Below are 137372 nucleotides of genomic sequence, written 5' to 3'. Positions count from 1 at the left end.
GTTCTTGGTGTATACAAAACTTTTAGACACGAAAAAAATTATTTTTAAAATGTTAATTGTCTATTTTTAAAATTATAAAGATGTATAAAAAATCTTGATGTACATGAAGAATGTACATTGTGTGTGAGAAAGGTAGTAATGTATTGAAAAAAAAAGAAGAAAAACGATGTAAACCTAATGAAACAAATGAACAATGTGAAGACAGAAGAAAACCAAGAACAAAAGATAATAATAAAAAGAAAAAAAACTGGTAAAAAGCCCTCCCGAAGAAGCCAATGCAAAACAGTCAAAATAATGCTTGAGTACTGGGCCGGCCAAATACACCGCCTTTTAGGCGCCCTATTAAAATCAGCACCGGTTATATATAGACATAGTGGCTGGATAACCGGAAGTGCTATTCTGAGCTCGATCACAGATGCGCCCGTTATCTGAATCGCCCGTTGGCATCTAGATCCACACCAGTCCACTGTATGTGTCAGGGTATTCCAGTTAGTATATGTGCACAAATTTCGGGCCATGGCCCACCAACTATCGCAATCAATGGGACGGTTGCCGTCTAACACGGGAAGGCTCAGACGCGGGACACCGTTCTGGGCCACAGCTCAGACGTAATGACGGGCGTCGTTTGCCCCTTTATTTTTCTCCACCCCCTCCACACAGCAAGATGTTTTCATTATTACCTTTAAAAAAAGCAAGATTCTTTCACAGCGCCGCCATCCCAGATCTGAATGACCAGATCATTCAACAGAACAAGCCATACTGCAAAAATAAGCAAGATCACCCCAAGGATTCAACATACAAATTGCAAGAATCAGTAAGATCAAGCAGCTAACTACAACAACAGCCATCATTCGCACCATGGGCATTTAATTACTGAAATAATGCTAGATTTTTTAACTGCAGTTCAGCCTGCCAACGAGTGCAACACAAAATCTAAAATAATCCACAACACAACATAACAGGTTTACAACTAACAAAAAACAGCCCGTCGGGCCTAGCACTACACTCCAGCATCCCACATTTGCTAACCTCATCTCCATTGCCTTAGTGCAGGTGTTTCTCCTATGGCCCTCAACCCCACAATTCTTACACCTCGCAGACTTCCGAGGTTGCTCCCTGGACATCACCCATGTCCAAACATGTTGTTCTTTTATGCAATTCATCGTCCGATTCTTGTCTGCAATCATGACATAAGCAAGTTAATCAGTTCATCCTCAAAGAATCATAAGGTTATCATCTTACATCATCAAACAAGCCATATTACCAATGAGTATTGTCTTCGGCGCCACGCCTCTCATCATCTGTAGAAAATCTGAAAAGACACACTCAAAACTTTCCTCAGTCTCGTCGCATACCAGTACACCAGCCAGTATAATACTCTGAAAATTGTTGTTAACCCCAACAAAAAGTCTTAAGGGCATGTCGTAAAGGTTAGTCCGGTACATTGTATCAAACATCACTATATCACCAAAGAAACTGTACTTCAGCCTGCTGCTGCCATTCGCTCACATCAAGTTCTTTATCCGACCCTCTTTGTCTGCCTGCACATGGTATGTAAAGTGTGGATCCTTTGCCCCCAATTCAGCAAACACTTCCATTGTCTTCCTCACATCGTCATTCGCCTGCTCCTAGCTAATCTTTCCACATAGATTTTTCAGAGACCTCTTCGTAAACGGCACATTCTTCATTGACCCGAAAAAACTCCCAACAATGTTGTACATTTTTTGCAAGGTTGACATTGTTCTGCCTCACCTGCTTGATCAAGTCACAACTCACGACTGTACACATCAATGTGTTTGTGGGATGGCCAATGAATCTTCTGCCAAAATTTGGCTAGAGAGAGTGGATGTGCTTCTCCTGTGCTGAACGATGTACCACTCATTGTCCTCTGATCTGAGTAATCTGATCAGCGCATGACACTCACACCGGCAGGTGTTGGGGAACGTAGTAATTTCAAAAAATTTCCTGCGCACACGCAAGATCATGTGATGCATAGCAACGAGGGGGAGAGTGTTGTCTACGTACCCAACGCAGACCGACTGCGGAAGCGATGACACGACGTAGAGGAAGTAGTCGTACGTCTTCACGATCCAACCAATCAAGCACCGAAACTACGGCACCTCCGAGTTCGAGCACACGTTCAGCTCGATGACGATCCCCGGACTCCGATCCAGCAAAGTGTCGGGGAAGAGTTCCGTTAGCACGACGGCGTGGTGACGATCTTGATGTACTACAGCAGCAGGGCTTCGCCTAAACTCCGCTACAGTATTATCGAGGTATATGGTGGCAGGGGGCACCGCACACGGCTAAGGAATAGATCACGTGGATCAACTTGTGTCTAGAGGTGCCCCCTGCCTCCGTATATAAAGGAGCCAAGGGGGAGGGGTGCGGCCAGCCCTATGGAGGCGCAGGAGGAGTCCTACTCCTACCGGGAGTAGGACTCCCCCCCCCAATCCTATTCCAAATAGGATTCCCAAGTGGGAAAGAGAGAGATAGGTGGCCGGCCACCTCTCCTAGTCCTAGTTGGCCTAGGGGAGGGGGGGAGGCGCGCAGCCCACCATGGGCAGCCCCTTTCACTTTTCCACTAAAGCCCAATAAGGCCCTTATGGCTCCCGGGGGGTTCCGGTAACCTCCCGGTAATCCGGTAAAATCCCGATTTCACCCGGAACACTTCCGATATCCAAACATAGGCTTCCAATATATCAATCTTTACGTCTCGACCATTTCGAGACTCCTCGTCATGTCCGTGATCACATCCAGGACTCCGAACAACCTTCGGTACATCAAAATGCATAAACTCATAATATAACTATCATCGTAACCTTAAGCGTGCGGACCCTACGGGTTCGAGAACAATGTAGACATGACCGAGACACGTCTCCGGTCAATAACCAATAGCGGGACCTGGATGCCCATATTGGCTCCTACATATTCTACGAAGATCTTTATCGGTCAGACCGCATAACAACATACGTTGTTCCCTTTGTCATCGGTATGTTACTTGCCCGAGATTCGATCGTCGGTATCCAATACCTAGTTCAATCTCGTTACCGGCAAGTCTCTTTACTCGTTCTGTAATACATCATCTCGCAACTAACTCTTTAGTTGCAATGCTTGCAAGGCTTATGTGATGTGCATTACCGAGAGGGCCCAGAGATACCTCTCCGACAATCGGAGTGACAAATCCTAATCTCGAAATACGCCAACCCAACATCTACCTTTGGAGACACCTGTAATGCTCCTTTATAATCACCCAGTTACGTTGTGACGTTTGGTAGCACCCAAAGTGTTCCTCCGGTAAACGGGAGTTGCATAATCTCATAGTCATAGGAACATGTATAAGTCATGAAGAAAGCAATAGCAACATACTAAACGATCGGGTGCTAAGCTAATGGAATGGGTCATGTCAATCAGATCATTCAACTAATGATGTGACCTCGTTAATCAAATAACAACTCTTTGTCTATGGTTAGGAAACATAACCATCTTTGATTAACGAGCTAGTCAAGTAGAGGCATACTAGTGACACTCTGTTTGTCTATGTATTCACACATGTATTATGTTTCCGGTTAATACAATTCTAGCATGAATAATAAACATTTATCATGAAATAAGGAAATAAATAATAACTTTATTATTGCCTCTAGGGCATATTTCCTTCAGTCTCCCACTTGCACTAGAGTCAATAATCTAGATCACATCACCATGTGATTAACATCGATAGTGCACATCATCATGTGATTAACACCCATAGTTCACATTGCCATGTGACCAACACCCAAAGGGTTTACTAGATTCAGTAATCTAGTTCACATCGCTATGTGATTAACACCCAAGGAGTACTAAGGTGTGATCATGTTTTGCTTGTGAGATAATTTTAGTCACCGGGTCTGTTATATTCAGATCCGTAAGTATTTTGCAAATTTCTATGTCAACAATGCTCTGCATGGAGCTACTCTAGCTAATTGCTCCCACTTTCAATATGTATCTAGACCGAGACTTAGAGTCATCTAGATTAGTGTCAAAACTTGCATCGGCGTAACCCTTTACGACGAACCTTTTTGTCACGTCCATAATCGAGAAACATATCCTTATTTCACTAAGGATAATTCTGACCGCTGTTCAGTGATCTACTCCTAGATCACTATTGTACTCCCTTGCCAAATCAATGTAGGGTATACAATAGATCTGGTACACAGCATGACATACTTTATAGAACCTATGGCCAAGGCATAGGGAATGACTTTCATTCTCTTTCTATCTTCTGCCGTGGTCGGGCTTTGAGTCTTACTCAACTTCACACCTTGTAATACAGGCAAGAACTCTTTCTTTGACTGCTTCATTTTGAACTACTTCAAAATCTTGTCAAGGTATGTACTCATTGAAAAAACTTATCAAGTGTCTTGATCTATCTCTATAGATCTTGATACTCAATATGTAAGCAGCTTCACCGAGGTCTTTCCTTGAAAAAAAACTCCTTTCAAACACTCCTTTATGCTTTACAGAATAATTCTACATTATTTCCGATCAAAAATATGTCATTCACATATACTTATTAGAAATGCTATAGTGCTCCCACTCACTTTCTTGTAAATACAGGCTTCACCGCAAGTCTATATAAAACTATATGCTTTGATCAACTTATCAAAGCGTATATTCCAACTCCGAGATGCTTGCACCAGTCCATAGATGGATCGCTGGAGCTTGCATATTTTGTTAGCACCTTTAGGATTGACAAAACCTTCTGGTTGTATCATATACAACTCTTCTTTAATAACTCTATTAAGGAATGCAGTTTTGTTTATCCATTTGCCAGATTTCATAAAATGCGGCAATTGCTAACATGATTCGGACAGACTTAAGCATAGATACGAGTGAGAAACTCTCATCGTATTCAACACCTTGAACTTGTCGAAAACCTTTTTTGCGACAATTCTAGCTTTGTAGATAGTAACACTACTATCAGCGTCCGTCTTCCTCTTGAAGATCCATTTATTCTCAATTGCTTGCCGATCATCGGGCAAGTCAACCAAAGTCCATACTTTGTTCTCATACATGGATCATATCTCAGATTTCATGGCCTCAAACCATTTATCAGAATCTGGGCTCATCATCGCTTCCTCATAGTTCGTAGGTTCGTCATGGTCAAGTAACATGACCTCCAAAATAGGATTACCGTACCACTTTGGTGCGGATCTCACTCTGGTTTACCTACGAGATTTAGTAGTAACTTGATCTGAAGTTACATGATCATCATCATTAGCTTCCTCACTAATTGGTGTAGTAGTCACAGGAACAGATTTCTGTGATGAACTACTTTCCAATAAGGGAGAAGGTACAATTACCTTATCAAGTTTTCTACTTTCCTTCCACTCACTTCTTTCGAGAGAATCTCCTTCTCTAGAAAGTATCCATTCTCAGCAACGAATGTCTTGCCTTTGGATCTGTGATAGAAGGTGTACCCAACTGTTTCCTTTGGGTATCCTATGAAGACGCACTTCTCCGATTTGGGTTTTTAGCTTATCAGGTTGAAACTTTTTCACATAAGCATTGCAACCTCAAACTTTAAAGAAACGACAACTTTGGTTTCTTGCCAAACCACAGTTCATAAGGCGTCGTCTCAACGGATTTAGATGGTGCCCTATTTAACGTGAATGTAGCTGTCTTTAATGCATAACCCCAAAATGATAGTGGTAGATCGGTAAGAGACATCATAGATTGCACTATATCCAATAAAGTACGGTTATGACGTTCGGACACACCATTATGCTGTGGTGTTTCAGGTGGCGTGAGTAGTGAAACTATTTCACATTGTTTTAACTGAAGACCAAACTCGTAACTCAAATATTTTACCTCTGCGATCATATCGTAGAAACTTTTATTTTCTTGTCACGATGATTTTCCACTTCACTCTGAAATTCTTTGAACTGTTCAAATGTTTCAGACTTATGTTTCATCAAGTAGATATCCCCATATCTGCTCAAATCATCTTGTGAAGGTCAGAAAATAATGATACCTGTTGTAAGCCTTAATATTCATCGGACCATATACATCAGTATGTATGATTTCCAACAAATCTGTTGCTTGCTCCATTGTTCCGGAGAACGGCGTTTTAGTCATCTTACCCATAAGGCATGGTTCGCAAGCATCAAGTGATTCATAATCAAGTGATTCCAAAATCCCATCAGCATGGAGTTTCTTCATGCGCTTTACACCAATATGACCTAAACGGCAGTGCCACAAATAAGTTGCACTATCATTATTAACTTCACATCTTTTGGTTTCAATATTATGAATATGTGTATCACTAAGATCGAGATCCAATGAACTATTTTCATTGGGTGTGTAACCATATAAAGTTTTATTCATGTAAACAGAACAACAATTTATTCTTTTACTTTAAATGAATAACCGTATTACAATAAACATGATCAAATCATATTCATGCTCAACGCAAACACCAAATAACACTTATTTAGGTTCAACACTAATCCCGAAATTATAGGGAGTGTGCGATGATGATCATATCAATCTTGGAACCACTTCCAACACACATCGTCACTTCACCCTTAACTAGTCTCTGTTTATTCTGCAACTCCCGTTTCGAGTTACTAATCTTAGCAACTGAACTAGTATCAAATACTTAGGGTTTGCTATAAACACTAGTAAAGTACACATCAATAACATGTATATCAAATATACTTATGTTCACTTTGCCATCCTTCTTATCCGCCAATCACTTGGGGTGGTTCCGCTTCCAATGACCAGTCCCTTTGCAGTAGAAGCACTTAGTCTCAGGCTTAGGACCAGACTTGGGCTTCTTCACTTGAGCAGCAACTTGCTTGCCGTTATTCTTGAAGTTCCCCTTCTTCCCTTTGCCCTTTTCTTGAAACTAGTGGTCTTATCAACCATCAACACTTGATGTTTTTCTTGATTTCTACCTTCATTGATTTCATCATCACGAAGAGCTTGGGAGTTGTTTCCGTTATCCCTTGCATATTATAGTTCATCACGAAGTTCTACTAACTTGGTGATGGTGACTAGAGAATTCTGTCAATCACTATCTTATCTGGAAGATTAACTCCCACTTGATTCAAGCGATTGTAGTACCCAGACAATCTGAGCACATGCTCACTAGTTGAGCGATTCTCCTCCATCTTTTAGCTATAGAACTTGTTGGAGACTTCATATCTCTCAACTCGGGTATTTGCTTGAAATATTAACTTCAACTCCTGGAACATCTCATATGGTCCATGACGTTCAAAACGTCTTTGAAGTCCCGATTCTAAGCCGTTAAGCATGGTGCACTTAAACTATCAAGTAGTCATCATATTGAGCTAACCAAACGTTCATAACGTCTGTATCTGCTCCTGCAATAGGTCCGTCACCTAGCGGTGCATCAAGGACATAATTCTTCTGTGCAGCAATGAGGATAAACCTCAGATCACGGATCCAATCCGCATCATTGCTACTAACATCTTTCAACACAATTTTCTCTAGGAACATATCAAAATAAACATATGAAAACAACAACGCGAGCTATTGGTCTACAACATAGATATGCTAATACTACCAGGACTAAGTTCATGATAAATTAAAGTTCAATTAATCATATTACTTAAGAACTCCCACTTAGATAGACATCCCTCTAATCTTCTAAGTGATTACGTGATCCAAATCAACTAAACCATGTCCGATCATCACGTGAGATGGATTAGTCTTCAATGGTGAACATCATTATGTTGATCATATCTACTATATGATTAACGCTTGACCTTTCGGTCTCCGTGTTCCGAGGCCATATCTGCATATGCTAGGCTCGTCAAGTATAACCCGAGTATTCTGCGTGTGCAAAAACTGGCTTGCACCCGTTGTAGATGGACGTAGAGCTTATCACACCCGATCATCACGTGGTGTCTGGGCACGACGAACTTTGGTAACGGTGCATACTCAGGGAGAACACTTCTTGATAATTTAGTGAGAGATCATCTTATAATGCTACCGTCAAACTAAGAAAAATAAGATGTATAAAAGATAAACATCACATGCAATCAAAATATGTGACATGACATGGCCATCATCATCTTGTGCCTTTGATCTCCATCTCCAAAGCATCGTCATGATTTCCATCGTCACCGGCATGACACCATGATCTCCATCATCTTGATCTATATCAATATGTCGTCACATGGTCGTCTCGCCAACTATTGCTCTTGCAACTATTGCTATCGCATAGCGATAAAGTAAAGCAATTATTTGGCGCTTGCATCTTATGCAATAAAGAGACAACCATAAGGCTTTTGCCATTTGCCGATAACTTCAACAAAACATGATCATCTCATACAACAACTTATATCTCATCACGTTTTGACCATATCACATCACAACATGCCCTGCAAAAACAAGTTAGACGTCCTCTATTTTGTTGTTGCAAGTTTTACGTGGCTGCTACGGGCTTAAGCAAGAACCAATCTTACCTACGCATCAAAACCACAACGATAGTTTGTCAAATAGACTCCGTTTTAACCTTCGCAAGGACCGGGCGTAGTCACACTCGGTTCAACTAAAGTTGGAGAGACAGTCGCCCGCAAGCCATCTATGTGCAAAGCACGTCGAGGGAACCGGTCTCGCGTAAGCGTATGCGTAAGGTTGGTCCGGGTCGTCTCGTCCAACAATGACGCCAAACCAAAGTATGACATGCTGGTAGGCAGTATGACTTATATCGCCCACAACTCACTTGTGTTCTACTCGTGCATATAACATCAACATAAATAACCTAGGCTCGGATGCCACTGTTGGGGAACGCAGTAATTTCAAAAAATTTCCTACGCACACGCAAGATCATGTGATGCATATCAACGAGGGGAGAGTGTTGTCTACGTACCCAACGCAGACCGACTGCGGAAGCGATGACACGACGTAGAGGAAGTAGTCGTACGTCTTCACGATCCAACCGATCAAGCACCGAAACTACGGCACCTCCGAGTTCGAGCACACGTTCAGCTCGATGACGATCCCCGGACTCTGATCCAGCAAAGTGTCGGGGAAGAGTTCCGTCAGCACGACGGCGTGGTGACGATCTTGATGTACTACAGCAGCAGGGCTTCGCCTAAACTCCGCTACAGTATTATCGAGGTATATGGTGGCAGGGGGCACCGCACACGGCTAAGGAATAGATCACGTGGATCAACTTGTGTCTAGAGGTGCCCCCTGCCTCCGTATATAAAGGAGCCAAGGGGGAGGGGTGCGGCCAGCCCTATGGAGGCGCAGGAGGAGTCCTACTCCTACCGGGAGTAGGACTCCCCCCCCCCAATCCTATTCCAAATAGGATTCCCAAGTGGGAAAGAGAGAGATAGGTGGCCGGCCACCTCTCCTAGTCCTAGTTGGACTAGGGGAGGGGGGGAGGCGCGCAGCCCACCATGGGCAGCCCCTTTCACTTTTCCACTAAAGCCCAATAAGGCCCTTATGGCTCCCGGGGGGTTCCGGTAACCTCCCGGTAATCCGGTAAAATCCCGATTTCACCCGGAACACTTCCGATATCCAAACATAGGCTTCCAATATATCAATCTTTACGTCTCGACCATTTCGAGACTCCTCGTCATGTCCGTGATCACATCCAGGACTCCGAACAACCTTCGGTACATCAAAATGCATAAACTCATAATATAACTGTCATCGTAACCTTAAGCGTGCGGACCCTACGGGTTCGAGAACAATGTAGACATGACCGAGACACGTCTCCGGTCAATAACCAATAGCGGGACCTGGATGCCCATATTGGCTCCTACATATTCTACGAAGATCTTTATCGGTCAGACCGCATAACAACATACGTTGTTCCCTCTGTCATCGGTATGTTACTTGCCCGAGATTCGATCGTCGGTATCCAATACCTAGTTCAATCTCGTTACCGGCAAGTCTCTTTACTCGTTCTGTAATACATCATCTCGCAACTAACTCTTTAGTTGCAATGCTTGCAAGGCTTATGTGATGTGCATTACCGAGAGGGCCCAGAGATACCTCTCCGACAATCAGAGTGACAAATCCTAATCTCGAAATACGCCAACCCAACATCTACCTTTGGAGACACCTGTAATGCTCCTTTATAATCACCCAGTTACGTTGTGACGTTTGGTAGCACCCAAAGTGTTCCTCCGGTAAACGGGAGTTGCATAATCTCATAGTCATAGGAACATGTATAAGTCATGAAGAAAGCAATAGCAACATACTAAACGATCGGGTGCTAAGCTAATGGAATGGGTCATGTCAATCAGATCATTCAACTAATGATGTGACCTCGTTAATCAAATAACAACTCTTTGTCTATGGTTAGGAAACATAACCATCTTTGATTAACGAGCTAATCAAGTAGAGGCATACTAGTGACACTCTGTTTGTCTATGTATTCACACATGTATTATGTTTCCGGTTAATACAATTCTAGCATGAATAATAAACATTTATCATGAAATAAGGAAATAAATAATAACTTTATTATTGCCTCTAGGGCATATTTCCTTCAGCAGGACCTAGTGTTCTCCACGCCAGCCTTCCCCTGCAAGAAAATTTCACAGCGTGTGCATAAATTCCCCACAAGAAAAAGGAATAGAAAAGAATTTATGCTGGCTGCCGACGGCACATACCGAGCACCCGCACACGATCTCCTGCATGCCCTTCATCCTCTCGACATTCACTCTACTCTTCTTGTACCTTATTCCAAATCGTCTCTCCCAGGAATAAAGGTTGCAGAAATCATAAGCTTCTCCTAGCGAATCAAAGCTTGCGCCCAGAATCGGCACAATGACGTTCTTAGAAGGGTTCTCTGCATACCCCCTTACAATTTTCTCAAATGCAGTCACACACGACGAGCATGGTTTCCTGCAACGAGCGGCCGTGCCTATCCTCACCCTGCAATTGCAGTGCCCATGCCTTAGGAATTGTGCCACACTTCCAAACCCAACATCCCCATGAAACAGGGATTAAATCCAAGAGATGCAGACATTTCCCAACCCAACAGCCTCATAAATGCAGCTATTAAAATTTAAATCTAACAACTAACCACATTTTCCGAACCAAACAGCCACATCGAACAGCAATTACACCTAGCCCATCTCAGGAAACACGAAAAGAACTAAAACCGTCCCACAATAATGATCTTTCATATGCATTTTCCGCCGCTCACAAGCACCAACAATAGAATGTTTCTATTTTCAATGTCTTGTACCTGGAACCCCATGAAAACCACACCCAAAATGGGCTGACTGTACCAGTTGATTCATGCCCATAATGCACATTATAACCATTGAGAGGCCTAACAATTTTTCTAATCCTACATCATTTTGATGCGACCCCCATCTAATCCACTGTCACACTCTGCTTGCAATTGTAAACTTCGCAACTATATCAATTTTCAAAGTGCAGTAAATGGAAAACCGCAAAAGGGATTCGAGCTGACTGACATCTTAGCCCATCCAGGTAGCAGCGGTGTCATCTTACCAATGGACATTTCCGATACCTGCAGTGACGACTCGCATCTATCCTTCCCGCCCCTTCCCTCCTCGCAGATCTATGCGTCCACACTCATGGCCAGCGCTGGCGAACTACCAGCCCCCTTGCATGTTGCTGTCGCCTGGACGGCGCCCGGGAGCGAAACCATGACAACCGGATCCATTGGAGCCGCGCTCTCATCCACCTCCTCAACAAACAGAAACTTGCACACAACCATGGCCACAAAAAAAGAGATGAGTCAACAAATTAGAGACTAGAACACCCTGGATTCGCCATCTACCACAGAGGAGATAGATATGCCTGCAAAATACGAATGCACTATTCACTACACGTGTCCATGATCATGGTTAACTTTTCTCTCAAAAATTAAACGCTGCATTCATACCAGTTTAGACTACGGATTTACATCTGACAATCCATTGCTAATTATATCACACTATAATTCCACAAGCCATGTACCCGGAATTCTAGCTACATATATTAAAACTTGCAGGAGACTGGTCTATCTTCAGCCATCAAATTACTAATAAACTTCATTACAGGTAGCACTTGCTCATTTCCGAAGATCAACAGAGAATTGCATCAGGTTCAACATTATACTTCTCTATTTTTTGTGTCGATAATTAAATGCCGAAACATTCCCAACTGTCTTGCAAAATACCAATGCCCTATTCACTACAGGTGTCCAGGATCATGGTTAACTTCTCTCTCAAAAATTTAATGCTTCATCCACACAAGTTTACTAGGGGATCTACATCTGATAATCCATTATACACCATCATGTCCACCAGAACTCAGCCTAAGAAAATTACCAGATGCCCAAACCTATTCATGCAAACCTGCTCCATGCCAGCGAAAAATTGAAAACTACACACAGAGATTAATGAGGATGCACCTCTTAGCCCAACCAAGTGCCTGCAGGTTCATCTTCCCGGTGGACAATTTCGATGCCTCAAGGCGTCCTTCCGGGGGCAGTAGCACCGATCCTCACCCTGCACTCGAGATTACTCGTGTCAGGACCTATGCATTCCCAAAAATCTTATGGAATCAGCTGCACGTAGTTTTTATCTAGCGTTTTCAAGTTTTGCAGACTCTCCATATGCTCTAGGCCTATTTTCATGACCACATAGAACCATACAACTCGGTGCCGTCAATCATCCATTTGAAACCACTTTGCATTGTTTCTCATTTATGCTATATTTTTACATCGACCTTCTACACTCATTTCATTCGTCTTATATGCAGCAGGACAAAACATAGGACAAACTAAATAGCATCTACAGCATTTCCATTTCCAACTGCAGATTCCACATTTTGCACCATTTTAAATGAATGTTTAATTAACTGCCTGTCGACTACTGTCATGGATCTACAGAGTTTTGTTATGTACATAGTATACTTAATGTGCTCTCAAAATCTATAAAAATGGCTCCACTGCTCAGTTCTAGAGTTTAGTACGGCCTCCCCAGCTATATTATAATTGCAGTGCTGTGTCTACTAATCTTAAATCGACAAGGTGCATTGGCTATCTACTGCCGCAAACAATTCAGTCAACAACACTGCACGGCCATACACATCTTGAAAATAGGTTACTGAAATTCCTCATAGCACTGATCGATTTAAATCCAGTTCCCCTCACCTCTTATTCCGACCAAGATCCTAGGGATCCATCTTCCTCGTCGATTGCCGCCGCTCCACACCCGGTAGATCTGCTCTTCGCCGCTCACACCCGTGGCCTCCTGCGGTGCCACCCGCACAAACGTTCGCCTAGTACCATCCGCCGGCGAATCTTCCGACCTCCTCAATCAGAGTGGATCTGTGGCGGAGAAAGCATAGAAAACCTCAGCCGCCTGAGCTCCACTCTTCAAATCGCACGCTACGGTGGACAAAAAATGCATCTGACTGACATACCTCATGATTGGTTGCACGAGGAACTCCATTTTGCGCGTCGGCCACCTGTTCTCCGTCACTATATCTCTCCTTCGTCAGTTACCAAAAATGGCAGCCGAGTTGAGGAAGAAGATACTAGAACTGCATTCCGTTCGAGACTGCCGCCCTCTGAACGAAAGAGATTTATCGGAGCCACGGATCAGAAGGACATAGGTGAAACTGGGCCACGGCTCAGCCCGTCACCAGTTGACGGCCGTCCTGAACTGGCCCACTTCCCAGGTCTGCCACATACGTATTCCCACACAGTGCCCATTTACCAGCAATTCTTAGCCCACCGTATAAAGAATCAACCCAGATCCCCACACAGCAGCGAACGCACGGGATATCGAGCACATCTGTGCTCGTGACCAGTTACTCCACGTCCCTGGATAACCATGTATTCCCCTAACCCGCGCAACACAGTTATTCTATAAGTCTGTTTTGCACTTGTTTTGTAAAGGTTCTATAACCTTCCCTGGCCAATTTCGTTTCTCGATTTATTCAACTTTCTTCTAGTTTTTAAATTTTAGGAACATTATTTTGATTTCCTGAAAACTTTTAAAATGCACGAATATTGTCCAAATTTTTTAACATTTTCTAAAATTTGCAAATATTTAAAAAATCAAATCACAATTTTCCAAATTCATGATTCCTTTTTGGAGTTTGAGAACATTTTTCGTTTTTTTGTTTTCATTCTCTTTTTACCTGGTTTTTTTATTTCCTTTTTCTTGTTCCATTTTTTGAATTCACAAGAGTTTATTTTTTCATAGGAGATGTTTTAGTGTGTGAGGTCCGTGCTAATTTTCAGCTCATTCGGACATCTGAGTAGCTCTCAGCAAAAACAAAGGGTCCGAACAGTACAAGAACAGTAAACTGTTTCGCATACCAAAATTTGTATTTTTTTATAAGAGCTACTCAGATGCTCAAATAAGGTCAAATTTGGCACAAACCTCACCGAAGCATTTTTCACCTCAAGAGGAGGCGGATCTGCGGCGGCGTCGGCGGGAGGCAGAAACCCTGACTTTTTTGTGAAGGAGGAGGAAGCGGCTACGTAGTTGACGTATTTGGCCCGGCATGTCGTCAGTGGCTGGGCCGATGCCTGGATCTGGATGAGGTGGCCACTATGAATGTAATCTCCCGGCTAGTTATATAGCTTTCCCTCAAAAAAGAAAAGGCTACTTATATAGCTTTTACCCGAAAAAAGGATACAAATACGTTTTTACGGGATATACCCCCATTTTCAAACTATTTGAAGGGTTCTCTGAGCGATGAGTCAACCAAAAGACACTCAACACCCCACGACCAATACATATGGGTGCCTCCTAATGCAATTTGAAACTGAATATAGCTGCGACTAACCGAGGAGACAAAGTAATATTGACAAAACAAGAAGAACACAATAATACAAACACCACGTAGAGCTTAGTTTATAAGAAATATATATCGAGCGCTCCTTTCTTACCATATTTTCTAACAAAATACATAACCCGGATTCTGATAGGTATTCCAGTCTTTAGATGCAGTCCTATGCATACAGCTACACCAGCGCCCAACAGTTGGATGAAAATGGGAGGGTTAGTTCCCACTTCCTGATGATGAGGCTTTGAGGTCAATTCCATGGTCATGCTTATAGATGTCTCCACAGGCGAGAAGTCCCATGTTGTTTTGGGTCAGCTGCATAGTCCTTTTTGCAGTGGATACAAATCGCTCGCGCTCTATCCATCTTCGTGAAGTGATTCCATACTTTTGATCTTGGTTTTGCTTGTGGTGTATTTATAGGTTGTGGATATGGATGGTGTTGGACAGTGATGCTTGTTGCAGCATTTTCAGTGTTCCCCCGCATCCTTTTGCTTCTGTCAAGCACCAAAGGTGATTCACAAATCATAATGCCTAATTTCTGGATTCTGGGCATATGTTTCCTTCAGGTTTCCATTCCCAATTACAGGCATGTCACTGAACTGAGGAGAACCAAAGTCTCCATGATAAGGTGCCTTCAAATTGTGCCTGTTCTGTTTCATCATAGAATAAATAGACTCGAGAAGTGCCTTCTGCTCACTGTCTTCTCAGCAATCCAGTGGCAGCAAAAACAGGGGGTAATCCAGTTTAGAGAGCTGACTGACATCTTTCGAGAAACAAGGCATGTTCGAGAGAAATGCATCTCCAGCAACCCCATGTCCCTTCTGTAGATGATCGATGCCCCACATATGCATTCCTAAATCCCCACATATGAGCATCGGCAATGTGGAATGCCACATGACATGTTGAAATGCATACTCCGTGACTGCGAAAACCATCAAAATGTGAGCGCCCATTCTTGAGTCTGTTTTGGGCTTGTTTTGTAAAGGTTCTATAACCTTCCCTGGCCAATTACGTTTCTCGATTTATTCGACTTTCTTCTAGTTTTTAAAATTTAGGAACATTATTTTGATTTCCTGAAAACTTTTAAAATGCACGAATATTGTCCGATTTTCATTTTCTAAAATTTTTGAACATTTAGAAAATCAAATCACAATTTTCTAAATTCATGATTCCTTTTTCGAGTTTGAGAACATTTTCCGATTCTTTTGTTTACATTCTCCTTTTTCCTAGTTTTTTATTTCCTTTTTCTTGTTCCATTTTTTGAATTCACAAGATTTTTTTTCCATAGGAGATGTTTTAGTGTGTGAGGTCCGTGCTAATTTTTAGCTCATTCAGACATCTGAGTAGTTCTCAGCAAAAACAAAGGGTCCGAACAGTACAAGAACAGTAAACTGTTTCGCATACCAAAATTTGTATTTTTTGCTAAGGGCTACTCAGATGCTCAAATAAGGTGAAATTTGGCACAAACCTCACCGAAGCATTTTTCACCTCAAGAGGAGGCGGATTTGCGGCGGCGCCGGCGGGAGGCAGAAACCCTGACTTTTTTATGAAGGAGGAGGAAGCGGCTACATAGTTGACGTATTTGGCCCAGCATGTCGTCAGTGGCTGGGCCGATGCCTGGATCTGGATGAGGTGGCCACTATGAATTAATCTCCCGGCTAGTTATATAGCTTTCCCTCAAAAAAGAAAAGGCTAGTTATATAGCTTTTACCTGAAAAAAGATACAAATACGTTTTTACGGGATATACCCCCATTTTCAAACCATTTGAAGGGTTCTTTGAGCGATGAGTCGACCAAAAGACACTCAACACCCCACGACCAATAAATATGGGTGCCTTCTAATGCAATTTGAAACTGTATATAGCTGCGACTAACCGAGGAGACAGAGTAATATTGGCAAAACAAGAAGAACACAATAATACAAACACCACGTAGAGCTTAGTTTATAAGAAACATATATCGAGCGCTCCTTTCTTACCATATTTTCTAAGAAAATACATAACCCGGATTCTGATAGGTATTCCAGTCTTTAGATGCAATCCTATGCATACAGCTACACCAGCGCCCAACAGTTGGATGGAAATGGGAGGGTTAGTTCCCACTTCCTGATGATGAGGCTTTCATGGTCATGCTTACAAATGTCTCGATAGGCGAGAAGTCCCATGTTGTTTTGGGTCAGTTGCATAGTCCTTTCTGCAGTGGATACAAATCGCCCGCGCTCTATCCATCTTCGTAAAGTGATTCCATACTTTTGATCTTGGTTTTGCTTGTGGTGTATTTATCGGTTGTGGATAGGGATGGTGTTGGACACTGATGTTTGCTGCAGCATTTTTAGTGTTCCCCCGCATCTTTTTGCTTCTGTCAAGCACCAAAGGTGATTCACAAATCACAATGCCTACTTTCTGAATTCTGTGCATCTGTTTCCTTCATGTTTCCATTCTCAATTACACGCATGTCACTGAACTGAGGAGAACCAAAGTCTCCATGATAAGGTACCTTCAAACTATGCCTGTTCTGTTTCATCATAGCATAAATAGACTCGAGAAGTGTCGTCTGCTCACTGCCTTCTCGGCAATCCAGTGGCAGGAAAAACAGGGGGTAATCCAGTTTAGAGAGCTGACTGACATCTTTCGAGAAACAAGGCCTGTTCAAGAAAAATGCATCTCCAGCAACCCCCTGTCCCTTCTGTAGGTGATGCCCTACACGGCCACACATGAAGTGTTTCACAAAAAACTATCACAATTGAGGTTCACGTCCCACAAAACTACCACTTTTAAAAAAGTGACTAATAACTACCAAAAAATTAGAAACTCGTGACTAAAAACTACCATTTTAAAAAATGGCCAGTTTAGAAGACTTAAATGTGTTTATGACATACGGGGCCCGTGTGTCAGGGCAGACGTGACGGGAAAGTCAACTCCGTTTATATTTTACCGTCAAGCTGACCATTACGACAGGTGGACCCCACACATCAGCATCACCTTCTTCCTCCTCTCTCTTTGACATTTCAACAAACACCTTACCAGCAGTAGAGCAGCACACCGGCGGTAGTCCGGGATGCCGAATCGCCGATGAAGTCTATCACCACCTTCGCAGCAGAGATCCAGCAGGATGCCGTGGACGCCGCCGGCAAGCCGGATGGCGGCGTGCCCCGGCCGTCTCGGGTCCGCCATCTTGCTCTTCTCACCGCCACCTTATGCGCACCGATCTTCTACACGCACTACGGCGTACCAGGCAGCATGGGTGGAGTTGGCCAAGCACCTACTCCGCCATGGCCACAACACCGTCCTCGCCGTCGTCGACCCACCGGACGGCGACGCCGCCTAGGCCGCCGCCGTGGCCCGACTCGCCGCGGCTAACCCTTCCATCGCCTTCCGCCTCCTCCCGGTCCCTCCCAGCCCGGACCCCGCCGCGCACCCGGTCAGGCGCGCCCATGACACGCTCCGCCTCGCCAACCCCGCGCTCCGGGCCTTCCTGCGCACGCTGCCGGCCCCCGCCGACGCGCTCCTGCTCGACATGTTCTGCGTCGACGCGCTCGACGTCGCCACCGAGCTCGCCCTCCCCGCCTACTTCTTCTTCGCCTCCGCCGCCAGCGACCTCGCCGTCTTCCTCAACTTGCCGTACCTCTACCCCCGGCCTGCCGTCCTTCAGGGACATGCGCGACGCGCTCGTGCGTTGCCCCGGCGTGCCGCCGATCCACGCGGTGGACATGCTGGTCACGGTGCAGGACAAGGAGAGCGACCTCACCAAGGTCTGGCTGCACCAGTTCAAGCGCATCGCGGAGGGGAGGGGCGTGCTGGTCAACAGCTTCGACTGGCTGGAGCCCACGGCCCTGAAAGCGCTCGCCGACAGCGTCTGCGTGCCCGACCGACCGACGCCGAGGGTCTACTGCATCGGGCCATTGGTGAACGGCGGCGACGCGGGCGCAGGCGGCGAGAAGCGGCACGAGTGCCTCGCGTGGCTCGACGCGCAGCCGGAGAAGAGCGTTGTGTTCCTCTGTTTCGGCAGCAAGGGCGCCTTCTCGGCGGCGCAGCTGAAGGAGATCACTCGCGGGCTAGAGAGCTCCGGGCACCGGTTCCTGCGGGCGGTGAGGAGCCCGCCGGAGGAACAGAGGGAGTTCCCCGAGCCGGACCTCGAGCGGCTGCTCCCGGCTGACTTCTTGGAGAAGACGAGAGGCAGGGGCATGGTGGAGGAAGAAGGTGATGCTGACGTGTGGGGTCTACCTGCTAACGGTCAACTTAACTGTAAAAAATAAGCGAAGTTGACTTTCCCGTCATGTCAGCCATGACAAACGGGCCTGCATGTCATAAACATATTTAAATCTTCTAAACTGGTCATTTTTTAAAAGTGGTGGTTTTTAGTCACAGGATTCCAATTTTTTGGCAGTTATCAGTCACTTTTTTAAAAGTGATAGTTCTGTGGGACGCGAACCTTAATTTTGGTAATTTTTTTTGTCAAACACTCCCCACACATGCATTCCTAAATCCCCACATATGAGCATCGCCAATGTGGAATGCCACATCACATGTTGAAATGCATACTCCGTTAATGCGACAACCATCAAAATGTAACCGCCCATTCTTGAGGCTACAACCATGGGACATACCATTTTTGTTATTGCAATATGGAATCCAGGTTTGAGCCAATGGCAGCTTGTGTCCTTCACAAATAATTGTGAGAATTTGCAATATATCAACCAGAGCAGATTGACGGCCGTGATTTAGTATCTTGAAAGGTGAAAGGACAACAACAGTTATTAATTAGAATAACAATACGCCAGCTTGATGTTTTTTAAGGTAATAAAATATTCCTTCTGAAAACTTTGGAACACTAGTACACTTCCTACACTATTTTCTTGATGTAAAACCAAAAATAGCCCACACTAACACTTCCATAGCATAAATGGTTTGATCCAAGCTTATTCACATTGAACCTCAAAACCAGTTTATCAAATATGCAATTTACAAGAGGGAGATAAACTACATTGTAGATTGCCAAGCAATTAAATTGTTATTCTGACCCGTTGTCAAAAAAAATTGTACTCTCACCGAACATTTGCGTGAAGAACCTAGCCTCAAGTCATGTACACATCAGATCAGTCTCACTCCCAATTCATCTTATTTGCGATAATTATAAGTTCAAGAGCAGCAACATATGACTTTGATGTGGATCAAACACAGGTAACTGAGGCAAAAGGCAACGGTGATTTCAGAGAGCACATCTCTGTTAAACTTTCTCGAAATGGACATCACTGTTAATCTTTCTTGGAGATGGGCCAACTTATGATGAGCATTTAGCCATCTATAATACCTAAATAGTTCATCCCCACTATGCTATTTCTCTAGACATGCAGCCTATCCACCTCAGCAAACTGCCACATTAGCGATTATTTTCCATTTTAACCAATTTTTATTGACATTTTTATATGCCGCTTCGTTGCTCCCTTTTCCAGACTTAAAGTGCATACCGAAGCCCAATGGTCTCCAAACGCAAACATAAGAAAGAAGCCCAACTGTCTGTCCCCACGCCCACGGCATACCCTTCGTTTCCACCTCCCGGCCGTAATGTCAAAACAAAAAACGCAGCAGTCGCACCCGCTGCCGCCCGTGATGGCGGAGGGGGCGGCGGCCTGCCCGGGCCGGCAGAGGCGCCGCGGCCGTACGAGCTGGTGTTCGCGGCGGCGGAGCTCCGCTCCATGGACTGCAACCTCTCGGCGCTCTGCGACAACGTCCAGGCAGAGGGATTCGGCTCCGGCGGCTTCTCCAATGTCGTTGTCAAGGCCATGGGCGTCACCTACCGTCTTCACCGTCTCCTCATCTCCCGCAGCACCTATTTCAGGTGGGCTTCCTTCTCGAATACAGATGCGGCGACCGAGTATTTAGGATTCCATATACTGTCAATGCATCAGCACGTCTATTGGGCTGCGCCGTGTGGATGTTTCAATAGGTCTCATCCCCTCCCTTCAGCAAGCAGCACACTGTAGATGAGGAGATTGACCCCAAAGTCCTAAGTTGGCTATGGTTATCCCATCCTCAAATCCCCAAAAGTATGCAGTTTCCATTTTCCTTTGTCATGTGCATGTCAACAAAAAAGAGATTAGTGTTAGATTCTCATGTACCAGATTCAGTTGTTTGCCTTGAAGTTGTTTATATTTATCAGGAGGAAGAGGTCAGTCTTTCCCATCCAAACTTAATTGAGTACAATTTCGAATTTTAATCTTCCCAAGCCTGCACAGTGAATGATAATGGTTTTTGTGATACATGAGCCAGTACCATCGCTCATCTTGATCTGCTATTTGGATGACAACACTTTGGTGGAATTGTACTTCTCTCCATGTTGTTTGCAGGCAAGCCAATGTTACAGATCCAGCCAGGATAACTTGACTTCGGTGGACATGTACTTCTCTCCGTGTTGTTTGCAGGCAAGGCATTGTTACAGATCTAGCCAAATTAAATTAACATGTTTGTTCTCCTCATATTCCTTATCTAATGGCTGGTTGTACGTGGGATGTGGCTTGGGCAAAATATTATTTTCGTAATTGTTCAACCATTTGAATGTTTATGGCACATGTAATTGTTTGTACACAAGTATCAACTGCAGATAGTGTTGATGAAAGTCTGAGGTATGTTCTCCACATTAAAAAATATAGATAAGTTCAATTGAGCTATCTGGATTGATGTCTTTCTTATATTTACAATATGTATATCATTGTATCATGACCCGTGTAGCTGTATGCCCATGAAATATTTGGTAATAACAGTATTGAGCATCCCTAAGTGATTTTAGATATGCCTTTGCAGGTTGTGCTTTACGATATACCAAGTGAGAGATTCGACAAGAACTGGTATTTTCCAATCAGAGAGGTTTCTTCATCATTTTGTGGAAAGTACAACATTTAACATGTGTTTGTCTTAGTTATGTTTCCAACCAGTGTATCATCGAGTAATTTCTATTCCAAAAGTGTCGTAGTTTTCCCTTGAAAAAAGAACAATTCTACTTAATCGACAATAGTGGTCATAGGCTAGCATTCAAAGATGTGCTTCCCTTTTAGCTTTTGCCAAATATCTTCAGAATTGTACCGTCACTCACCTGAATAATCTTTTGATCTCCATAGATGCTATGTTTGTCACCATATTTAATCCCAGTCTACTACTCCCTCCTTCCCAAAATAAGTGACTCAACTTGTATTCATTGGCCCATGCTTTGCTGATTGATTCAGATCAAGTCCATTGTTTGCTTGAATTTGTACTGTGAGAAGTTTCGAAAGAAGACAAGTTCTTCTTAACCCATTTCAGTTGAAAGTCAACCCCCATAATTTAGAGGGAAAAGGAATAAGTCTTCATCAGTATCGACTATCGAGGCACCGTTCCATACGTCAATCCTCTGATGCACTATTGTAGTGCAATTTAGATATATCAAATCATGTTGACCCTCAAGAATTGTTAATACAATAAGATCAAAAATTGATATCTATACTCTGGCCGTGCATCCATTAAGACTCTGTCTATTACCAGTGAAGAACCTATTCTCTTTGCTATTAAATTGTAGACCTTGGAAATTTTAGTGCTGATTTGTGCTTCTATTTAGTTGCAATGCTACTTTTAATGACTACCAAGAGATCCCGCAGCAATGCACGGGGTGTCATCTAGTTTACACAATGCAGCACCACAAAGTAATTTAGCTGATACTCTGTATAATCGATCGTGTACTTCCAAATATGGTCTAGATAAGAGGTCATGACTAAACAGAGACACAACTTTCTCAATCAATCATGCTTACACGCCTACTCTGAGGCCTCAAGAACAGCATTAAGTCTCAGCTATCATCATCAGAATTACTACGTTCAGCAGCAGAAGAGAACTACAAGCTTTGTTTGCTAGCCACGACGATCACAGCCGAATCTCCCCTTCCTCTAAATCTTCTTGGAAGCTTTGACGCTGCGGCTGCTGCTGCTGCTTCAGGTCGTCGTCGTCAGCCTTGTCCTTCGGGAAGAGTCCCATCTGTCGCAACAAGTTGTTCGACCTCGCCGTGTTGTACTGATCGATGCCGAGCACCTTCACGTCCTCGTCTAGGCTCTCGTTGAACATTGCCGTCCTCTCCATCTCGAGCACTTGCTGACGGGCCTTCTCCCTCGCCCGGGACGTCGCCTCATTTCGCCGCCTTTCCAGAATCTCGCTGGCACGGGCGATGAGGTCGCGTGTTGGAGGCCTAGTGTTGGCAGCGAGCTCTGCCGGAGCTGGACTGTCGATGCTCTGGTGAGAAGAACCAGAAACCAAACCGTTGCTGCCGCTGATGGTTGCATCTTCGCCAAGATTCTTCAGAGGTGAGGCCTCGCTGCAGATGTCTACAAGCTGCACTGGTGTCGGCCTGATCGGCAAAGGGGAGACGCCGCCGACGATGTCAACGTCTTCGTCCTCCTCCTCGGCCATCATGTTCTTGTGCTGATGCGTGGACGGATTCGCCCTCTCTCGAACGAACTTGTCCAGCTGCTTCTGCATCTCCACAAGGGCCTTGTCTTGGACGGCGTTCATCTCGATCTCGATGTAATCGTCGCAGATGCCGCGGCGGCTCTGCTTCTTCAACAGCTCCAGGATATGAGCAGGGAGCACATGAGATTCAGAGAGCTTGGCTAGCTTGGTGAGGTCCGCGTAGAGTTGGCTCCGCTCCTTGGACGTCATCTTCCTCACGGGAACGGCATGGGACGCCTTCCTCTTCTTGGCTGGCGGCTCCTCGGCTGGACGACTGTCCTTGACGCGCACGCGGGGAGCTGACGGGGCCGAGGCTGGAAGCACGGCGGCCGCCTCGGCGAGGAGGCGACGGGCCACGACGAGCTCTGCTTGGAACCGCTGGCGAAGGGTCTCCAGCGGGCGCTTCCGGCCGGACATGACGCAGAAGGGCTCCCGGTTCCGGTGGGCAACCTCCATGGGAACAGCGAACGGCGGTCGCTGTGGTAAGGGCCGGAAGAGGCGATTGGAAGCGCGCGGTGGAGGAGAGGAGACGATGGGGAAGATTGGATGGGCGCTGTAGATGGGATCGAAGGCCTTTTAACTAGTGAAGTGATCCGTGATGTGATCGAAGCCGTGTTCATTTGTGATCCGGGAAGAAATCGGAATGCAGTCCGAGTCAGTTCAGTACAAGCTTTGGATTTGGTTGCTTGCATCTCAAGCTTAGCTTGATTCATCACGACCATGGCTTCATTTTCTCCCGACACCTTTCAGGATGCGGAACCGCGCGAGTACTCTGAGATACTCTCTCGTCGCCGAAAATTATATTACTTACGGACGTTTTCATTAGGACCTAATTGTTCCTTCTGTACACGAAAAATGTACAATGTATATGAAAAAGGTATTTATAAAATGGTAAACATGTACAAAAATAATTGTTCATACGTATACAAGAATGTATAATGTGCATGACAAAAGTAGAAATCAAATGTTTTCAAAAAATCTTAATCATGTATTGGAAAGTTGCTAAATGTGTACAAAAAATGTTCTTGGTGTATACAAAACTTTTAGACACGAAAAAAATTATTTTTAAAATGTTAATTGTCTATTTTTAAAATTATAAAGATGTATAAAAAAATCTTGATGTATATGAAGAATGTACATTGTGTGTGAGAAAGGTAGTAATGTATTGAAAAAAAAAAGAAGAAAAACGATGTAAACCTAATGAAACAAATGAACAATGTGAAGACAGAAGAAAACCAAGAACAAAAGATAATAATAAAAAGAAAAAAAACTGGTAAAAAGCCCTCCCGAAGAAGCCAATGCAAAACAGTCAAAATAATGCTTGAGTACTGGGCCGGCCAAATACACCGCCTTTTAGGCGCCCTATTAAAATCAGCACCGGTTATATATAGACATAGTGGCTGGATAACCGGAAGTGCTATTCTGAGCTCGATCACAGATGCGCCCGTTATCTGAATCGCCCGTTGGCATCTAGATCCACACCAGTCCACTGTATGTGTCAGGGTATTCCAGTTAGTATATGTGCACAAATTTCGGGCCATGGCCCACCAACTATCGCAATCAATGGGACGGTTGCCGTCTAACACGGGAAGGCTCAGACGCGGGACACCGTTCTGGGCCACAGCTCAGACGTAATGACGGGCGTCGTTTGCCCCTTTATTTTTCTCCACCCCCTCCACACAGCAAGATGTTTTCATTATTACCTTTAAAAAAAGCAAGATTCTTTCACAGCGCCGCCATCCCAGATCTGAATGACCAGATCATTCAACAGAACAAACCATACTGCAAAAATAAGCAAGATCACCCCAAGGATTCAACATACAAATTGCAAGAATCAGTAAGATCAAGCAGCTAACTACGACAACAGCCATCATTCGCACCATGGACATTTAATTACTGAAATAATGCTAGATTTTTTAACTGCAGTTCAGCCTGCCAACGAGTGCAACACAAAATCTAAAATAATCCACAACACAACATAACAGGTTTACAACTAACAAAAAACAGCCCGTCGGGCCTAGCACTACACTCCAGCATCCCACATTTGCTAACCTCATCTCCATTGCCTTAGTGCAGGTGTTTCTCCTATGGCCCTCAACCCCACAATTCTTACACCTCGCAGACTTCCGAGGTTGCTCCCTGGACATCACCCATGTCCAAACATGTTGTTCTTTTATGCAATTCATCGTCCGATTCTTGTCTGCAATCATGACATAAGCAAGTTAATCAGTTCATCCTCAAAGAATCATAAGGTTATCATCTTACATCATCAAACAAGCCATATTACCAATGAGTATTGTCTTCGGCGCCACGCCTCTCATCATCTGTAGAAAATCTGAAAAGACACACTCAAAACTTTCCTCAGTCTCGTCGCATACCAGTACACCAGCCAGTATAATACTTTGAAAATTGTTGTTAACCCCAACAAAAAGTCTTAAGGGCATGTCGTAAAGGTTAGTCCGGTACATTGTATCAAACATCACTATATCACCAAAGAAACTGTACTTCAGCCTGCTGCTGCCATTCGCTCACATCAAGTTCTTTATCCGACCCTCTTTGTCTGCCTGCACATGGTATGTAAAGTGTGGATCCTTTGCCCCCAATTCAGCAAACACTTCCATTGTCTTCCTCACATCGTCATTCGCCTGCTCCTAGCTAATCTTTCCACATAGATTTTTCAGAGACCTCTTCGTAAACGGCACATTCTTCATTGACCCGAAAAAACTCCCAACAATGTTGTACATTTTTTGCAAGGTTGACATTGTTCTGCCTCACCTGCTTGATCAAGTCACAACTCACGACTGTACACATCAATGTGTTTGTGGGATGGCCAATGAATCTTCTGCCAAAATTTGGCTAGAGAGAGTGGATGTGCTTCTCCTGTGCTGAACGATGTACCACTCATTGTCCTCTGATCTGAGTAATCTGATCAACGCATGACACTCACACCGGCAGGTGTTGGGGAACGTAGTAATTTCAAAAAATTTCCTACGCACATGCAAGATCATGTGATGCATAGCAATGAGGGGGAGAGTGTTGTCTACGTACCCAACGCAGACCGACTGCGGAAGCGATGACACGACGTAGAGGAAGTAGTCGTACGTCTTCACGATCCAACCGATCAAGCACCGAAACTACGGCACCTCCGAGTTCGAGCACACGTTCAGCTCGATGACGATCCCCGGACTCCGATCCAGCAAAGTGTCGGGGAAGAGTTCCGTCAGCACGACGGCGTGGTGACGATCTTGATGTACTACAGCAGCAGGGCTTCGCCTAAACTCCGCTACAGTATTATCGAGGTATATGGTGGCAGGGGGCACCGCACACGGCTAAGGAATAGATCACGTGGATCAACTTGTGTCTAGAGGTGCCCCCTGCCTCCGTATATAAAGGAGCCAAGGGGGAGGGGTGCGGCCAGCCCTATGGAGGCGCAGGAGGAGTCCTACTCCTACCGGGAGTAGGACTCCCCCCCCAATCCTATTCCAAATAGGATTCCCAAGTGGGAAAGAGAGAGATAGGTGGCCGGCCACCTCTCCTAGTCCTAGTTGGACTAGGGGAGGGGGGGAGGCGCGCAGCCCACCATGGGCAGCCCCTCTCACTTTTCCACTAAAGCCCAATAAGGCCCTTATGGCTCCCGGGGGGTTCCGGTAACCTCCCGGTAATCCGGTAAAATCCCGATTTCACCCGGAACACTTCCGATATCCAAACATAGGCTTCCAATATATCAATCTTTACGTCTCGACCATTTCGAGACTCCTCGTCATGTCCGTGATCACATCCAGGACTCCGAACAACCTTCGGTACATCAAAATGCATAAACTCATAATATAACTGTCATCGTAACCTTAAGCGTGCGGACCCTACGGGTTCGAGAACAATGTAGACATGACCGAGACACGTCTCCGGTCAATAACCAATAGCGGGACCTGGATGCCCATATTGGCTCCTACATATTCTACGAAGATCTTTATCGGTCAGACCGCATAACAACATACGTTGTTCCCTTTGTCATCGGTATGTTACTTGCCCGAGATTCGATCGTCGGTATCCAATACCTAGTTCAATCTCGTTACCGGCAAGTCTCTTTACTCGTTCTGTAATACATCATCTCGCAACTAACTCTTTAGTTGCAATGCTTGCAAGGCTTATGTGATGTGCATTACCGAGAGGGCCCAGAGATACCTCTCCAACAATCGGAGTGACAAATCCTAATCTCGAAATACGCCAACCCAACATCTACCTTTGGAGACACCTGTAATGCTCCTTTATAATCACCCAGTTACGTTGTGACGTTTGGTAGCACCCAAAGTGTTCCTCCGGTAAACGGGAGTTGCATAATCTCATAGTCATAGGAACATGTATAAGTCATGAAGAAAGCAATAGCAACATACTAAACGATCGGGTGCTAAGCTAATGGAATGGGTCATGTCAATCAGATCATTCAACTAATGATGTGACCTCGTTAATCAAATAACAACTCTTTGTCTATGGTTAGGAAACATAACCATCTTTGATTAACGAGCTAGTCAAGTAGAGGCATACTAGTGACACTCTGTTTGTCTATGTATTCACACATGTATTATGTTTCCGGTTAATACAATTCTAGCATGAATAATAAACATTTATCATGAAATAAGGAAATAAATAATAACTTTATTATTGCCTCTAGGGCATATTTCCTTCAGTCTCCCACTTGCACTAGAGTCAATAATCTAGATCACATCACCATGTGATTAACATCGATAGTTCACATCATCATGTGATTAACACCCATAGTTCACATCGCCATGTGACCAACACCCAAAGGGTTTACTAGATTCAGTAATCTAGTTCACATCGCTATGTGATTAACACCCAAGGAGTACTAAGGTGTGATCATGTTTTGCTTGTGAGATAATTTTAGTCACCGGGTCTGTTATATTCAGATCCGTAAGTATTTTGCAAATTTCTATGTCAACAATGCTCTGCATGGAGCTACTCTAGCTAATTGCTCCCACTTTCAATATGTATCTAGACCGAGACTTAGAGTCATCTAGATTAGTGTCAAAACTTGCATCGGCGTAACCCTTTACGACGAACCTTTTTGTCACGTCCATAATCGAGAAACATATCCTTATTTCACTAAGGATAATTCTGACCGCTGTTCAGTGATCTACTCCTAGATCACTATTGTACTCCCTTGCCAAATCAATGCAGGGTATACAATAGATCTGGTACACAGCATGACATACTTTATAGAACCTATGGCCAAGGCATAGGGAATGACTTTCATTCTCTTTCTATCTTCTGCCGTGGTCGGGCTTTGAGTCTTACTCAACTTCACACCTTGTAATACAGGCAAGAACTCTTTCTTTGACTGCTTCATTTTGAACTACTTCAAAATCTTGTCAAGGTATGTACTCATTGAAAAAACTTATCAAGTGTCTTGATCTATCTCTATAGATCTTGATACTCAATATGTAAGCAGCTTCACCGAGGTCTTTCCTTGAAAAAAAACTCCTTTCAAACACTCCTTTATGCTTTACAGAATAATTCTACATTATTTTCGATCAACAATATGTCATTCACATATACTTATCAGAAATGCTATAGTGCTACCACTCACTTTCTTGTAAATACAGGCTTCACCGCAAGTCTATATAAAACTATATGCTTTGATCAACTTATCAAAGCGTATATTCCAACTCCGAGATGCTTGCACCAGTCCATAGATGGATCGCTGGAGCTTGCATATTTTGTTAGCACCTTTAGGATTGACAAAACCTTCTGGTTGTATCATATACAACTCTTCTTTAATAACTCTATTAAGGAATGCAGTTTTGTTTATCCATTTGCCAGATTTCATAAAATGCGGCAATTGCTAACATGATTCGGACAGACTTAAGCATAGATACGAGTGAGAAACTCTCATCGTATTCAACACCTTGAACTTGTCGAAAACCTTTTTTGCGACAATTCTAGCTTTGTAGATAGTAACACTACTATCAGCGTCCGTCTTCCTCTTGAAGATCCATTTATTCTCAATTGCTTGCCGATCATCGGGCAAGTCAACCAAAGTCCATACTTTGTTCTCATACATGGATCATATCTCAGATTTCATGGCCTCAAACCATTTATCAGAATCTGGGCTCATCATCGCTTCCTCATAGTTCGTAGGTTCGTCATGGTCAAGTAACATGACCTCCAAAATAGGATTACCGTACCACTTTGGTGCGGATCTCACTCTGGTTTACCTACGAGATTTAGTAGTAACTTGATCTGAAGTTACATGATCATCATCATTAGCTTCCTCACTAATTGGTGTAGTAGTCACAGGAACAGATTTCTGTGATGAACTACTTTCCAATAAGGGAGAAGGTACAATTACCTTATCAAGTTTTCTACTTTCCTTCCACTCACTTCTTTCGAGAGAATCTCCTTCTCTAGAAAGTATCCATTCTCAGCAACGAATGTCTTGCCTTTGGATCTGTGATAGAAGGTGTACCCAACTGTTTCCTTTGGGTATCCTATGAAGACGCACTTCTCCGATTTGGGTTTTTAGCTTATCAGGTTGAAACTTTTTCACATAAGCATTGCAACCTCAAACTTTAAAGAAACGACAACTTTGGTTTCTTGCCAAACCACAGTTCATAAGGCGTCGTCTCAACGGATTTAGATGGTGCCCTATTTAACGTGAATGTAGCTGTCTTTAATGCATAACCCCAAAATGATAGTGGTAGATCGGTAAGAGACATCATAGATTGCACTATATCCAATAAAGTACGGTTATGACGTTCGGACACACCATTATGCTGTGGTGTTTCAGGTGGCGTGAGTAGTGAAACTATTTCACATTGTTTTAACTGAAGACCAAACTCGTAACTCAAATATTTTACCTCTGCGATCATATCGTAGAAACTTTTATTTTCTTGTCACGATGATTTTCCACTTCACTCTGAAATTCTTTGAACTGTTCAAATGTTTCAGACTTATGTTTCATCAAGTAGATATCCCCATATCTGCTCAAATCATCTTGTGAAGGTCAGAAAATAATGATACCTGTTGTAAGCCTTAATATTCATCGGACCATATACATCAGTATGTATGATTTCCAACAAATCTGTTGCTTGCTCCATTGTTCCGGAGAACGGCGTTTTAGTCATCTTACCCATAAGGCATGGTTCGCAAGCATCAAGTGATTCATAATCAAGTGATTCCAAAATCCCATCAGCATGGAGTTTCTTCATGCGCTTTACACCAATATGACCTAAACGGCAGTGCCACAAATAAGTTGCACTATCATTATTAACTTCACATCTTTTGGTTTCAATATTATGAATATGTGTATCACTAAGATCGAGATCCAATGAACTATTTTCATTGGGTGTGTAACCATATAAAGTTTTATTCATGTAAACAGAACAACAATTTATTCTTTTACTTTAAATGAATAACCGTATTACAATAAACATGATCAAATCATATTCATGCTCAACGCAAACACCAAATAACACTTATTTAGGTTCAACACTAATCCCGAAATTATAGGGAGTGTGCGATGATGATCATATCAATCTTGGAACCACTTCCAACACACATCGTCACTTCACCCTTAACTAGTCTCTGTTTATTCTGCAACTCCCGTTTCGAGTTACTAATCTTAGCAACTGAACTAGTATCAAATACTTAGGGTTTGCTATAAACACTAGTAAAGTACACATCAATAACATGTATATCAAATATACTTATGTTCACTTTGCCATCCTTCTTATCCGCCAATCACTTGGGGTGGTTCCGCTTCCAATGACCAGTCCCTTTGCAGTAGAAGCACTTAGTCTCAGGCTTAGGACCAGACTTGGGCTTCTTCACTTGAGCAGCAACTTGCTTGCCGTTATTCTTGAAGTTCCCCTTCTTCCCTTTGCCCTTTTCTTGAAACTAGTGGTCTTATCAACCATCAACACTTGATGTTTTTCTTGATTTCTACCTTCATTGATTTCATCATCACGAAGAGCTTGGGAGTTGTTTCCGTTATCCCTTGCATATTATAGTTCATCACGAAGTTCTACTAACTTGGTGATGGTGACTAGAGAATTCTGTCAATCACTATCTTATCTGGAAGATTAACTCCCACTTGATTCAAGCGATTGTAGTACCCAGACAATCTGAGCACATGCTCACTAGTTGAGCGATTCTCCTCCATCTTTTAGCTATAGAACTTGTTGGAGACTTCATATCTCTCAACTCGGGTATTTGCTTGAAATATTAACTTCAACTCCTGGAACATCTCATATGGTCCATGACGTTCAAAACGTCTTTGAAGTCCCGATTCTAAGCCGTTAAGCATGGTGCACTTAAACTATCAAGTAGTCATCATATTGAGCTAACCAAACGTTCATAACGTCTGTATCTGCTCCTGCAATAGGTCCGTCACCTAGCGGTGCATCAAGGACATAATTCTTCTGTGCAGCAATGAGGATAAACCTCAGATCACGGATCCAATCCGCATCATTGCTACTAACATCTTTCAACACAATTTTCTCTAGGAACATATCAAAATAAACATATGAAAACAACAACGCGAGCTATTGGTCTACAACATAGATATGCTAATACTACCAGGACTAAGTTCATGATAAATTAAAGTTCAATTAATCATATTACTTAAGAACTCCCACTTAGATAGACATCCCTCTAATCTTCTAAGTGATTACGTGATCCAAATCAACTAAACCATGTCCGATCATCACGTGAGATGGATTAGTCTTCAATGGTGAACATCATTATGTTGATCATATCTACTATATGATTCACGCTTGACCTTTCGGTCTCCGTGTTCCGAGGCCATATCTGCATATGCTAGGCTCGTCAAGTATAACCCGAGTATTCTGCGTGTGCAAAAATTGGCTTGCACCCGTTGTAGATGGACGTAGAGCTTATCACACCCGATCATCACGTGGTGTATGGGCACGACGAACTTTGGTAACGGTGCATACTCAGGGAGAACACTTCTTGATAATTTAGTGAGAGATCATCTTATAATGCTACCGTCAAACTAAGAAAAATAAGATGTATAAAAGATAAACATCACATGCAATCAAAATATGTGACATGACATGGCCATCATCATCTTGTGCCTTTGATCTCCATCTCCAAAGCATCGTCATGATTTCCATCGTCACCGGCATGACACCATGATCTCCATCATCTTGATCTATATCAATATGTCGTCACATGGTCGTCTCGCCAACTATTGCTCTTGCAACTATTGCTATCGCATAGCGATAAAGTAAAGCAATTATTTGGCGCTTGCATCTTATGCAATAAAGAGACAACCATAAGGCTTTTGCCATTTGCCGATAACTTCAACAAAACATGATCATCTCATACAACAACTTATATCTCATCACGTTTTGACCATATCACATCACAACATGCCCTGCAAAAACAAGTTAGACGTCCTCTATTTTGTTGTTGCAAGTTTTACGTGGCTGCTACGGGCTTAAGCAAGAACCAATCTTACCTACGCATCAAAACCACAACGATAGTTTGTCAAATAGACTCCGTTTTAACCTTCGCAAGGACCGGGCGTAGTCACACTCGGTTCAACTAAAGTTGGAGAGACAGTCGCCCGCAAGCCATCTATGTGCAAAGCACGTCGAGGGAACCGGTCTCGCGTAAGCGTATGCGTAAGGTTGGTCCGGGTCGTCTCGTCCAACAATGCCGCCAAACCAAAGTATGACATGCTGGTAGGCAGTATGACTTATATCGCCCACAACTCACTTGTGTTCTACTCGTGCATATAACATCAACATAAATAACCTAGGCTCGGATGCCACTGTTGGGGAACGCAGTAATTTCAAAAAATTTCCTACGCACACGCAAGATCATGTGATGCATAGCAACGAGGGGAGAGTGTTGTCTACGTACCCAACGCAGACCGACTGCGGAAGCGATGACACGACGTAGAGGAAGTAGTCGTACGTCTTCACGATCCAACCGATCAAGCACCGAAACTACGGCACCTCCGAGTTTGAGCACACGTTCAGCTCGATGACGATCCCCGGACTCCGATCCAGCAAAGTGTCGGGGAAGAGTTCCGTCAGCACGACGGCGTGGTGACGATCTTGATGTACTACAGCAGCAGGGCTTCGCCTAAACTCCGCTACAGTATTATCGAGGTATATGGTGGCAGGGGGCACCGCACACGGCTAAGGAATAGATCACGTGGATCAACTTGTGTCTAGAGGTGCCCCCTGCCTCCGTATATAAAGGAGCCAAGGGGGAGGGGTGCGGCCAGCCCTATGGAGGCGCAGGAGGATTCCTACTCCTATCGGGAGTAGGACTCCCCCCCCCCCAATCCTATTCCAAATAGGATTCCCAAGTGGGAAAGAGAGAGATAGGTGGCCGGCCACCTCTCCTAGTCCTAGTTGGACTAGGGGAGGGGGGGAGGCGCGCAGCCCACCATGGGCAGCCCCTTTCACTTTTCCACTAAAGCCCAATAAGGCCCTTATGGCTCCCGGGGGGTTCCGGTAACCTCCCGGTAATCCGGTAAAATCCCGATTTCACCCGGAACACTTCCGATATCCAAACATAGGCTTCCAATATATCAATCTTTACGTCTCGACCATTTCGAGACTCCTCGTCATGTCCGTGATCACATCCAGGACTCCGAACAACCTTCGGTACATCAAAATGCATAAACTCATAATATAACTGTCATCGTAACCTTAAGCGTGCGGACCCTACGGGTTCGAGAACAATGTAGACATGACCGAGACACGTCTCCGGTCAATAACCAATAGCGGGACCTGGATGCCCATATTGGCTCCTACATATTCTACGAAGATCTTTATCGGTCAGACCGCATAACAACATACGTTGTTCCCTTTGTCATCGGTATGTTACTTGCCCGAGATTCGATTGTCGGTATCCAATACCTAGTTCAATCTCGTTACCGGAAAGTCTCTTTACTCGTTCTGTAATACATCATCTCGCAACTAACTCTTTAGTTGCAATGCTTGCAAGGCTTATGTGATGTGCATTACCGAGAGGGCCCAGAGATACCTCTCCGACAATCGGAGTGACAAATCCTAATCTCGAAATACGCCAACCCAACATCTACCTTTGGAGACACCTGTAATGCTCCTTTATAATCACCCAGTTACGTTGTGACGTTTGGTAGCACCCAAAGTGTTCCTCCGGTAAACGGGAGTTGCATAATCTCATAGTCATAGGAACATGTATAAGTCATGAAGAAAGCAATAGCAACATACTAAACGATCGGGTGCTAAGCTAATGGAATGGGTCATGTCAATCAGATCATTCAACTAATGATGTGACCTCGTTAATCAAATAACAACTCTTTGTCTATGGTTAGGAAACATAACCATCTTTGATTAACGAGCTAGTCAAGTAGAGGCATACTAGTGACACTCTGTTTGTCTATGTATTCACACATGTATTATGTTTCCGGTTAATACAATTCTAGCATGAATAATAAACATTTATCATGAAATAAGGAAATAAAAAATAACTTTATTATTGCGTCTAGGGCATATTTCCTTCAGCAGGACCTAGTGTTCTCCACGCCAGCCTTCCCCTGCAAGAAAATTTCACAGCGTGTGCATAAATTCCCCACAAGAAAAAGGAATAGAAAAGAATTTATGCTGGCTGCCGACGGCACATACCGAGCACCCGCACACGATCTCCTGCATGCCCTTCATCCTCTCGACATTCACTCTACTCTTCTTGTACCTTATTCCAAATCCTCTCTCCCAGGAATAAAGGTTGCAGAAATCATAAGCTTCTCCTAGCGAATCAAAGCTTGCGCCCAGAATCGGCACAATGACGTTCTTAGAAGGGTTCTCTGCATACCCCCTTACAATTTTCTCAAATGCAGTCACACACGACGAGCATGGTTTCCTGCAACGAGCGTCCGTGCCTATCCTCACCCTGCAATTGCAGTGCCCATGCCTTAGGAATTGTGCCACACTTCCAAACCCAACATCCCCATGAAATAGGGATTAAATCCAAGAGATGCAGACATTTCCCAACCCAACAGCCTCATAAATGCAGCTATTAAAATTTAAATCTAACAACTAACCACATTTTCCGAACCAAACAGCCACATCGAACAGCAATTACACCTAGCCCATCTCAGGAAACACGAAAAGAACTAAAACCGTCCCACAATAATGATCTTTCATATGCATTTTCCGCCGCTCACAAGCACCAACAATAGAATGTTTCTATTTTCAATGTCTTGTACCTGGAACCCCATGAAAACCACACCCAAAATGGGCTGACTGTACCAGTTGATTCATGCCCATAATGCACATTATAACCATTGAGAGGCCTAACAATTTTTCTAATCCTACATCATTTTGATGCGACCCCCATCTAATCCACTGTCACACTCTGCTTGCAATTGTAAACTTCGCAACTATATCAATTTTCAAAGTGCAGTAAATGGAAAACCGCAAAAGGGATTCGAGCTGACTGACATCTTAGCCCATCCAGGTAGCAGCGGTGTCATCTTACCAATGGACATTTCCGATACCTGCAGTGACGACTCGCATCTATCCTTCCCGCCCCTTCCCTCCTCGTAGATCTGTGCGTCCACACTCGTGGCCAGCGCTGGCGAACTACCAGCCCCCTTGCATGTTGCTATCGCCTGGACGGCGCCCGGGAGCGAAACCATGACAACCGGATCCATTGGAGCCGCGCTCTCATCCACCTCCTCAACAAACAGAAACTTGCACACAACCATGGCCACAAAAAAAGAGATGAGTCAACAAATTAGAGACTAGAACACCCTGGATTCGCCATCTACCACAGAGGAGATAGATATGCCTGCAAAATACGAATGCACTATTCACTACACGTGTCCATGATCATGGTTAACTTTTCTCTCAAAAATTAAACGCTGCATTCATACCAGTTTAGACTACGGATTTACATCTGACAATCCATTGCTAATTATATCACACTATAATTCCACAGGCCATGTACCCGGAATTCTAGCTACATATATTAAAACTTGCAGGAGACTGGTCTATCTTCAGCCATCAAATTACTAATAAACTTCATTACAGGTAGCACTTGCTCATTTCCGAAGATCAACAGAGAATTGCATCAGGTTCAACATTATACTTCTCTATTTTTTGTGTCGATAATTAAATGCCGAAACATTCCCAACTGTCTTGCAAAATACCAATGCCCTATTCACTACAGGTGTCCAGGATCATGGTTAACTTCTCTCTCAAAAATTTAATGCTTCATCCACACAAGTTTACTAGGGGATCTACATCTGATAATCCATTATACACCATCATGCCCACCAGAACTCAGCCTAAGAAAATTACCAGATGCCCAAACCTATTCATGCAAACCTGCTCCATGCCAGCGAAAAATTGAAAACTACACACAGAGATTAATGAGGATGCACCTCTTAGCCCAACCAAGTGCCTGCATGTTCATCTTCCCGGTGGACAATTCCGATGCCTCAAGGCGTCCTTCCGGGGGCAGTAGCACCGATCCTCACCGTGCACTCGAGATTACTCGTGTCAGGACCTATGCATTCCCAAAAATCTTATGGAATCAGCTGCACGTAGTTTTTGTCTAGCGTTTTCGAGTTTTGCAGACTCTCCATATGCTCTAGGCCTATTTTCATGACCACATAGAACCATACAACTCGGTGCCGTCAATCATCCATTTGAAACCACTTTGCATTGTTTCTCATTTATGCTATATTTTTACATCGACCTTCTACACTCATTTCATTCATCTTATATGCAGCAGGACAAAACATAGGACAAACTAAATAGCATCTACAGCATTTCCATTTCCAACTGCAGATTCCACATTTTGCACCATTTTAAATGAATGTTTAATTAACTGCCTGTCGACTACTGTCATGGATCTACAGAGTTTTGTTATGTACATAGTATACTTAATGTGCTCTCAAAATCTATAAAAATGGCTCCACTGCTCAGTTCTAGAGTTTAGTACGGCCTCCCCAGCTATATTATAATTGCAGTGCTGTGTCTACTAATCTTAAATCGGCAAGGTGCATTGGCTATCTACTACCGCAAACAATTCAGTCAACAACACTGCACGGCCATACACAGCTTGAAAATAGGTTACTGAAATTCCTCATAGCACTGATCGATTTAAATCCAGTTCCCCTCACCTCTTATTCCGACCAAGATCCTAGGGATCCATCTTCCCCGTCGATTGCCGCCGCTCCACACCCGGTAGATCTGCTCTTCGCCGCTCACACCCGTGGCCTCCTGCGGTGCCACCCGCACAAACGTTCGCCTAGTACCATCCGCCGGCGAATCTTCCGACCTCCTCAATCAGAGTGGATCTGTGGCGGAGAAAGCATAGAAAACCTCAGCCGCCTGAGCTCCACTCTTCAAATCGCACGCTACGGTGGACAAAAAATGCATCTGACTGACATACCTCATGATTGGCTGCACGAGGAACTCCATTTTGCGCGTCGACCACCTGTTCTCCGTCACTATATCTCTCCTTCGTCAGTTACCAAAAATGGCGGCCGAGTTGAGGAAGAAGATACTAGAACTGCATTCCGTTCGAGACTGCCGCCCTCTGAACGAAAGAGATTTATCGGAGCCACGGATCAGACGGACGTAGGTGAAACTGGGCCACGGCTCAGCCCGTCACCAGTTGACGGCCGTCCTGAACTGGCCCACTTCCCAGGTCTGCCACATACGTATTCCCACACAGTGCCCATTTACCAGCAATTCTTAGCCCACCGTATAAAGAATCAACCCAGATCCCCACACAGCAGCGAACGCACGGGATATCGAGCACATCTGTGCTCGTGACCAGTTACTCCACGTCCCTGGATAACCATGTATTCCCCTAACCCGCGCAACACAGTTATTCTATAAGTCTGTTTTGCACTTGTTTTGTAAAGGTTCTATAACCTTCCCTGGCCAATTTCGTTTCTCGATTTATTCAACTTTCTTCTAGTTTTTAAATTTTAGGAACATTATTTTGATTTCCTGAAAACTTTTAAAATGCACGAATATTGTCCAAATTTTTTAACATTTTCTAAAATTTGCAAATATTTAAAAAATCAAATCACAATTTTCCAAATTCATGATTCCTTTTTGGAGTTTGAGAACATTTTTCGTTTTTTTGTTTTCATTCTCTTTTTACCTGGTTTTTTTATTTCCTTTTTCTTGTTCCATTTTTTGAATTCACAAGAGTTTATTTTTTCATAGGAGATGTTTTAGTGTGTGAGGTCCGTGCTAATTTTCAGCTCATTCGGACATCTGAGTAGCTCTCAGCAAAAACAAAGGGTCCGAACAGTACAAGAACAGTAAACTGTTTCGCATACCAAAATTTGTATTTTTTTATAAGAGCTACTCAGATGCTCAAATAAGGTCAAATTTGGCACAAACCTCACCGAAGCATTTTTCACCTCAAGAGGAGGCGGATCTGCGGCGGCGTCGGCGGGAGGCAGAAACCCTGACTTTTTTGTGAAGGAGGAGGAAGCGGCTACGTAGTTGACGTATTTGGCCCGGCATGTCGTCAGTGGCTGGGCCGATGCCTGGATCTGGATGAGGTGGCCACTATGAATGTAATCTCCCGGCTAGTTATATAGCTTTCCCTCAAAAAAGAAAAGGCTACTTATATAGCTTTTACCCGAAAAAAAGATACAAATACGTTTTTACGGGATATACCCCCATTTTCAAACTATTTGAAGGGTTCTCTGAGCGATGAGTCAACCAAAAGACACTCAACACCCCACGACCAATAGATATGGGTGCCTCCTAATGCAATTTGAAACTGAATATAGCTGCGACTAACCGAGGAGACAGAGTAATATTGACAAAACAAGAAGAACACAATAATACAAACACCACGTAGAGCTTAGTTTATAAGAAATATATATCGAGCGCTCCTTTCTTACCATATTTTCTAACAAAATACATAACCCGGATTCTGATAGGTATTCCAGTCTTTAGATGCAGTCCTATGCATACAGCTACACCAGCGCCCAACAGTTGGATGAAAATGGGAGGGTTAGTTCCCACTTCCTGATGATGAGGCTTTGAGGTCAATTCCATGGTCATGCTTATAGATGTCTCCACAGGCGAGAAGTCCCATGTTGTTTTGGGTCAGCTGCATAGTCCTTTTTGCAGTGGATACAAATCGCTCGCGCTCTATCCATCTTCGTGAAGTGATTCCATACTTTTGATCTTGGTTTTGCTTGTGGTGTATTTATAGGTTGTGGATATGGATGGTGTTGGACAGTGATGCTTGTTGCAGCATTTTCAGTGTTCCCGCGCATCCTTTTGCTTCTGTCAAGCACCAAAGGTGATTCACAAATCACAATGCCTACTTTCTGGATTCTGGGCATATGTTTCCTTCAGGTTTCCATTCCCAATTACAGGCATGTCACTGAACTGAGGAGAACCAAAGTCTCCATGATAAGGTGCCTTCAAATTGTGCCTGTTCTGTTTCATCATAGAATAAATAGACTCGAGAAGTGCCTTCTGCTCACTGTCTTCTCAGCAATCCAGTGGCAGCAAAAACAGGGGGTAATCCAGTTTAGAGAGCTGACTGACATCTTTCGAGAAACAAGGCATGTTCGAGAGAAATGCATCTCCAGCAACCCCATGTCCCTTCTGTAGATGATCGATGCCCCACATATGCATTCCTAAATCCCCACATATGAGCATCGGCAATGTGGAATGCCACATGACATGTTGAAATGCATACTCCGTGACTGCGAAAACCATCAAAATGTGAGCGCCCATTCTTGAGTCTGTTTTGGGCTTGTTTTGTAAAGGTTCTATAACCTTCCCTGGCCAATTACGTTTCTCGATTTATTCGACTTTCTTCTAGTTTTTAAAATTTAGGAACATTATTTTGATTTCCTGAAAACTTTTAAAATGCACGAATATTGTCCGATTTTCATTTTCTAAAATTTTTGAACATTTAGAAAATCAAATCACAATTTTCTAAATTCATGATTCCTTTTTCGAGTTTGAGAACATTTTCCGATTCTTTTGTTTACATTCTCCTTTTTCCTGGTTTTTTATTTCCTTTTTCTTGTTCCATTTTTTGAATTCACAAGATTTTTTTTCCATAGGAGATGTTTTAGTGTGTGAGGTCCGTGCTAATTTTCAGCTCATTCGGACATCTGAGTAGTTCTCAGCAAAAACAAAGGGTCCGAACAGTACAAGAACAGTAAACTGTTTCGCATACCAAAATTTGTATTTTTTGCTAAGGGCTACTCAGATGCTCAAATAAGGTGAAATTTGGCACAAACCTCACCGAAGCATTTTTCACCTCAAGAGGAGGCGGATCTGCGGCGGCGCCGGCGGGAGGCAGAAACCCTGACTTTTTTATGAAGGAGGAGGAAGCGGCTACATAGTTGACGTATTTGGCCCAGCATGTCGTCAGTGGCTGGGCCGATGCCTGGATCTGGATGAGGTGGCCACTATGAATTAATCTCCCGGCTAGTTATATAGCTTTCCCTCAAAAAAGAAAAGGCTAGTTATATAGCTTTTACCTGAAAAAAGATACAAATACGTTTTTACGGGATATACCCCCATTTTCAAACCATTTGAAGGGTTCTTTGAGCGATGAGTCGACCAAAAGACACTCAACACCCCACGACCAATAAATATGGGTGCCCTCTAATGCAATTTGAAACTGTATATAGCTGCGACTAACCGAGGAGACAGAGTAATATTGGCAAAACAAGAAGAACACAATAATACAAACACCACGTAGAGCTTAGTTTATAAGAAACATATATCGAGCGCTCCTTTCTTACCATATTTTCTAAGAAAATACATAACCCGGATTCTGATAGGTATTCCGGTCTTTAGATGCAATCCTATGCATACAGCTACACCAGCGCCCAACAGTTGGATGGAAATGGGAGGGTTAGTTCCCACTTCCTGATGATGAGGCTTTGAGGTCAATTCCATGGTCATGCTTACAAATGTCTCGATAGGCGAGAAGTCCCATGTTGTTTTGGGTCAGTTGCATAGTCCTTTCTGCAGTGGATACAAATCGCCCGCGCTCTATCCATCTTCGTAAAGTGATTCCATACTTTTGATCTTGGTTTTGCTTGTGGTGTATTTATCGGTTGTGGATAGGGATGGTGTTGGACACTGATGTTTGCTGCAGCATTTTCAGTGTTCCCCCGCATCTTTTTGCTTCTTTCAAGCACCAAAGGTGATTCACAAATCACAATGCCTACTTTCTGAATTCTGTGCATCTGTTTCCTTCATGTTTCCATTCTCAATTACACGCATGTCACTGAACTGAGGAGAACCAAAGTCTCCATGATAAGGTACCTTCAAACTATGCCTGTTCTGTTTCATCATAGCATAAATAGACTCGAGAAGTGTCGTCTGCTCACTGCCTTCTCGGCAATCCAGTGGCAGGAAAAACAGGGGGTAATCCAGTTTAGAGAGCTGACTGACATCTTTCGAGAAACAAGGCCTGTTCAAGAAAAATGCATCTCCAGCAACCCCCTGTCCCTTCTGTAGGTGATGCCCTACACGGCCACACATGAAGTGTTTCACAAAAAACTATCACAATTGAGGTTCACGTCCCACAAAACTACCACTTTTAAAAAAGTGACTAATAACTACCAAAAAATTAGAAACTCGTGACTAAAAACTACCATTTTAAAAAATGGCCAGTTTAGAAGACTTAAATGTGTTTATGACATACGGGGCCCGTGTGTCAGGGCAGACGTGACGGGAAAGTCAACTCCATTTATATTTTACCATCAAGCTGACCATTACGACAGGTGGACCCCACACATCAGCATCACCTTCTTCCTCCTCTCTCTTTGACATTTCAACAAACACCTTACCAGCAGTAGAGCAGCACACCGGCGGTAGTCCGGGATGCCGAATCGCCGATGAAGTGTATCACCACCTTCGCAGCAGAGATCCAGCAGGATGCCGTGGACGCCGCCGGCAAGCCGGATGGCGGCGTGCCCCGGCCGTCTCGGGTCCGCCATCTTGCTCTTCTCACCGCCACCTTATGCGCACCGATCTTCTACACGCACTACGGCGTACCAGGCAGCATGGGTGGAGTTGGCCAAGCACCTACTCCGCCATGGCCACAACACCGTCCTCGCCGTCGTCGACCCACCGGACGGCGACGCCGCCTAGGCCGCTGCCGTGGCCCGACTCGCCGCGGCTAACCCTTCCATCGCCTTCCGCCTCCTCCCGGTCCCTCCCAGCCCGGACCCCGCCGCGCACCCGGTCAGGCGCGCCCATGACACGCTCCGCCTCGCCAACCCCGCGCTCCGGGCCTTCCTGCGCACGCTGCCGGCCCCCGCCGACGCGCTCCTGCTCGACATGTTCTGCGTCGACGCGCTCGACGTCGCCACCGAGCTCGCCCTCCCCGCCTACTTCTTCTTCGCCTCCGCCGCCAGCGACCTCGCCGTCTTCCTCAACTTGCCGTACCTCTACCCCCGGCCTGCCGTCCTTCAGGAACATGCGCGACGCGCTCGTGCGTTGCCCCGGCGTGACGCCGATCCACGCGGTGGACATGCTGGTCACGGTGCAGGACAAGGAGAGCGACCTCACCAAGGTCTGGCTGCACCAGTTCAAGCGCATCGCGGAGGGGAGGGGCGTGCTGGTCAACAGCTTCGACTGGCTGGAGCCCACGGCCCTGAAAGCGCTCGCCGACAGCGTCTGCGTGCCCGACCGACCGACGCCGAGGGTCTACTGCATCGGGCCATTGGTGAACGGCGGCGACGCGGGCGCAGGCGGCGAGAAGCGGCACGAGTGCCTCGCGTGGCTCGACGCGCAGCCGGAGAAGAGCGTTGTGTTCCTCTGTTTCGGCAGCAAGGGCGCCTTCTCGGCGGCGCAGCTGAAGGAGATCACTCGCGGGCTAGAGAGCTCCGGGCACCGGTTCCTGCGGGCGGTGAGGAGCCCGCCGGAGGAACAGAGGGAGTTCCCCGAGCCGGACCTCGAGCGGCTGCTCCCGGCTGACTTCTTGGAGAAGACGAGAGGCAGGGGCATGGTGGAGGAAGAAGGTGATGCTGACGTGTGGGGTCTACCTGCTAACGGTCAACTTAATTGTAAAAAATAAGCGAAGTTGACTTTCCCGTCATGTCAGCCATGACAAACGGGCCGGCATGTCATAAACATATTTAAATCTTCTAAACTGGTCATTTTTTAAAAGTGGTGGTTTTTAGTCACAGGATTCCAATTTTTTGGCAGTTATCAGTCACTTTTTTAAAAGTGATAGTTCTGTGGGACGCGAACCTTAATTTTGGTAATTTTTTTTGTCAAACACTCCCCACACATGCATTCCTAAATCCCCACATATGAGCATCGCCAATGTGGAATGCCACATCACATGTTGAAATGCATACTCCGTTAATGCGACAACCATCAAAATGTAACCGCCCATTCTTGAGGCTACCACCATGGGACATACCATTTTTGTTATTGCAATATGGAATCCAGGTTTGAGCCAATGGCAGCTTGTGTCCTTCACAAATAATTGTGAGAATTTGCAATATATCAACCAGAGCAGATTGACGGCCGTGATTTAGTATCTTGAAAGGTGAAAGGACAACAACAGTTATTAATTAGAATAACAATACGCCAGCTTGATGTTTTTTAAGGTAATAAAATATTCCTTCTGAAAACTTTGGAACACTAGTACACTTCCTACACTATTTTCTTGATGTAAAACCAAAAATAGCCCACACTAACACTTCCATAGCATAAATGGTTTGATCCAAGCTTATTCACATTGAACCTCAAAACCAGTTTATCAAATATGCAATTTACAAGAGGGAGATAAACTACATTGTAGATTGCCAAGCAATTAAATTGTTATTCTGACCCGTTGTCAAAAAAAATTGTACTCTCACCGAACATTTGCGTGAAGAACCTAGCCTCAAGTCATGTACACATCAGATCAGTCTCACTCCCAATTCATCTTATTTGCGATAATTATAAGTTCAAGAGCAGCAACATATGACTTTGATGTGGATCAAACACAGGTAACTGAGGCAAAAGGCAACGGTGATTTCAGAGAGCACATCTCTGTTAAACTTTCTCGAAATGGACATCACTGTTAATCTTTCTTGGAGATGGGCCAACTTATGATGAGCATTTAGCCATCTATAATACCTAAATAGTTCATCCCCACTATGCTATTTCTCTAGACATGCAGCCTATCCACCTCAGCAAACTGCCACATTAGCGATTATTTTCCATTTTAACCAATTTTTATTGACATTTTTATATGCCGCTTCGTTGCTCCCTTTTCCAGACTTAAAGTGCATACCGAAGCCCAATGGTCTCCAAACGCAAACATAAGAAAGAAGCCCAACTGTCTGTCCCCACGCCCACGGCATACCCTTCGTTTCCACCTCCCGGCCGTAATGTCAAAACAAAAAACGCAGCAGTCGCACCCGCTGCCGCCCGTGATGGCGGAGGGGGCGGCGGCCTGCCCGGGCCGGCAGAGGCGCCGCGGCCGTACGAGCTGGTGTTCGCAGCGGCGGAGCTCCGCTCCATGGACTGCAACCTCTCGGCGCTCTGCGACAACGTCCAGGCAAAGGGATTCGGCTCCGGCGGCTTCTCCAATGTCGTTGTCAAGGCCATGGGCGTCACCTACCGTCTTCACCGTCTCCTCATCTCCCGCAGCACCTATTTCAGGTGGGCTTCCTTCTCGAATACAGATGCGGCGACCGAGTATTTAGGATTCCATATACTGTCAATGCATCAGCACGTCTATTGGGCTGCGCCGTGTGGATGTTTCAATAGGTCTCATCCCCTCCCTTCAGCAAGCAGCACACTGTACATGAGGAGATTGACCCCAAAGTCCTAAGTTGGCTATGGTTATCCCATCCTCAAATCCCCAAAAGTATGCAGTTTCCATTTTCCTTTGTCATGTGCATGTCAACAAAAAAGAGATTAGTGTTAGATTCTCATGTACCAGATTCAGTTGTTTGCCTTGAAGTTGTTTATATTTATCAGGAGGAAGAGGTCAGTCTTTCCCATCCAAACTTAATTGAGTACAATTTCGAATTTTAATCTTCCCAAGCCTGCACAGTGAATGATAATGGTTTTTGTGATACATGAGCCAGTACCATCGCTCATCTTGATCTGCTATTTGGATGACAACACTTTGGTGGAATTGTACTTCTCTCCATGTTGTTTGCAGGCAAGCCAATGTTACAGATCCAGCCAGGATAACTTGACTTCGGTGGACATGTACTTCTCTCCGTGTTGTTTGCAGGCAAGGCATTGTTACAGATCTAGCCAAATTAAATTAACATGTTTGTTCTCCTCATATTCCTTATCTAATGGCTGGTTGTACGTGGGATGTGGCTTGGGCAAAATATTATTTTCGTAATTGTTCAACCATTTGAATGTTTATGGCACATGTAATTGTTTGTACACAAGTATCAACTGCAGATAGTGTTGATGAAAGTCTGAGGTATGTTCTCCACATTAAAAAATATAGATAAGTTCAATTGAGCTATCTGGATTGATGTCTTTCTTATATTTACAATATGTATATCATTGTATCATGACCCGTGTAGCTGTATGCCCATGAAATATTTGGTAATAACAGTATTGAGCATCCCTAAGTGATTTTAGATATGCCTTTGCAGGTTGTGCTTTACGATATACCAAGTGAGAGATTCGACAAGAACTGGTATTTTCCAATCAGAGAGGTTTCTTCATCATTTTGTGGAAAGTACAACATTTAACATGTGTTTGTCTTAGTTATGTTTCCAACCAGTGTATCATCGAGTAATTTCTATTCCAAAAGTGTCGTAGTTTTCCCTTGAAAAAAGAACAATTCTACTTAATCGACAATAGTGGTCATAGGCTAGCATTCAAAGATGTGCTTCCCTTTTAGCTTTTGCCAAATATCTTCAGAATTGTACCGTCACTCACCTGAATAATCTTTTGATCTCCATAGATGCTATGTTTGTCACCATATTTAATCCCAGTCTACTACTCCCTCCTTCCCAAAATAAGTGACTCAACTTGTATTCATTGGCCCATGCTTTGCTGATTGATTCAGATCAAGTCCATTGTTTGCTTGAATTTGTACTGTGAGAAGTTTCGAAAGAAGACAAGTTCTTCTTAACCCATTTCAGTTGAAAGTCAACCCCCATAATTTAGAGGGAAAAGGAATAAGTCTTCATCAGTATCGACTATCGAGGCACCGTTCCATACGTCAATCCTCTGATGCACTATTGTAGTGCAATTTAGATATATCAAATCATGTTGACCCTCAAGAATTGTTAATACAATAAGATCGAAAATTGATATCTATACTCTGGCCGTGCATCCATTAAGACTCTGTCTATTACCAGTGAAGAACCTATTCTCTTTGCTATTAAATTGTAGACCTTGGAATTTTTAGTGCTGATTTGTGCTTCTATTTAGTTGCAATGCTACTTTTAATGACTACCAAGAGATCCCGCAGCAATGCGCGGGGTGTCATCTAGTTTACACAATGCAGCACCACAAAGTAATTTAGCTGATACTCTGTATAATCGATCGTGTACTTCCAAATATGGTCTAGATAAGAGGTCATGACTAAACAGAGACACAACTTTCTCAATCAATCATGCTTACACGCCTACTCTGAGGCCTCAAGAACAGCATTAAGTCTCAGCTATCATCATCAGAATTACTACGTTCAGCAGCAGAAGAGAACTACAAGCTTTGTTTGCTAGCCACGACGATCACAGCCGAATCTCCCCTTCCTCTAAATCTTCTTGGAAGCTTTGACGCTGCGGCTGCTGCTGCTGCTTCAGGTCGTCGTCGTCGTCAGCCTTGTCCTTCGGGAAGAGTCCCATCTGTCGCAACAAGTTGTTCGACCTCGCCGTGTTGTACTGATCGATGCCGAGCACCTTCACGTCCTCGTCTAGGCTCTCGTTGAACATTGCCGTCCTCTCCATCTCGAGCACTTGCTGACGGGCCTTCTCCCTCGCCCGGGACGTCGCCTCCTTTCGCCGCCTTTCCAGAATCTCGCTGGCACGGGCGATGAGGTCGCGTGTTGGAGGCCTAGTGTTGGCAGCGAGCTCTGCCGGAGCTGGACTGTCGATGCTCTGGTGAGAAGAACCAGAAACCAAACCGTTGCTGCCGCTGATGGTTGCATCTTCGCCAAGATTCTTCAGAGGTGAGGCCTCGCTGCAGATGTCTACAAGCTGCACTGGTGTCGGCCTGATCGGCAAAGGGGAGACGCCGCCGACGATGTCAACGTCTTCGTCCTCCTCCTCGGCCATCATGTTCTTGTGCTGATGCGTGGACGGATTCGCCCTCTCTCGAACGAACTTGTCAAGCTGCTTCTGCATCTCCACAAGGGCCTCGTCTTGGACGGCGTTCATCTCGATCTCGATGTAATCGTCGCAGATGCCGCGGCGGCTCTGCTTCTTCAACAGCTCCAGGATATGAGCAGGGAGCACATGAGATTCAGAGAGCTTGGCTAGCTTGGTGAGGTCCGCGTAGAGTTGGCTCCGCTCCTTGGACGTCATCTTCCTCACGGGAACGGCATGGGACGCCTTCCTCTTCTTGGCTGGCGGCTCCTCGGCTGGACGACTGTCCTTGACGCGCACGCGGGGAGCTGACGGGGCCGAGGCTGGAAGCACGGCGGCCGCCTCGGCGAGGAGGCGACGGGCCGCGACGAGCTCTGCTTGGAACCGCTGGCGAAGGGTCTCCAGCGGGCGCTTCCGGCCGGACATGACGCAGAAGGGCTCCCGGTTCCGGTGGGCAACCTCCATGGGAACAGCGGACGGCGGTCGCTGTGGTAAGGGCCGGAAGAGGCGATTGGAAGCGCGCGGTGGAGGAGAGGAGACGATGGGGAAGATTGGATGGGCGCTGTAGATGGGATCGAAGGCCTTTTAACTAGTGAAGTGATCCGTGATGTGATCGAAGCCGTGTTCATTTGTGATCCGGGAAGAAATCGGAATGCAGTCCGAGTCAGTTCAGTACAAGCTTTGGATTTGGTTGCTTGCATCTCAAGCTTAGCTTGATTCATCACGACCATGGCTTCATTTTCTCCCGACACCTTTCAGGATGCGGAACCGCGCGAGTACTCTGAGATACTCTCTCGTCGCCGAAAATTATATTACTTACGGACGTTTTCATTAGGACCTAATTGTTCCTTCTGTACACGAAAAATGTACAATGTATATGAAAAAGGTATTTATAAAATGGTAAACATGTACAAAAATAATTGTTCATACGTATACAAGAATGTATAATGTGCATGACAAAAGTAGAAATCAAATGTTTTCAAAAAATCTTAATCATGTATTGGAAAGTTGCTAAATGTGTACAAAAAATGTTCTTGGTGTATACAAAACTTTTAGACACGAAAAAAATTATTTTTAAAATGTTAATTGTCTATTTTTAAAATTATAAAGATGTATAAAAAATCTTGATGTACATGAAGAATGTACATTGTGTGTGAGAAAGGTAGTAATGTATTGAAAAAAAAAGAAGAAAAACGATGTAAACCTAATGAAACAAATGAACAATGTGAAGACAGAAGAAAACCAAGAACAAAAGATAATAATAAAAAGAAAAAAAAACTGGTAAAAAGCCCTCCCGAAGAAGCCAATGCAAAACAGTCAAAATAATGCTTGAGTACTGGGCCGGCCAAATACACCGCCTTTTAGGCGCCCTATTAAAATCAGCACCGGTTATATATAGACATAGTGGCTGGATAACCGGAAGTGCTATTCTGAGCTCGATCACAGATGCGCCCGTTATCTGAATCGCCCGTTGGCATCTAGATCCACACCAGTCCACTGTATGTGTCAGGGTATTCCAGTTAGTATATGTGCACAAATTTCGGGCCATGGCCCACCAACTATCGCAATCAATGGGACGGTTGCCGTCTAACACGGGAAGGCTCAGACGCGGGACACCGTTCTGGGCCACAGCTCAGACGTAATGACGGGCGTCGTTTGCCCCTTTATTTTTCTCCACCCCCTCCACACAGCAAGATGTTTTCATTATTACCTTTAAAAAAAGCAAGATTCTTTCACAGCGCCGCCATCCCAGATCTGAATGACCAGATCATTCAACAGAACAAGCCATACTGCAAAAATAAGCAAGATCACCCCAAGGATTCAACATACAAATTGCAAGAATCAGTAAGATGAAGCAGCTAACTACAACAACAGCCATCATTCGCACCATGGGCATTTAATTACTGAAATAATGCTAGATTTTTTAACTGCAGTTCAGCCTGCCAACGAGTGCAACACAAAATCTAAAATAATCCACAACACAACATAACAGGTTTACAACTAACAAAAAACAGCCCGTCGGGCCTAGCACTACACTCCAGCATCCCACATTTGCTAACCTCATCTCCATTGCCTTAGTGCAGGTGTTTCTCCTATGGCCCTCAACCCCACAATTCTTACACCTCGCAGACTTCCGAGGTTGCTCCCTGGACATCACCCATGTCCAAACATGTTGTTCTTTTATGCAATTCATCGTCCGATTCTTGTCTGCAATCATGACATAAGCAAGTTAATCAGTTCATCCTCAAAGAATCATAAGGTTATCATCTTACATCATCAAACAAGCCATATTACCAATGAGTATTGTCTTCGGCGCCACGCCTCTCATCATCTGTAGAAAATCTGAAAAGACACACTCAAAACTTTCCTCAGTCTCGTCGCATACCAGTACACCAGCCAGTATAATACTCTGAAAATTGTTGTTAACCCCAACAAAAAGTCTTAAGGGCATGTCGTAAAGGTTAGTCCGGTACATTGTATCAAACATCACTATATCACCAAAGAAACTGTACTTCAGCCTGCTGCTGCCATTCGCTCACATCAAGTTCTTTATCCGACCCTCTTTGTCTGCCTGCACATGGTATGTAAAGTGTGGATCCTTTGCCCCCAATTCAGCAAACACTTCCATTGTCTTCCTCACATCGTCATTCGCCTGCTCCTAGCTAATCTTTCCACATAGATTTTTCAGAGACCTCTTCGTAAACGGCACATTCTTCATTGACCCGAAAAAACTCCCAACAATGTTGTACATTTTTTGCAAGGTTGACATTGTTCTGCCTCACCTGCTTGATCAAGTCACAACTCACGACTGTACACATCAATGTGTTTGTGGGATGGCCAATGAATCTTCTGCCAAAATTTGGCTAGAGAGAGTGGATGTGCTTCTCCTGTGCTGAACGATGTACCACTCATTGTCCTCTGATCTGAGTAATCTGATCAGCGCATGACACTCACACCGGCAGGTGTTGGGGAACGTAGTAATTTCAAAAAATTTCCTGCGCACACGCAAGATCATGTGATGCATAGCAACGAGGGGGAGAGTGTTGTCTACGTACCCAACGCAGACCGACTGCGGAAGCGATGACACGACGTAGAGGAAGTAGTCGTACGCCTTCACGATCCAACCAATCAAGCACCGAAACTACGGCACCTCCGAGTTCGAGCACACGTTCAGCTCGATGACGATCCCCGGACTCCGATCCAGCAAAGTGTCGGGGAAGAGTTCCGTTAGCACGACGGCGTGGTGACGATCTTGATGTACTACAGCAGCAGGGCTTCGCCTAAACTCCGCTACAGTATTATCGAGGTATATGGTGGCAGGGGGCACCGCACACGGCTAAGGAATAGATCACGTGGATCAACTTGTGTCTAGAGGTGCCCCCTGCCTCCGTATATAAAGGAGCCAAGGGGGAGGGGTGCGGCCAGCCCTATGGAGGCGCAGGAGGAGTCCTACTCCTACCGGGAGTAGGACTCCCCCCCCCAATCCTATTCCAAATAGGATTCCCAAGTGGGAAAGAGAGAGATAGGTGGCCGGCCACCTCTCCTAGTCCTAGTTGGCCTAGGGGAGGGGGGGAGGCGCGCAGCCCACCATGGGCAGCCCCTTTCACTTTTCCACTAAATCCCAATAAGGCCCTTATGGCTCCCGGGGGGTTCCGGTAACCTCCCGGTAATCCGGTAAAATCCCGATTTCACCCGGAACACTTCCGATATCCAAACATAGGCTTCCAATATATCAATCTTTACGTCTCGACCATTTCGAGACTCCTCGTCATGTCCGTGATCACATCCAGGACTCCGAACAACCTTCGGTACATCAAAATGCATAAACTCATAATATAACTATCATCGTAACCTTAAGCGTGCGGACCCTACGGGTTCGAGAACAATGTAGACATGACCGAGACACGTCTCCGGTCAATAACCAATAGCGGGACCTGGATGCCCATATTGGCTCCTACATATTCTACGAAGATCTTTATCGGTCAGACCGCATAACAACATACGTTGTTCCCTTTGTCATCGGTATGTTACTTGCCCGAGATTCGATCGTCGGTATCCAATACCTAGTTCAATCTCGTTACCGGCAAGTCTCTTTACTCGTTCTGTAATACATCATCTCGCAACTAACTCTTTAGTTGCAATGCTTGCAAGGCTTATGTGATGTGCATTACCGAGAGGGCCCAGAGATACCTCTCCGACAATCGGAGTGACAAATCCTAATCTCGAAATACGCCAACCCAACATCTACCTTTGGAGACACCTGTAATGCTCCTTTATAATCACCCAGTTACGTTGTGACGTTTGGTAGCACCCAAAGTGTTCCTCCGGTAAACGGGAGTTGCATAATCTCATAGTCATAGGAACATGTATAAGTCATGAAGAAAGCAATAGCAACATACTAAACGATCGGGTGCTAAGCTAATGGAATGGGTCATGTCAATCAGATCATTCAACTAATGATGTGACCTCGTTAATCAAATAACAACTCTTTGTCTATGGTTAGGAAACATAACCATCTTTGATTAACGAGCTAGTCAAGTAGAGGCATACTAGTGACACTCTGTTTGTCTATGTATTCACACATGTATTATGTTTCCGGTTAATACAATTCTAGCATGAATAATAAACATTTATCATGAAATAAGGAAATAAATAATAACTTTATTATTGCCTCTAGGGCATATTTCCTTCAGTTCCCACTTGCACTAGAGTCAATAATCTAGATCACATCACCATGTGATTAACATCGATAGTTCACATCATCATGTGATTAACACCCATAGTTCACATTGCCATGTGACCAACACCCAAAGGGTTTACTAGATTCAGTAATCTAGTTCACATCGCTATGTGATTAACACCCAAGGAGTACTAAGGTGTGATCATGTTTTGCTTGTGAGATAATTTTAGTCACCGGGTCTGTTATATTCAGATCCGTAAGTATTTTGCAAATTTCTATGTCAACAATGCTCTGCATGGAGCTACTCTAGCTAATTGCTCCCACTTTCAATATGTATCTAGACCGAGACTTAGAGTCATCTAGATTAGTGTCAAAACTTGCATCGGCGTAACCCTTTACGACGAACCTTTTTGTCACGTCCATAATCGAGAAACATATCCTTATTTCACTAAGGATAATTCTGACCGCTGTTCAGTGATCTACTCCTAGATCACTATTGTACTCCCTTGCCAAATCAATGTAGGGTATACAATAGATCTGGTACACAGCATGACATACTTTATAGAACCTATGGCCAAGGCATAGGGAATGACTTTCATTCTCTTTCTATCTTCTGCCGTGGTCGGGCTTTGAGTCTTACTCAACTTCACACCTTGTAATACAGGCAAGAACTCTTTCTTTGACTGCTTCATTTTGAACTACTTCAAAATCTTGTCAAGGTATGTACTCATTGAAAAAACTTATCAAGTGTCTTGATCTATCTCTATAGATCTTGATACTCAATATGTAAGCAGCTTCACCGAGGTCTTTCCTTGAAAAAAAACTCCTTTCAAACACTCCTTTATGCTTTACAGAATAATTCTACATTATTTCCGATCAAAAATATGTCATTCACATATACTTATTAGAAATGCTATAGTGCTCCCACTCACTTTCTTGTAAATACAGGCTTCACCGCAAGTCTATATAAAACTATATGCTTTGATCAACTTATCAAAGCGTATATTCCAACTCCGAGATGCTTGCACCAGTCCATAGATGGATCGCTGGAGCTTGCATATTTTGTTAGCACCTTTAGGATTGACAAAACCTTCTGGTTGTATCATATACAACTCTTCTTTAATAACTCTATTAAGGAATGCAGTTTTGTTTATCCATTTGCCAGATTTCATAAAATGCGGCAATTGCTAACATGATTCGGACAGACTTAAGCATAGATACGAGTGAGAAACTCTCATCGTATTCAACACCTTGAACTTGTCGAAAACCTTTTTTGCGACAATTCTAGCTTTGTAGATAGTAACACTACTATCAGCGTCCGTCTTCCTCTTGAAGATCCATTTATTCTCAATTGCTTGCCGATCATCGGGCAAGTCAACCAAAGTCCATACTTTGTTCTCATACATGGATCATATCTCAGATTTCATGGCCTCAAACCATTTATCAGAATCTGGGCTCATCATCGCTTCCTCATAGTTCGTAGGTTCGTCATGGTCAAGTAACATGACCTCCAAAATAGGATTACCGTACCACTTTGGTGCGGATCTCACTCTGGTTTACCTACGAGATTTAGTAGTAACTTGATCTGAAGTTACATGATCATCATCATTAGCTTCCTCACTAATTGGTGTAGTAGTCACAGGAACAGATTTCTGTGATGAACTACTTTCCAATAAGGGAGAAGGTACAATTACCTTATCAAGTTTTCTACTTTCCTTCCACTCACTTCTTTCGAGAGAATCTCCTTCTTTAGAAAGTATCCATTCTCAGCAACGAATGTCTTGCCTTTGGATCTGTGATAGAAGGTGTACCCAACTGTTTCCTTTGGGTATCCTATGAAGACGCACTTCTCCGATTTGGGTTTTTAGCTTATCAGGTTGAAACTTTTTCACATAAGCATTGCAACCTCAAACTTTAAAGAAACGACAACTTTGGTTTCTTGCCAAACCACAGTTCATAAGGCGTCGTCTCAACGGATTTAGATGGTGCCCTATTTAACGTGAATGTAGCTGTCTTTAATGCATAACCCCAAAATGATAGTGGTAGATCGGTAAGAGACATCATAGATTGCACTATATCCAATAAAGTACGGTTATGACGTTCGGACACACCATTATGCTGTGGTGTTTCAGGTGGCGTGAGTAGTGAAACTATTTCACATTGTTTTAACTGAAGACCAAACTCGTAACTCAAATATTTTACCTCTGCGATCATATCGTAGAAACTTTTATTTTCTTGTCACGATGATTTTCCACTTCACTCTGAAATTCTTTGAACTGTTCAAATGTTTCAGACTTATGTTTCATCAAGTAGATATCCCCATATCTGCTCAAATCATCTTGTGAAGGTCAGAAAATAATGATACCTGTTGTAAGCCTTAATATTCATCGGACCATATACATCAGTATGTATGATTTCCAACAAATCTGTTGCTTGCTCCATTGTTCCGGAGAACGGCGTTTTAGTCATCTTACCCATAAGGCATGGTTCGCAAGCATCAAGTGATTCATAATCAAGTGATTCCAAAATCCCATCAGCATGGAGTTTCTTCATGCGCTTTACACCAATATGACCTAAACGGCAGTGCCACAAATAAGTTGCACTATCATTATTAACTTCACATCTTTTGGTTTCAATATTATGAATATGTGTATCACTAAGATCGAGATCCAATGAACTATTTTCATTGGGTGTGTAACCATATAAAGTTTTATTCATGTAAACAGAACAACAATTTATTCTTTTACTTTAAATGAATAACCGTATTACAATAAACATGATCAAATCATATTCATGCTCAACGCAAACACCAAATAACACTTATTTAGGTTCAACACTAATCCCGAAATTATAGGGAGTGTGCGATGATGATCATATCAATCTTGGAACCACTTCCAACACACATCGTCACTTCACCCTTAACTAGTCTCTGTTTATTCTGCAACTCCCGTTTCGAGTTACTAATCTTAGCAACTGAACTAGTATCAAATACTTAGGGTTTGCTATAAACACTAGTAAAGTACACATCAATAACATGTATATCAAATATACTTATGTTCACTTTGCCATCCTTCTTATCCGCCAATCACTTGGGGTGGTTCCGCTTCCAATGACCAGTCCCTTTGCAGTAGAAGCACTTAGTCTCAGGCTTAGGACCAGACTTGGGCTTCTTCACTTGAGCAGCAACTTGCTTGCCGTTATTCTTGAAGTTCCCCTTCTTCCCTTTGCCCTTTTCTTGAAACTAGTGGTCTTATCAACCATCAACACTTGATGTTTTTCTTGATTTCTACCTTCATTGATTTCATCATCACGAAGAGCTTGGGAGTTGTTTCCGTTATCCCTTGCATATTATAGTTCATCACGAAGTTCTACTAACTTGGTGATGGTGACTAGAGAATTCTGTCAATCACTATCTTATCTGGAAGATTAACTCCCACTTGATTCAAGCGATTGTAGTACCCAGACAATCTGAGCACATGCTCACTAGTTGAGCGATTCTCCTCCATCTTTTAGCTATAGAACTTGTTGGAGACTTCATATCTCTCAACTCGGGTATTTGCTTGAAATATTAACTTCAACTCCTGGAACATCTCATATGGTCCATGACGTTCAAAACGTCTTTGAAGTCCCGATTCTAAGCCGTTAAGCATGGTGCACTTAAACTATCAAGTAGTCATCATATTGAGCTAACCAAACGTTCATAACGTCTGTATCTGCTCCTGCAATAGGTCCGTCACCTAGCGGTGCATCAAGGACATAATTCTTCTGTGCAGCAATGAGGATAAACCTCAGATCACGGATCCAATCCGCATCATTGCTACTAACATCTTTCAACACAATTTTCTCTAGGAACATATCAAAATAAACATATGAAAACAACAACGCGAGCTATTGGTCTACAACATAGATATGCTAATACTACCAGGACTAAGTTCATGATAAATTAAAGTTCAATTAATCATATTACTTAAGAACTCCCACTTAGATAGACATCCCTCTAATCTTCTAAGTGATTACGTGATCCAAATCAACTAAACCATGTCCGATCATCACGTGAGATGGATTAGTCTTCAATGGTGAACATCATTATGTTGATCATATCTACTATATGATTAACGCTTGACCTTTCGGTCTCCGTGTTCCGAGGCCATATCTGCATATGCTAGGCTCGTCAAGTATAACCCGAGTATTCTGCGTGTGCAAAAACTGGCTTGCACCCGTTGTAGATGGACGTAGAGCTTATCACACCCGATCATCACGTGGTGTCTGGGCACGACGAACTTTGGTAACGGTGCATACTCAGGGAGAACACTTCTTGATAATTTAGTGAGAGATCATCTTATAATGCTACCGTCAAACTAAGAAAAATAAGATGTATAAAAGATAAACATCACATGCAATCAAAATATGTGACATGACATGGCCATCATCATCTTGTGCCTTTGATCTCCATCTCCAAAGCATCGTCATGATTTCCATCGTCACCGGCATGACACCATGATCTCCATCATCTTGATCTATATCAATATGTCGTCACATGGTCGTCTCGCCAACTATTGCTCTTGCAACTATTGCTATCGCATAGCGATAAAGTAAAGCAATTATTTGGCGCTTGCATCTTATGCAATAAAGAGACAACCATAAGGCTTTTGCCATTTGCCGATAACTTCAACAAAACATGATCATCTCATACAACAACTTATATCTCATCACGTTTTGACCATATCACATCACAACATGCCCTGCAAAAACAAGTTAGACGTCCTCTATTTTGTTGTTGCAAGTTTTACGTGGCTGCTACGGGCTTAAGCAAGAACCAATCTTACCTACGCATCAAAACCACAACGATAGTTTGTCAAATAGACTCCGTTTTAACCTTCGCAAGGACCGGGCGTAGTCACACTCGGTTCAACTAAAGTTGGAGAGACAGTCGCCCGCAAGCCATCTATGTGCAAAGCACGTCGAGGGAACCGGTCTCGCGTAAGCGTATGCGTAAGGTTGGTCCGGGTCGTCTCGTCCAACAATGACGCCAAACCAAAGTATGACATGCTGGTAGGCAGTATGACTTATATCGCCCACAACTCACTTGTGTTCTACTCGTGCATATAACATCAACATAAATAACCTAGGCTCGGATGCCACTGTTGGGGAACGCAGTAATTTCAAAAAATTTCCTACGCACACGCAAGATCATGTGATGCATATCAACGAGGGGAGAGTGTTTTCTACGTACCCAACGCAGACCGACTGCGGAAGCGATGACACGACGTAGAGGAAGTAGTCGTACGTCTTCACGATCCAACCGATCAAGCACCGAAACTACGGCACCTCCGAGTTCGAGCACACGTTCAGCTCGATGACGATCCCCGGACTCCGATCCAGCAAAGTGTCGGGGAAGAGTTCCGTCAGCACGACGGCGTGGTGACGATCTTGATGTACTACAGCAGCAGGGCTTCGCCTAAACTCCGCTACAGTATTATCGAGGTATATGGTGGCAGGGGGCACCGCACACGGCTAAGGAATAGATCACGTGGATCAACTTGTGTCTAGAGGTGCCCCCTGCCTCCGTATATAAAGGAGCCAAGGGGGAGGGGTGCGGCCAGCCCTATGGAGGCGCAGGAGGAGTCCTACTCCTACCGGGAGTAGGACTCCCCCCCCCAATCCTATTCCAAATAGGATTCCCAAGTGGGAAAGAGAGAGATAGGTGGCCGGCCACCTCTCCTAGTCCTAGTTGGACTAGGGGAGGGGGGGAGGCGCGCAGCCCACCATGGGCAGCCCCTTTCACTTTTCCACTAAAGCCCAATAAGGCCCTTATGGCTCCCGGGGGGTTCCGGTAACCTCCCGGTAATCCGGTAAAATCCCGATTTCACCCGGAACACTTCCGATATCCAAACATAGGCTTCCAATATATCAATCTTTACGTCTCGACCATTTCGAGACTCCTCGTCATGTCCGTGATCACATCCAGGACTCCGAACAACCTTCGGTACATCAAAATGCATAAACTCATAATATAACTGTCATCGTAACCTTAAGCGTGCGGACCCTACGGGTTCAAGAACAATGTAGACATGACCGAGACACGTCTCCGGTCAATAACCAATAGCGGGACCTGGATGCCCATATTGGCTCCTACATATTCTACGAAGATCTTTATCGGTCAGACCGCATAACAACATACGTTGTTCCCTTTGTCATCGGTATGTTACTTGCCCGAGATTCGATCATCGGTATCCAATACCTAGTTCAATCTCGTTACCGGCAAGTCTCTTTACTCGTTCTGTAATACATCATCTCGCAACTAACTCTTTAGTTGCAATGCTTGCAAGGCTTATGTGATGTGCATTACCGAGAGGGCCCAGAGATACCTCTCCGACAATCGGAGTGACAAATCCTAATCTCGAAATACGCCAACCCAACATCTACCTTTGGAGACACCTGTAATGCTCCTTTATAATCACCCAGTTACGTTGTGACGTTTGGTAGCACCCAAAGTGTTCCTCCGGTAAACGGGAGTTGCATAATCTCATAGTCATAGGAACATGTATAAGTCATGAAGAAAGCAATAGCAACATACTAAACAATCGGGTGCTAAGCTAATGGAATGGGTCATGTCAATCAGATCATTCAACTAATGATGTGACCTCGTTAATCAAATAACAACTCTTTGTCTATGGTTAGGAAACATAACCATCTTTGATTAATGAGCTAATCAAGTAGAGGCATACTAGTGACACTCTGTTTGTCTATGTATTCACACATGTATTATGTTTCCGGTTAATACAATTCTAGCATGAATAATAAACATTTATCATGAAATAAGGAAATAAATAATAACTTTATTATTGCGTCTAGGGCATATTTCCTTCAGCAGGACCTAGTGTTCTCCACGCCAGCCTTCCCCTGCAAGAAAATTTCACAGCGTGTGCATAAATTCCCCACAAGAAAAAGGAATAGAAAAGAATTTATGCTGGCTGCCGACGGCACATACCGAGCACCCGCACACGATCTCCTGCATGCCCTTCATCCTCTCGACATTCACTCTACTCTTCTTGTACCTTATTCCAAATCCTCTCTCCCAGGAATAAAGGTTGCAGAAATCATAAGCTTCTCCTAGCGAATCAAAGCTTGCGCCCAGAATCGGCACAATGACGTTCTTAGAAGGGTTCTCTGCATACCCCCTTACAATTTTCTCAAATGCAGTCACACACGACGAGCATGGTTTCCTGCAACGAGCGGCCGTGCCTATCCTCACCCTGCAATTGCAGTGCCCATGCCTTAGGAATTGTGCCACACTTCCAAACCCAACATCCCCATGAAACAGGGATTAAATCCAAGAGATGCAGACATTTCCCAACCCAACAGCCTCATAAATGCAGCTATTAAAATTTAAATCTAACAACTAACCACATTTTCCGAACCAAACAGCCACATCGAACAGCAATTACACCTAGCCCATCTCAGGAAACACGAAAAGAACTAAAACCGTCCCACAATAATGATCTTTCATATGCATTTTCCGCCGCTCACAAGCACCAACAATAGAATGTTTCTATTTTCAATGTCTTGTACCTGGAACCCCATGAAAACCACACCCAAAATGGGCTGACTGTACCAGTTGATTCATGCCCATAATGCACATTATAACCATTGAGAGGCCTAACAATTTTTCTAATCCTACATCATTTTGATGCGACCCCCATCTAATCCACTGTCACACTCTGCTTGCAATTGTAAACTTCGCAACTATATCAATTTTCAAAGTGCAGTAAATGGAAAACCGCAAAAGGGATTCGAGCTGACTGACATCTTAGCCCATCCAGGTAGCAGCGGTGTCATCTTACCAATGGACATTTCCGATACCTGCAGTGACGACTCGCATCTATCCTTCCCGCCCCTTCCCTCCTCGCAGATCTATGCGTCCACACTCATGGCCAGCGCTGGCGAACTACCAGCCCCCTTGCATGTTGCTGTCGCCTGGACGGCGCCCGGGAGCGAAACCATGACAACCGGATCCATTGGAGCCGCGCTCTCATCCACCTCCTCAACAAACAGAAACTTGCACACAACCATGGCCACAAAAAAAGAGATGAGTCAACAAATTAGAGACTAGAACACCCTGGATTCGCCATCTACCACAGAGGAGATAGATATGCCTGCAAAATACGAATGCACTATTCACTACACGTGTCCATGATCATGGTTAACTTTTCTCTCAAAAATTAAACGCTGCATTCATACCAGTTTAGACTACGGATTTACATCTGACAATCCATTGCTAATTATATCACACTATAATTCCACAGGCCATGTACCCGGAATTCTAGCTACATATATTAAAACTTGCAGGAGACTGGTCTATCTTCAGCCATCAAATTACTAATAAACTTCATTACAGGTAGCACTTGCTCATTTCCGAAGATCAACAGAGAATTGCATCAGGTTCAACATTATACTTCTCTATTTTTTGTGTCGATAATTAAATGCCGAAACATTCCCAACTGTCTTGCAAAATACCAATGCCCTATTCACTACAGGTGTCCAGGATCATGGTTAACTTCTCTCTCAAAAATTTAATGCTTCATCCACACAAGTTTACTAGGGGATCTACATCTGATAATCCATTATACACCATCATGCCCACCAGAACTCAGCCTAAGAAAATTACCAGATGCCCAAACCTATTCATGCAAACCTGCTCCATGCCAGCGAAAAATTGAAAACTACACACAGAGATTAATGAGGATGCACCTCTTAGCCCAACCAAGTGCCTGCAGGTTCATCTTCCCGGTGGACAATTTCGATGCCTCAAGGCGTCCTTCCGGGGGCAGTAGCACCGATCCTCACCCTGCACTCGAGATTACTCGTGTCAGGACCTATGCATTCCCAAAAATCTTATGGAATCAGCTGCACGTAGTTTTTATCTAGCGTTTTCAAGTTTTGCAGACTCTCCATATGCTCTAGGCCTATTTTCATGACCACATAGAACCATACAACTCGGTGCCGTCAATCATCCATTTGAAACCACTTTGCATTGTTTCTCATTTATGCTATATTTTTACATCGACCTTCTACACTCATTTCATTCGTCTTATATGCAGCAGGACAAAACATAGGACAAACTAAATAGCATCTACAGCATTTCCATTTCCAACTGCAGATTCCACATTTTGCACCATTTTAAATGAATGTTTAATTAACTGCCTGTCGACTACTGTCATGGATCTACAGAGTTTTGTTATGTACATAGTATACTTAATGTGCTCTCAAAATCTATAAAAATGGCTCCACTGCTCAGTTCTAGAGTTTAGTACGGCCTCCCCAGCTATATTATAATTGCAGTGCTGTGTCTACTAATCTTAAATCGACAAGGTGCATTGGCTATCTACTGCCGCAAACAATTCAGTCAACAACACTGCACGGCCATACACATCTTGAAAATAGGTTACTGAAATTCCTCATAGCACTGATCGATTTAAATCCAGTTCCCCTCACCTCTTATTCCGACCAAGATCCTAGGGATCCATCTTCCTCGTCGATTGCCGCCGCTCCACACCCGGTAGATCTGCTCTTCGCCGCTCACACCCGTGGCCTCCTGCGGTGCCACCCGCACAAACGTTCGCCTAGTACCATCCGCCGGCGAATCTTCCGACCTCCTCAATCAGAGTGGATCTGTGGCGGAGAAAGCATAGAAAACCTCAGCCGCCTGAGCTCCACTCTTCAAATCGCACGCTACGGTGGACAAAAAATGCATCTGACTGACATACCTCATGATTGGTTGCACGAGGAACTCCATTTTGCGCGTCGGCCACCTGTTCTCCGTCACTATATCTCTCCTTCGTCAGTTACCAAAAATGGCAGCCGAGTTGAGGAAGAAGATACTAGAACTGCATTCCGTTCGAGACTGCCGCCCTCTGAACGAAAGAGATTTATCGGAGCCACGGATCAGAAGGACATAGGTGAAACTGGGCCACGGCTCAGCCCGTCACCAGTTGACGGCCGTCCTGAACTGGCCCACTTCCCAGGTCTGCCACATACGTATTCCCACACAGTGCCCATTTACCAGCAATTCTTAGCCCACCGTATAAAGAATCAACCCAGATCCCCACACAGCAGCGAACGCACGGGATATCGAGCACATCTGTGCTCGTGACCAGTTACTCCACGTCCCTGGATAACCATGTATTCCCCTAACCCGCGCAACACAGTTATTCTATAAGTCTGTTTTGCACTTGTTTTGTAAAGGTTCTATAACCTTCCCTGGCCAATTTCGTTTCTCGATTTATTCAACTTTCTTCTAGTTTTTAAATTTTAGGAACATTATTTTGATTTCCTGAAAACTTTTAAAATGCACGAATATTGTCCAAATTTTTTAACATTTTCTAAAATTTGCAAATATTTAAAAAATCAAATCACAATTTTCCAAATTCATGATTCCTTTTTGGAGTTTGAGAACATCTTTCGTTTTTTTGTTTTCATTCTCTTTTTACCTGGTTTTTTTATTTCCTTTTTCTTGTTCCATTTTTTGAATTCACAAGAGTTTATTTTTTCATAGGAGATGTTTTAGTGTGTGAGGTCCGTGCTAATTTTCAGCTCATTCGGACATCTGAGTAGCTCTCAGCAAAAACAAAGGGTCCGAACAGTACAAGAACAGTAAACTGTTTCGCATACCAAAATTTGTATTTTTTTATAAGAGCTACTCAGATGCTCAAATAAGGTCAAATTTGGCACAAACCTCACCGAAGCATTTTTCACCTCAAGAGGAGGCGGATCTGCGGCGGCGTCGGCGGGAGGCAGAAACCCTGACTTTTTTGTGAAGGAGGAGGAAGCGGCTACGTAGTTGACGTATTTGGCCCGGCATGTCGTCAGTGGCTGGGCCGATGCCTGGATCTGGATGAGGTGGCCACTATGAATGTAATCTCCCGGCTAGTTATATAGCTTTCCCTCAAAAAAGAAAAGGCTACTTATATAGCTTTTACCCGAAAAAAAGATACAAATACGTTTTTACGGGATATACCCCCATTTTCAAACTATTTGAAGGGTTCTCTGAGCGATGAGTCAACCAAAAGACACTCAACACCCCACGACCAATACATATGGGTGCCTCCTAATGCAATTTGAAACTGAATATAGCTGCGACTAACCGAGGAGACAGAGTAATATTGACAAAACAAGAAGAACACAATAATACAAACACCACGTAGAGCTTAGTTTATAAGAAATATATATCGAGCGCTCCTTTCTTACCATATTTTCTAACAAAATACATAACCCGGATTCTGATAGGTATTCCAGTCTTTAGATGCAGTCCTATGCATACAGCTACACCAGCGCCCAACAGTTGGATGAAAATGGGAGGGTTAGTTCCCACTTCCTGATGATGAGGCTTTGAGGTCAATTCCATGGTCATGCTTATAGATGTCTCCACAGGCGAGAAGTCCCATGTTGTTTTGGGTCAGCTGCATAGTCCTTTTTGCAGTGGATACAAATCGCTCGCGCTCTATCCATCTTCGTGAAGTGATTCCATACTTTTGATCTTGGTTTTGCTTGTGGTGTATTTATAGGTTGTGGATATGGATGGTGTTGGACAGTGATGCTTGTTGCAGCATTTTCAGTGTTCCCCCGCATCCTTTTGCTTCTGTCAAGCACCAAAGGTGATTCACAAATCATAATGCCTACTTTCTGGATTCTGGGCATATGTTTCCTTCAGGTTTCCATTCCCAATTACAGGCATGTCACTGAACTGAGGAGAACCAAAGTCTCCATGATAAGGTGCCTTCAAATTGTGCCTGTTCTGTTTCATCATAGAATAAATAGACTCGAGAAGTGCCTTCTGCTCACTGTCTTCTCAGCAATCCAGTGGCAGCAAAAACAGGGGGTAATCCAGTTTAGAGAGCTGACTGACATCTTTCGAGAAACAAGGCATGTTCGAGAGAAATGCATCTCCAGCAACCCCATGTCCCTTCTGTAGATGATCGATGCCCCACATATGCATTCCTAAATCCCCACATATGAGCATCGGCAATGTGGAATGCCACATGACATGTTGAAATGCATACTCCGTGACTGCGAAAACCATCAAAATGTGAGCGCCCATTCTTGAGTCTGTTTTGGGCTTGTTTTGTAAAGGTTCTATAACCTTCCCTGGCCAATTACGTTTCTCGATTTATTCGACTTTCTTCTAGTTTTTAAAATTTAGGAACATTATTTTGATTTCCTGAAAACTTTTAAAATGCACGAATATTGTCCGATTTTCATTTTCTAAAATTTTTGAACATTTAGAAAATCAAATCACAATTTTCTAAATTCATGATTCCTTTTTCGAGTTTGAGAACATTTTCCGATTCTTTTGTTTACATTCTCCTTTTTCCTGGTTTTTTATTTCCTTTTTCTTGTTCCATTTTTTGAATTCACAAGATTTTTTTTCCATAGGAGATGTTTTAGTGTGTGAGGTCCGTGCTAATTTTCAGCTCATTCAGACATCTGAGTAGTTCTCAGCAAAAACAAAGGGTCCGAACAGTACAAGAACAGTAAACTGTTTCGCATACCAAAATTTGTATTTTTTGCTAAGGGCTACTCAGATGCTCAAATAAGGTGAAATTTGGCACAAACCTCACCGAAGCATTTTTCACCTCAAGAGGAGGCGGATTTGCGGCGGCGCCGGCGGGAGGCAGAAACCCTGACTTTTTTATGAAGGAGGAGGAAGCGGCTACATAGTTGACGTATTTGGCCCAGCATGTCGTCAGTGGCTGGGCCGATGCCTGGATCTGGATGAGGTGGCCACTATGAATTAATCTCCCGGCTAGTTATATAGCTTTCCCTCAAAAAAGAAAAGGCTAGTTATATAGCTTTTACCTGAAAAAAGATACAAATACGTTTTTACGGGATATACCCCCATTTTCAAACCATTTGAAGGGTTCTTTGAGCGATGAGTCGACCAAAAGACACTCAACACCCCACGACCAATAAATATGGGTGCCTTCTAATGCAATTTGAAACTGTATATAGCTGCGACTAACCGAGGAGACAGAGTAATATTGGCAAAACAAGAAGAACACAATAATACAAACACCACGTAGAGCTTAGTTTATAAGAAACATATATCGAGCGCTCCTTTCTTACCATATTTTCTAAGAAAATACATAACCCGGATTCTGATAGGTATTCCAGTCTTTAGATGCAATCCTATGCATACAGCTACACCAGCGCCCAACAGTTGGATGGAAATGGGAGGGTTAGTTCCCACTTCCTGATGATGAGGCTTTCATGGTCATGCTTACAAATGTCTCGATAGGCGAGAAGTCCCATGTTGTTTTGGGTCAGTTGCATAGTCCTTTCTGCAGTGGATACAAATCGCCCGCGCTCTATCCATCTTCGTAAAGTGATTCCATACTTTTGATCTTGGTTTTGCTTGTGGTGTATTTATCGGTTGTGGATAGGGATGGTGTTGGACACTGATGTTTGCTGCAGCATTTTTAGTGTTCCCCCGCATCTTTTTGCTTCTGTCAAGCACCAAAGGTGATTCACAAATCACAATGCCTACTTTCTGAATTCTGTGCATCTGTTTCCTTCATGTTTCCATTCTCAATTACACGCATGTCACTGAACTGAGGAGAACCAAAGTCTCCATGATAAGGTACCTTCAAACTATGCCTGTTCTGTTTCATCATAGCATAAATAGACTCGAGAAGTGTCGTCTGCTCACTGCCTTCTCGGCAATCCAGTGGCAGGAAAAACAGGGGGTAATCCAGTTTAGAGAGCTGACTGACATCTTTCGAGAAACAAGGCCTGTTCAAGAAAAATGCATCTCCAGCAACCCCCTGTCCCTTCTGTAGGTGATGCCCTACACGGCCACACATGAAGTGTTTCACAAAAAACTATCACAATTGAGGTTCACGTCCCACAAAACTACCACTTTTAAAAAAGTGACTAATAACTACCAAAAAATTAGAAACTCGTGACTAAAAACTACCATTTTAAAAAATGGCCAGTTTAGAAGACTTAAATGTGTTTATGACATACGGGGCCCGTGTGTCAGGGCAGACGTGACGGGAAAGTCAACTCCGTTTATATTTTACCGTCAAGCTGACCATTACGACAGGTGGACCCCACACATCAGCATCACCTTCTTCCTCCTCTCTCTTTGACATTTCAACAAACACCTTACCAGCAGTAGAGCAGCACACCGGCGGTAGTCCGGGATGCCGAATCGCCGATGAAGTCTATCACCACCTTCGCAGCAGAGATCCAGCAGGATGCCGTGGACGCCGCCGGCAAGCCGGATGGCGGCGTGCCCCGGCCGTCTCGGGTCCGCCATCTTGCTCTTCTCACCGCCACCTTATGCGCACCGATCTTCTACACGCACTACGGCGTACCAGGCAGCATGGGTGGAGTTGGCCAAGCACCTACTCCGCCATGGCCACAACACCGTCCTCGCCGTCGTCGACCCACCGGACGGCGACGCCGCCTAGGCCGCCGCCGTGGCCCGACTCGCCGCGGCTAACCCTTCCATCGCCTTCCGCCTCCTCCCGGTCCCTCCCAGCCCGGACCCCGCCGCGCACCCGGTCAGGCGCGCCCATGACACGCTCCGCCTCGCCAACCCCGCGCTCCGGGCCTTCCTGCGCACGCTGCCGGCCCCCGCCGACGCGCTCCTGCTCGACATGTTCTGCGTCGACGCGCTCGACGTCGCCACCGAGCTCGCCCTCCCCGCCTACTTCTTCTTCGCCTCCGCCGCCAGCGACCTCGCCGTCTTCCTCAACTTGCCGTACCTCTACCCCCGGCCTGCCGTCCTTCAGGGACATGCGCGACGCGCTCGTGCGTTGCCCCGGCGTGCCGCCGATCCACGCGGTGGACATGCTGGTCACGGTGCAGGACAAGGAGAGCGACCTCACCAAGGTCTGGCTGCACCAGTTCAAGCGCATCGCGGAGGGGAGGGGCGTGCTGGTCAACAGCTTCGACTGGCTGGAGCCCACGGCCCTGAAAGCGCTCGCCGACGGCGTCTGCGTGCCCGACCGACCGACGCCGAGGGTCTACTGCATCGGGCCATTGGTGAACGGCGGCGACGCGGGCGCAGGCGGCGAGAAGCGGCACGAGTGCCTCGCGTGGCTCGACGCGCAGCCGGAGAAGAGCGTTGTGTTCCTCTGTTTCGGCAGCAAGGGCGCCTTCTCGGCGGCGCAGCTGAAGGAGATCACTCGCGGGCTAGAGAGCTCCGGGCACCGGTTCCTGCGGGCGGTGAGGAGCCCGCCGGAGGAACAGAGGGAGTTCCCCGAGCCGGACCTCGAGCGGCTGCTCCCGGCTGACTTCTTGGAGAAGACGAGAGGCAGGGGCATGGTGGAGGAAGAAGGTGATGCTGACGTGTGGGGTCTACCTGCTAACGGTCAACTTAACTGTAAAAAATAAGCGAAGTTGACTTTCCCGTCATGTCAGCCATGACAAACGGGCCTGCATGTCATAAACATATTTAAATCTTCTAAACTGGTCATTTTTTAAAAGTGGTGGTTTTTAGTCACAGGATTCCAATTTTTTGGCAGTTATCAGTCACTTTTTTAAAAGTGATAGTTCTGTGGGACGCGAACCTTAATTTTGGTAATTTTTTTTGTCAAACACTCCCCACACATGCATTCCTAAATCCCCACATATGAGCATCGCCAATGTGGAATGCCACATCACATGTTGAAATGCATACTCCGTTAATGCGACAACCATCAAAATGTAACCGCCCATTCTTGAGGCTACCACCATGGGACATACCATTTTTGTTATTGCAATATGGAATCCAGGTTTGAGCCAATGGCAGCTTGTGTCCTTCACAAATAATTGTGAGAATTTGCAATATATCAACCAGAGCAGATTGACGGCCGTGATTTAGTATCTTGAAAGGTGAAAGGACAACAACAGTTATTAATTAGAATAACAATACGCCAGCTTGATGTTTTTTAAGGTAATAAAATATTCCTTCTGAAAACTTTGGAACACTAGTACACTTCCTACACTATTTTCTTGATGTAAAACCAAAAATAGCCCACACTAACACTTCCATAGCATAAATGGTTTGATCCAAGCTTATTCACATTGAACCTCAAAACCAGTTTATCAAATATGCAATTTACAAGAGGGAGATAAACTACATTGTAGATTGCCAAGCAATTAAATTGTTATTCTGACCCGTTGTCAAAAAAAATTGTACTCTCACCGAACATTTGCGTGAAGAACCTAGCCTCAAGTCATGTACACATCAGATCAGTCTCACTCCCAATTCATCTTATTTGCGATAATTATAAGTTCAAGAGCAGCAACATATGACTTTGATGTGGATCAAACACAGGTAACTGAGGCAAAAGGCAACGGTGATTTCAGAGAGCACATCTCTGTTAAACTTTCTCGAAATGGACATCACTGTTAATCTTTCTTGGAGATGGGCCAACTTATGATGAGCATTTAGCCATCTATAATACCTAAATAGTTCATCCCCACTATGCTATTTCTCTAGACATGCAGCCTATCCACCTCAGCAAACTGCCACATTAGCGATTATTTTCCATTTTAACCAATTTTTATTGACATTTTTATATGCCGCTTCGTTGCTCCCTTTTCCAGACTTAAAGTGCATACCGAAGCCCAATGGTCTCCAAACGCAAACATAAGAAAGAATCCCAACTGTCTGTCCCCACGCCCACGGCATACCCTTCGTTTCCACCTCCCGGCCGTAATGTCAAAACAAAAAACGCAGCAGTCGCACCCGCTGCCGCCCGTGATGGCGGAGGGGGCGGCGGCCTGCCCGGGCCGGCAGAGGCGCCGCGGCCGTACGAGCTGGTGTTCGCAGCGGCGGAGCTCCGCTCCATGGACTGCAACCTCTCGGCGCTCTGCGACAACGTCCAGGCAAAGGGATTCGGCTCCGGCGGCTTCTCCAATGTCGTTGTCAAGGCCATGGGCGTCACCTACCGTCTTCACCGTCTCCTCATCTCCCGCAGCACCTATTTCAGGTGGGCTTCCTTCTCGAATACAGATGCGGCGACCGAGTATTTAGGATTCCATATACTGTCAATGCATCAGCACGTCTATTGGGCTGCGCCGTGTGGATGTTTCAATAGGTCTCATCCCCTCCCTTCAGCAAGCAGCACACTGTACATGAGGAGATTGACCCCAAAGTCCTAAGTTGGCTATGGTTATCCCATCCTCAAATCCCCAAAAGTATGCAGTTTCCATTTTCCTTTGTCATGTGCATGTCAACAAAAAAGAGATTAGTGTTAGATTCTCATGTACCAGATTCAGTTGTTTGCCTTGAAGTTGTTTATATTTATCAGGAGGAAGAGGTCAGTCTTTCCCATCCAAACTTAATTGAGTACAATTTCGAATTTTAATCTTCCCAAGCCTGCACAGTGAATGATAATGGTTTTTGTGATACATGAGCCAGTACCATCGCTCATCTTGATCTGCTATTTGGATGACAACACTTTGGTGGAATTGTACTTCTCTCCATGTTGTTTGCAGGCAAGCCAATGTTACAGATCCAGCCAGGATAACTTGACTTCGGTGGACATGTACTTCTCTCCGTGTTGTTTGCAGGCAAGGCATTGTTACAGATCTAGCCAAATTAAATTAACATGTTTGTTCTCCTCATATTCCTTATCTAATGGCTGGTTGTACGTGGGATGTGGCTTGGGCAAAATATTATTTTCGTAATTGTTCAACCATTTGAATGTTTATGGCACATGTAATTGTTTGTACACAAGTATCAACTGCAGATAGTGTTGATGAAAGTCTGAGGTATGTTCTCCACATTAAAAAATATAGATAAGTTCAATTGAGCTATCTGGATTGATGTCTTTCTTATATTTACAATATGTATATCATTGTATCATGACCCGTGTAGCTGTATGCCCATGAAATATTTGGTAATAACAGTATTGAGCATCCCTAAGTGATTTTAGATATGCCTTTGCAGGTTGTGCTTTACGATATACCAAGTGAGAGATTCGACAAGAACTGGTATTTTCCAATCAGAGAGGTTTCTTCATCATTTTGTGGAAAGTACAACATTTAACATGTGTTTGTCTTAGTTATGTTTCCAACCAGTGTATCATCGAGTAATTTCTATTCCAAAAGTGTCGTAGTTTTCCCTTGAAAAAAGAACAATTCTACTTAATCGACAATAGTGGTCATAGGCTAGCATTCAAAGATGTGCTTCCCTTTTAGCTTTTGCCAAATATCTTCAGAATTGTACCGTCACTCACCTGAATAATCTTTTGATCTCCATAGATGCTATGTTTGTCACCATATTTAATCCCAGTCTACTACTCCCTCCTTCCCAAAATAAGTGACTCAACTTGTATTCATTGGCCCATGCTTTGCTGATTGATTCAGATCAAGTCCATTGTTTGCTTGAATTTGTACTGTGAGAAGTTTCGAAAGAAGACAAGTTCTTCTTAACCCATTTCAGTTGAAAGTCAACCCCCATAATTTAGAGGGAAAAGGAATAAGTCTTCATCAGTATCGACTATCGAGGCACCGTTCCATACGTCAATCCTCTGATGCACTATTGTAGTGCAATTTAGATATATCAAATCATGTTGACCCTCAAGAATTGTTAATACAATAAGATCGAAAATTGATATCTATACTCTGGCCGTGCATCCATTAAGACTCTGTCTATTACCAGTGAAGAACCTATTCTCTTTGCTATTAAATTGTAGACCTTGGAAATTTTAGTGCTGATTTGTACTTCTATTTAGTTGCAATGCTACTTTTAATGACTACCAAGAGATCCCGCAGCAATGCACGGGGTGTCATCTAGTTTACACAATGCAGCACCACAAAGTAATTTAGCTGATACTCTGTATAATCGATCGTGTACTTCCAAATATGGTCTAGATAAGAGGTCATGACTAAACAGAGACACAACTTTCTCAATCAATCATGCTTACACGCCTACTCTGAGGCCTCAAGAACAGCATTAAGTCTCAGCTATCATCATCAGAATTACTACGTTCAGCAGCAGAAGAGAACTACAAGCTTTGTTTGCTAGCCACGACGATCACAGCCGAATCTCCCCTTCCTCTAAATCTTCTTGGAAGCTTTGACGCTGCGGCTGCTGCTGCTGCTTCAGGTCGTCGTCGTCGTCAGCCTTGTCCTTCGGGAAGAGTCCCATCTGTCGCAACAAGTTGTTCGACCTCGCCGTGTTGTACTGATCGATGCCGAGCACCTTCACGTCCTCGTCTAGGCTCTCGTTGAACATTGCCGTCCTCTCCATCTCGAGCACTTGCTGACGGGCCTTCTCCCTCGCCCGGGACGTCGCCTCATTTCGCCGCCTTTCCAGAATCTCGCTGGCACGGGCGATGAGGTCGCGTGTTGGAGGCCTAGTGTTGGCAGCGAGCTCTGCCGGAGCTGGACTGTCGATGCTCTGGTGAGAAGAACCAGAAACCAAACCGTTGCTGCCGCTGATGGTTGCATCTTCGCCAAGATTCTTCAGAGGTGAGGCCTCGCTGCAGATGTCTACAAGCTGCACTGGTGTCGGCCTGATCGGCAAAGGGGAGACGCCGCCGACGATGTCAACGTCTTCGTCCTCCTCCTCGGCCATCATGTTCTTGTGCTGATGCGTGGACGGATTCGCCCTCTCTCGAACGAACTTGTCCAGCTGCTTCTGCATCTCCACAAGGGCCTTGTCTTGGACGGCGTTCATCTCGATCTCGATGTAATCGTCGCAGATGCCGCGGCGGCTCTGCTTCTTCAACAGCTCCAGGATATGAGCAGGGAGCACATGAGATTCAGAGAGCTTGGCTAGCTTGGTGAGGTCCGCGTAGAGTTGGCTCCGCTCCTTGGACGTCATCTTCCTCACGGGAACGGCATGGGACGCCTTCCTCTTCTTGGCTGGCGGCTCCTCGGCTGGACGACTGTCCTTGACGCGCACGCGGGGAGCTGACGGGGCCGAGGCTGGAAGCACGGCGGCCGCCTCGGCGAGGAGGCGACGGGCCACGACGAGCTCTGCTTGGAACCGCTGGCGAAGGGTCTCCAGCGGGCGCTTCCGGCCAGACATGACGCAGAAGGGCTCCCGGTTCCGGTGGGCAACCTCCATGGGAACAGCGGACGGCGGTCGCTGTGGTAAGGGCCGGAAGAGGCGATTGGAAGCGCGCGGTGGAGGAGAGGAGACGATGGGGAAGATTGGATGGGCGCTGTAGATGGGATCGAAGGCCTTTTAACTAGTGAAGTGATCCGTGATGTGATCGAAGCCGTGTTCATTTGTGATCCGGGAAGAAATCGGAATGCAGTCCGAGTCAGTTCAGTACAAGCTTTGGATTTGGTTGCTTGCATCTCAAGCTTAGCTTGATTCATCACGACCATGGCTTCATTTTCTCCCGACACCTTTCAGGATGCGGAACCGCGCGAGTACTCTGAGATACTCTCTCGTCGCCGAAAATTATATTACTTACGGACGTTTTCATTAGGACCTAATTGTTCCTTCTGTACACGAAAAATGTACAATGTATATGAAAAAGGTATTTATAAAATGGTAAACATGTACAAAAATAATTGTTCATACGTATACAAGAATGTATAATGTGCATGACAAAAGTAGAAATCAAATGTTTTCAAAAAATTTTAATCATGTATTGGAAAGTTGCTAAATGTGTACAAAAAATGTTCTTGGTGTATACAAAACTTTTAGACACGAAAAAAATTATTTTTAAAATGTTAATTGTCTATTTTTAAAATTATAAAGATGTATAAAAAAATCTTGATGTAGATGAAGAATGTACATTGTGTGTGAGAAAGGTAGTAATGTATTGAAAAAAAAAAGAAGAAAAACGATGTAAACCTAATGAAACAAATGAACAATGTGAAGACAAAAGAAAACCAAGAACAAAAGATAATAATAAAAAGAAAAAAACTGGTAAAAAGCCCTCCCGAAGAAGCCAATGCAAAACAGTCAAAATAATGCTTGAGTACTGGGCCGGCCAAATACACCGCCTTTTAGGCGCCCTATTAAAATCAGCACCGGTTATATATAGACATAGTGGCTGGATAACCGGAAGTGCTATTCTGAGCTCGATCACAGATGCGCCCGTTATCTGAATCGCCCGTTGGCATCTAGATCCACACCAGTCCACTGTATGTGTCAGGGTATTCCAGTTAGTATATGTGCACAAATTTCGGGCCATGGCCCACCAACTATCGCAATCAATGGGACGGTTGCCGTCTAACACGGGAAGGCTCAGACGCGGGACACCGTTCTGGGCCACAGCTCAGACGTAATGACGGGCGTCGTTTGCCCCTTTATTTTTCTCCACCCCCTCCACACAGCAAGATGTTTTCATTATTACCTTTAAAAAAAGCAAGATTCTTTCACAGCGCCGCCATCCCAGATCTGAATGACCAGATCATTCAACAGAACAAACCATACTGCAAAAATAAGCAAGATCACCCCAAGGATTCAACATACAAATTGCAAGAATCAGTAAGATCAAGCAGCTAACTACGACAACAGCCATCATTCGCACCATGGACATTTAATTACTGAAATAATGCTAGATTTTTTAACTGCAGTTCAGCCTGCCAACGAGTGCAACACAAAATCTAAAATAATCCACAACACAACATAACAGGTTTACAACTAACAAAAAACAGCCCGTCGGGCCTAGCACTACACTCCAGCATCCCACATTTGCTAACCTCATCTCCATTGCCTTAGTGCAGGTGTTTCTCCTATGGCCCTCAACCCCACAATTCTTACACCTCGCAGACTTCCGAGGTTGCTCCCTGGACATCACCCATGTCCAAACATGTTGTTCTTTTATGCAATTCATCGTCCGATTCTTGTCTGCAATCATGACATAAGCAAGTTAATCAGTTCATCCTCAAAGAATCATAAGGTTATCATCTTACATCATCAAACAAGCCATATTACCAATGAGTATTGTCTTCGGCGCCACGCCTCTCATCATCTGTAGAAAATCTGAAAAGACACACTCAAAACTTTCCTCAGTCTCGTCGCATACCAGTACACCAGCCAGTATAATACTTTGAAAATTGTTGTTAACCCCAACAAAAAGTCTTAAGGGCATGTCGTAAAGGTTAGTCCGGTACATTGTATCAAACATCACTATATCACCAAAGAAACTGTACTTCAGCCTGCTGCTGCCATTCGCTCACATCAAGTTCTTTATCCGACCCTCTTTGTCTGCCTGCACATGGTATGTAAAGTGTGGATCCTTTGCCCCCAATTCAGCAAACACTTCCATTGTCTTCCTCACATCGTCATTCGCCTGCTCCTAGCTAATCTTTCCACATAGATTTTTCAGAGACCTCTTCGTAAACGGCACATTCTTCATTGACCCGAAAAAACTCCCAACAATGTTGTACATTTTTTGCAAGGTTGACATTGTTCTGCCTCACCTGCTTGATCAAGTCACAACTCACGACTGTACACATCAATGTGTTTGTGGGATGGCCAATGAATCTTCTGCCAAAATTTGGCTAGAGAGAGTGGATGTGCTTCTCCTGTGCTGAACGATGTACCACTCATTGTCCTCTGATCTGAGTAATCTGATCAACGCATGACACTCACACCGGCAGGTGTTGGGGAACGTAGTAATTTCAAAAAATTTCCTACGCACATGCAAGATCATGTGATGCATAGCAATGAGGGGAGAGTGTTGTCTACGTACCCAACGCAGACCGACTGCGGAAGCGATGACACGACGTAGAGGAAGTAGTCGTACGTCTTCACGATCCAACCGATCAAGCACCGAAACTACGGCACCTCCGAGTTCGAGCACACGTTCAGCTCGATGACGATCCCCGGACTCCGATCCAGCAAAGTGTCGGGGAAGAGTTCCGTCAGCACGACGGCGTGGTGACGATCTTGATGTACTACAGCAGCAGGGCTTCGCCTAAACTCCGCTACAGTATTATCGAGGTATATGGTGGCAGGGGGCACCGCACACGGCTAAGGAATAGATCACGTGGATCAACTTGTGTCTAGAGGTGCCCCCTGCCTCCGTATATAAAGGAGCCAAGGGGGAGGGGTGCGGCCAGCCCTATGGAGGCGCAGGAGGAGTCCTACTCCTACCGGGAGTAGGACTCCCCCCCCAATCCTATTCCAAATAGGATTCCCAAGTGGGAAAGAGAGAGATAGGTGGCCGGCCACCTCTCCTAGTCCTAGTTGGACTAGGGGAGGGGGGGAGGCGCGCAGCCCACCATGGGCAGCCCCTCTCACTTTTCCACTAAAGCCCAATAAGGCCCTTATGGCTCCCGGGGGGTTCCGGTAACCTCCCGGTAATCCGGTAAAATCCCGATTTCACCCGGAACACTTCCGATATCCAAACATAGGCTTCCAATATATCAATCTTTACGTCTCGACCATTTCGAGACTCCTCGTCATGTCCGTGATCACATCCAGGACTCCGAACAACCTTCGGTACATCAAAATGCATAAACTCATAATATAACTGTCATCGTAACCTTAAGCGTGCGGACCCTACGGGTTCGAGAACAATGTAGACATGACCGAGACACGTCTCCGGTCAATAACCAATAGCGGGACCTGGATGCCCATATTGGCTCCTACATATTCTACGAAGATCTTTATCGGTCAGACCGCATAACAACATACGTTGTTCCCTTTGTCATCGGTATGTTACTTGCCCGAGATTCGATCGTCGGTATCCAATACCTAGTTCAATCTCGTTACCGGCAAGTCTCTTTACTCGTTCTGTAATACATCATCTCGCAACTAACTCTTTAGTTGCAATGCTTGCAAGGCTTATGTGATGTGCATTACCGAGAGGGCCCAGAGATACCTCTCCAACAATCGGAGTGACAAATCCTAATCTCGAAATACGCCAACCCAACATCTACCTTTGGAGACACCTGTAATGCTCCTTTATAATCACCCAGTTACGTTGTGACGTTTGGTAGCACCCAAAGTGTTCCTCCGGTAAACGGGAGTTGCATAATCTCATAGTCATAGGAACATGTATAAGTCATGAAGAAAGCAATAGCAACATACTAAACGATCGGGTGCTAAGCTAATGGAATGGGTCATGTCAATCAGATCATTCAACTAATGATGTGACCTCGTTAATCAAATAACAACTCTTTGTCTATGGTTAGGAAACATAACCATCTTTGATTAACGAGCTAGTCAAGTAGAGGCATACTAGTGACACTCTGTTTGTCTATGTATTCACACATGTATTATGTTTCCGGTTAATACAATTCTAGCATGAATAATAAACATTTATCATGAAATAAGGAAATAAATAATAACTTTATTATTGCCTCTAGGGCATATTTCCTTCAGTCTCCCACTTGCACTAGAGTCAATAATCTAGATCACATCACCATGTGATTAACATCGATAGTTCACATCATCATGTGATTAACACCCATAGTTCACATCGCCATGTGACCAACACCCAAAGGGTTTACTAGATTCAGTAATCTAGTTCACATCGCTATGTGATTAACACCCAAGGAGTACTAAGGTGTGATCATGTTTTGCTTGTGAGATAATTTTAGTCACCGGGTCTGTTATATTCAGATCCGTAAGTATTTTGCAAATTTCTATGTCAACAATGCTCTGCATGGAGCTACTCTAGCTAATTGCTCCCACTTTCAATATGTATCTAGACCGAGACTTAGAGTCATCTAGATTAGTGTCAAAACTTGCATCGGCGTAACCCTTTACGACGAACCTTTTTGTCACGTCCATAATCGAGAAACATATCCTTATTTCACTAAGGATAATTCTGACCGCTGTTCAGTGATCTACTCCTAGATCACTATTGTACTCCCTTGCCAAATCAATGCAGGGTATACAATAGATCTGGTACACAGCATGACATACTTTATAGAACCTATGGCCAAGGCATAGGGAATGACTTTCATTCTCTTTCTATCTTCTGCCGTGGTCGGGCTTTGAGTCTTACTCAACTTCACACCTTGTAATACAGGCAAGAACTCTTTCTTTGACTGCTTCATTTTGAACTACTTCAAAATCTTGTCAAGGTATGTACTCATTGAAAAAACTTATCAAGTGTCTTGATCTATCTCTATAGATCTTGATACTCAATATGTAAGCAGCTTCACCGAGGTCTTTCCTTGAAAAAAAACTCCTTTCAAACACTCCTTTATGCTTTACAGAATAATTCTACATTATTTTCGATCAACAATATGTCATTCACATATACTTATCAGAAATGCTATAGTGCTACCACTCACTTTCTTGTAAATACAGGCTTCACCGCAAGTCTGTATAAAACTATATGCTTTGATCAACTTATCAAAGCGTATATTCCAACTCCGAGATGCTTGCACCAGTCCATAGATGGATCGCTGGAGCTTGCATATTTTGTTAGCACCTTTAGGATTGACAAAACCTTCTGGTTGTATCATATACAACTCTTCTTTAATAACTCTATTAAGGAATGCAGTTTTGTTTATCCATTTGTCAGATTTCATAAAATGCGGCAATTGCTAACATGATTCGGACAGACTTAAGCATAGATACGAGTGAGAAACTCTCATCGTATTCAACACCTTGAACTTGTCGAAAACCTTTTTTGCGACAATTCTAGCTTTGTAGATAGTAACACTACTATCAGCGTCCGTCTTCCTCTTGAAGATCCATTTATTCTCAATTGCTTGCCGATCATCGGGCAAGTCAACCAAAGTCCATACTTTGTTCTCATACATGGATCATATCTCAGATTTCATGGCCTCAAACCATTTATCAGAATCTGGGCTCATCATCGCTTCCTCATAGTTCGTAGGTTCGTCATGGTCAAGTAACATGACCTCCAAAATAGGATTACCGTACCACTTTGGTGCGGATCTCACTCTGGTTTACCTACGAGATTTAGTAGTAACTTGATCTGAAGTTACATGATCATCATCATTAGCTTCCTCACTAATTGGTGTAGTAGTCACAGGAACAGATTTCTGTGATGAACTACTTTCCAATAAGGGAGAAGGTACAATTACCTTATCAAGTTTTCTACTTTCCTTCCACTCACTTCTTTCGAGAGAATCTCCTTCTCTAGAAAGTATCCATTCTCAGCAACGAATGTCTTGCCTTTGGATCTGTGATAGAAGGTGTACCCAACTGTTTCCTTTGGGTATCCTATGAAGACGCACTTCTCCGATTTGGGTTTTTAGCTTATCAGGTTGAAACTTTTTCACATAAGCATTGCAACCTCAAACTTTAAAGAAACGACAACTTTGGTTTCTTGCCAAACCACAGTTCATAAGGCGTCGTCTCAACGGATTTAGATGGTGCCCTATTTAACGTGAATGTAGCTGTCTTTAATGCATAACCCCAAAATGATAGTGGTAGATCGGTAAGAGACATCATAGATTGCACTATATCCAATAAAGTACGGTTATGACGTTCGGACACACCATTATGCTGTGGTGTTTCAGGTGGCGTGAGTAGTGAAACTATTTCACATTGTTTTAACTGAAGACCAAACTCGTAACTCAAATATTTTACCTCTGCGATCATATCGTAGAAACTTTTATTTTCTTGTCACGATGATTTTCCACTTCACTCTGAAATTCTTTGAACTGTTCAAATGTTTCAGACTTATGTTTCATCAAGTAGATATCCCCATATCTGCTCAAATCATCTTGTGAAGGTCAGAAAATAATGATACCTGTTGTAAGCCTTAATATTCATCGGACCATATACATCAGTATGTATGATTTCCAACAAATCTGTTGCTTGCTCCATTGTTCCGGAGAACGGCGTTTTAGTCATCTTACCCATAAGGCATGGTTCGCAAGCATCAAGTGATTCATAATCAAGTGATTCCAAAATCCCATCAGCATGGAGTTTCTTCATGCGCTTTACACCAATATGACCTAAACGGCAGTGCCACAAATAAGTTGCACTATCATTATTAACTTCACATCTTTTGGTTTCAATATTATGAATATGTGTATCACTAAGATCGAGATCCAATGAACTATTTTCATTGGGTGTGTAACCATATAAAGTTTTATTCATGTAAACAGAACAACAATTTATTCTTTTACTTTAAATGAATAACCGTATTACAATAAACATGATCAAATCATATTCATGCTCAACGCAAACACCAAATAACACTTATTTAGGTTCAACACTAATCCCGAAATTATAGGGAGTGTGCGATGATGATCATATCAATCTTGGAACCACTTCCAACACACATCGTCACTTCACCCTTAACTAGTCTCTGTTTATTCTGCAACTCCCGTTTCGAGTTACTAATCTTAGCAACTGAACTAGTATCAAATACTTAGGGTTTGCTATAAACACTAGTAAAGTACACATCAATAACATGTATATCAAATATACTTATGTTCACTTTGCCATCCTTCTTATCCGCCAATCACTTGGGGTGGTTCCGCTTCCAATGACCAGTCCCTTTGCAGTAGAAGCACTTAGTCTCAGGCTTAGGACCAGACTTGGGCTTCTTCACTTGAGCAGCAACTTGCTTGCCGTTATTCTTGAAGTTCCCCTTCTTCCCTTTGCCCTTTTCTTGAAACTAGTGGTCTTATCAACCATCAACACTTGATGTTTTTCTTGATTTCTACCTTCATTGATTTCATCATCACGAAGAGCTTGGGAGTTGTTTCCGTTATCCCTTGCATATTATAGTTCATCACGAAGTTCTACTAACTTGGTGATGGTGACTAGAGAATTCTGTCAATCACTATCTTATCTGGAAGATTAACTCCCACTTGATTCAAGCGATTGTAGTACCCAGACAATCTGAGCACATGCTCACTAGTTGAGCGATTCTCCTCCATCTTTTAGCTATAGAACTTGTTGGAGACTTCATATCTCTCAACTCGGGTATTTGCTTGAAATATTAACTTCAACTCCTGGAACATCTCATATGGTCCATGACGTTCAAAACGTCTTTGAAGTCCCGATTCTAAGCCGTTAAGCATGGTGCACTTAAACTATCAAGTAGTCATCATATTGAGCTAACCAAACGTTCATAACGTCTGTATCTGCTCCTGCAATAGGTCCGTCACCTAGCGGTGCATCAAGGACATAATTCTTCTGTGCAGCAATGAGGATAAACCTCAGATCACGGATCCAATCCGCATCATTGCTACTAACATCTTTCAACACAATTTTCTCTAGGAACATATCAAAATAAACATATGAAAACAACAACGCGAGCTATTGGTCTACAACATAGATATGCTAATACTACCAGGACTAAGTTCATGATAAATTAAAGTTCAATTAATCATATTACTTAAGAACTCCCACTTAGATAGACATCCCTCTAATCTTCTAAGTGATTACGTGATCCAAATCAACTAAACCATGTCCGATCATCACGTGAGATGGATTAGTCTTCAATGGTGAACATCATTATGTTGATCATATCTACTATATGATTCACGCTTGACCTTTCGGTCTCCGTGTTCCGAGGCCATATCTGCATATGCTAGGCTCGTCAAGTATAACCCGAGTATTCTGCGTGTGCAAAAACTGGCTTGCACCCGTTGTAGATGGACGTAGAGCTTATCACACCCGATCATCACGTGGTGTATGGGCACGACGAACTTTGGTAACGGTGCATACTCAGGGAGAACACTTCTTGATAATTTAGTGAGAGATCATCTTATAATGCTACCGTCAAACTAAGAAAAATAAGATGTATAAAAGATAAACATCACATGCAATCAAAATATGTGACATGACATGGCCATCATCATCTTGTGCCTTTGATCTCCATCTCCAAAGCATCGTCATGATTTCCATCGTCACCGGCATGACACCATGATCTCCATCATCTTGATCTATATCAATATGTCGTCACATGGTCGTCTCGCCAACTATTGCTCTTGCAACTATTGCTATCGCATAGCGATAAAGTAAAGCAATTATTTGGCGCTTGCATCTTATGCAATAAAGAGACAACCATAAGGCTTTTGCCATTTGCCGATAACTTCAACAAAACATGATCATCTCATACAACAACTTATATCTCATCACGTTTTGACCATATCACATCACAACATGCCCTGCAAAAACAAGTTAGACGTCCTCTATTTTGTTGTTGCAAGTTTTACGTGGCTGCTACGGGCTTAAGCAAGAACCAATCTTACCTACGCATCAAAACCACAACGATAGTTTGTCAAATAGACTCCGTTTTAACCTTCGCAAGGACCGGGCGTAGTCACACTCGGTTCAACTAAAGTTGGAGAGACAGTCGCCCGCAAGCCATCTATGTGCAAAGCACGTCGAGGGAACCGGTCTCGCGTAAGCGTATGCGTAAGGTTGGTCCGGGTCGTCTCGTCCAACAATGCCGCCAAACCAAAGTATGACATGCTGGTAGGCAGTATGACTTATATCGCCCACAACTCACTTGTGTTCTACTCGTGCATATAACATCAACATAAATAACCTAGGCTCGGATGCCACTGTTGGGGAACGCAGTAATTTCAAAAAATTTCCTACGCACACGCAAGATCATGTGATGCATAGCAACGAGGGGAGAGTGTTGTCTACGTACCCAACGCAGACCGACTGCGGAAGCGATGACACGACGTAGAGGAAGTAGTCGTACGTCTTCACGATCCAACCGATCAAGCACCGAAACTACGGCACCTCCGAGTTTGAGCACACGTTCAGCTCGATGACGATCCCCGGACTCCGATCCAGCAAAGTGTCGGGGAAGAGTTCCGTCAGCACGACGGCGTGGTGACGATCTTGATGTACTACAGCAGCAGGGCTTCGCCTAAACTCCGCTACAGTATTATCGAGGTATATGGTGGCAGGGGGCACCGCACACGGCTAAGGAATAGATCACGTGGATCAACTTGTGTCTAGAGGTGCCCCCTGCCTCCGTATATAAAGGAGCCAAGGGGGAGGGGTGCGGCCAGCCCTATGGAGGCGCAGGAGGATTCCTACTCCTATCGGGAGTAGGACTCCCCCCCCCCCCCCCAATCCTATTCCAAATAGGATTCCCAAGTGGGAAAGAGAGAGATAGGTGGCCGGCCACCTCTCCTAGTCCTAGTTGGACTAGGGGAGGGGGGGAGGCGCGCAGCCCACCATGGGCAGCCCCTTTCACTTTTCCACTAAAGCCCAATAAGGCCCTTATGGCTCCCGGGGGGTTCCGGTAACCTCCCGGTAATCCGGTAAAATCCCGATTTCACCCGGAACACTTCCGATATCCAAACATAGGCTTCCAATATATCAATCTTTACGTCTCGACCATTTCGAGACTCCTCGTCATGTCCGTGATCACATCCAGGACTCCGAACAACCTTCGGTACATCAAAATGCATAAACTCATAATATAACTGTCATCGTAACCTTAAGCGTGCGGACCCTACGGGTTCGAGAACAATGTAGACATGACCGAGACACGTCTCCGGTCAATAACCAATAGCGGGACCTGGATGCCCATATTGGCTCCTACATATTCTACGAAGATCTTTATCGGTCAGACCGCATAACAACATACGTTGTTCCCTTTGTCATCGGTATGTTACTTGCCCGAGATTCGATCGTCGGTATCCAATACCTAGTTCAATCTCGTTACCGGAAAGTCTCTTTACTCGTTCTGTAATACATCATCTCGCAACTAACTCTTTAGTTGCAATGCTTGCAAGGCTTATGTGATGTGCATTACCGAGAGGGCCCAGAGATACCTCTCCGACAATCGGAGTGACAAATCCTAATCTCGAAATACGCCAACCCAACATCTACCTTTGGAGACACCTGTAATGCTCCTTTATAATCACCCAGTTACGTTGTGACGTTTGGTAGCACCCAAAGTGTTCCTCCGGTAAACGGGAGTTGCATAATCTCATAGTCATAGGAACATGTATAAGTCATGAAGAAAGCAATAGCAACATACTAAACGATCGGGTGCTAAGCTAATGGAATGGGTCATGTCAATCAGATCATTCAACTAATGATGTGACCTCGTTAATCAAATAACAACTCTTTGTCTATGGTTAGGAAACATAACCATCTTTGATTAACGAGCTAGTCAAGTAGAGGCATACTAGTGACACTCTGTTTGTCTATGTATTCACACATGTATTATGTTTCCGGTTAATACAATTCTAGCATGAATAATAAACATTTATCATGAAATAAGGAAATAAATAATAACTTTATTATTGCCTCTAGGGCATATTTCCTTCAGCAGGACCTAGTGTTCTCCACGCCAGCCTTCCCCTGCAAGAAAATTTCACAGCGTGTGCATAAATTCCCCACAAGAAAAAGGAATAGAAAAGAATTTATGCTGGCTGCCGACGGCACATACCGAGCACCCGCACACGATCTCCTGCATGCCCTTCATCCTCTCGACATTCACTCTACTCTTCTTGTACCTTATTCCAAATCCTCTCTCCCAGGAATAAAGGTTGCAGAAATCATAAGCTTCTCCTAGCGAATCAAAGCTTGCGCCCAGAATCGGCACAATGACGTTCTTAGAAGGGTTCTCTGCATACCCCCTTACAATTTTCTCAAATGCAGTCACACACGACGAGCATGGTTTCCTGCAACGAGCGGCCGTGCCTATCCTCACCCTGCAATTGCAGTGCCCATGCCTTAGGAATTGTGCCACACTTCCAAACCCAACATCCCCATGAAACAGGGATTAAATCCAAGAGATGCAGACATTTCCCAACCCAACAGCCTCATAAATGCAGCTATTAAAATTTAAATCTAACAACTAACCACATTTTCCGAACCAAACAGCCACATCGAACAGCAATTACACCTAGCCCATCTCAGGAAACACGAAAAGAACTAAAACCGTCCCACAATAATGATCTTTCATATGCATTTTCCGCCGCTCACAAGCACCAACAATAGAATGTTTCTATTTTCAATGTCTTGTACCTGGAACCCCATGAAAACCACACCCAAAATGGGCTGACTGTACCAGTTGATTCATGCCCATAATGCACATTATAACCATTGAGAGGCCTAACAATTTTTCTAATCCTACATCATTTTGATGCGACCCCCATCTAATCCACTGTCACACTCTGCTTGCAATTGTAAACTTCGCAACTATATCAATTTTCAAAGTGCAGTAAATGGAAAACCGCAAAAGGGATTCGAGCTGACTGACATCTTAGCCCATCCAGGTAGCAGCGGTGTCATCTTACCAATGGACATTTCCGATACCTGCAGTGACGACTCGCATCTATCCTTCCCGCCCCTTCCCTCCTCGCAGATCTATGCGTCCACACTCATGGCCAGCGCTGGCGAACTACCAGCCCCCTTGCATGTTGCTGTCGCCTGGACGGCGCCCGGGAGCGAAACCATGACAACCGGATCCATTGGAGCCGCGCTCTCATCCACCTCCTCAACAAACAGAAACTTGCACACAACCATGGCCACAAAAAAAGAGATGAGTCAACAAATTAGAGACTAGAACACCCTGGATTCGCCATCTACCACAGAGGAGATAGATATGCCTGCAAAATACGAATGCACTATTCACTACACGTGTCCATGATCATGGTTAACTTTTCTCTCAAAAATTAAACGCTGCATTCATACCAGTTTAGACTACGGATTTACATCTGACAATCCATTGCTAATTATATCACACTATAATTCCACAGGCCATGTACCCGGAATTCTAGCTACATATATTAAAACTTGCAGGAGACTGGTCTATCTTCAGCCATCAAATTACTAATAAACTTCATTACAGGTAGCACTTGCTCATTTCCGAAGATCAACAGAGAATTGCATCAGGTTCAACATTATACTTCTCTATTTTTTGTGTCGATAATTAAATGCCGAAACATTCCCAACTGTCTTGCAAAATACCAATGCCCTATTCACTACAGGTGTCCAGGATCATGGTTAACTTCTCTCTCAAAAATTTAATGCTTCATCCACACAAGTTTACTAGGGGATCTACATCTGATAATCCATTATACACCATCATGCCCACCAGAACTCAGCCTAAGAAAATTACCAGATGCCCAAACCTATTCATGCAAACCTGCTCCATGCCAGCGAAAAATTGAAAACTACACACAGAGATTAATGAGGATGCACCTCTTAGCCCAACCAAGTGCCTGCAGGTTCATCTTCCCGGTGGACAATTCCGATGCCTCAAGGCGTCCTTCCGGGGGCAGTAGCACCGATCCTCACCGTGCACTCGAGATTACTCGTGTCAGGACCTATGCATTCCCAAAAATCTTATGGAATCAGCTGCACGTAGTTTTTGTCTAGCGTTTTCGAGTTTTGCAGACTCTCCATATGCTCTAGGCCTATTTTCATGACCACATAGAACCATACAACTCGGTGCCGTCAATCATCCATTTGAAACCACTTTGCATTGTTTCTCATTTATGCTATATTTTTACATCGACCTTCTACACTCATTTCATTCATCTTATATGCAGCAGGACAAAACATAGGACAAACTAAATAGCATCTACAGCATTTCCATTTCCAACTGCAGATTCCACATTTTGCACCATTTTAAATGAATGTTTAATTAACTGCCTGTCGACTACTGTCATGGATCTACAGAGTTTTGTTATGTACATAGTATACTTAATGTGCTCTCAAAATCTATAAAAATGGCTCCACTGCTCAGTTCTAGAGTTTAGTACGGCCTCCCCAGCTATATTATAATTGCAGTGCTGTGTCTACTAATCTTAAATCGGCAAGGTGCATTGGCTATCTACTACCGCAAACAATTCAGTCAACAACACTGCACGGCCATACACAGCTTGAAAATAGGTTACTGAAATTCCTCATAGCACTGATCGATTTAAATCCAGTTCCCCTCACCTCTTATTCCGACCAAGATCCTAGGGATCCATCTTCCCCGTCGATTGCCGCCGCTCCACACCCGGTAGATCTGCTCTTCGCCGCTCACACCCGTGGCCTCCTGCGGTGCCACCCGCACAAACGTTCGCCTAGTACCATCCGCCGGCGAATCTTCCGACCTCCTCAATCAGAGTGGATCTGTGGCGGAGAAAGCATAGAAAACCTCAGCCGCCTGAGCTCCACTCTTCAAATCGCACGCTACGGTGGACAAAAAATGCATCTGACTGACATACCTCATGATTGGCTGCACGAGGAACTCCATTTTGCGCGTCGACCACCTGTTCTCCGTCACTATATCTCTCCTTCGTCAGTTACCAAAAATGGCGGCCGAGTTGAGGAAGAAGATACTAGAACTGCATTCCGTTCGAGACTGCCGCCCTCTGAACGAAAGAGATTTATCGGAGCCACGGATCAGACGGACGTAGGTGAAACTGGGCCACGGCTCAGCCCGTCACCAGTTGACGGCCGTCCTGAACTGGCCCACTTCCCAGGTCTGCCACATACGTATTCCCACACAGTGCCCATTTACCAGCAATTCTTAGCCCACCGTATAAAGAATCAACCCAGATCCCCACACAGCAGCGAACGCACGGGATATCGAGCACATCTGTGCTCGTGACCAGTTACTCCACGTCCCTGGATAACCATGTATTCCCCTAACCCGCGCAACACAGTTATTCTATAAGTCTGTTTTGCACTTGTTTTGTAAAGGTTCTATAACCTTCCCTGGCCAATTTCGTTTCTCGATTTATTCAACTTTCTTCTAGTTTTTAAATTTTAGGAACATTATTTTGATTTCCTGAAAACTTTTAAAATGCACGAATATTGTCCAAATTTTTTAACATTTTCTAAAATTTGCAAATATTTAAAAAATCAAATCACAATTTTCCAAATTCATGATTCCTTTTTGGAGTTTGAGAACATTTTTTGTTTTTTTGTTTTCATTCTCTTTTTACCTGGTTTTTTTATTTCCTTTTTCTTGTTCCATTTTTTGAATTCACAAGAGTTTATTTTTTCATAGGAGATGTTTTAGTGTGTGAGGTCCGTGCTAATTTTCAGCTCATTCGGACATCTGAGTAGCTCTCAGCAAAAACAAAGGGTCCGAACAGTACAAGAACAGTAAACTGTTTCGCATACCAAAATTTGTATTTTTTTATAAGAGCTACTCAGATGCTCAAATAAGGTCAAATTTGGCACAAACCTCACCGAAGCATTTTTCACCTCAAGAGGAGGCGGATCTACAGCGGCGTCGGCGGGAGGCAGAAACCCTGACTTTTTTGTGAAGGAGGAGGAAGCGGCTACGTAGTTGACGTATTTGGCCCGGCATGTCGTCAGTGGCTGGGCCGATGCCTGGATCTGGATGAGGTGGCCACTATGAATGTAATCTCCCGGCTAGTTATATAGCTTTCCCTCAAAAAAGAAAAGGCTACTTATATAGCTTTTACCCGAAAAAAAGATACAAATACGTTTTTACGGGATATACCCCCATTTTCAAACTATTTGAAGGGTTCTCTGAGCGATGAGTCAACCAAAAGACACTCAACACCCCACGACCAATAGATATGGGTGCCTCCTAATGCAATTTGAAACTGAATATAGCTGCGACTAACCGAGGAGACAGAGTAATATTGACAAAACAAGAAGAACACAATAATACAAACACCACGTAGAGCTTAGTTTATAAGAAATATATATCGAGCGCTCCTTTCTTACCATATTTTCTAACAAAATACATAACCCGGATTCTGATAGGTATTCCAGTCTTTAGATGCAGTCCTATGCATACAGCTACACCAGCGCCCAACAGTTGGATGAAAATGGGAGGGTTAGTTCCCACTTCCTGATGATGAGGCTTTGAGGTCAATTCCATGGTCATGCTTATAGATGTCTCCACAGGCGAGAAGTCCCATGTTGTTTTGGGTCAGCTGCATAGTCCTTTTTGCAGTGGATACAAATCGCTCGCGCTCTATCCATCTTCGTGAAGTGATTCCATACTTTTGATCTTGGTTTTGCTTGTGGTGTATTTATAGGTTGTGGATATGGATGGTGTTGGACAGTGATGCTTGTTGCAGCATTTTCAGTGTTCCCCCGCATCCTTTTGCTTCTGTCAAGCACCAAAGGTGATTCACAAATCACAATGCCTACTTTCTGGATTCTGGGCATATGTTTCCTTCAGGTTTCCATTCCCAATTACAGGCATGTCACTGAACTGAGGAGAACCAAAGTCTCCATGATAAGGTGCCTTCAAATTGTGCCTGTTCTGTTTCATCATAGAATAAATAGACTCGAGAAGTGCCTTCTGCTCACTGTCTTCTCAGCAATCCAGTGGCAGCAAAAACAGGGGGTAATCCAGTTTAGAGAGCTGACTGACATCTTTCGAGAAACAAGGCATGTTCGAGAGAAATGCATCTCCAGCAACCCCATGTCCCTTCTGTAGATGATCGATGCCCCACATATGCATTCCTAAATCCCCACATATGAGCATCGGCAATGTGGAATGCCACATGACATGTTGAAATGCATACTCCGTGACTGCGAAAACCATCAAAATGTGAGCGCCCATTCTTGAGTCTGTTTTGGGCTTATTTTGTAAAGGTTCTATAACCTTCCCTGGCCAATTACGTTTCTCGATTTATTCGACTTTCTTCTAGTTTTTAAAATTTAGGAACATTATTTTGATTTCCTGAAAACTTTTAAAATGCACGAATATTGTCCGATTTTCATTTTCTAAAATTTTTGAACATTTAGAAAATCAAATCACAATTTTCTAAATTCATGATTCCTTTTTCGAGTTTGAGAACATTTTCCGATTCTTTTGTTTACATTCTCCTTTTTCCTGGTTTTTTATTTCCTTTTTCTTGTTCCATTTTTTGAATTCACAAGATTTTTTTTCCATAGGAGATGTTTTAGTGTGTGAGGTCCGTGCTAATTTTCAGCTCATTCGGACATCTGAGTAGTTCTCAGCAAAAACAAAGGGTCCGAACAGTACAAGAACAGTAAACTGTTTCGCATACCAAAATTTGTATTTTTTGCTAAGGGCTACTCAGATGCTCAAATAAGGTGAAATTTGGCACAAACCTCACCGAAGCATTTTTCACCTCAAGAGGAGGCGGATCTGCGGCGGCGCCGGCGGGAGGCAGAAACCCTGACTTTTTTATGAAGGAGGAGGAAGCGGCTACATAGTTGACGTATTTGGCCCAGCATGTCGTCAGTGGCTGGGCCGATGCCTGGATCTGGATGAGGTGGCCACTATGAATTAATCTCCCGGCTAGTTATATAGCTTTCCCTCAAAAAAGAAAAGGCTAGTTATATAGCTTTTACCTGAAAAAAGATACAAATACGTTTTTACGGGATATACCCCCATTTTCAAATCATTTGAAGGGTTCTTTGAGCGATGAGTCGACCAAAAGACACTCAACACCCCACGACCAATAAATATGGGTGCCTTCTAATGCAATTTGAAACTGTATATAGCTGCGACTAACCGAGGAGACAGAGTAATATTGGCAAAACAAGAAGAACACAATAATACAAACACCACGTAGAGCTTAGTTTATAAGAAACATATATCGAGCGCTCCTTTCTTACCATATTTTCTAAGAAAATACATAACCCGGATTCTGATAGGTATTCCGGTCTTTAGATGCAATCCTATGCATACAGCTACACCAGCGCCCAACAGTTGGATGGAAATGGGAGGGTTAGTTCCCACTTCCTGATGATGAGGCTTTGAGGTCAATTCCATGGTCATGCTTACAAATGTCTCGATAGGCGAGAAGTCCCATGTTGTTTTGGGTCAGTTGCATAGTCCTTTCTGCAGTGGATACAAATCGCCCGCGCTCTATCCATCTTCGTAAAGTGATTCCATACTTTTGATCTTGGTTTTGCTTGTGGTGTATTTATCGGTTGTGGATAGGGATGGTGTTGGACACTGATGTTTGCTGCAGCATTTTCAGTGTTCCCCCGCATCTTTTTGCTTCTGTCAAGCACCAAAGGTGATTCACAAATCACAATGCCTACTTTCTGAATTCTGTGCATCTGTTTCCTTCATGTTTCCATTCTCAATTACACGCATGTCACTGAACTGAGGAGAACCAAAGTCTCCATGATAAGGTACCTTCAAACTATGCCTGTTCTGTTTCATCATAGCATAAATAGACTCGAGAAGTGTCGTCTGCTCACTGCCTTCTCGGCAATCCAGTGGCAGGAAAAACAGGGGGTAATCCAGTTTAGAGAGCTGACTGACATCTTTCGAGAAACAAGGCATGTTCAAGAAAAATGCATCTCCAGCAACCCCCTGTCCCTTCTGTAGGTGATGCCCTACACGGCCACACATGAAGTGTTTCACAAAAAACTATCACAATTGAGGTTCACGTCCCACAAAACTACCACTTTTAAAAAAGTGACTAATAACTACCAAAAAATTAGAAACTTGTGACTAAAAACTACCATTTTAAAAAATGGCCAGTTTAGAAGACTTAAATGTGTTTATGACATACGGGGCCCGTGTGTCAGGGCAGACGTGACGGGAAAGTCAACTCCTTTTATATTTTACCGTCAAGCTGACCATTATGACAGGTGGACCCCACACATCAGCATCACCTTCTTCCTCCTCTCTCTTTGACATTTCAACAAACACCTTACCAGCAGTAGAGCAGCACACCGGCGGTAGTCCGGGATGCCGAATCGCCGATGAAGTCTATCACCACCTTCGCAGCAGAGATCCAGCAGGATGCCGTGGACGCCGCCGGCAAGCCGGATGGCGGCGTGCCCCGGCCGTCTCGGGTCCGCCATCTTGCTCTTCTCACCGCCACCTTATGCGCACCGATCTTCTACACGCACTACGGCGTACCAGGCAGCATGGGTGGAGTTGGCCAAGCACCTACTCCGCCATGGCCACAACACCGTCCTCGCCGTCGTCGACCCACCGGACGGCGACGCCGCCTAGGCCGCCGCCGTGGCCCGACTCGCCGCGGCTAACCCTTCCATCGCCTTCCGCCTCCTCCCGGTCCCTCCCAGCCCGGACCCCGCCGCGCACCCGGTCAGGCGCGCCCATGACACGCTCCGCCTCGCCAACCCCGCGCTCCGGGCCTTCCTGCGCACGCTGCCGGCCCCCGCCGACGCGCTCCTGCTCGACATGTTCTGCGTCGACGCGCTCGACGTCGCCACCGAGCTCGCCCTCCCCGCCTACTTCTTCTTCGCCTCCGCCGCCAGCGACCTCGCCGTCTTCCTCAACTTGCCGTACCTCTACCCCCGGCCTGCCGTCCTTCAGGGACATGCGCGACGCGCTCGTGCGTTGCCCCGGCGTGCCGCCGATCCACGCGGTGGACATGCTGGTCACGGTGCAGGACAAGGAGAGCGACCTCACCAAGGTCTGGCTGCACCAGTTCAAGCGCATCGTGGAGGGGAGGGGCGTGCTGGTCAACAGCTTCGACTGGCTGGAGCCCACGGCCCTGAAAGCGCTCGCCGACGGCGTCTGCGTGCCCGACCGACCGACGCCGAGGGTCTACTGCATCGGGCCATTGGTGAACGGCGGCGACGCGGGCGCAGGCGGCGAGAAGCGGCACGAGTGCCTCGCGTGGCTCGACGCGCAGCCGGAGAAGAGCGTTGTGTTACTCTGTTTCGGCAGCAAGGGCGCCTTCTCGGCGGCGCAGCTGAAGGAGATCACTCGCGGGCTAGAGAGCTCCGGGCACCGGTTCCTGCGGGCGGTGAGGAGCCCGCCGGAGGAACAGAGGGAGTTCCCCGAGCCGGACCTCGAGCGGCTGCTCCCGGCTGACTTCTTGGAGAAGACGAGAGGCAGGGGCATGGTGGAGGAAGAAGGTGATGCTGACGTGTGGGGTCTACCTGCTAACGGTCAACTTAACTGTAAAAAATAAGCGAAGTTGACTTTCCCATCATGTCAGCCATGACAAACGGGCCTGCATGTCATAAACATATTTAAATCTTCTAAACTGGTCATTTTTTAAAAGTGGTGGTTTTTAGTCACAGGATTCCAATTTTTTGGCAGTTATCAGTCATTTTTTTAAAAGTGATAGTTCTGTGGGACGCGAACCTTAATTTTGGTAATTTTTTTTGTCAAACACTCCCCACACATGCATTCCTAAATCCCCACATATGAGCATCGCCAATGTGGAATGCCACATCACATGTTGAAATGCATACTCCGTTAATGCGACAACCATCAAAATGTAACCGCCCATTCTTGAGGCTACCACCATGGGACATACCATTTTTGTTATTGCAATATGGAATCCAGGTTTGAGCCAATGGCAGCTTGTGTCCTTCACAAATAATTGTGAGAATTTGCAATATATCAACCAGAGCAGATTGACGGCCGTGATTTAGTATCTTGAAAGGTGAAAGGACAACAACAGTTATTAATTAGAATAACAATACGCCAGCTTGATGTTTTTTAAGGTAATAAAATATTCCTTCTGAAAACTTTGGAACACTAGTACACTTCCTACACTATTTTCTTGATGTAAAACCAAAAATAGCCCACACTAACACTTCCATAGCATAAATGGTTTGATCCAAGCTTATTCACATTGAACCTCAAAACCAGTTTATCAAATATGCAATTTACAAGAGGGAGATAAACTACATTGTAGATTGCCAAGCAATTAAATTGTTATTCTGACCCGTTGTCAAAAAAAATTGTACTCTGACCGAACATTTGCGTGAAGAACCTAGCCTCAAGTCATGTACACATCAGATCAGTCTCACTCCCAATTCATCTTATTTGCGATAATTATAAGTTCAAGAGCAGCAACATATGACTTTGATGTGGATCAAACACAGGTAACTGAGGCAAAAGGCAATGGTGATTTCAGAGAGCACATCTCTGTTAAACTTTCTCGAAATGGACATCACTGTTAATCTTTCTTGGAGATGGGCCAACTTATGATGAGCATTTAGCCATCTATAATACCTAAATAGTTCATCCCCACTATGCTATTTCTCTAGACATGCAGCCTATCCACCTCAGCAAACTGCCACATTAGCGATTATTTTCCATTTTAACCAATTTTTATTGACATTTTTATATGCCGCTTCGTTGCTCCCTTTTCCAGACTTAAAGTGCATACCGAAGCCCAATGGTCTCCAAACGCAAACATAAGAAAGAATCCCAACTGTCTGTCCCCACGCCCACGGCATACCCTTCGTTTCCACCTCCCGGCCGTAATGTCAAAACAAAAAACGCAGCAGTCGCACCCGCTGCCGCCCGTGATGGCGGAGGGGGCGGCGGCCTGCCCGGGCCGGCAGAGGCGCCGCGGCCGTACGAGCTGGTGTTCGCGGCGGCGGAGCTCCGCTCCATGGACTGCAACCTCTCGGCGCTCTGCGACAACGTCCAGGCAGAGGGATTCGGCTCCGGCGGCTTCTCCAATGTCGTTGTCAAGGCCATGGGCGTCACCTACCGTCTTCACCGTCTCCTCATCTCCCGCAGCACCTATTTCAGGTGGGCTTCCTTCTCGAATACAGATGCGGCGACCGAGTATTTAGGATTCCATATACTGTCAATGCATCAGCACGTCTATTGGGCTGCGCCGTGTGGATGTTTCAATAGGTCTCATCCCCTCCCTTCAGCAAGCAGCACACTGTAGATGAGGAGATTGACCCCAAAGTCCTAAGTTGGCTATGGTTATCCCATCCTCAAATCCCCAAAAGTATGCAGTTTCCATTTTCCTTTGTCATGTGCATGTCAACAAAAAAGAGATTAGTGTTAGATTCTCATGTACCAGATTCAGTTGTTTGCCTTGAAGTTGTTTATATTTATCAGGAGGAAGAGGTCAGTCTTTCCCATCCAAACTTAATTGAGTACAATTTCGAATTTTAATCTTCCCAAGCCTGCACAGTGAATGATAATGGTTTTTGTGATACATGAGCCAGTACCATCGCTCATCTTGATCTGCTATTTGGATGACAACACTTTGGTGGAATTGTACTTCTCTCCATGTTGTTTGCAGGCAAGCCAATGTTACAGATCCAGCCAGGATAACTTGACTTCGGTGGACATGTACTTCTCTCCATGTTGTTTGCAGGCAAGGCATTGTTACAGATCTAGCCAAATTAAATTAACATGTTTGTTCTCCTCATATTCCTTATCTAATGGCTGGTTGTACGTGGGATGTGGCTTGGGCAAAATATTATTTTCGTAATTGTTCAACCATTTGAATGTTTATGGCACATGTAATTGTTTGTACACAAGTATCAACTGCAGATAGTGTTGATGAAAGTCTGAGGTATGTTCTCCACATTAAAAAATATAGATAAGTTCAATTGAGCTATCTGGATTGATGTCTTTCTTATATTTACAATATGTATATCATTGTATCATGACCCGTGTAGCTGTATGCCCATGAAATATTTGGTAATAACAGTATTGAGCATCCCTAAGTGATTTTAGATATGCCTTTGCAGGTTGTGCTTTACGATATACCAAGTGAGAGATTCGACAAGAACTGGTATTTTCCAATCAGAGAGGTTTCTTCATCATTTTGTGGAAAGTACAACATTTAACATGTGTTTGTCTTAGTTATGTTTCCAACCAGTGTATCATCGAGTAATTTCTATTCCAAAAGTGTCGTAGTTTTCCCTTGAAAAAAGAACAATTCTACTTAATCGACAATAGTGGTCATAGGCTAGCATTCAAAGATGTGCTTCCCTTTTAGCTTTTGCCAAATATCTTCAGAATTGTACCGTCACTCACCTGAATAATCTTTTGATCTCCATAGATGCTATGTTTGTCACCATATTTAATCCCAGTCTACTACTCCCTCCTTCCCAAAATAAGTGACTCAACTTGTATTCATTGGCCCATGCTTTGCTGATTGATTCAGATCAAGTCCATTGTTTGCTTGAATTTGTACTGTGAGAAGTTTCGAAAGAAGACAAGTTCTTCTTAACCCATTTCAGTTGAAAGTCAACCCCCATAATTTAGAGGGAAAAGGAATAAGTCTTCATCAGTATCGACTATCGAGGCACCGTTCCATACGTCAATCCTCTGATGCACTATTGTAGTGCAATTTAGATATATCAAATCATGTTGACCCTCAAGAATTGTTAATACAATAAGATCGAAAATTGATATCTATACTCTGGCCGTGCATCCATTAAGACTCTGTCTATTACCAGTGAAGAACCTATTCTCTTTGCTATTAAATTGTAGACCTTGGAAATTTTAGTGCTGATTTGTGCTTCTATTTAGTTGCAATGCTACTTTTAATGACTACCAAGAGATCCCGCAGCAATGCACGGGGTGTCATCTAGTTTACACAATGCAGCACCACAAAGTAATTTAGCTGATACTCTGTATAATCGATCGTGTACTTCCAAATATGGTCTAGATAAGAGGTCATGACTAAACAGAGACACAACTTTCTCAATCAATCATGCTTACACGCCTACTCTGAGGCCTCAAGAACAGCATTAAGTCTCAGCTATCATCATCAGAATTACTACGTTCAGCAGCAGAAGAGAACTACAAGCTTTGTTTGCTAGCCACGACGATCACAGCCGAATCTCCCCTTCCTCTAAATCTTCTTGGAAGCTTTGACGCTGCGGCTGCTGCTGCTGCTTCAGGTCGTCGTCGTCGTCAGCCTTGTCCTTCGGGAAGAGTCCCATCTGTCGCAACAAGTTGTTCGACCTCGCCGTGTTGTACTGATCGATGCCGAGCACCTTCACGTCCTCGTCTAGGCTCTCGTTGAACATTGCCGTCCTCTCCATCTCGAGCACTTGCTGACGGGCCTTCTCCCTCGCCCGGGACGTCGCCTCATTTCGCCGCCTTTCCAGAATCTCGCTGGCACGGGCGATGAGGTCGCGTGTTGGAGGCCTAGTGTTGGCAGCGAGCTCTGCCGGAGCTGGACTGTCGATGCTCTGGTGAGAAGAACCAGAAACCAAACCGTTGCTGCCGCTGATGGTTGCATCTTCGCCAAGATTCTTCAGAGGTGAGGCCTCGCTGCAGATGTCTACAAGCTGCACTGGTGTCGGCCTGATCGGCAAAGGGGAGACGCCGCCGACGATGTCAACGTCTTCGTCCTCCTCCTCGGCCATCATGTTCTTGTGCTGATGCGTGGACGGATTCGCCCTCTCTCGAACGAACTTGTCCAGCTGCTTCTGCATCTCCACAAGGGCCTTGTCTTGGACGGCGTTCATCTCGATCTCGATGTAATCGTCGCAGATGCCGCGGCGGCTCTGCTTCTTCAACAGCTCCAGGATATGAGCAGGGAGCACATGAGATTCAGAGAGCTTGGCTAGCTTGGTGAGGTCCGCGTAGAGTTGGCTCCGCTCCTTGGACGTCATCTTCCTCACGGGAACGGCATGGGACGCCTTCCTCTTCTTGGCTGGCGGCTCCTCGGCTGGACGACTGTCCTTGACGCGCACGCGGGGAGCTGACGGGGCCGAGGCTGGAAGCACGGCGGCCGCCTCGGCGAGGAGGCGACGGGCCACGACGAGCTCTGCTTGGAACCGCTGGCGAAGGGTCTCCAGCGGGCGCTTCCGGCCGGACATGACGCAGAAGGGCTCCCGGTTCCGGTGGGCAACCTCCATGGGAACAGCGGACGGCGGTCGCTGTGGTAAGGGCCGGAAGAGGCGATTGGAAGCGCGCGGTGGAGGAGAGGAGACGATGGGGAAGATTGGATGGGCGCTGTAGATGGGATCGAAGGCCTTTTAACTAGTGAAGTGATCCGTGATGTGATCGAAGCCGTGTTCATTTGTGATCCGGGAAGAAATCGGAATGCAGTCCGAGTCAGTTCAGTACAAGCTTTGGATTTGGTTGCTTGCATCTCAAGCTTAGCTTGATTCATCACGACCATGGCTTCATTTTCTCCCGACACCTTTCAGGATGCGGAACCGCGCGAGTACTCTGAGATACTCTCTCGTCGCCGAAAATTATATTACTTACGGACGTTTTCATTAGGACCTAATTGTTCCTTCTGTACACGAAAAATGTACAATGTATATGAAAAAGGTATTTATAAAATGGTAAACATGTACAAAAATAATTGTTCATACGTATACAAGAATGTATAATGTGCATGACAAAAGTAGAAATCAAATGTTTTCAAAAAATCTTAATCATGTATTGGAAAGTTGCTAAATGTGTACAAAAAATGTTCTTGGTGTATACAAAACTTTTAGACACGAAAAAAATTATTTTTAAAATGTTAATTGTCTATTTTTAAAATTATAAAGATGTATAAAAAAATCTTGATGTATATGAAGAATGTACATTGTGTGTGAGAAAGGTAGTAATGTATTGAAAAAAAAAAAGAAGAAAAACGATGTAAACCTAATGAAACAAATGAACAATGTGAAGACAGAAGAAAACCAAGAACAAAAGATAATAATAAAAAGAAAAAAAACTGGTAAAAAGCCCTCCCGAAGAAGCCAATGCAAAACAGTCAAAATAATGCTTGAGTACTGGGCCGGCCAAATACACCGCCTTTTAGGCGCCCTATTAAAATCAGCACCGGTTATATATAGACATAGTGGCTGGATAACCGGAAGTGCTATTCTGAGCTCGATCACAGATGCGCCCGTTATCTGAATCGCCCGTTGGCATCTAGATCCACACCAGTCCACTGTATGTGTCAGGGTATTCCAGTTAGTATATGTGCACAAATTTCGGGCCATGGCCCACCAACTATCGCAATCAATGGGACGGTTGCCGTCTAACACGGGAAGGCTCAGACGCGGGACACCGTTCTGGGCCACAGCTCAGACGTAATGACGGGCGTCGTTTGCCCCTTTATTTTTCTCCACCCCCTCCACACAGCAAGATGTTTTCATTATTACCTTTAAAAAAAGCAAGATTCTTTCACAGCGCCGCCATCCCAGATCTGAATGACCAGATCATTCAACAGAACAAACCATACTGCAAAAATAAGCAAGATCACCCCAAGGATTCAACATACAAATTGCAAGAATCAGTAAGATCAAGCAGCTAACTACGACAACAGCCATCATTCGCACCATGGGCATTTAATTACTGAAATAATGCTAGATTTTTTAACTGCAGTTCAGCCTGCCAACGAGTGCAACACAAAATCTAAAATAATCCACAACACAACATAACAGGTTTACAACTAACAAAAAACAGCCCGTCGGGCCTAGCACTACACTCCAGCATCCCACATTTGCTAACCTCATCTCCATTGCCTTAGTGCAGGTGTTTCTCCTATGGCCCTCAACCCCGCAATTCTTACACCTCGCAGACTTCCGAGGTTGCTCCCTGGACATCACCCATGTCCAAACATGTTGTTCTTTTATGCAATTCATCGTCCGATTCTTGTCTGCAATCATGACATAAGCAAGTTAATCAGTTCATCCTCAAAGAATCATAAGGTTATCATCTTACATCATCAAACAAGCCATATTACCAATGAGTATTGTCTTCGGCGCCACGCCTCTCATCATCTGTAGAAAATCTGAAAAGACACACTCAAAACTTTCCTCAGTCTCGTCGCATACCAGTACACCAGCCAGTATAATACTCTGAAAATTGTTGTTAACCCCAACAAAAAGTCTTAAGGGCATGTCGTAAAGGTTAGTCCGGTACATTGTATCAAACATCACTATATCACCAAAGAAACTGTACTTCAGCCTGCTGCTGCCATTCGCTCACATCAAGTTCTTTATCCGACCCTCTTTGTCTGCCTGCACATGGTATGTAAAGTGTGGATCCTTTGCCCCCAATCCAGCAAACACTTCCATTGTCTTCCTCACATCGTCATTCGCCTGCTCCTAGCTAATCTTTCCACATAGATTTTTCAGAGACCTCTTCATAAACGGCACATTCTTCATTGACCCGAAAAAACTCCCAACAATGTTGTACATTTTTTGCAAGGTTGACATTGTTCTGCCTCACCTGCTTGATCAAGTCACAACTCACGACTGTACACATCAATGTGTTTGTGGGATGGCCAATGAATCTTCTGCCAAAATTTGGCTAGAGAGAGTGGATGTGCTTCTCCTGTGCTGAACGATGTACCACTCATTGTCCTCTGATCTGAGTAATCTGATCAGCGCATGACACTCACACCGGCAGGTGTTGGGGAACGTAGTAATTTCAAAAAATTTCCTACGCACACGCAAGATCATGTGATGCATAGCAACAAGGGGGAGAGTGTTGTCTACGTACCCAACGCAGACCGACTGCGGAAGCGATGACACGATGTAGAGGAAGTAGTCGTACGTCTTCACGATCCAACCGATCAAGCACCGAAACTACGGCACCTCCGAGTTCGAGCACACGTTCAGCTCGATGACGATCCCCGGACTCCGATCCAGCAAAGTGTCGGGGAAGAGTTCCGTCAGCACGACGGCGTGGTGACGATCTTGATGTACTACAGCAGCAGGGCTTCGCCTAAACTCCGCTACAGTATTATCGAGGTATATGGTGGCAGGGGGCACCGCACACGGCTAAGGAATAGATCACGTGGATCAACTTGTGTCTAGAGGTGCCCCCTGCCTCCGTATATAAAGGAGCCAAGGGGGAGGGGTGCGGCCAGCCCTATGGAGGCGCAGGAGGAGTCCTACTCCTACCGGGAGTAGGACTCCCCCCCCCCAATCCTATTCCAAATAGGATTCCCAAGTGGGAAAGAGAGAGATAGGTGGCCGGCCACCTCTCCTAGTCCTAGTTGGACTAGGGGAGGGGGGGAGGCGCGCAGCCCACCATGGGCAGCCCCTTTCACTTTTCCACTAAAGCCCAATAAGGCCCTTATGGCTCCCGGGGGGTTCCGGTAACCTCCCGGTAATCCGGTAAAATCCCGATTTCACCCGGAACACTTCCGATATCCAAACATAGGCTTCCAATATATCAATCTTTACGTCTCGACCATTTCGAGACTCCTCGTCATGTCCGTGATCACATCCAGGACTCCGAACAACCTTCGGTACATCAAAATGCATAAACTCATAATATAACTGTCATCGTAACCTTAAGCGTGCGGACCCTACGGGTTCGAGAACAATGTAGACATGACCGAGACACGTCTCCGGTCAATAACCAATAGCGGGACCTGGATGCCCATATTGGCTCCTACATATTCTACGAAGATCTTTATCGGTCAGACCGCATAACAACATACGTTGTTCCCTTTGTCATCGGTATGTTACTTGCCCGAGATTCGATCGTCGGTATCCAATACCTAGTTCAATCTCGTTACCGGCAAGTCTCTTTACTCGTTCTGTAATACATCATCTCGCAACTAACTCTTTAGTTGCAATGCTTGCAAGGCTTATGTGATGTGCATTACCGAGAGGGCCCAGAGATACCTCTCCGACAATCGGAGTGACAAATCCTAATCTCGAAATACGCCAACCCAACATCTACCTTTGGAGACACCTGTAATGCTCCTTTATAATCACCCAGTTACGTTGTGATGTTTGGTAGCACCCAAAGTGTTCCTCCGGTAAACGGGAGTTGCATAATCTCATAGTCATAGGAACATGTATAAGTCATGAAGAAAGCAATAGCAACATACTAAACGATCGGGTGCTAAGCTAATGGAATGGGTCATGTCAATCAGATCATTCAACTAATGATGTGACCTCGTTAATCAAATAACAACTCTTTGTCTATGGTTAGGAAACATAACCATCTTTGATTAACGAGCTAGTCAAGTAGAGGCATACTAGTGACACTCTGTTTGTCTATGTATTCACACATGTATTATGTTTCCGGTTAATACAATTCTAGCATGAATAATAAACATTTATCATGAAATAAGGAAATAAATAATAACTTTATTATTGCCTCTAGGGCATATTTCCTTCAGTCTCCCACTTGCACTAGAGTCAATAATCTAGATCACATCACCATGTGATTAACATCGATAGTTCACATCATCATGTGATTAACACCCATAGTTCACATCGCCATGTGACCAACACCCAAAGGGTTTACTAGATTCAGTAATCTAGTTCACATCGCTATGTGATTAACACCCAAGGAGTACTAAGGTGTGATCATGTTTTGCTTGTGAGATAATTTTAGTCACCGGGTCTGTTATATTCAGATCCGTAAGTATTTTGCAAATTTCTATGTCAACAATGCTCTGCATGGAGCTACTCTAGCTAATTGCTCCCACTTTCAATATGTATCTAGACCGAGACTTAGAGTCATCTAGATTAGTGTCAAAACTTGCATCGGCGTAACCCTTTACGACGAACCTTTTTGTCACGTCCATAATCGAGAAACATATCCTTATTTCACTAAGGATAATTCTGACCGCTGTTCAGTGATCTACTCCTAGATCACTATTGTACTCCCTTGCCAAATCAATGCAGGGTATACAATAGATCTGGTACACAGCATGACATACTTTATAGAACCTATGGCCAAGGCATAGGGAATGACTTTCATTCTCTTTCTATCTTCTGCCGTGGTCGGGCTTTGAGTCTTACTCAACTTCACACCTTGTAATACAGGCAAGAACTCTTTCTTTGACTGCTTCATTTTGAACTACTTCAAAATCTTGTCAAGGTATGTACTCATTGAAAAAACTTATCAAGTGTCTTGATCTATCTCTATAGATCTTGATACTCAATATGTAAGCAGCTTCACCGAGGTCTTTCCTTGAAAAAAAACTCCTTTCAAACACTCCTTTATGCTTTACAGAATAATTCTACATTATTTCCGATCAACAATATGTCATTCACATATACTTATCAGAAATGCTATAGTGCTCCCACTCACTTTCTTGTAAATACAGGCTTCACCGCAAGTCTGTATAAAACTATATGCTTTGATCAACTTATCAAAGCGTATATTCCAACTCCGAGATGCTTGCACCAGTCCATAGATGGATCGCTGGAGCTTGCATATTTTGTTAGCACCTTTAGGATTGACAAAACCTTCTGGTTGTATCATATACAACTCTTCTTTAATAACTCTATTAAGGAATGCAGTTTTGTTTATCCATTTGCCAGATTTCATAAAATGCGGCAATTGCTAACATGATTCGGACAGACTTAAGCATAGATACGAGTGAGAAACTCTCATCGTATTCAACACCTTGAACTTGTCGAAAACCTTTTTTGCGACAATTCTAGCTTTGTAGATAGTAACACTACTATCAGCGTCCGTCTTCCTCTTGAAGATCCATTTATTCTCAATTGCTTGCCGATCATCGGGCAAGTCAACCAAAGTCCATACTTTGTTCTCATACATGGATCATATCTCAGATTTCATGGCCTCAAACCATTTATCAGAATCTGGGCTCATCATCGCTTCCTCATAGTTCGTAGGTTCGTCATGGTCAAGTAACATGACCTCCAAAATAGGATTACCGTACCACTTTGGTGCGGATCTCACTCTGGTTTACCTACGAGATTTAGTAGTAACTTGATCTGAAGTTACATGATCATCATCATTAGCTTCCTCACTAATTGGTGTAGTAGTCACAGGAACAGATTTCTGTGATGAACTACTTTCCAATAAGGGAGAAGGTACAATTACCTTATCAAGTTTTCTACTTTCCTTCCACTCACTTCTTTCGAGAGAATCTCCTTCTCTAGAAAGTATCCATTCTCAGCAACGAATGTCTTGCCTTTGGATCTGTGATAGAAGGTGTACCCAACTGTTTCCTTTGGGTATCCTATGAAGACGCACTTCTCTGATTTGGGTTTTTAGCTTATCAGGTTGAAACTTTTTCACATAAGCATTGCAACCTCAAACTTTAAAGAAACGACAACTTTGGTTTCTTGCCAAACCACAGTTCATAAGGCGTCGTCTCAACGGATTTAGATGGTGCCCTATTTAACGTGAATGTAGCTGTCTTTAATGCATAACCCCAAAATGATAGTGGTAGATCGGTAAGAGACATCATAGATTGCACTATATCCAATAAAGTACGGTTATGACGTTCGGACACACCATTATGCTGTGGTGTTTCAGGTGGCGTGAGTAGTGAAACTATTTCACATTGTTTTAACTGAAGACCAAACTCGTAACTCAAATATTTTACCTCTGCGATCATATCGTAGAAACTTTTATTTTCTTGTCACGATGATTTTCCACTTCACTCTGAAATTCTTTGAACTGTTCAAATGTTTCAGACTTATGTTTCATCAAGTAGATATCCCCATATCTGCTCAAATCATCTTGTGAAGGTCAGAAAATAATGATACCTGTTGTAAGCCTTAATATTCATCGGACCATATACATCAGTATGTATGATTTCCAACAAATCTGTTGCTTGCTCCATTGTTCCGGAGAACGGCGTTTTAGTCATCTTACCCATAAGGCATGGTTCGCAAGCATCAAGTGATTCATAATCAAGTGATTCCAAAATCCCATCAGCATGGAGTTTCTTCATGCGCTTTACACCAATATGACCTAAACGGCAGTGCCACAAATAAGTTGCACTATCATTATTAACTTCACATCTTTTGGTTTCAATATTATGAATATGTGTATCACTAAGATCGAGATCCAATGAACTATTTTCATTGGGTGTGTAACCATATAAAGTTTTATTCATGTAAACAGAACAACAATTTATTCTTTTACTTTAAATGAATAACCGTATTACAATAAACATGATCAAATCATATTCATGCTCAACGCAAACACCAAATAACACTTATTTAGGTTCAACACTAATCCCGAAATTATAGGGAGTGTGCGATGATGATCATATCAATCTTGGAACCACTTCCAACACACATCGTCACTTCACCCTTAACTAGTCTCTGTTTATTCTGCAACTCCCGTTTCGAGTTACTAATCTTAGCAACTGAACTAGTATCAAATACTTAGGGTTTGCTATAAACACTAGTAAAGTACACATCAATAACATGTATATCAAATATACTTATGTTCACTTTGCCATCCTTCTTATCCGCCAATCACTTGGGGTGGTTCCGCTTCCAATGACCAGTCCCTTTGCAGTAGAAGCACTTAGTCTCAGGCTTAGGACCAGACTTGGGCTTCTTCACTTGAGCAGCAACTTGCTTGCCGTTATTCTTGAAGTTCCCCTTCTTCCCTTTGCCCTTTTCTTGAAACTAGTGGTCTTATCAACCATCAACACTTGATGTTTTTCTTGATTTCTACCTTCATTGATTTCATCATCACGAAGAGCTTGGGAGTTGTTTCCGTTATCCCTTGCATATTATAGTTCATCACGAAGTTCTACTAACTTGGTGATGGTGACTAGAGAATTCTGTCAATCACTATCTTATCTGGAAGATTAACTCCCACTTGATTCAAGCGATTGTAGTACCCAGACAATCTGAGCACATGCTCACTAGTTGAGCGATTCTCCTCCATCTTTTAGCTATAGAACTTGTTGGAGACTTCATATCTCTCAACTCGGGTATTTGCTTGAAATATTAACTTCAACTCCTGGAACATCTCATATGGTCCATGACGTTCAAAACGTCTTTGAAGTCCCGATTCTAAGCCGTTAAGCATGGTGCACTTAAACTATCAAGTAGTCATCATATTGAGCTAACCAAACGTTCATAACGTCTGTATCTGCTCCTGCAATAGGTCCGTCACCTAGCGGTGCATCAAGGACATAATTCTTCTGTGCAGCAATGAGGATAAACCTCAGATCACGGATCCAATCCGCATCATTGCTACTAACATCTTTCAACACAATTTTCTCTAGGAACATATCAAAATAAACATATGAAAACAACAACGCGAGCTATTGGTCTACAACATAGATATGCTAATACTACCAGGACTAAGTTCATGATAAATTAAAGTTCAATTAATCATATTACTTAAGAACTCCCACTTAGATAGACATCCCTCTAATCTTCTAAGTGATTACGTGATCCAAATCAACTAAACCATGTCCGATCATCACGTGAGATGGATTAGTCTTCAATGGTGAACATCATTATGTTGATCATATCTACTATATGATTCACGCTTGACCTTTCGGTCTCCGTGTTCCGAGGCCATATCTGCATATGCTAGGCTCGTCAAGTATAACCCGAGTATTCTGCGTGTGCAAAAACTGGCTTGCACCCGTTGTAGATGGACGTAGAGCTTATCACACCCGATCATCACGTGGTGTCTGGGCACGACGAACTTTGGTAACGGTGCATACTCAGGGAGAACACTTCTTGATAATTTAGTGAGAGATCATCTTATAATGCTACCGTCAAACTAAGAAAAATAAGATGTATAAAAGATAAACATCACATGCAATCAAAATATGTGACATGACATGGCCATCATCATCTTGTGCCTTTGATCTCCATCTCCAAAGCATCGTCATGATTTCCATCGTCACCGGCATGACACCATGATCTCCATCATCTTGATCTATATCAATATGTCGTCACATGGTCGTCTCGCCAACTATTGCTCTTGCAACTATTGCTATCGCATAGCGATAAAGTAAAGCAATTATTTGGCGCTTGCATCTTATGCAATAAAGAGACAACCATAAGGCTTTTGCCATTTGCCGATAACTTCAACAAAACATGATCATCTCATACAACAACTTATATCTCATCACGTTTTGACCATATCACATCACAACATGCCCTGCAAAAACAAGTTAGACGTCCTCTATTTTGTTGTTGCAAGTTTTACGTGGCTGCTACGGGCTTAAGCAAGAACCAATCTTACCTACGCATCAAAACCACAACGATAGTTTGTCAAATAGACTCCGTTTTAACCTTCGCAAGGACCGGGCGTAGTCACACTCGGTTCAACTAAAGTTGGAGAGACAGTCGCCCGCAAGCCATCTATGTGCAAAGCACGTCGAGGGAACCGGTCTCGCGTAAGCGTATGCGTAAGGTTGGTCCGGGTCGTCTCGTACAACAATGCCGCCAAACCAAAGTATGACATGCTGGTAGGCAGTATGACTTATATCGCCCACAACTCACTTGTGTTCTACTCATGCATATAACATCAACATAAATAACCTAGGCTCGGATGCCACTGTTGGGGAACGCAGTAATTTCAAAAAATTTCCTACGCACACGCAAGATCATGTGATGCATAGCAACGAGGGGAGAGTGTTGTCTACGTACCCAACGCAGACCGACTGCGGAAGCGATGACACGATGTAGAGGAAGTAGTCGTACGTCTTCACGATCCAACCGATCAAGCACCGAAACTACGGCACCTCCGAGTTCGAGCACACGTTCAGCTCGATGACGATCCCCGGACTCTGATCCAGCAAAGTGTCGGGGAAGAGTTCCGTCAGCACGACGGCGTGGTGACGATCTTGATGTACTACAGCAGCAGGGCTTCGCCTAAACTCCGCTACAGTATTATCGAGGTATATGGTGGCAGGGGGCACCGCACACGGCTAAGGAATAGATCACGTGGATCAACTTGTGTCTAGAGGTGCCCCCTGCCTCCGTATATAAAGGAGCCAAGGGGGAGGGGTGCGGCCAGCCCTATGGAGGCGCAGGAGGAGTCCTACTCCTACCGGGAGTAGGACTCCCCCCCCCAATCCTATTCCAAATAGGATTCCCAAGTGGGAAAGAGAGAGATAGGTGGCCGGCCACCTCTCCTAGTCCTAGTTGGACTAGGGGAGGGGGGGAGGCGCGCAGCCCACCATGGGCAGCCCCTTTCACTTTTCCACTAAAGCCCAATAAGGCCCATATGGCTCCCGGGGGGTTCCCGGTAATCCGGTAAAATCCCGATTTCACCCGGAACACTTCCGATATCCAAACATAGGCTTCCAATATATCAATCTTTACGTCTCGACCATTTCGAGACTCCTCGTCATGTCCGTGATCACATCCAGGACTCCGAACAACCTTCGGTACATCAAAATGCATAAACTCATAATATAACTGTCATCGTAACCTTAAGCGTGCGGACCCTACGGGTTCAAGAACAATGTAGACATGACCGAGACACGTCTCCGGTCAATAACCAATAGCGGGACCTGGATGCCCATATTGGCTCCTACATATTCTACGAAGATCTTTATCGGTCAGACCGCATAACAACATACGTTGTTCCCTTTGTCATCGGTATGTTACTTGCCCGAGATTCGATCATCGGTATCCAATACCTAGTTCAATCTCGTTACCGGCAAGTCTCTTTACTCGTTCTGTAATACATCATCTCGCAACTAACTCTTTAGTTGCAATGCTTGCAAGGCTTATGTGATGTGCATTACCGAGAGGGCCCAGAGATACCTCTCCGACAATCGGAGTGACAAATCCTAATCTCGAAATACGCCAACCCAACATCTACCTTTGGAGACACCTGTAATGCTCCTTTATAATCACCCAGTTACGTTGTGACGTTTGGTAGCACCCAAAGTGTTCCTCCGGTAAACGGGAGTTGCATAATCTCATAGTCATAGGAACATGTATAAGTCATGAAGAAAGCAATAGCAACATACTAAACAATCGGGTGCTAAGCTAATGGAATGGGTCATGTCAATCAGATCATTCAACTAATGATGTGACCTCGTTAATCAAATAACAACTCTTTGTCTATGGTTAGGAAACATAACCATCTTTGATTAACGAGCTAATCAAGTAGAGGCATACTAGTGACACTCTGTTTGTCTATGTATTCACACATGTATTATGTTTCCGGTTAATACAATTCTAGCATGAATAATAAACATTTATCATGAAATAAGGAAATAAATAATAACTTTATTATTGCCTCTAGGGCATATTTCCTTCAGCAGGACCTAGTGTTCTCCACGCCAGCCTTCCCCTGCAAGAAAATTTCACAGCGTGTGCATAAATTCCCCACAAGAAAAAGGAATAGAAAAGAATTTATGCTGGCTGCCGACGGCACATACCGAGCACCCGCACACGATCTCCTGCATGCCCTTCATCCTCTCGACATTCACTCTACTCTTCTTGTACCTTATTCCAAATCCTCTCTCCCAGGAATAAAGGTTGCAGAAATCATAAGCTTCTCCTAGCGAATCAAAGCTTGCGCCCAGAATTGGCACAATGACGTTCTTAGAAGGGTTCTCTGCATACCCCCTTACAATTTTCTCAAATGCAGTCACACACGACGAGCATGGTTTCCTGCAACGAGCGGCCGTGCCTATCCTCACCCTGCAATTGCAGTGCCCATGCCTTAGGAATTGTGCCACACTTCCAAACCCAACATCCCCATGAAACAGGGATTAAATCCAAGAGATGCAGACATTTCCCAATCCAACAGCCTCATAAATGCAGCTATTAAAATTTAAATCTAACAACTAACCACATTTTCCGAACCAAACAGCCACATCGAACAGCAATTACACCTAGCCCATCTTAGGAAACACGAAAAGAACTAAAACCGTCCCACAATAATGATCTTTCATATGCATTTTCCGCCGCTCACAAGCACCAACAATAGAATGTTTCTATTTTCAATGTCTTGTACCTGGAACCCCATGAAAACCACACCCAAAATGGGCTGACTGTACCAGTTGATTCATGCCCATAATGCACATTATAACCATTGAGAGGCCTAACAATTTTTCTAATCCTACATCATTTTGATGCGACCCCCATCTAATCCACTGTCACACTCTGCTTGCAATTGTAAACTTCGCAACTATATCAATTTTCAAAGTGCAGTAAATGGAAAACCGCAAAAGGGATTCGAGCTGACTGACATCTTAGCCCATCCAGGTAGCAGCGGTGTCATCTTACCAATGGACATTTCCGATACCTGCAGTGACGACTCGCATCTATCCTTCCCGCCCCTTCCCTCCTCGCAGATCTGTGCGTCCACACTCATGGCCAGCGCTGGCGAACTACCAGCCCCCTTGCATGTTGCTGTCGCCTGGACGGCGCCCGGGAGCGAAACCATGACAACCGGATCCATTGGAGCCGCGCTCTCATCCACCTCCTCAACAAACAGAAACTTGCACACAACCATGGCCACAAAAAAAGAGATGAGTCAACAAATTAGAGACTAGAACACCCTGGATTCGCCATCTACCACAGAGGAGATAGATATGCCTGCAAAATACGAATGCACTATTCACTACACGTGTCCATGATCATGGTTAACTTTTCTCTCAAAAATTAAACGCTGCATTCATACCAGTTTAGACTACGGATTTACATCTGACAATCCATTGCTAATTATATCACACTATAATTCCACAGGCCATGTACCCGGAATTCTAGCTACATATATTAAAACTTGCAGGAGACTGGTCTATCTTCAGCCATCAAATTACTAATAAACTTCATTACAGGTAGCACTTGCTCATTTCCGAAGATCAACAGAGAATTGCATCAGGTTCAACATTATACTTCTCTATTTTTTGTGTCGATAATTAAATGCCGAAACATTCCCAACTGTCTTGCAAAATACCAATGCCCTATTCACTACAGGTGTCCAGGATCATGGTTAACTTCTCTCTCAAAAATTTAATGCTTCATCCACACAAGTTTACTAGGGGATCTACATCTGATAATCCATTATACACCATCATGCCCACCAGAACTCAGCCTAAGAAAATTACCAGATGCCCAAACCTATTCATGCAAACCTGCTCCATGCCAGCGAAAAATTGAAAACTACACACAGAGATTAATGAGGATGCACCTCTTAGCCCAACCAAGTGCCTGCAGGTTCATCTTCCCGGTGGACAATTCTGATGCCTCAAGGCGTCCTTCCGGGGGCAGTAGCACCGATCCTCACCCTGCACTCGAGATTACTCGTGTCAGGACCTATGCATTCCCAAAAATCTTATGGAATCAGCTGCACGTAGTTTTTATCTAGCGTTTTCGAGTTTTGCAGACTCTCCATATGCTCTAGGCCTATTTTCATGACCACATAGAACCATACAACTCGGTGCCGTCAATCATCCATTTGAAACCACTTTGCATTGTTTCTCATTTATGCTATATTTTTACATCGACCTTCTACACTCATTTCATTCGTCTTATATGCAGCAGGACAAAACATAGGACAAACTAAATAGCATCTACAGCATTTCCATTTCCAACTGCAGATTCCACATTTTGCACCATTTTAAATGAATGTTTAATTAACTGCCTGTCGACTACTGTCATGGATCTACAGAGTTTTGTTATGTACATAGTATACTTAATGTGCTCTCAAAATCTATAAAAATGGCTCCACTGCTCAGTTCTAGAGTTTAGTACGGCCTCCCCAGCTATATTATAATTGCAGTGCTGTGTCTACTAATCTTAAATCGACAAGGTGCATTGGCTATCTACTGCCGCAAACAATTCAGTCAACAACACTGCACGGCCATACACAGCTTGAAAATAGGTTACTGAAATTCCTCATAGCACTGATCGATTTAAATCCAGTTCCCCTCACCTCTTATTCCGACCAAGATCCTAGGGATCCATCTTCCCCGTCGATTGCCGCCGCTCCACACCCGGTAGATCTGCTCTTCGCCGCTCACACCCGTGGCCTCCTGCGGTGCCACCTGCACAAACGTTCGCCTAGTACCATCCGTCGGCGAATCTTCCGACCTCCTCAATCAGAGTGGATCTGTGGCGGAGAAAGCATAGAAAACCTCAGCCGCCTGAGCTCCACTCTTCAAATCGCACGCTACGGTGGACAAAAAATGCATCTGACTGACATACCTCATGATTGGCTGCACGAGGAACTCCATTTTGCGCGTCGGCCACCTGTTCTCCGTCACTATATCTCTCCTTCGTCAGTTACCAAAAATGGCGGCCGAGTTGAGGAAGAAGATACTAGAACTGCATTCCGTTCGAGACTGCCGCCCTCTGAACGAAAGAGATTTATCGGAGCCACGGATCAGACGGACGTAGGTGAAACTGGGCCACGGCTCAGCCCGTCACCAGTTGACGGCCGTCCTGAACTGGCCCACTTCCCAGGTCTGCCACATACGTATTCCCACACAGTGCCCATTTACCAGCAATTCTTAGCCCACCGTATAAAGAATCAACCCAGATCCCCACACAGCAGCGAACGCACGGGATATCGAGCACATCTGTGCTCGTGACCAGTTACTCCACGTCCCTGGATAACCATGTATTCCCCTAACCCGCGCAACACAGTTATTCTATAAGTCTGTTTTGCACTTGTTTTGTAAAGGTTCTATAACCTTCCCTGGCCAATTTCGTTTCTCGATTTATTCAACTTTCTTCTAGTTTTTAAATTTTAGGAACATTATTTTGATTTCCTGAAAACTTTTAAAATGCACGAATATTGTCCAAATTTTTTAACATTTTCTAAAATTTGCAAATATTTAAAAAATCAAATCACAATTTTCCAAATTCATGATTCCTTTTTGGAGTTTGAGAACATTTTTTGTTTTTTTGTTTTCATTCTCTTTTTACCTGGTTTTTTTATTTCCTTTTTCTTGTTCCATTTTTTGAATTCACAAGAGTTTATTTTTTCATAGGAGATGTTTTAGTGTGTGAGGTCCGTGCTAATTTTCAGCTCATTCGGACATCTGAGTAGCTCTCAGCAAAAACAAAGGGTCCGAACAGTACAAGAACAGTAAACTGTTTCGCATACCAAAATTTGTATTTTTTTATAAGAGCTACTCAGATGCTCAAATAAGGTCAAATTTGGCACAAACCTCACCGAAGCATTTTTCACCTCAAGAGGAGGCGGATCTACGGCGGCGTCGGCGGGAGGCAGAAACCCTGACTTTTTTGTGAAGGAGGAGGAAGCGGCTACGTAGTTGACGTATTTGGCCCGGCATGTCGTCAGTGGCTGGGCCGATGCCTGGATCTGGATGAGGTGGCCACTATGAATGTAATCTCCCGGCTAGTTATATAGCTTTCCCTCAAAAAAGAAAAGGCTACTTATATAGCTTTTACCCGAAAAAAAGATACAAATACGTTTTTACGGGATATACCCCCATTTTCAAACTATTTGAAGGGTTCTCTGAGCGATGAGTCAACCAAAAGACACTCAACACCCCACGACCAATAGATATGGGTGCCTCCTAATGCAATTTGAAACTGAATATAGCTGCGACTAACCGAGGAGACAGAGTAATATTGACAAAACAAGAAGAACACAATAATACAAACACCACGTAGAGCTTAGTTTATAAGAAATATATATCGAGCGCTCCTTTCTTACCATATTTTCTAACAAAATACATAACCCGGATTCTGATAGGTATTCCAGTCTTTAGATGCAGTCCTATGCATACAGCTACACCAGCGCCCAACAGTTGGATGAAAATGGGAGGGTTAGTTCCCACTTCCTGATGATGAGGCTTTGAGGTCAATTCCATGGTCATGCTTATAGATGTCTCCACAGGCGAGAAGTCCCATGTTGTTTTGGGTCAGCTGCATAGTCCTTTTTGCAGTGGATACAAATCGCTCGCGCTCTATCCATCTTCGTGAAGTGATTCCATACTTTTGATCTTGGTTTTGCTTGTGGTGTATTTATAGGTTGTGGATATGGATGGTGTTGGACAGTGATGCTTGTTGCAGCATTTTCAGTGTTCCCCCGCATCCTTTTGCTTCTGTCAAGCACCAAAGGTGATTCACAAATCACAATGCCTACTTTCTGGATTCTGGGCATATGTTTCCTTCAGGTTTCCATTCCCAATTACAGGCATGTCACTGAACTGAGGAGAACCAAAGTCTCCATGATAAGGTGCCTTCAAATTGTGCCTGTTCTGTTTCATCATAGAATAAATAGACTCGAGAAGTGCCTTCTGCTCACTGTCTTCTCAGCAATCCAGTGGCAGCAAAAACAGGGGGTAATCCAGTTTAGAGAGCTGACTGACATCTTTCGAGAAACAAGGCATGTTCGAGAGAAATGCATCTCCAGCAACCCCATGTCCCTTCTGTAGATGATCGATGCCCCACATATGCATTCCTAAATCCCCACATATGAGCATCGGCAATGTGGAATGCCACATGACATGTTGAAATGCATACTCCGTGACTGCGAAAACCATCAAAATGTGAGCGCCCATTCTTGAGTCTGTTTTGGGCTTGTTTTGTAAAGGTTCTATAACCTTCCCTGGCCAATTACGTTTCTCGATTTATTCGACTTTCTTCTAGTTTTTAAAATTTAGGAACATTATTTTGATTTCCTGAAAACTTTTAAAATGCACGAATATTGTCCGATTTTCATTTTCTAAAATTTTTGAACATTTAGAAAATCAAATCACAATTTTCTAAATTCATGATTCCTTTTTCGAGTTTGAGAACATTTTCCGATTCTTTTGTTTACATTCTCCTTTTTCCTGGTTTTTTATTTCCTTTTTCTTGTTCCATTTTTTGAATTCACAAGATTTTTTTCCATAGGAGATGTTTTAGTGTGTGAGGTCCGTGCTAATTTTTAGCTCATTCGGACATCTGAGTAGTTCTCAGCAAAAACAAAGGGTCCGAACAGTACAAGAACAGTAAACTGTTTCGCATACCAAAATTTGTATTTTTTGCTAAGGGCTACTCAGATGCTCAAATAAGGTGAAATTTGGCACAAACCTCACCGAAGCATTTTTCACCTCAAGAGGAGGCGGATCTGCGGCGGCGCCGGCGGGAGGCAGAAACCCTGACTTTTTTATGAAGGAGGAGGAAGCGGCTACATAGTTGACGTATTTGGCCCAGCATGTCGTCAGTGGCTGGGCCGATGCCTGGATCTGGATGAGGTGGCCACTATGAATTAATCTCCCGGCTAGTTATATAGCTTTCCCTCAAAAAATAAAAGGCTAGTTATATAGCTTTTACCTGAAAAAAGATACAAATACGTTTTTACGGGATATACCCCCATTTTCAAACCATTTGAAGGGTTCTTTGAGCGATGAGTCGACCAAAAGACACTCAACACCCCACGACCAGTAAATATGGGTGCCTTCTAATGCAATTTGAAACTGTATATAGCTGCGACTAACCGAGGAGACAGAGTAATATTGGCAAAACAAGAAGAACACAATAATACAAACACCACGTAGAGCTTAGTTTATAAGAAACATATATCGAGCGCTCCTTTCTTACCATATTTTCTAGGAAAATACATAACCCGGATTCTGATAGGTATTCCGGTCTTTAGATGCAATCCTATGCATACAGCTACACCAGCGCCCAACAGTTGGATGGAAATGGGAGGGTTAGTTCCCACTTCCTGATGATGAGGCTTTCATGGTCATGCTTACAAATGTCTCGATAGGCGAGAAGTCCCATGTTGTTTTGGGTCAGTTGCATAGTCCTTTCTGCAGTGGATACAAATCGCCCACGCTCTATCCATCTTCGTAAAGTGATTCCATACTTTTGATCTTGGTTTTGCTTGTGGTGTATTTATCGGTTGTGGATAGGGATGGTGTTGGACACTGATGTTTGCTGCAGCATTTTCAGTGTTCCCCCGCATCTTTTTGCTTCTGTCAAGCACCAAAGGTGATTCACAAATCACAATGCCTACTTTCTGAATTCTGTGCATCTGTTTCCTTCATGTTTCCATTCTCAATTACACGCATGTCACTGAACTGAGGAGAACCAAAGTCTCCATGATAAGGTACCTTCAAACTATGCCTGTTCTGTTTCATCATAGCATAAATAGACTCGAGAAGTGTCGTCTGCTCACTGCCTTCTCGGCAATCCAGTGGCAGGAAAAACAGGGGGTAATCCAGTTTAGAGAGCTGACTGACATCTTTCGAGAAACAAGGCATGTTCAAGAAAAATGCATCTCCAGCAACCCCCTGTCCCTTCTGTAGGTGATGCCCTACACGGCCACACATGAAGTGTTTCACAAAAAACTATCACAATTGAGGTTCACGTCCCACAAAACTACCACTTTTAAAAAGGTGACTAATAACTACCAAAAAATTAGAAACTCGTGACTAAAAACTACCATTTTAAAAAATGGCCAGTTTAGAAGACTTAAATGTGTTTATGACATGCGGGGCCCGTGTGTCAGGGCAGACGTGACGGGAAATTCAACTCCGTTTATATTTTACCGTCAAGCTGACCATTACGACAGGTGGACCCCACACATCAGCATCACCTTCTTCCTCCTCTCTCTTTGACATTTCAACAAACACCTTACCAGCAGTAGAGCAGCACACCGGCGGTAGTCCGGGATGCCGAATCGCCGATGAAGTCTATCACCACCTTCGCAGCAGAGATCCAGCAGGATGCCGTGGACGCCGCCGGCAAGCCGGATGGCGGCGTGCCCCGGCCGTCTCGGGTCCGCCATCTTGCTCTTCTCACCGCCACCTTATGCGCACCGATCTTCTACACGCACTACGGCGTACCAGGCAGCATGGGTGGAGTTGGCCAAGCACCTACTCCGCCATGGCCACAACACCGTCCTCGCCATCGTCGACCCACCGGACGGCGACGCCGCCTAGGCCGCCGCCGTGGCCCGACTCGCCGCGGCTAACCCTTCCATCGCCTTCCGCCTCCTCCCGGTCCCTCCCAGCCCGGACCCCGCCGCGCACCCGGTCAGGCGCGCCCATGACACGCTTCGCCTCGCCAACCCCGCGCTCCGGGCCTTCCTGCGCACGCTGCCGGCCCCCGCCGACGCGCTCCTGCTCGACATGTTCTGCGTCGACGCGCTCGACGTCGCCACCGAGCTCGCCCTCCCCGCCTACTTCTTCTTCGCCTTCGCCGCCAGCGACCTCGCCGTCTTCCTCAACTTGCCGTACCTCTACCCCCGGCCTGCCGTCCTTCAGGGACATGCGCGACGCGCTCGTGCGTTGCCCCGGCGTGCCGCCGATCCACGCGGTGGACATGCTGGTCACGGTGCAGGACAAGGAGAGCGACCTCACCAAGGTCTGGCTGCACCAGTTCAAGCGCATCGCGGAGGGGAGGGGCGTGCTGGTCAACAGCTTCGACTGGCTGGAGCCCACGGCCCTGAAAGCGCTCGCCGACGGCGTCTGCGTGCCCGACCGACCGACGCCGAGGGTCTACTGCATCGGGCCATTGGTGAACGGCGGCGACGCGGGCGCAGGCGGCGAGAAGCGGCACGAGTGCCTCGCGTGGCTCGACGCGCAGCCGGAGAAGAGCGTTGTGTTCCTCTGTTTCGGCAGCAAGGGCGCCTTCTCGGCGGCGCAGCTGAAGGAGATCACTCGCGGGCTAGAGAGCTCCGGGCACCGGTTCCTGCGGGCGGTGAGGAGCCCGCCGGAGGAACAGAGGGAGTTCCCCGAGCCGGACCTCGAGCGGCTGCTCCCGGCTGACTTCTTGGAGAAGACGAGAGGCAGGGGCATGGTGGAGGAAGAAGGTGATGCTGACGTGTGGGGTCTACCTGCTAACGGTCAACTTAACTGTAAAAAATAAGCGAAGTTGACTTTCCCGTCATGTCAGCCATGACAAACGGGCCTGCATGTCATAAACATATTTAAATCTTCTAAACTGGTCATTTTTTAAAAGTGGTGGTTTTTAGTCACAGGATTCCAATTTTTTGGCAGTTATCAGTCACTTTTTTAAAAGTGATAGTTCTGTGGGACGCGAACCTTAATTTTGGTAATTTTTTTTGTCAAACACTCCCCACACATGCATTCCTAAATCCCCACATATGAGCATCGCCAATGTGGAATGCCACATCACATGTTGAAATGCATACTCCGTTAATGCGACAACCATCAAAATGTAACCGCCCATTCTTGAGGCTACCACCATGGGACATACCATTTTTGTTATTGCAATATGGAATCCAGGTTTGAGCCAATGGCAGCTTGTGTCCTTCACAAATAATTGTGAGAATTTGCAATATATCAACCAGAGCAGATTGACGGCCGTGATTTAGTATCTTGAAAGGTGAAAGGACAACAACAGTTATTAATTAGAATAACAATACGCCAGCTTGATGTTTTTTAAGGTAATAAAATATTCCTTCTGAAAACTTTGGAACACTAGTACACTTCCTACACTATTTTCTTGATGTAAAACCAAAAATAGCCCACACTAACACTTCCATAGCATAAATGGTTTGATCCAAGCTTATTCACATTGAACCTCAAAACCAGTTTATCAAATATGCAATTTACAAGAGGGAGATAAACTACATTGTAGATTGCCAAGCAATTAAATTGTTATTCTGACCCGTTGTCAAAAAAAATTGTACTCTGACCGAACATTTGCGTGAAGAACCTAGCCTCAAGTCATGTACACATCAGATCAGTCTCACTCCCAATTCATCTTATTTGTGATAATTATAAGTTCAAGAGCAGCAACATATGACTTTGATGTGGATCAAACACAGGTAACTGAGGCAAAAGGCAACGGTGATTTCAGAGAGCACATCTCTGTTAAACTTTCTCGAAATGGACATCACTGTTAATCTTTCTTGGAGATGGGCCAACTTATGATGAGCATTTAGCCATCTATAATACCTAAATAGTTCATCCCCACTATGCTATTTCTCTAGACATGCAGCCTATCCACCTCAGCAAACTGCCACATTAGCGATTATTTTCCATTTTAACCAATTTTTATTGACATTTTTATATGCCGCTTCGTTGCTCCCTTTTCCAGACTTAAAGTGCATACCGAAGCCCAATGGTCTCCAAACGCAAACATAAGAAAGAAGCCCAACTGTCTGTCCCCACGCCCACGGCATACCCTTCGTTTCCACCTCCCGGCCGTAATGTCAAAACAAAAAACGCAGCAGTCGCACCCGCTGCCGCCCGTGATGGCGGAGGGGGCGGCGGCCTGCCCGGGCCGGCAGAGGCGCCGCGGCCGTACGAGCTGGTGTTCGCGGCGGCGGAGCTCCGCTCCATGGACTGCAACCTCTCGGCGCTCTGCGACAACGTCCAGGCAGAGGGATTCGGCTCCGGCGGCTTCTCCAATGTCGTTGTCAAGGCCATGGGCGTCACCTACCGTCTTCACCGTCTCCTCATCTCCCGCAGCACCTATTTCAGGTGGGCTTCCTTCTCGAATACAGATGCGGCGACCGAGTATTTAGGATTCCATATACTGTCAATGCATCAGTACGTCTATTGGGCTGCGCCGTGTGGATGTTTCAATAGGTCTCATCCCCTCCCTTCAGCAAGCAGCACACTGTACATGAGGAGATTGACCCCAAAGTCCTAAGTTGGCTATGGTTATCCCATCCTCAAATCCCCAAAAGTATGCAGTTTCCATTTTCCTTTGTCATGTGCATGTCAACAAAAAAGAGATTAGTGTTAGATTCTCATGTACCAGATTCAGTTGTTTGCCTTGAAGTTGTTTATATTTATCAGGAGGAAGAGGTCAGTCTTTCCCATCCAAACTTAATTGAGTACAATTTCGAATTTTAATCTTCCCAAGCCTGCACAGTGAATGATAATGGTTTTTGTGATACATGAGCCAGTACCATCGCTCATCTTGATCTGCTATTTGGATGACAACACTTTGGTGGAATTGTACTTCTCTCCATGTTGTTTGCAGGCAAGCCAATGTTACAGATCCAGCCAGGATAACTTGACTTCGGTGGACATGTACTTCTCTCCGTGTTGTTTGCAGGCAAGGCATTGTTACAGATCTAGCCAAATTAAATTAACATGTTTGTTCTCCTCATATTCCTTATCTAATGGCTGGTTGTACGTGGGATGTGGCTTGGGCAAAATATTATTTTCGTAATTGTTCAACCATTTGAATGTTTATGGCACATGTAATTGTTTGTACACAAGTATCAACTGCAGATAGTGTTGATGAAAGTCTGAGGTATGTTCTCCACATTAAAAAATATAGATAAGTTCAATTGAGCTATCTGGATTGATGTCTTTCTTATATTTACAATATGTATATCATTGTATCATGACCCGTGTAGCTGTATGCCCATGAAATATTTGGTAATAACAGTATTGAGCATCCCTAAGTGATTTTAGATATGCCTTTGCAGGTTGTGCTTTACGATATACCAAGTGAGAGATTCGACAAGAACTGGTATTTTCCAATCAGAGAGGTTTCTTCATCATTTTGTGGAAAGTACAACATTTAACATGTGTTTGTCTTAGTTATGTTTCCAACCAGTGTATCATCGAGTAATTTCTATTCCAAAAGTGTCGTAGTTTTCCCTTGAAAAAAGAACAATTCTACTTAATCGACAATAGTGGTCATAGGCTAGCATTCAAAGATGTGCTTCCCTTTTAGCTTTTGCCAAATATCTTCAGAATTGTACCGTCACTCACCTGAATAATCTTTTGATCTCCATAGATGCTATGTTTGTCACCATATTTAATCCCAGTCTACTACTCCCTCCTTCCCAAAATAAGTGACTCAACTTGTATTCATTGGCCCATGCTTTGCTGATTGATTCAGATCAAGTCCATTGTTTGCTTGAATTTGTACTGTGAGAAGTTTCGAAAGAAGACAAGTTCTTCTTAACCCATTTCAGTTGAAAGTCAACCCCCATAATTTAGAGGGAAAAGGAATAAGTCTTCATCAGTATCGACTATCGAGGCACCGTTCCATATGTCAATCCTCTGATGCACTATTGTAGTGCAATTTAGATATATCAAATCATGTTGACCCTCAAGAATTGTTAATACAATAAGATCGAAAATTGATATCTATACTCTGGCCGTGCATCCATTAAGACTCTGTCTATTACCAGTGAAGAACCTATTCTCTTTGCTATTAAATTGTAGACCTTGGAAATTTTAGTGCTGATTTGTGCTTCTATTTAGTTGCAATGCTACTTTTAATGACTACCAAGAGATCCCGCAGCAATGCGCGGGGTGTCATCTAGTTTACACAATGCAGCACCACAAAGTAATTTAGCTGATACTCTGTATAATCGATCGTGTACTTCCAAATATGGTCTAGATAAGAGGTCATGACTAAACAGAGACACAACTTTCTCAATCAATCATGCTTACACGCCTACTCTGAGGCCTCAAGAACAGCATTAAGTCTCAGCTATCATCATCAGAATTACTACGTTCAGCAGTAGAAGAGAACTACAAGCTTTGTTTGCTAGCCACGACGATCACAGCCGAATCTCCCCTTCCTCTAAATCTTCTTGGAAGCTTTGACGCTGCGGCTGCTGCTGCTGCTTCAGGTCGTCGTCGTCGTCAGCCTTGTCCTTCGGGAAGAGTCCCATCTGTCGCAACAAGTTGTTCGACCTCACCGTGTTGTACTGATCGATGCCGAGCACCTTCACGTCCTCGTCTAGGCTCTCGTTGAACATTGCCGTCCTCTCCATCTCGAGCACTTGCTGACGGGCCTTCTCCCTCGCCCGGGACGTCGCCTCCTTTCGCCGCCTTTCCAGAATCTCGCTGGCACGGGCGATGAGGTCGCGTGTTGGAGGCCTAGTGTTGGCAGCGAGCTCTGCCGGAGCTAGACTGTCGATGCTCTGGTGAGAAGAACCAGAAACCAAACCGTTGCTGCCGCTGATGGTTGCATCTTCGCCAAGATTCTTCAGAGGTGAGGCCTCGCTGCAGATGTCTACAAGCTGCACTGGTGTCGGCCTGATCGGCAAAGGGGAGACGCCGCCGACGATGTCAACGTCTTCGTCCTCCTCCTCGGCCATCATGTTCTTGTGCTGATGCGTGGACGGATTCGCCCTCTCTCGAACGAACTTGTCCAGCTGCTTCTGCATCTCCACAAGGGCCTCGTCTTGGACGGCGTTCATCTCGATCTCGATGTAATCGTCGCAGATGCCGCGGCGGCTCTGCTTCTTCAACAGCTCCAGGATATGAGCAGGGAGCACATGAGATTCAGAGAGCTTGGCTAGCTTGGTGAGGTCCGCGTAGAGTTGGCTCCGCTCCTTGGACGTCATCTTCCTCACGGGAACGGCATGGGACGCCTTCCTCTTCTTGGCTGGCGGCTCCTCGGCTGGACGACTGTCCTTGACGCGCACGCGGGGAGCTGACGGGGCCGAGGCTGGAAGCACGGCGGCCGCCTCGGCGAGGAGGCGACGGGCCGCGACGAGCTCTGCTTGGAACCGCTGGCGAAGGGTCTCCAGCGGGCGCTTCCGGCCGGACATGACGCAGAAGGGCTCCCGGTTCCGGTGGGCAACCTCCATGGGAACAGCGGACGGCGGTCGCTGTGGTAAGGGCCGGAAGAGGCGATTGGAAGCGCGCGGTGGAGGAGAGGAGACGATGGGGAAGATTGGATGGGCGCTGTAGATGGGATCGAAGGCCTTTTAACTAGTGAAGTGATCCGTGATGTGATCGAAGCCGTGTTCATTTGTGATCCGGGAAGAAATCGGAATGCAGTCCGAGTCAGTTCAGTACAAGCTTTGGATTTGGTTGCTTGCATCTCAAGCTTAGCTTGATTCATCACGACCATGGCTTCATTTTCTCCCGACACCTTTCAGGATGCGGAACCGCGCGAGTACTCTGAGATACTCTCTCGTCGCCGAAAATTATATTACTTACGGACGTTTTCATTAGGACCTAATTGTTCCTTCTGTACACGAAAAATGTACAATGTATATGAAAAAGGTATTTATAAAATGGTAAACATGTACAAAAATAATTGTTCATACGTATACAAGAATGTATAATGTGCATGACAAAAGTAGAAATCAAATGTTTTCAAAAAATCTTAATCATGTATTGGAAAGTTGCTAAATGTGTACAAAAAATGTTCTTGGTGTATACAAAACTTTTAGACACGAAAAAAATTATTTTTAAAATGTTAATTGTCTATTTTTAAAATTATAAAGATGTATAAAAGAATCTTGATGTATATGAAGAATGTACATTGTGTGTGAGAAAGGTAGTAATGTATTGAAAAAAAAAAGAAGAAAAACGATGTAAACCTAATGAAACAAATGAACAATGTGAAGACAGAAGAAAACCAAGAACAAAAGATAATAATAAAAAGAAAAAAAACTGGTAAAAAGCCCTCCCGAAGAAGCCAATGCCAAACAGTCAAAATAATGCTTGAGTACTGGGCTGGCCAAATACACCGCCTTTTAGGCGCCCTATTAAGTTGCGGGAGGTTCAAATGTAAACTGGTGGGCTGAGTGTGTGCGTGGATCGTGGGCCTCGTGTGTGTCTCTGTACGACCAGGTTATAAGCTCAGGACCGCATTTGTCTAAAAAAAAAAACTCAGGACCGCGTCAAACAAACGTTTTCATCTATACTACTTATAAAAGAGCAAACATTATCTTCTTTAAGTACACCCCACAAAACGTACATGGATACATTATCACCGCATGATTAGTCCCACTAAACTCAATCTAACGGCTAGTCTTAACCTAATTTGTTCTCTGTGTGCATTTAGCAATTTACATTGACTGACCGTACTCCACCGCGGAGCAAAATATGAAAGTCCATGTCCGGTCAATTAGGAAACTATAATCACGGACACTCCTATTAAGAAACTAATCACGGTCGCATCTAATTATTAAGAAACTAATTACAAACGCATCTTATTATTAGGAAACTAATCACGGGCGCATCCTATTATTAGGAAAATAATCACGCGTGCATCCTATTAGGAAATTAATCATGGACGCATCTAATTATTAGAAAACTAATCACGGATGAATCCTGTTAGATAACTAATCATGAACGCATCTAATTATTAGAAAACTAATCGCAAGCGCATCCTATCGTCTCGGGAATCGCCATCGCGAGTCGTCTGCCGTCACCAGCCCACCACCCACGCGAGCCACAGTGGGAGACATGCGAGGAGTAGCCGCGGCTTCCTCCGAACACACACGTGACGTCGCCGCTTTCGTCTTCTGCCTGGAGGCCAGGTCACTTTTCTACTTACTGCAATGACTTCGTCCATGTCCTGGCATGCTCTCCGGGAACCACCGGCACCCGCGTCGACTTCAGCTCCGTCCACAATACCCATGCTGACAACCACCCACCGCCGACGCCCTTCAAGTGGGGGCAACGCTGAGTATTCTGGACCAGTATAAGCGGGCCAAAAAAATCGAGTGGGGGCGCCCCGGTGCATGGAGGGCGCCGCCTCAAAGCTGGACGACTGATTCACCTGCATCGACAACGCCACCCAGCTGGTCCGAGGACACGGTCGCCGCGGCCGCTCGTAGGCCTGAACGACGGAGACGCTCGCCTTCACGCGAACGCGCCGCACGCACGCACTAATCAAGTAAGCACCGAGTGTTGTTTTTTTACTGTCATCGCTACCTCGCCAGTGGTGACAAATCTAGAACTACAGGAACTAGAGATGAGGCAATGAGAAACAGAGGCGCGCTGGAACACACACAGTTGGGTTTCAGGCAACCAATGCCTTCTTTCTTTCTTTATTTTTTCACTGATTTTCGCGTACCTACAACAGACATCCCTGTTTTTTAAGTACTGACTACCGGTTATTACATGGCGAACTCACGACTATATAGTGAACTCACAGACAAATTCGCTGAACCAAGACTTTACTTGCAGTCATGAAATTACGTGGAAAAAACCTAGAAGTTTGCATAAGTTTTAGTGAAAAATAAATAAAGTTCGCATAAGTTTTACTAAAAAAACCTGAAGTTTGCATAAGTGTATTTGTTTGTTCAACAGATACATGGCAATTGTAATTTTACATGAGCATTTTCATACTGTCCTTATCTACAGTTGAGTTAACATGCTTTCCTGATAGAAAACTTGGACCACATACAAGAGAAGCAAAAAATGCATGTTGATTATGATGATGACGAATGTAGAATATTTTGTGGTCATGGTAAATTCTCATATCATTCATTTTATTTCATTATTGCACTCTGCATTACATACTACGCAAGACCACTTTGGTAGAGGTGACGGGTTCGCATTATACAGAGAGAGCAACCATGTTTCTCCAAATATCTTGAATCATGATCCTTATGACTTCATCTCTACTACTTATAAAAAGTACATTTTTTTATTTGACTATTTCCTGACTTGAGAGGTAAGGTATGTTTTATCCACTAGAGTTGCTAAAATTGGAAGCATGTCTGCAGTTTTTTTGTTTCTAAACCGGCATTTGTTGGCCTTTTTTTGCCACTGTTATTCTTACAAGTGGTAGCCTACGCATGTTGAAGATCATTTCCAAATTATTTATCTTCATATCATTATTACTACAAACTGAGAGGGTATTTGTTATATTGCCAAAATTTTAGAATGTTGAGCCCTTAAATAAAGGTGTAGTACTCAAATAACTGTTCCAAGTTGTCGTGTTAATACTTTTGTCCAGTGAACAACAAGTATAATTATGCAATTTATCACTGTAATTTTTATTTGGTTTACATGTTCTATTTTCATAATAAAATAAGTCACTTTTCTTGCTTCCAGACATTACGACACTTGTGTGCAATAGTAGAATCGGATGGTCCAACTAGCATTTTTTTTGTCTTGTTTCACAGCTGATTCTATGCAGTCAAGACATCTCTACACTTTTCTATCTGACAATGGCTTCCTCTTTTCAACAAACCATAGAGGTCTCTTCCCACTATTGTGGTTGACACTCAATTGTAATAAATAATTCTTGACTGGAGTTTGTTGGCACTGAAACGGATCCTTAGCTTGTCCTAAGTGACATTTTCATGTATAATTATACTTGCATAAATGTGTGCATATGGAGGATCATGATAAATCTTCTAAATAATTTTGAGTTTTATACATTGGGAACACTGGGCGGTCTTTTAATACAAGAGACATGTTGATTAAGGAGAAATAATATTTCAAATTGTTTGTACGAGTAGGGAATAAGAGATTGTGTATTTTATAGGAAAAATTCAAATTTATGAATAAATTGTCTTGTATTAAGTTTATAGTATAATGTGTCAATCCAAATAGACGTGTGTTGCATGTGCACACTTATTAGTTCAAATAGACGTGCGTTGCACGTACACACTTACTAGTGGAATTGGATCTGAAATCATTCTGTCCATGCCTTCTCCTGCCTTCTCTCCTCCTCCTCGCTGCCCTCGTTCCCCAAATAGAGATCTCCCCGACGGTTCTACCCAAAATCCGGCGGTTCCACCTGGCCACCTGCAAGGGTGTTAGAGGAGACTCCACAGAGGATGAGGAGGAGGAGCGGTCACCCGCCACGGCCTCAGAGGGCTCTGAGGCGGTAGGGGTTCTTGCCCGAGGAGGAGAATGGCGGCGCCGAGCGGGACCGGTCGTGAGGACTGGCGATGCCAGGGTCCAGGAGGTGGAATCCAGAGGGGAGGACGGCTCCACAAAGGACGAGGAGGAACGGTCGCCTACCACGGCCTCGGAGGGGTTCTCGCCAGTGGAGAATGGTGGCGACCAAGAGGGGGCGCCCCTATGTCTCACTTATAGCGTCAAAGGGAGCCCTCCCGGTATGGCAGCACGAGATGGGTCGACCCAGCTGCGCGGGAGGACACATCCTGTTCTTTTTTGTTTTTTTGCTTCTTTTTTTACTTTTATTTATACTTTCAAATATTCTAAACCAATATATTACAAAAAATACTCTACATAAACATTTGAAAAATGTTGACCAAGCATTTGAGAAATGTTAAATGTATATAGAGGAAATGTTTTCCACGTATACGAAAAATGTGTACAGAAAAAGTAAATGTGTATGAAACAATATGATCATGTATTTAAAACATGTTAATCAAGCATTTGAAAAAAAATGATCAAGTGTTTGAAAAATGTTAATCAAGCACTTGGAAAATGTTAAATGTGTATAGAGAAAAATTTGACCATGTATTAAAAATTGATTAAAAAGTTGACCATGTATATAAAAATGTTAATCAAGCATTTGAAAAAAATGTGAAATAAGTATTTGAAAAATATTAAATGTGTATAGATAAAATGTTGACTATGTATAAAAAAATGATGGAAAATTTTGATTAGGTATATAAAAATGTTATCAAGCATTTGAAAAAAATGTTAAACAAGTAGTTCAAAAATGTTAATCAAACATTTGGAAATATTAAATTTGTTTATGAAAATGTTGACCATGTGTTAAAACATTTAAAAAATGTTAATAAAGAATTTGAAAAATGTGAATTGTGCATAGAAAACATGTTAACCATGTATTAGAAAATTTTAATCTTGCATTTGAAAAAGTTTGAAAGTGTGTATAGAAAAATTCTTGACCATGAATTTAAAAAATATTAATATTGTATACAAATAATGTTAATCAAGCATTGAATTTTTTAAAATATGTATAGAAAAAAATGTTGAACATGTATTAAAAAATGTTAAACTCGTACTAAAAAAATATTAAACATGTATTCGAAATTTTTTGTTGACATATACAAGAAATGTAGAATAAAAATCAAAAGAAACAAAGAAAACCAAGAAAGACCAAAGAAAAAGAAAATGAAAAGCAAAAATTGAAAAAATGTATACAAAAAGAATGAAAAAGACAGTGAAACCCGATAAAGAAACAAAGCAAAACAAAAAATAGGAAACTAAGAAATAAACAAAGAATTGAAGAAAAGAAAGGAAAATGAGAAAGAAAAGAAAAACAAATAAAAACCATGAAAGAAACAAAAAGAAACCAAAAGAAAAACAAAGGAAGAAACAAGAAAAATGAAGTATAATGAAAAAAAGAAAACCAAATAAAACATAAGAACATAAAGAAAATAAAAAACCCAATAAAAACCAAGAAAGAAAGAAAAAGAAACAAAGAAACCAAATAAACCGGGACAGAAACTAAGAAACCCATACAAAAATAAAGAAAAAGGGGAACAAAACAAAAGTCTATGAAAACCGTTAAAGAAAAAAAGAAAACCGGTAAAAAACTGAAGTTATAACGAAGTTATAACGAACAGGGAATGACGAGCTTCAGCTAGCGGCCATGGCGATGAACAGGAGACCAGTAAGAAGATGGGATTGGGGATTGGGTGAAACTCGCTGGGGCATCCTCATATCGACGAAAAAGGGTTTCCCCATTTTATATTATAAAAACAACCACCACACCAAGAATACATAGTTTAGAGGATAGAAAAAGAAAGAAAATGAGAAAGATACAAGGAGCTACAGAACGGTTATCCACAACGAACCCAGGCCCCGCCATTGATGCATTGCGACCAAGGGAGCTACCTGCCGCCAGAGGAAGAAGAGAAATCTTGAAACAGGGCATTATCAGGAGAATTGGGAATGGGGCAACCACAAATATATGGAACACCAATTGGCTACCCAGGATTGGCCCTTTGCGACCGGTCACCTAGTTGACGGCTAACCCGCCTACTATGGTGTCGGAGCTCATTGACAACACTACTGCCTCTTGGAGAGAGGAAGTAATCCGGGCGACTTTCTTACCTTTCGATGCGGGTGCTATTTTGGCGTTGCCTCTATGTACGAGGGCAGTTGATGCTTTCTGGCCTTGGTCTGGAGAGCGCAATGGCAAGTTCTCAGTCAAGTCGGCATACCGTTTAGTACAGAACAAAAAGGAACACCGGGAGGAATTGGATGGATGAGAATGCAGGTGCGTCTGATCTACGTTATAGAAGAAGTGCCTGGACAGAACTATGGCATACCAAGGTTCCTTCCAAACTGAAAATATTCCTTTGGCGCCTGGCAAGGCACTCGATGCCTACGGCGGATCTTCTTCAGCACCGCAACATGTCAACTACTTGCTCATGTGCCCTGTGTGGACGGGAGGATTCATGGAGACATGCCCTCCTTGAATGTACAATGTCACGATGCATCTTAGCTCTTTCTGACCCATCTTCAACTCCCAAGGACAAACCCTACCGATCCGCCATTCACTGTCGAGGAAGCCCCCCCCCCACCTTCTAGTCATGGATCGAAAGACGTTACGCCATCGGCTGGTAGGGCAGCTCACCCCGGGGCACTCATGAACGGGACCAAACGGTTGCCGGGGAGAGTATGAAAAGCACGGCTACCTCACCTCGCCGAGCGGCAACCCTGGCAACATCACTTCACCAGAAGGGACCATGGTGCCCATTGTAAGCCGCTCAATGGGAAACACTGAAGAGCATCGGCGACCCACACCCAAGCCGCAACTCCAACCATTACCTCCTCCGTCCCAAGGCGGCATCTTCAGGATGGGAAAAGGACATCGTAGCGCCATCGTCGCCTAATGCGAAATTTGTGGGATTTCACCCAAGACATGGAGGCGGGAGCAGGGGATGGACCTCGAAGCCGCCTTCAAGAAGGGAAGCGGCGTCTAGAGCGCCATCGATATCGTGGCCGGCACACCTGTCAAGGGGTTACCCCGGCCCCCTACCACCACCAGATCCAGTCGCACGGAGGATACCGGCATCTTCGGCCAATGGGGTGGGGAGAGGAGGAGCGAGGGTAGGGTCCCCATCTTCAGCATGAAAACCGCAAACTCTGTTGTCTCGCTGCCCGAGCGGCCAAGATAGCACGCTGCACAACAAGTGCCATCCCACTGCCCGGAAGGGGACACCCTCGCCGAAATTGGCCGTACGGAAGGTGACACCATCGTCGGAACTGGCCAGCACCATCGGATCCAGCGCTCCACACACCGCGCACCACTAGGCAACCCCCTGAGCCGCCCGCCGATGACCAAGGGACCATATCCGAGCGGATCATACCCAAGATCAGAGGGGGCGTGAGGGAGTCCTGGATTAGGGGGTCCCCAGTCGTCCGGGCTATGTGACGTGGGCCGGACTGGTGGGCCGTGAAGATACAAGATAGAAGGCTTCCCACGTGTCCGGATGGGACTCTCCTTGGCGTGGAAGGCAAGCTTGGCGTTCGGATATGAAGATTCCTTTCTCTGTAAACCGACCCTGTACAAACCCTAGCCCCCTCCGGTATCTATATAAACCAGAGGGTTTAGTCCGTGGAGGCAGTCATAATCATACAGGCTAGACATCTAGGGTTTAGTCATTATGATCTCGAGGTAGATCAACTCTTGTAACCCCTATACTCATCAAAGTCAATCAAGCAAGACGTAGGGTTTTACCTCCATCAAGAGGGCCCGAACCTGGGTAAACATCGTGTCCCTAGCCTCCTGTTACCTTCGATCCTTAGACTCACAGTTCAGGACCCCCTACCCGAGATCCGCCGGTTTTGACACCGACATTGGTGCTTTCATTGAGAGTTCCTCTGTGATGTCAACAAAGGATTCGATGGCTCGTTCAATCATCCACAATGATGCTATTTCAAGGGAGATCCCCCCCGTGCCAAATTTTCGTATTTGGCGACTTCGCGCTACGTGCCAATTCGATTGGTCACCTCGAGCAGATTGACAGCTATGCCCCTGGTCATTGGATCAGTTTCGGGAACCTAAACTATGTCGCTGATATCCGAGGAGATTTGATCTTCGAAGGGTTCGCGGCCCGATTACCGCTCTGGCCTTAGATCCAGAGCAGGCCGACAGGTCCAAAGACGGGAGTCTAGTGTTGGGGAACGTAGTAATTTCAAAAAAAAAATCCTACGCACACGCAAGATCATGGTGATGCATAGCAACAAGAGGGGAGAGTGTTGTCTACGTACCCTCGTAGACCGAAGCGGAAGCGTTGATGCAACGTAGAGGAAGTAGTCATACGTCTTCCCGATCCGACCGATCCAAGTACCGTTACTCCGGCACCTCCGAGTTCTTAGCACACGTACAGCTCGATGACGCTCCCCGGGCTCCGATCCAGCAAAGCTTCGGGGATGAGTTCCGTCAGCACGACGGCGTGGTGACGATGATGATGTTCTACCGACGCAGGGCTTCGCCTAAGCACTGCAACGATATGATCGAGGTGGAATATGGTGGAAGGGGGCACCGCACACGGCTAAGGAACGATCACGAGGATCAACTTGTGTGTTCTAGGGTGCCCCCTTGCCCCGTATATAAAGGAGGGAGGGGGAGGTGCGGCCGACCCCAAGGGGTGCGCCTGGAGGAGTCCTACTCCCACCGGGAGTAGGACTCCCCCCTCTTGCCTTGTTGGAGAAGGAAAGGGGAAGGGAGAAGAGGAAAGGGGGGCACCGCCCCCCCCCCTTCCTTGTCCTATTCGGACTAAGGGGGAGGGGGCGCGTGGCCTTCCCTGGCCGGCCCCTCTCTTCTCCCTTATGTCCCATGTAGGCCCATTAACCCCCCCCCCCCCCGGGGGGGGGGGGGGGTTCCGGTAACCCCCCGGTACTCCGGTAAAATCCCGATTTCACCCGGAATGAATCCGATGTCCAAATGTAGGCTTCCAATATATCAATCTTTATGTCTCGATCATTTCGAGACTCCTCGTCATGTCCGTGATCACATCCGGGACTCCGAACTAACTTCGGTACATCAAAATGCATAAACTCATAATAACTGTCATCGTAACGTTAAGCGTGCGGACCCTACGGTTTGAGAACAATGTAGACATGACCGAGACATGTCTCTGGTCAATAACCAATAGCGGGACCTGGATGCCCATATTGGCTCCTACATATTCTACGAAGATCTTTATCGGTCAGACCGCATAATAACATACGTTGTTCCCTTTGTCATCGGTATGTTACTTGCCCGAGATTCGATCGTCGGTATCCAATACCTAGTTCAATCTCGTTACCGGCAAGTCTCTTTACTCGTTCCGTAATACATCATCTCGAAACTAACTCATTGGTTGCAATGCTTGCAAGGCTTATGTGATGTGCATTACCGAGAGGGCCCAGAGATACCTCTCCGATGATCGAAGTGACAAATCCTAATCTCGAAATACGTCAACCCAACATGTACCTTTGGAGACACCTGTAGAGCACCTTTATAATCACCCAGTTACGTTGTGACGTTTGGTAGCACACAAAGTGTTCCTCCGGCACACGGGAGTTACATAATCTCATAGTCATAGGAACCTGTATAAGTCATGAAGAAAGCAATAGCAACATACTAAACAATCGGGTGCTAAGCTAATGGAATGGGTCATGTCAATCAGATCATTCAACTAATGATGTGATCCCGTTAATCAAATAACAACTCTTTTGTCTATGGTTAGGAAACATAACCATCTTTGATTAACGAGCTAGTCAAGTAGAGGCATACTAGTGACACTCTATTTGTCTATGTATTCACACATGTATTATGTTTCCAGTTAATACAATTCTAGCATGAATAATAAACATTTATCATGATATAAGGAAATAAATAATAACTTTATTATTGCCTCTAGGGCATATTTCCTTCAGTATCCCACTTGCACTAGAGTCAATAATCTAGATTACACAATAATGATTCTAACACCCATGGAGCCTTGGTGATGATCATGTTTTGCTCATGGAAGAGGCTTAGTCAATGGGTCTGCAACATTCAGATCCGTATGTATCTTGCAAATCTCTATGTCTCCCACCTGGACTAGATCCCGGATGGAATTGAAGAGTCTCTTGATGTGCTTGGTTCTCTTGTGAAATCTGGATTCCTTTGCCAAGGCAATTGCACCAGTATTGTCACAAAAGATTTTCATTGGACCCGATGCACTAGGTATGACACCTAGATCGGATATGAACTCTTTCATCCAGACACCTTCGTTTGCTGCTTCCGAAGCAGCTATGTATTCCGCTTCACATGTAGATCCCGCCACAACGCTTTGTTTAGAACTGCACCAACTGACAGCTCCACCGTTTAATGTAAACACGTATCCGGTTTGCGATTTAGAATCGTCCGGATCAGTGTCAAAGCTTGCATCAACGTAACCGTCTACGATGAGCTCTTTGTCACCTCCATATACGAGAAACATATCCTCAGTCCTTTTCAGGTACTTCAGGATGTTCTTGACCGCTGTCCAGTGACCCACTCCTGGATTACTTTGGTACCTCTCTGCTAGACTTATAGCAAGGCACACATCAGGTCTGGTACACAGCATTGCATACATGATAGATCCTATGGCTGAAGCATAGGGAACATCTTTCATTTTCTCTCTATCTTCTATAGTGGTCGGGCATTGAGTCTGACTCAACTTCACACCTTGTAACACAGGCAAGAACCCTTTCTTTGCTTGATCCATTTTGAACTTCTTCAAAATCTTGTCAAGGTATGTGCTTTGTGAAAGTCCAATTAAGCATCTTGATCTATCTCTATAGATCTTTATTCCTAATATGTAAGCAGCTTCACCGAGGTCTTTCATTGAAAAACTCTTATTCAAGTATCCCTTTATGCTATCCAGAAATTCTATATCATTTCCAATCAGTAATATGTCATCTACATATAATATCAGAAATGCTACAGAGCTCCCACTCACTTTCTTGTAAATACAGGCTTCTCCAAAAGTCTGTATAAAACCAAATGCTTTGATCACACTATCAAAGCGTTTATTCCAACTCCGAGAGGCTTGCACCAGTCCATAAATGGATCGCTGGAGCTTGCACACTTTGTTAGCTCCCTTTGTATTGACAAAACCTTCCGGTTGCATCATATACAACTCTTCTTCCAGAAATCCATTCAGGAATGCAGTTTTGACATCCATCTGCCAAATTTCATAATCATAAAATGCGGCAATTGCTAACATGATTCGGACAGACTTAAGCATCGCTACGGGTGAGAAGGTCTCATCGTAGTCAATCCCTTGAACTTGTCGAAAACCTTTTGTGACAAGTCGAGCTTTGTAGACAGTAACATTACCATCAGCGTCAGTCTTCTTCTTGAAGATCCATTTATTCTCAATTGCTTGCCGACCATCGGGCAAGTCAACCAAAGTCCAGACTTTGTTCTCATACATGGATCCCATCTCAGATTTCATGGCTTCAAGCCATTTTGCGGAATCTGGGCTCACCATCGCTTCTTCATAGTTCGTAGGTTCATCATGATCTAGTAGCATGACTTCCAGAATAGGATTACCGTACCACTCTGGCACAGATCTTACTTTGGTTGATCTACGAGGTTCAGTAGTATCTTGTTCTGAAGTTTCATGATCATTATCATTAGCTTCCTCACTAATTGGTGTAGGTGTCGTAGAAACAGGTTTCTGTGATGTACTACTTTCCAATAAGGGAGCAGGTACAGTTACCTCGTCAAGCTCTACTTTCCTCCCACTCACTTCTTTCGAGAGAAACTCCTTCTCTAGAAAGGATCCATTCTTAGCAACGAATGTCTTGCCTTCGGATCTGTGATAGAAGGTGTACCCAACAGTTTCCTTTGGGTATCCTATGAAGACACATTTCTCTGATTTGGGTTTGAGCTTATCAGGTTGAAGCTTTTTCACATAAGCATCGCAGCCCCAAACTTTAAGAAACGACAACTTTGGTTTCTTACCAAACCATAGTTCATAAGGCGTCATCTCACCGGATTTCGATGGTGCCCTATTTAACGTGAATGCGGCCGTCTCTAAAGCATAACCCCAAAACGATAGCGGTAAATCAGTAAGAGACATCATAGATCGCACCATATCTAGTAAAGTACGATTACGACGTTCGGACACACCATTACGCTGTGGTGTTCCGGGTGGCGTGAGTTGCGAAACTATTCCGCATTGTTTCAAATGTACACCAAACTCGTAACTCAAATATTCTCCTCCACGATCAGATCGTAGAAACTTTATTTTCTTGTTACGATGATTTTCAACTTCACTCTGAAATTCTTTGAACTTCTCAAATGTTTCAGACTTATGTTTCATTAAGTACATATACCCATATCTGCTTAAATCATCTGTGAAGGTGAGAAAATAACGATATCCGCCACGAGCCTCAATATTCATCGGACCACATACATCTGTATGTATGATTTCCAACAAATCTGTTGCTCTCTCCATAGAACCGGAGAATGGTGTTTTAGTCATCTTACCTATGAGGCACGGTTCGCAAGTACCAAGTGATTCATAATCAAGTGGTTCCAAAAGTCCATCAGTATGGAGTTTCTTCATGCGCTTTATACCGATATGACCTAAACGGCAGTGCCACAAATAAGTTGCACTATCATTATCAACTCTGCATCTTTTGGCTTCAACATTATGAATATGTGTGTTACTACTATCGAGATTCATCAAAAATATACCACTCTTCAAAGGTGCATGACCATAAAAGATATTACTCATATAAATAGAACAACCATTATTCTCTGATTTAAATGAATAACCGTCTCGCATCAAACAAGATCCAGATATAATGTTCATGCTCAACGCTGGCACCAAATAACAATTATTTAGGTCTAATACTAATCCCGAAGGTAGATGTAGAGGTAGCGTGCCGACCGCGATCACATCGACTTTGGAACCATTTCCCACGCGCATCGTCACCTCGTCCTTTGCCAGTGTTCGCTTAATCCGTAGTCCCTGTTTCGAGTTGCAAATATTAGCAACAGAACCAGTATCAAATACCCAGGTGCTACTGCGAGCTCTAGTAAGGTACACATCAATAACATGTATATCACATATACCTTTGTTCACCTTGCCATCCTTCTTATCCGCCAAATACTTGGGGCAGTTCCGCTTCCAGTGACCCGTCTGCTTGCAATAGAAGCACTCAGTTTCAGGCTTAGGTCCAGACTTGGGTTTCTTCTCTTGAGTAGCAACTTGCTTGCCGTTCTTTTTGAAGTTCCCCTTCTTCTTCCCTTTGCCCTTTTTCTTGAAACTAGTGGTCTTGTTGACCATCAACACTTGATGCTCCTTCTTGATTTCTACCTCCGCAGCTTTTAGCATTGCGAAGAGCTCGGGAATAGTCTTATTCATCCCTTGCATATTATAGTTCATCACAAAGCTCTTGTAGCTTGGTGGCAGTGATTGGAGAATTCTGTCAATGACGCAATCATCTGTAAGATTAACTCCCAATTGAATCAAGTGATTATTATACCCAGACATTTTGAGTATATGCTCACTGACAGAACTGTTCTCCTCCATCTTGCAGCTATAGAACTTATTGGAGACTTCATATCTCTCAATCCGGGCATTTGCTTGAAATATTAACTTCAACTCCTGGAACATCTCATATGCTCCATGACGTTCAAAACGTCGTTGAAGTCCCGATTCTAAGCCGTAAAGCATGGCACACTGAACTATTGAGTAGTCATCAGCTTTGCTTTGCCAGACGTTCATAACATTTGGTGTTGCTCCAGCAGCAGGCCTGGCACCCAGCGGTGCTTCCAGGACGTAATTCTTCTGTGCAGCAATGAGGATAATCCTCAAGTTACGGACCCAGTCCGTGTAATTGCTACCATCATCTTTCAACTTTGCTTTCTCAAGGAACGCATTAAAATTCAACGGAACAACAGCACGGGCCATCTATCTACAATCAAACATACATAAGCAAGATACTATTAGGTACTAAGTTCATGATAAATTTAAGTTCAATTAATCAAATTACTTAAAGAACTCCCACTTAGATAGACATCCCTCTAATCCTCTAAGTGATCACGTGATCCAAATCAACTAAACCATAACCGATCATCACGTGAAATGGAGTAGTTTTCAATGGTGAACATCGTTATGTTGATCATATCTACTATATGATTCACGCTCGACCTTTCGGTCTCCGTGTTCCGAGGCCATATCTGTATATGCTAGGCTCGTCAAGTTTAACCTGAGTATTCTGCGTGTGCAAAACTGGCTTGCACCCGTTGTAGATGGACGTAGAGTTTATCACACCCGATCATCACGTGGTGTCTGGGCACGACGAACTTTGGCAACGGTGCATACTCAGGGAGAACACTTCTTGATAATTAGTGAGAGATCATCTTATAATGCTACCGTCAATCAAAGCAAGATAAGATGCAAAAAAAAGATAAACATCACATGCAATCAATATAAGTGATATGATATGGCCATCATCATCTTGTGCTTGTGATCTCCATCTCCGAAGCACCGTCATGATCACCGTCGTCACCGGCGCGACACCTTGATCTCCATCGTAGCATCGTTGTCGTCTCGCCAATCTTATGCTTCTACGACTATCGCTACCGCTTAGTGATAAAGTAAAGCATTACAGGGCGATTGCATTGCATACAATAAAGCGACAACCATATGGCTCCTGCCAGTTGCTGATAACTCGGTTACAAAACATGATCATCTCATACAATAAAACTTAGCATCATGTCTTGACCATATCACATCACAACATGCCCTGCAAAAACAAGTTAGACGTCCTCTACTTTGTTGTTTGCAAGTTTTACGTGGCTGCTACGGGCTTAAGCAAGAACCAATCTTACCTACGCATCAAAACCACAACGATAGTTTGTCAAGTTGGTGCTGTTTTAACCTTCGCAAGGACTGGGCGTAGCCACACTTGGTTCAACTAAAGTTGGAGAAACTGTCACCCGCAAGCCACCTCTGTGCAAAGCACGTTGGGAGAACCGGTCTCGCGAAAGCGTACGCGTAATGTTGGTCCGGGCCGCTTCGTCCAACAATACCGCCGAACCAAAGTGTGACATGCTGGTAAGCAGTATGACTTATATCACCCACAACTCACTTGTGTTCTACTCGTGCATATAACATCAACACATAAAACCTGGCTCTGATACCACTGTTGGGGAACGTAGTAATTTCAAAAAAAAATTCCTACGCACACGCAAGATCATGGTGATGCATAGCAATGAGAGGGGAGAGTGTTGTCTACGTACCCTCGTAGACTGAAGCGGAAGCGTTGATGCAACATAGAGGAAGTAGTCGTACGTCTTCCCGATCCGACCGATCCAAGTACCGTTACTCCGGCACCTCCGAGTTCTTAGCACACGTACAGCTCGATGACGCTCCCCGGACTCCGATCCAGCAAAGCTTCGGGGATGAGTTCCGTCAGCACGACGGCGTGGTGACGATGATGATGTTCTACCGACGCAGGGCTTCGCCTAAGCACTGCAACGATATGATCGAGGTGGAATATGGTGGAAGGGGGCACCGCACACGGCTAAGGAACGATCACGAGGAGGGTGCCCCCTTGCCCCCGTATATAAAGGAGGGAGGGGGAGGTGCGGCCGGCCCAAAGGGGTGCGCCTGGAGGAGTCCTACTCCCACCGGGAGTAGGACTCCCCCCTCTCTTGCCTTGTTGGAGAAGGAAAGGGGGAGGGAGAAGAGGAAAGGGGGGCGCCGCCCCCCTTCCTTATCCTATTCGAACTAGGGGGGGAGGGGGCGCGTGGCCTTCCCTGGCCGGCCCCTCTGTTCTCCCTTATGGCCCATGTAGGCCCATTAACCCCCGGGGGGGTTCCGGTAACCCCCCGGTACTCCGGTAAAATCCCGATTTCACCCGGAATGAATCCGATGTCCAAATGTAGGCTTCCAATATATCAATCTTTATGTCTCGATCATTTCGAGACTCCTCGTCATGTCCGTGATCACATCCGGGACTCCGAACTAACTTCGGTACATCAAAATGCATAAACTCATAATAATTGTCATCATAACGTTAAGCGTGCGGACCCTACGGTTCGAGAACAATGTAGACATGACCGAGACACGTCTCTGGTCAATAACCAATAGCGGGACCTGGATGCCCATATTGGCTCCTACATATTCTACGAAGATCTTTATCGGTCAGACCGCATAACAACATACGTTGTTCCCTTTGTCATCGGTATGTTACTTGCCCGAGATTCGATCGTCGGTATCCAATACCTAGTTCAATATCGTTACCGGCAAGTCTCTTTACTCGTTCCGTAATACATCATCTCGCAACTAACTCATTGGTTGCCATGCTTGCAAGGCTTATGTGATGTGCATTATCGAGAGGGCCCAGAGATACCTCTCCGACGATCGGAGTGACAAATCCTAATCTC

The 137372-nt window shown here is 44.4% G+C and overlaps 9 protein-coding genes and 5 pseudogenes across 9 annotated transcripts; 7 read left to right on the top strand and 7 right to left on the bottom strand.

The window, feature by feature from the left end:
- Positions 1-17907: 17907 nt before the first annotated feature.
- LOC147972078 (anthocyanidin 5,3-O-glucosyltransferase-like) lies at positions 17908-19051 on the top strand (annotated as a pseudogene).
- A 1221-nt stretch (positions 19052-20272) lies between these two features.
- On the top strand, positions 20273-21938 carry LOC147972077 (uncharacterized). The gene is made up of 3 exons (XM_087524219.1): positions 20273-20634; positions 21143-21217; positions 21597-21938. The coding sequence occupies exons 1-2, from the start codon at positions 20273-20275 to the stop codon at positions 21177-21179; spliced, it is 399 nt and encodes a 132-aa protein (XP_087380345.1). The 3' UTR covers positions 21180-21217; positions 21597-21938.
- A 747-nt stretch (positions 21939-22685) lies between these two features.
- Positions 22686-23720, bottom strand: LOC147972076 (uncharacterized). The gene has a single exon (XM_087522930.1). The coding sequence runs from the start codon at positions 23718-23720 to the stop codon at positions 22686-22688; it is 1035 nt and encodes a 344-aa protein (XP_087379056.1).
- Positions 23721-26074: 2354 nt separating this feature from the next.
- On the bottom strand, positions 26075-36722 carry LOC147972075 (uncharacterized). The gene is made up of 6 exons (XM_087522929.1): positions 36691-36722; position 36058; positions 35747-35997; positions 34931-35195; positions 34815-34842; positions 26075-26220 (listed from the first exon to the last, which is right to left on the bottom strand). Exons 1-6 carry the CDS (start codon positions 36720-36722, stop codon positions 26075-26077), a joined length of 723 nt encoding a protein of 240 aa, XP_087379055.1.
- Positions 36723-42205: 5483 nt separating this feature from the next.
- Positions 42206-43349, top strand: LOC147972074 (anthocyanidin 5,3-O-glucosyltransferase-like; annotated as a pseudogene).
- A 3634-nt stretch (positions 43350-46983) lies between these two features.
- Positions 46984-48021, bottom strand: LOC147972073 (uncharacterized). The gene has a single exon (XM_087522928.1). It carries the CDS (start codon positions 48019-48021, stop codon positions 46984-46986), a length of 1038 nt encoding a protein of 345 aa, XP_087379054.1.
- An 18471-nt stretch (positions 48022-66492) lies between these two features.
- LOC147972072 (anthocyanidin 5,3-O-glucosyltransferase-like) lies at positions 66493-67636 on the top strand (annotated as a pseudogene).
- A 3634-nt stretch (positions 67637-71270) lies between these two features.
- On the bottom strand, positions 71271-72384 carry LOC147972071 (uncharacterized). The gene has a single exon (XM_087522927.1). It carries the CDS (start codon positions 72306-72308, stop codon positions 71271-71273), a length of 1038 nt encoding a protein of 345 aa, XP_087379053.1. The 5' UTR covers positions 72309-72384.
- An 18411-nt stretch (positions 72385-90795) lies between these two features.
- Positions 90796-91939, top strand: LOC125507392 (anthocyanidin 5,3-O-glucosyltransferase-like; annotated as a pseudogene).
- A 3634-nt stretch (positions 91940-95573) lies between these two features.
- Positions 95574-96611, bottom strand: LOC147972070 (uncharacterized). Its single transcript, XM_087522926.1, has one exon. The coding sequence runs from the start codon at positions 96609-96611 to the stop codon at positions 95574-95576; it is 1038 nt and encodes a 345-aa protein (XP_087379052.1).
- A 2355-nt stretch (positions 96612-98966) lies between these two features.
- Positions 98967-109604, bottom strand: LOC147972069 (uncharacterized). The gene is made up of 6 exons (XM_087522925.1): positions 109573-109604; position 108940; positions 108629-108879; positions 107813-108077; positions 107697-107724; positions 98967-99112 (listed from the first exon to the last, which is right to left on the bottom strand). The coding sequence occupies exons 1-6, from the start codon at positions 109602-109604 to the stop codon at positions 98967-98969; spliced, it is 723 nt and encodes a 240-aa protein (XP_087379051.1).
- A 5471-nt stretch (positions 109605-115075) lies between these two features.
- On the top strand, positions 115076-116219 carry LOC125507161 (anthocyanidin 5,3-O-glucosyltransferase-like; annotated as a pseudogene).
- Positions 116220-117440: 1221 nt separating this feature from the next.
- LOC147972068 (uncharacterized) lies at positions 117441-119106 on the top strand. Its single transcript, XM_087524218.1, has 3 exons — positions 117441-117802; positions 118311-118385; positions 118765-119106. The coding sequence occupies exons 1-2, from the start codon at positions 117441-117443 to the stop codon at positions 118345-118347; spliced, it is 399 nt and encodes a 132-aa protein (XP_087380344.1). The 3' UTR covers positions 118348-118385; positions 118765-119106.
- A 747-nt stretch (positions 119107-119853) lies between these two features.
- LOC147972067 (uncharacterized) lies at positions 119854-120891 on the bottom strand. The gene has a single exon (XM_087522924.1). The coding sequence runs from the start codon at positions 120889-120891 to the stop codon at positions 119854-119856; it is 1038 nt and encodes a 345-aa protein (XP_087379050.1).
- Between the last annotated feature and the right edge of the window lie 16481 nt (positions 120892-137372).

This window comes from Triticum urartu, chromosome 5A (genome assembly GCF_056163025.1).
Source record: "Triticum urartu cultivar PI428250 chromosome 5A, HENAU_Tu73, whole genome shotgun sequence".
Taxonomy (NCBI): Eukaryota; Viridiplantae; Streptophyta; class Magnoliopsida; order Poales; family Poaceae; genus Triticum; species Triticum urartu.
The sequence above is the reverse complement of the archived record's forward strand: the minus strand, read 5'-3'. Positions and strand labels throughout refer to the sequence as shown.

Bases quoted from the DNA above. Each gene is read 5' to 3' on its own strand.
- LOC147972077 (XM_087524219.1), top strand. From the start codon at position 20,273: ATGGTCTCCAAACGCAAACATAAGAAAGAAGCCCAACTGTCTGTCCCC. The intron at 20,635-21,142 runs GTGGGCTTCCTT...TGTTGTTTGCAG, and splicing joins TCCCGCAGCACCTATTTCAG to GCAAGCCAATGTTACAGATC.
- LOC147972076 (XM_087522930.1), bottom strand. From the start codon at position 23,720: ATGGAGGTTGCCCACCGGAACCGGGAGCCCTTCTGCGTCATGTCCGGC.
- LOC147972075 (XM_087522929.1), bottom strand. From the start codon at position 36,722: ATGAACATGCAGGCACTTGGTTGGGCTAAGAG. The intron at 35,196-35,746 runs GTCAGTCAGCTC...CTGCAATTGCAG, and splicing joins CTACCTGGATGGGCTAAGAT to GGTGAGGATAGGCACGGACG. The intron at 34,843-34,930 runs GTATGTGCCGTC...ATTTTCTTGCAG, and splicing joins AGATCGTGTGCGGGTGCTCG to GGGAAGGCTGGCGTGGAGAA.
- LOC147972073 (XM_087522928.1), bottom strand. From the start codon at position 48,021: ATGGAGGTTGCCCACCGGAACCGGGAGCCCTTCTGCGTCATGTCCGGC.
- LOC147972071 (XM_087522927.1), bottom strand. From the start codon at position 72,308: ATGGAGGTTGCCCACCGGAACCGGGAGCCCTTCTGCGTCATGTCTGGC.
- LOC147972070 (XM_087522926.1), bottom strand. From the start codon at position 96,611: ATGGAGGTTGCCCACCGGAACCGGGAGCCCTTCTGCGTCATGTCCGGC.
- LOC147972069 (XM_087522925.1), bottom strand. From the start codon at position 109,604: ATGAACCTGCAGGCACTTGGTTGGGCTAAGAG. The intron at 108,078-108,628 runs GTCAGTCAGCTC...CTGCAATTGCAG, and splicing joins CTACCTGGATGGGCTAAGAT to GGTGAGGATAGGCACGGCCG. The intron at 107,725-107,812 runs GTATGTGCCGTC...ATTTTCTTGCAG, and splicing joins AGATCGTGTGCGGGTGCTCG to GGGAAGGCTGGCGTGGAGAA.
- LOC147972068 (XM_087524218.1), top strand. From the start codon at position 117,441: ATGGTCTCCAAACGCAAACATAAGAAAGAAGCCCAACTGTCTGTCCCC. The intron at 117,803-118,310 runs GTGGGCTTCCTT...TGTTGTTTGCAG, and splicing joins TCCCGCAGCACCTATTTCAG to GCAAGCCAATGTTACAGATC.
- LOC147972067 (XM_087522924.1), bottom strand. From the start codon at position 120,891: ATGGAGGTTGCCCACCGGAACCGGGAGCCCTTCTGCGTCATGTCCGGC.